The 144,179-nt window shown below is 39.7% G+C and overlaps 3 protein-coding genes across 3 annotated transcripts in view; all 3 read left to right on the top strand.

The window, feature by feature from the left end:
* LOC122662449 overlaps window positions 1-10,111 on the top strand; it is a 17,681-nt gene extending 7,570 nt beyond the window's left edge. The window contains exons 3-7 of the mRNA XM_043858081.1: window positions 4,206-4,350; window positions 5,118-5,378; window positions 6,403-6,484; window positions 9,068-9,264; window positions 9,706-10,111. Coding sequence (XP_043714016.1) covers window positions 4,206-4,350; window positions 5,118-5,378; window positions 6,403-6,484; window positions 9,068-9,264; window positions 9,706-10,011 — 991 coding nt within the window. The 3' untranslated portion in view covers window positions 10,012-10,111. The remainder of the gene's footprint in view (window positions 1-4,205; window positions 4,351-5,117; window positions 5,379-6,402; window positions 6,485-9,067; window positions 9,265-9,705) is intronic.
* Window positions 10,112-33,277: 23,166 nt separating this feature from the next.
* Window positions 33,278-34,446, top strand: LOC122662924. Its single transcript, XM_043858625.1, has 2 exons — window positions 33,278-33,815; window positions 33,944-34,446. The coding sequence occupies exons 1-2, from the start codon at window positions 33,278-33,280 to the stop codon at window positions 34,444-34,446; spliced, it is 1,041 nt and encodes a 346-aa protein (XP_043714560.1).
* Window positions 34,447-61,656: 27,210 nt separating this feature from the next.
* LOC122662468 (protein STRUBBELIG-RECEPTOR FAMILY 5-like) lies at window positions 61,657-110,563 on the top strand. The gene is made up of 17 exons (XM_043858099.1): window positions 61,657-62,094; window positions 97,197-97,329; window positions 97,560-97,631; window positions 97,733-97,798; window positions 98,773-98,844; window positions 98,932-99,003; window positions 99,274-99,345; window positions 99,415-99,480; window positions 102,518-102,583; window positions 102,683-102,999; window positions 103,771-104,042; window positions 106,885-107,156; window positions 107,991-108,111; window positions 108,998-109,134; window positions 109,237-109,393; window positions 110,175-110,319; window positions 110,486-110,563. The coding sequence occupies exons 1-16, from the start codon at window positions 61,992-61,994 to the stop codon at window positions 110,304-110,306; spliced, it is 2,130 nt and encodes a 709-aa protein (XP_043714034.1). The 5' UTR covers window positions 61,657-61,991; the 3' UTR covers window positions 110,307-110,319; window positions 110,486-110,563.
* Window positions 110,564-144,179: the final 33,616 nt, after the last annotated feature.

The raw sequence follows: 144,179 nt of genomic DNA, 5'->3' as shown, positions 1-144,179 counted from the left end.
AGAGCAAATATTGTTAGGGCTATTGGAATGGCTGATGTTAGAGACATCAAGGATTGTTTTGAGAAAGCCCTGAAGGCTGAAGAATTATTGGCTGGAAATAGAAGATTTGATTCCTCCACTGAATGCACCAACAAAACTTTTCCAGCATTCAAGTCTACTACCAATGGTCACACTCGAGCTGGAAATTCTGCTGCTGGTCCTACTCGATTAGGCTACTCTGTTGGTAGTTCTTCTCGCCCTACAGCTCTCCCCCGTGCTGATCATAAGGGTAAAGCCCCCATGGACAATAGTGATCTTTATAAGTGTTTCCATTGCAATGAGATTGAACACTATGCCAGGGAGTGCCCACAAAAGCACAAATCTGTCCATGTGGCTAAGAAGGTAGATGAAAACCCTGATGATGACAATGAACCTGGTCTTCATGCATATCCCCCAGATGATGAGGATGACTTAGGTGATTACTCTGAAGAGTTGGGTGGTGATGCTCAAGGTGTTCATCTTATTACTCAAATCTTCATGGATAATGTGGTAGAAGATGGAGAAGTGGTTGTGAACAATCCACAGGAAGACATTCAAGTTGCTGCACTTGAAGAAGTGGAGCTCGATGAGAAGGTTATCAATATTGAAGACCCTATGGAGGTTGAACACAGAGTTTGTGATGCCCCCTTGGTTCTTTGAAGAGAAGCTCCACAACTTGAAGACTATGTTCCTAATGTTCCAGCCTCAACAGAATTCTGCCCGGGGAGTGTTAGAGCTGCTGCCCACATGTTGCTTCCCCCTCATCATCACAAAATTCGTGGAGAGGTTTCTTCACAACAGCATAGCACTTGGACTCCTACTAATGATGTCAAGAAGCTTAGCCCTAAATTGCATAAATGTTGCAAGGATTTCAGCCATTCATTGAAGATGAATGTTTCTAAGTCGGGGGAGAGTTGATGTAGATCCAAGCCTCCTCGAGTTGAAGAAGTCATCCTAAGCATAGGGTCATAGTAAGAGCCATAGTATAGTCTTATACAGTTTATTTCAGTTCTATACTTAGTTTTATTTTTGTGTTTTTAATTAAACCGGTTCAAATTGGTTGCATCCAATTGGTTCAATTTAAGTTGGTCTAATTTAAGTTAGTCTCTTTTATTTTAAGTTATTAGGGGTAGATAAGTCTTTTAGCTTTTAAGTTTAAGTTATTTTAAGTTAGCTACTCCTTTCCACGATTTATGCAGGAGAGTTTAAATTGTATTCGGATTTTGGCCTTTAGGCCCTTATTAATAGAAAGCATGGGAGGCTCCCCCACACTAATTAAATTTTTTTAAAAAATCGTCTCTTTGCTGCTGGGTACTGCTGCTGCTGTTTCTCTTTTCTGAGATTGTGTTGTTAGTCATATCAAGACCCCCCTTGTGAGTCATATCAAGGTTGAAGGGCTGGTGGATCTCCAGTGACTCCTTGCATCTTGTAGATCGGGAGGTTCATCTTCAAAGCTGTCTTCAAGGTTACTGCCATTGAAGATCTCCTTAAACCAGTAAGTTATTTACTGTGTCAGTATTCCCCTCTTCTTCGTAATCCTCCAACCCAAGCCTCACCCGCCCTAATCGATCCACATTGTCTCCTCCATTAAAAACCCATCAATCCCCATAAATCGTAATTGTTCTAAAAGCTGTCCAGCCTTATTCCTCCATCCAATCTCAACCAAATTCCTACCGCAGCCCCCTCTCATCTCCTCCTTCACTCGACCTAACTTGTAGCCCCATCCAACCACTCAAACCCTAATTTACACTGTCTCTGTAAAATCCTTAAAAACTCTAAATCCTTCCTAGACCTAACCAGCCATTAGAATCATGCCATATTACACCCAAACCTTCTCCCTAGCCCCTCTAGCACTCGGCTAGAACCCCTGGTCAGAATTCCATCTTAAAACTCTAATTTCTACTGTTTTCCTAAAACCCAAAACCCGAAACCCTAACCCTAATTTCTGAAAATTTTAAATTTTGTTTAAACCTTGTTCAAACCTACCCTATTAGCTTCTCCTAGACCTGCCCATTAAGACCATATAAGATTTAACCCCATTCTCATAAACCTAACCCTTGATTTGACCTAAAATACCCCAATCAGCCCCAATCAGCCAGCACCTTTGTGAGGGTTTGATCTACCTGGCTCCTAGTAGGCCTTCTACCTATGTAGGACTACATTACCACGTCATAACTTAATGGCGTTTTTTTAACGATTAGGGCACGGTTGATAGAATCTTTCAAAAGTGGGGGAGGGCATTATCATTATTCAAAACTTGGGGGAGGGGTTTGATATTATGGATACTTAGAGGGGAGGGAGATGGTATTTACCCTTAATAAAATAAAAGTAAAACGAAGGAGCACACAATATCAACCCAAACTCTAGGGCATCGACCCTTCATAGCTATGTATTGCTTCTTAACTGCCCAACATTGCTCTCCATACCTCTAGATTGGAGTGTATAACAACAACAACATCATAACATCATAGCCCAACTCAATGGGGTTGACCACATGGATCTTTGCTCTCCAATCAGCTCTATTTGAAGTCCATACAAGGAACAAGGCCTAAAAGTTAATCATGTCCTTCCACACAACTTCTCCTATGGCTCTCTTAGGCTTGTCCCTGGCCCTTTTGGTTCCCTTAGCTCTAATATGGTCATTCCTTACTTTATCCTTCCTAGTTTTTCCACATATCCATCTCAACATCCTCATCTCTGCAACGCCAAGTTTATTTATATGATACTTCTTCACAACCTAGCATTCCGCTCCATATATCATAGCTGGTCTAATGGCAGTTCTATAAAATTTTCCTTTAAGCTTTAAAGGGATACGCTGATCATACAGAACTCCGGACGCACCTCTCCACTCCATCCACCCTATTTTAATCCTCTGGGCAACATTGTCTTGTTGCCCTCCTTATCTATGATGAATCCCAGATATCTAATGTAATCACTTTGCAGGATCTCCCTCTCACCAATATTTACCACCTCATTATTGTCCCAATGTTGCTAAAGTTACACACCCTATATTTGGTCTTACTTCTACTTATCTTTAGACCTTTTGATTCTAAGGTTGATCTCCATAGTGCCACTTTGGCATTAATCCCTGCTTTTGTCTCATCCACCAAAACAATATCATCTGCAAAGATCATACACCATGGGACCTCATCTTGTATGCCTTTGGTTAAGTCGTCCATGATAAACGCAAACAAATAAGGGCTTAAGGCTGATCCTTGGTGTAACCCAATTGGAATTGGGAATTCACTACCTTGGCTCTCCGCTGTTCTAACGCTAGTCACCACATTAGCATACAAATCTTTAATTATGTCTACGTATTTACATGACAGTATGACACCCTTCTCTTCTCTAGGATATTCCAGATTAACTCTCTAGGGACTCTGTCCTAGGTTTTTTCTAGGTCTATAAAGACAATATAAAGGTCTTTCTTGCCCTCTCTATATCTTTCCATGAGTCTCCTAAGTAAGAAAATTGACTCCATCGAGGATCTTCCTGGCATAAAACTGAATTCGTTTTCCGAAATAGTATTCTTTCTCAGGCGGGTTTCAATAACCCTCTCCTATAACTTCATCGTATGTCTCACTAACTTTCTATAGTTATTACAGTTCTGAATATCTCCTTTGTTTTTGTAAAGTGGGACCACAATGCTTCTTCTCCATTCATCTGGCATTTTCATAGTGGTCATAATCTTGTTAAACAACTAGGTTAGCCAAGATAGACTACAAAATCCTACGTTCTTCCACACCTCAATTGGGATCTCGCCTATAAATGCTTGAATAATGTTAACCTTCTGTGGGATTTGCTAGTTTGAAGTATTGATCCACAATGTATTTCATGGCTCGTGCTCTTGTTGCTTGTATTTTAATGACTATCTGTGTTGGAGTTACCTCTAAACTGGAGGAAACTCTCTGGCTATGCAATACTTGATTTGAAATTGTCTCTCTTCCACTCTTTTTGGGTTATCTTTGATTCATGAATTCTAAGTAATGATCAAACCATGTCTACTATGTAGATGGAGATCCAAGATGCCAAGTGTTGCATGTTTAATAATTAAATTCAATGGTTGGGCAGTCAAATAACTCTCTGATACATTTGGGTTATGTTAATTTCTGTGGAAGTTTGCCATATCATGTGAGTTTTTGCTGTTGTAACTGATGTAGAAGTTTCATCTTCCTCCTTTCCTCCAGAATCTCTGAAATTATATCAGTTGAAGATTTGAGAAACTTAATTAACAGCTTGGATGGGAAGCTTAATGAGATGGAGAAATGGGAAAACGTCATAGACAAAAGGAACGACCTTCTATCCTATAATGCAAAATGCTGCAAACCCAAGGTCAGTGCTTTTTTACTATTATTGTTATATATTATTATAATTATTTTCATTCCCTGGAAAATATCTGGACTTGAGTACGTTTGTGGGTGATTATCTGGTTGGAATCTTTGTGATTTGAAGGATAGACTCTAGTCTGATTAGGATCGTCTTTCGGGTTTAGACTTTAGATGTACAAGTGCTTTTAAATACTTTAAGAAGTGTTCTAATCCTTGTCAAGTTAATTCCTATTTCCTTGTTTGTAATTGTAAGGTTTCTCAGCACTTAGGCATGCGACGTTTTTTCTGTTCAATGGTCAAACTTTTAGAAAATTGAAACCTGATTCCTAGTCAACTGGATAATGGGAGCCTGAGTGAGAATTGTCTTGAAACTTAGGTTTTTGTTTTATTCCTCCCCCCAAAAAAGAGAAGAAAAGAAAAAATCAATTTCTCTTGTACTTCCATATTTTTTTTAAATAAACTTCTTTCACTGACATAAGTTCATTCTAAATCTAGCCATTTATTTTTTGTTACTGCTGGGTGACCACTTTTGGCATTGTCTTACTTTTTAGCCATGTGCTCATAATACTCAAACCATTGCCTAAAGCTTCACCTTGTCTCAAAAGTGTCTCTGAGTTTGATAATCCTGATTTTGTTTGGAATTCATGATGCTACTTAGCTTGTGGTGCCAATATATGACAAATAGGCCAATCAGCAACTTTATAAACATAAAAGATTCAATTAAATTTGTATTCTTGCATTTGAATTGATGATCCTTTTCTGATGTGGCAGGATGGACCCCTGAAATACCTCAGTGTGACAATATTTGAGAACTGTTCACCTGAGTTGCTGAGAGACTTTTATATGGACAATGAGTACAGAAAACAGTGGGACAAAATGCTGGTTGAGCATGAGCAGTTGCAGATTGATGAAATCAGTGGGATAGAAATAGGCCGCACAGTCAAAAAATTCCCACTTCTGACACCAAGGGAGTATGTATTGGCTTGGCGAGTATGGGAAGGGAAAGAGAAGACCTTCTATTGTTTTATCAAAGTAAGCATTACCAAGAATACATTTGATTTGACATGTAAAATAATTATTGCAGAAGATTCCAATCATACATGGTTGTTATGAGAATGCCGTTTCATAATATGGATTCTCCGTAGTTTGTCCTTCCCCATGGCTGTTGTGCAGTTTTTGTCCAAGGGGTTATATTAGGCATTAACTTGGATACATTTGTGCTTTAACGGGCAACACTGCTAGAGGTTAGCAGAGTACTACTATATTATGTTTTGTTTTTATCTCATTTTATTCTATGAGAAAATTTCTTTTATTTACTTTTTGTTGTCTTCTGCTTTATGGTGATGTGGAAATCGATATTTGCTTTTGTCTGAATTCCAAATTGGGTCTCTAATGGGTTTGAGCTTTTGGATATCTTGCTTTTCTTCGGTCCCTGTAAGTTATGCATGTTTATGTTGCAAACACTCAAGATGGTTTATTTTTGAATGAATCTGATGCATACTTTTTGAAAAGGCTGGTTGATGTGATTGAGCCATTGAGTACCTGGTTCAGAAATTGGGATTGGATCAGGTGGATTGGTGGCCACTGTTCCAGCCGATACTGGTTAATACGCTGATCTTTCTCAAAGGTTGGCTGCTGAATCAAACAAGCTGTTTCTGGACCAGTGTTGGGCCCACTGATAAGGCCCTATGCCGCTTTTTAAATCCTTGATCGGGTGTCAAAAGCTTTCTTTGTTTGGAAAATATTACAAAGTGGTCATATTGAGCTTTGGGTGGTACAGTGGTTGTTTGTGGAAACAAAAAGTATGCTTGGTTTGTGTTGCCAGGGTGTCTTGGCAGTCTCTTGGCTTTAGTAGAACTAGCTTGTTACTGTAACCTTTAGTAGTGGTTTTCTTTCTTATTGTGTGCACTTAAGAGGGGTGAGGCTATTGTTGTTTATGATACTTGATACATGCAGGGTTCGAAATATATATTTAGTTTTGTAGTTATCGATGTTTGTAATTTTATGTTCTATTTCTTTGTGCTTTCCTTATTACCAACTGTTCTTGCCCCATTAGGCATGTGAGCATGCTTTAGCACCACGAAGGAAGAAGTTTGTACGTGTCGGATATTTTCAATCTGGTTGGTGTATCAAGAAAGGCAAGTGTGCATCCTCCAACTTTCTTTTTCTTTTCTTTTCTTTTACCTAACCCGACATAACATCTCTTTGATGTGCTATTTTCTCCCATGTTGATAAAATCTGAATTTGCTTCTGATTTTGTAGCTTCTTTTTGTATCCATATTGATTCTCTCTCCCCCCCCCCTTCCTTATGGTGGCTCTTAGACCTTCATATTGTTTTTTCCTTCTTCTTTTTTTGTGGATGGGTGAGTGGGTGCCTGCTACGTGCTTTGGTCTCCATGCTTACCTATTTTGATACGATAAGATCGATATTGAGAGAGAGAGAGAGAGTCTCCATGCTTACCTATTTTGATACGATAAGATCGATATTGTGAGAGAGAGAGAGAGAGAGAGTCTCCATGCTTACCTATTTTGATACGATAAGATCGATATTGAGAGAGAGAGAGAGAGAGAGAGTTAAATCTCCCCAAAGCACAAAAGAAGTGAGCCCATGTTACCCCCTTCTTCCCTACCGGCCCTCCACCAGGAAGTTCAAGCTTCTCTAGTTTGGGTAGCACTGTAATGGAATGTCCAGCCCGAATAGACTCATTTTGACCATTGCCACTGTCTACCAACTGCTCAAGGTGGGTGAACATCACCAATAGTTTATCCTGTCCGATGACAAGGGATGCCACCTTTGCCTCCAACCTACTAAGCCTTTGCTCCTCCGCCATGTTTGGCTTTGATACCAAACTGATATGTGCTTGGGTTCTCTGCGCTTACCTATTTTGATAAGATAAGATTGATTGGCAAAGAGAGAGATTATTGGGAGTGATTGAAGAAATTATCGGCTAAATTTTTGGAGGAAGCCAACCTCAATTTTTGAGAGAGAAGGTAAGGAGATAGAAAGGAGAGATTTAGGGATTTACTTGGCTGATTAGGAGGTAGCCGAGCTTCACTTCTCATATGAGAATAATTAGGGAATTCAAATCTTACCTCTTCTTTCCTTCGTCTCCTACTAAATAGGTTACAATAAAGTAGTTATCAACTCAATTTCTATAGTAACTCCCACCATATATATCACAATCCATATAACTCCCAATATAACTCCTGATTACCGTAACCGCCTATAACTACAGATAATTCAAATAAAATAACTAGACATGATTTAAATAATAACAACAAAATATCCGGCACGCCTTCCATGCGTAACGCCATGCAAGCATATGCACGTAACAGTGCCACTCACCAGATTTCACATGCTCTCTCGCTCTGTCTATCTGTCTCTCTTGTGGAGGGTTAGGTAGATGGTTAAACTTTAATGAAAGAAAATGGAAGAAATTGATCTTTAAAAAAAAGGGAAGTGAAGGGAAAGCTGTTGTAAAATGCTATGCAGAAAAATAGTAATTGAAACTCAGTCATCTCCTAGTGGAAAATGAAAGCTTTTGCCATCTTTCAAGATCAAGGACCAAGGACTAAAGTCTAAAGGAAGAGAGACTTAATAATTCTCTAGACTGATAGTTTGGAACTTTACCTATCCCAACCTTTTGGAGTTTTTGGGGGAATCTTGGAATTCCACTCATCTCTAGTTAAGGCCATATTTCTGTGAACTCTAATTTGCAGGTATGTATCATAAAAAATCCCATGGTGGTTCTTATTCCAGAATGTCCAGAAGAAAACGCAAACATTCCACAGAAATTCTCTCTTTTACCAAGAGTACAAGTCTAGCATGAGTCAACTAGGGTATGACTTGTGCTACTCGAAGATTGGTGGATAAACACACAACAGAGAGTCCTCTCACAAGCTTGAAATGGATGCTAGTAGCTGCTTCTATAATCTGCTGCTGTTGGTTTCTAGAAAGTTAGTGCTTAACAGTCAACACTAGCTAGTAGTTTGCATTTCCCTGGTTTCTCTCTCATTTTGCTTTAGATTGCTAGGAATCATCAAATTACATTATTTTCTATTGAAATCCTATCAATTTATATGAGTTTTAAAGTGATTTCCAGGACCCTCCTTTTGAAACAAATTATGGACAAATAATACATTAATTTACTAACCGGTGTTTATATTTAGTTGGCAGATTTAGGTGTAACCAGGTCCTAAAAAAATCAGTTTGGTCTCAACCTGTGGGAACCCTTGAAAAATTTGATCCAATTTCTCCGGAATATTGGGGTGGAATTATTATTATTGTTATTATGATCATTTCTTCGACTAAAAGCTATATCTGAAATCAATTGGTGAATTGGATTTAACATGTTAACCCTGCTGGTGAAATTTCCTACATTGGGGAGATGCAGCTGTAATGAAGTCAGGTTGAAAGAACGTTTTTAGGTCCTAGATTATTATGCTTTGACTAATTCTTGTACCATTCTGTTCATATTTGAGTCTACTTTCAATCATCGAAGTTTTTGGTGTTATTTGAAGGTAGCCACTACTTTATGAGATTTATTTTTTACATATTGTTTTTTTGCTGGAATCTGAAAATGGTGTAAGTAGTACCTTTTACTATTTCTGTCCCTTGTATTACTTGCTACTGCTCTATGGTGGCCCTTTCTAGTATGATTTGATATTTCCTGGATCAAGAAGGCTAATAGCTTTTTGGTTTTGAATTATTTGGATTATAGTGCCTGGTAGAAATGCCTGTGAGATCAAGATGGTGCACCAAGAGGATGCAGGTTTGAATGTAGAGATGGCAAAACTAGCCTTTGCCAAGGGCATTTGGAATTATGTGTGTAAGATGGATGGTGCACTACGTAGGTACTCACCCACCAACTGCCCTCTACCTAGATCAGTCATGACTGCAGTCATTCTGGTGCAGAAGGTGAGGATTTTTATCCTACTGTAGCCATTGGTTTTTGGCTATTAACTGACATGCCTTTGAATAGTTTACTGACAGCTTGATCAATATATGATTTACCTGGTACTAATGCTCGAGTCCAGGCCCAAAATTTGGTGAAAGGAGGAGGATTTGTTGTTTCAGAACTTATAAAGAGTACAGATCAGAGTTTAAAAAAAATCTGATAAACTTTAGATGTGTCAGGTTAAATTACTCATTCCCTTTTCTTTTCTCCCAAGTCGCTGTTATGAGTTTTGTCAGACCGGGAAATCATGGTTGCAAGTCCTTTCCTCTCTTCAAAGAAGTATTGTGAAAGTTGGACAAGAGATAATGGGTGTATTAGATTTTTAATTCTTAGATTATCACCTTGATGTTCTTTTGTTGCCTTCATTTAAATGTTTAATAAATGTTCTTGTTATGTTTTAGGTGCCGCCAGAATTAGAAACTGTGATTATGACTGAAAGTCCTGCCCTTCCGAGAAGTGCCATTGGTTGTGCAACCAACAAGAGGGTAACCAGTGAAATAAAAGAGAGGAAATTTTTGAGACGGCCTTCCGGGAAATCAATAGCCAATGGCTTGCTTTTGCTTGGAGGTGTCATTTGCCTCTCTCGTGGCCATTCAAGCCTTGGTGCTAAAGTTGCTATGGCTTATATCCTGAAGAAGCTCTCTGAGCATGGAGCATCTTCAAGCCAAGCTGGGCAAAGTGGTGCCACCCATGAATCCTTGCATTAGAACTGATTTGGTTTAAGATGACTGTAGATGATCGATGTTCATTGTAGGGTAGAACTACCATAGCTTCAATGCTTATGTAGACAAAATTTTGTTATCTAAGGTTTCAATATAAATAAAGGGAAATTCTATTTGTAACCAAGTTGGCCACATCACTTACAACCTCTTTTAGTGATTTCATTTTGTAATTTCCTTGCCCTTGTCCCGTCCCCCTACTCTTTGTTTCAGAAGTGGACACACCGGCCCTGCCATTTTGGCTTGAATGCTTCCAAACACCATCAAACCAGTGACTGGTTCGTGTTACAATTACTGTATGCAGCATCATAATTGTCACGGCGATCCAAGTTGGTGGAGGGGTGTTCCGTCGATATATCGACATGTCGCCCGCGAGCATGTCGATCATGTTTTATTTTTTATTTTCTTTATTTTTAATATTTTAATAGATGTATACTCAAGTCATGTTTTATTTTTTCTCTATTGTTTCCCAAGTTTTAAGAAGAAAATTCAGAAATCGAAGAAGGAATCGAAGAGGGAATCGAAGAAATCGAAGAAGAAATTGAAGAGGGAAAGAAGAAATCGAAGACAGGAAGAAGAAATCAAAGAGGGACGCCATGGCGTAGGTCGCCATGCAACCTTCTCCAGCGCCAGAACGCCATAGCGACGCCATGACGACGCCATGACAACTATGTGTAGCATACAGGATGCAATTGTCATAGTAGTCTCTTTGACACGGATAAGAACAGCTACCATCTATATATATTTTGATGGGAGAAATAAAATAGATTATATTACGTAGAGGAAAGATGTTCAATGTTTTTAGTTTGGCCATATTTGGCCAAGTTAAAGGCTATGCCCAAACAAAACCGATCCAGAAGAGGTGTGTATGTGATATATGGATCCAAGTTACTAATATGTAATAAGTCTTTAATTAGATACCACGGCCAGGGGGTACGAGATGGAGATGGAAGAACGTCAGTGATCGCGTGATTAGAGCACCATATTTCTTTAATCTCCAACCCAAATTCGAGAGCTTTTTCAAGACCCATCCTGATGCTGTATAGATCTGTCTCCAAAGCTAAAGAAACGTTAATAAACCCTGCAGATAAAGATAAAATTCTCCTATCTAACAAAATGATATACGACCAGCCTGCAAGGCTTAATCCTGGATCCTGGACACCTGCACATGTCAAAACAGAAAATTTAAAAATAGGTAGGGAAGCCTAACATGAAATAGTGTGTTGTATAGCAGGATCCTCAATTACATAATGGGATGGAATAGGAAGGGGAGAGATGTCTAGATCTGCTATCCAGCGACCAACCTATTTTAGTACCCATTTAGCATCGGGTGAAGCGGACTTCATGAGGACATTGTTTCTTGCAGCCCATATAAAATAACATGTGATAATAAACACCTCAAAAAACCAAATACTAGAAGTTTTATCTAGCAGACTAGAAGAAAAAAAACCGAAACAAAAATCAATCAAGGAAGCATAAGAGAGGAATTCAGTCCTTAGTCCCAGAGGGCCAGCTGCCCAGATGTGTTTGACCTAATTGCAAGATAGGAAAAGGTGCCAATAGGATTCAGAACAATTTCCACAAAAACCACAGGTAGGGACGATCTGAAGCCATTTTGAAATGGAAGCCTTGACCAGAAGTCCTGCATTTATCAAACGCCAGAAAAAGAATTTAAACTTAGGATGAATCTTAAGCTTCCAAAAAAATTCCACCATGAGGAAATCAAACTAAAATATGAGTTAGCTCTAGGTGTTAAAGATCTAGCAGCGATTTTAGTCATAAATCTCCCATCTTTGGAAAGAGAGAAGCACCACCTCTCATCAGAAATATTAAATCTAATATTAAGCAATTGAGTTGAAAGAGATGCTGTTGGTCAAACAACGGTCCAGGGATCAAACCATGATTCCCTAGGGAAACCAATTACAAATCAATTAGGGTATTGCATGCCCTGGGTTATCCCATGGTGTCCCATGGGTGCCCCATTTTAATTTTAGGGTTTCCCATGGTCTCCCATGGAAACCCTGGTGCATCCCTAATAGGGTTTCTCCTTCCCTCATTTGTCCCACACAATTATAGGACACATTAAGGACAAAGAAAATACATCTCTAGTCATCACATGACAAGAGGGATCCATCCCATACTCGAATGCGCAACGGAAATAAATCGATTCGAGTTTCTTTCGCATCCCATAAATATTAATAATCAATAAACTGAAGGAATTAATAAAGAATTGCTAACCTGGTGAGCCTCAAGTGTTGCTCCTCCAATAGACAATGATTCTTCCTCCAGTGAGCACTCCAAGCAAACAGATCTGAACCTCCAATGGTGCTACCAAGGTTCTTCAAGCCAAACGCAGATACTCTCAAATTCTCCAGCACAGATCTAGGGTTTCACAAACCCTAACTCTCAATTGCAGTAGAGAGAAAAATAGAAGAAGAAGAAGAGAGATCACAAGAGGGAGAGAGTGACCAAAACTCAGGAGAGAGGGGGCTAGGCTGAAACGTGGAGCACTGCCCCCCCTCCTACGTTTTCTGATCCTTTTATAGATCTAGGGTTTTAATTAAACCCTGGATGGATTACTTTAATCCCAGTGAGAGTCTGTCTGTCTCTCTCTCAGTTTGGCAGTTCTGTTTAAACTCAAAGTGCTTCTAAAAGGGGAAGAAGCAGAATCTAATAGGGAAAGTATTAATTAGCTACTTTATTTAATTATTAATGGATAATTACAATTAGCACCAATTCCATTAATTAAATAAAGAGCCAATTAAATTAGCAAATTCCAAATAACTCCCTATGTGATAACTATTATCATATACAGCCCCCCGCTAATCAACACCATCATTATGGAATCTAGGGCACGAACACATGTACTGCCAAACCCCAATCCATAGTACAAGTCCATATACGAGCGTCTGTGCATCTGATCGGGTCCCGCAAAACTAGACAAAATATTTTGTTCAAATAATTATAAATAATGTATCATTTTATGTAAAATAGATTTTTGCAAAACCATTTCCAAAACGGCATTGGATCCAGATTTTGATCCGACCATGCACAGACAGTTTCTATCTTGGTGTTCCCCAATCGGGCAGTGGTGACCGTGTTAGATAACTCCTTCACTCACAAAGTGTTCACGCATTCCCAGAACACCGGCTTTGACTCGCTTGAGTCTCGCCATTGATGAATCAAAGAATGCGATCACACTTTGCAAAGGACAGGTTCCCTCGTATAGGGTGTCGGTGACACATGTCTATCCCTTCCTACATCTCGACAAGAATACATGAGGGAATCGACAAAGTAGATTCTTCGCCAATGCACACATCAAACATGTGAGCACTCGCATTCGTACCCTGACATCACATGTCTAGGCATACCCAATGCGATGACCATATGATAAGGGTGCCCAGCCCAAACCCTAGTCGTGACTACCATTTTAAGTAAAACTTACGGACACATAATGCTCAAAAAATTTATATTGCATGTGACAAAATTAAACTAAAATGTATAAATGTTCAATACAAAGGTGAACCGGACCAAACTGGGTTTGATGGACACACACTTGTCCAACAATCTCCCACATGTACATCAAAGCCAATTCCCTATACATTTTAAACTCATGCCCTCCATGTGTTTCTCAAACACTCTTGGTGACAAACCCTTTGTCATGGCATTAGACACATTTTCAGTTGTGTCCACTTTGGAGATACTCACATCGCCCTGCTGGATAATCTCTCTGATGAGGTGATACTTCCGCTACACGGGCATGTTCCTCTGATGATCCCTAGGATCCTTAGCTTGTGCAATGACCCCTTTGTTGTCACATAACAGGGGAATAGAGCCTTTGACAAGATCAGGGACTACTCCAGAAATGTTAGGAACTTCCCAACCCAAACACCTTATTAGCCGCATCATATGATGCAAGGTGTTCTTAAAAATTGGGATCGGCTATAGATTTCTATTTTGTACTCCTCTATACAATGACACCTCCACTCATTAAACTAGTAATGACTCACAATACCTACTGCATAGCAAACGTCCGGCCTCGTACACAACATAGCGTACATAAGACTCCCTACTGCTGAAGCATAGGGAATCCTCTTCATCTCTTCAATGTCCGTCTGAGGTTGAGGACATTGAGATCTGGAAAGACTGACTCCATGTCGAAAGGGAACACTTCCCTTCTTGGAGTTCTCCATGCTAAATCTGGCCAAGACTTTGTCTATATAGGTTGCCTGTGACAAGCCTAGCATCCTTTTCTGGCGATCTTTCATGAGTTTGATCCCAAGGATAAAGCTAGCTTCACCAAGGTCTTTCATCGAAAATGTTGTGGATAACCACTGTTTTACTGATGAAAGAAAACCTACATCGTTACCAATCAACAATGTGTCATCTACGTATAGAACAAGAAAACATACTACCCTCCCACTGATCTTCTTGTAAACGCATGGTTCATCCATGTTTTGATAAAAACCAAACGATTTGATTGATTGATCAAACCTGATGTTCCAGCTCCGGAAGCCTGCTTCAGTCCATAAATGGACCTCTGCAATTTGCACACCTTTCTTTCTTCCTCCAAGGAAGAGAACCCCTCTGGCTGTTCCATGTAGATTTTCTCTTGCAGGAACCCATTCAGAAATGCAGTCTGCACATTCAGATCTTATAATCAAAGTGTGCGGCGATAGCCAATAAATCCTGATGGATTTTATCATCGCCACTGGTGAAAAGGTTTCCTCATTGTCTATACCCTCTTTTTGGGTGTAGCCCTTTGCCACTAGTCTCGCTTTGAATCTTTCAACCTTTTCATCTGCGCCCTTCTTCCTCTTGAAGATCCATTTACATCCAATTGGCTTGACGCCAAGTGGTGGATTGACTAGAGTCCAGACCTTGTTGGAATGCATCGAATTGATTTCAGAGCGCATTGCCTCCAGCTACCTAGTGGCATCAACATCCTTTAGAGCCTTAGAGTATGTCATCGGATCATCATCCGATTCAACCGATACCATGTGGAACTCTTCCACAGTTTTCTCTTCGGTTAGAAGAGTAAGCCTGGTGGGTGGTCTAATAGTCCTCCCACTGCGTCGAGTTTCTTCATGTGTTGGTATTTCAATAGGTATGCCAATTGGTCTCACTTCAGGAAGTGACGTTTCTGAGCTATCTGATAGCTCTTTAATGAATACTGGTTCGGACCTCTGGGTCATCATTTCTTCCTCCAAAAATATGACATGTTTACTTACAATGATCTTCTGGTCAACTGGGTCATAGAAATAATAGCCTATCGTGCCTTTGGGGTAGCCTATGAAATGGCATCTTGAAGTCCTGGATTCCAACTTGTCTGTCTGTTGCTTTCGCACATGTGCTATGTAACCCCATACCCTAAGGTGTTGAATACTGGGCTTTCGCCCTTTCCACAGCTCAAAGGGTGTTTTGGCTATAGACTTTGATGGAACCCTATTCAAGATATATATTGTCGTCTCTAAAGCGTACCCCCAGAAAGAAAGAGGCAGCTCACAATAAGTGAGCATTATCCGGACCATATCTAATAGGGTCCTATTGCGTTGTTCGGATACATCATTTTGTTGTGGTGTGCCTGGATTAGTTAGCTGACTAACTATCCCTTGGGATATGAGATGATCTTTAAACTCATTCGATAGATACTCCCCTCCACGATCTGATCGTAAGGACTTGATGCGTTTATCGAGCTATCTTTTGACCTCGATTTGGAATTCTTTGAATTTATCAAAGGCTTCCGATTTCCTACACATCAAGTATATGTAACCATATCTAGAGTAATCATCGGTGAATGTGATAAAGTAGTCATACCCATATCTCGCTTGTATGTTTATGGGTCCACACACGTCAGTGTGTATTAACTCTAACAAATCCATGGCTCTAGTACTTTTATTGCTAAAGGGTTTCTTGGTTATTTTGCCCTAAAGGCATGACTCACAGGTTGGGAATGGTTCCACCCTCAGACTCTCTAAGGGTCCATCCCTCACCAATCTACTAATTCGATCCACATTAATGTGACCTAATCTTAGATGCCAGAGATATGTTGAGTTCACTGGAGCTGCTTTCCGTTTCAGATCAACATTTGAAATAACATTCGTTCTAATAGGACAATCTAGAAAATACAAACCACTTTGCATATATCCGGATGCCACAAAGGAATTATTAAAACGAATAATTAACTTAGAATTAAAAGAAAAACTATATCCGTCCAAAACAAGTTTTGAAACTGAAATTATCTTCCTCTTGAAAGAGGGTACATAATAGCAATCCTTTAAAACTAAACATGCAGAACTAAAATTTAAAATAAAAGTTCTCACAGCCATCGCCATGGTCTCAGCTCCAGTGCCCATCCGAAGATGCACCTCATTTCTTTTCAGGTTCTTTGTCTCCTTGAACCCTTGCAAATCATTGCAAATGTGAATAGTGGAACCACTATCCACCAACCAACAATTGGTCGGTTCAAAAGACAAATTAGACTCATAAAGAACATGAACATCACATGTACCTTCTTTAGCAGTCTCTGTTTCATCCGGCTTCTTGTCTTTCACAGTAGCCAGATAAGCACGACAGTTTCTTTTCTAGTGACCCTCATTCTTGCAATAGATGCACTTGCCTTTGCCTTTATTGCCAGACTTCCCACCCTTGGGTTTCAGGGTCTTACCCTTACTTCCCTTTTTCTTCTTCTTCCCACTTGAAGAAGGCTTTGCCTCAGTGGCATTGACCTCATCCTTGTCCTTTTTCAAGGACACTTCAGCCTCTACCAGTGCATTAGCAAGCTCGTTAAGCTCCATCTCCTTATCGGACATCCTGTAGGACATCTTAAAGGGTGCATAGGCAGAAGTGAGTGACGCTAAGATCACATCGGTCTTATATCGTAGGCTGAATTTAGTCCCCATGGATTCCAGTTTTTCAAACAGATTGATCATTTCATTACATGAACCATTACTGGAGTCCCCTGGGACATCTTGGTGTTGTGGATTTGACTCACCACATCAGAATGGGAGTGTGTCAACTGCCTGTTGAACAATTCAGCAAGCTTATCCATCTTACCCCCAGCAATGCGTATATCCTTGGCCGAGTTGAGAACTGACTTTTTCAACGATCCTAGGATATAAAGTGATGCCTTGGAATCCCTCATGAGGAACTCCTGCATCTCTTCATTTGCCTCAAAATCATTTGGGTCAGGTTGAGGAGGAACTTGTTCATCAAGAACTGTGTATAGTCCTTCAGCAGTCAGGAGCAATTTAATGCTCCGGTACCAATCGACATAGTTTGTACCATTAAGTTTGTATTCGCTAATGAGTGTCAAAAGGTTGGAATTAACGATAGCCGTCGTATAATTATCTACACATGTACAAGTAAAAACCACATGCTAATTAACAACCATTGAAATTAAAAATGAGCACACACACATCAATGGTCTTTCATGATTTGGGTTTCCCTCATAACCCAAAAGATGAATTGGATACCTACAACCCTTGTATGCATAACTTACCCTGTCGGGAGTCATTATACACACCATGGTAGTGGGGACTAAGCTGTTCGGCTCATGGGCTTCTAATATTTTTGGCCACCTGGGTGCCATGTCCAGATCCTGTCGGCTGACATACACCAAAGTCATGTACTTACCTATTGCATTAGTTAGAATCATGGAATCATGAAAAATGGCCCACTGTCGTAGTGCCTTCTCACTATCCATACTCTAACGTATCTAGATAGAGATAAATATAGATAAGTATGTGACAGTGGTCCTGGCAATGTCCTGTCGGCGTATGCGGGGCATATCACACAATCTCTACATTTATCTTCAATAGAAGGTCATGGACATGTCTACCGATTAAGACTAGTCCATATCATACATGTATTATGATTAAAGAGGGATTAAACAACTGTCACATACATTGATAGATTTAAACAACATAATTAATCAACATTAATTAAAACTGATTATGGGATGGCGGCATTTTTATCAGAAGCAATTAAAGAACCCTCCCAATAAAAATAAAACTAATAACTTTGGGTGCATTTATCATGCCATGGATGCCACGCCTCGATCATCTCCCCCGCCCGATCACGTCTTCAAAGTAGGTGACTTGCATCTCCATAAGCTTTGAGCGCCTTATGTGGATCACCATCAACATGCCCTAGGAGTCCTAACTCCTCTAAAATTACAATGGGAACCTAGAAAAAATTCTATACACTTTCATTTCCATAATAATAAAGAAACCCCGCATGGAGAAACCAACCCACCATTTGGGCTGCCCATGGGGTGGAGTACATTTGTTTATAAAAAAGATAGGGGGGAGAGAGAAAGAGAGAGAAGCATCACATCCACCCATAACCCCATGTATCACATACATAAATAATCCATCCATTTATTAGAATGTCATTCCCATAATCACATCATAATATAATTTTATGCATGGGCATTAAAGCAAGTAAACTAATAAAAATTACATGGATTCCTTCAATCATTGACCACGACATCACATGTGATAACAATTTTAATTGCAAGTGGGTGAAGGGAAGGATCCCTTCACCCATCTTCTTCCTTCCAAAAACAAAACAAATTAATAAAAATTCTGTTTTGAAAATTCTGCTTTTTTTTTTTATTTTAATGTTAAACTGGAGGGGAAACAAGGGGGTGCATGCAGCCCACATGCGCAGGTTGCAGGCACTCCCTGCGCAGCCTTTAGGCCCAAGGCCCACGGGTAGCAGCCAACGGACAGCAACTGCAGGCCGTAAGCTTGCTGTCCGCAGGCAACAACCCTTATATAGGCGACGCACATGGGCAAGAACAAGGGGGAGGGCGTGCGCAGAGGCTTGGCAGCGTGCGCTCCCCCCCCCCCCCCCCCTCCACATAAAATCATGGTAAAAAATATTTAAATAAAAATCAATAACATACATGGATACATATTTCAATAATTGTAAATAGCAAATTGCAACCAAATCCATCATCACATGGGTAGGTTGTTACACTAACAACCTTGTAACTACCCATGTGCACATGGGAAGGTTGTTATAACAACCATAATTTAACCACCCATGTGTAACTTGGATCCCACACATGAAAATCATATTAAACTATTAATTATTCAATATTCATGGGTGGGAAAGGTGGCTTTGATACCACACTGTTGGTCAAACAACGGTCTAGGGATCAAACCATGGTTCCCATAGGGAACCAATTATCAACCAATTAGGGTATTGCACGCCCTGGGTTATCCCATGGTGTCCCATGAGTGCCCCATTTTAATTTTAGGGTTTTCCATGGTCTCCCATGGGAACCCTGGTACATCCCTAATAGGGTTTCTCCTTCCCTCATTTGTCCCACACAATTATAGGACACATTAGGGACAGAGAAAATACATCTCTAGTCATCACATGGCAAGAGGGATCCATCCCATACTCGAATGCGCAACGAAAATAAATTGATTCGAGTTTCTTTCGCATCCCATAAATATTAATAACCAATAAACTGAAGGAATTAATAAAAAAACTGCTAACCTGGTGAGCCTCAAGTGTTGCTCCTCCAATAGATAGTGGTTCTTCCTCCAGTGAGCGCTCCAAGCAAACAGATCTGAGCCTCCAATGGTGCTACCAAGGTTCTTCAAGCCAAACACAGATACTCTCAAATTCTCCAGCACAGATCTAGGGTTTCACAAACCCTAACTCTCAATTGCAGTAGAGAGAAAAATAGAAGAAGAAGAAGAGAGATCACAAGAGGGAGTGACCAAAACTTAGGAGAGAGGGGGCTAGGCTGAAACATGGAGCACTGCCCCCCCTCCTGTGTTTTTTGATCCTTTTATAGATCTAGGGTTTTAATTAAACCCTGAATGGATTACTTTAATCCCAGTGAGAGTCTGTCTCTCTCTCTCTCTCTCAGTTTGGCAGTTCTGTTTAAACTCAAAGTGCTTCTAAAAGGGGAAGAAGCACAATCTAATAGGGAAAGTATTAATTAGCTACTTTATTTAATTATTAATGGATAATTATGATTAGCACCAATTCCATTAATTAAATAAAGAACCAATTAAATTAGCAAATTCTAAATAACTCCCTATATGATGACTATTATCATATACAACCCACCCACTAATCAACACCATCATTATGGAATCTAGGGCACGTACACAAGTACTGCCAAACCCCAATCCATATTACAAGTCCATATATGAGCATCTGATCGGGTCCCGCAAAACTCGATAAAATACTTTGTTCAAATAATTATAAATAATGTATCATTTTATGTACAATAGATTTTTGCAAAACCATTTCTAAAATGGCATTGGATCCAGATTCTGATCCGACCATGCACAGACAGTCTCTATCTTGGTGTTCCCCAATCGGGCAATGGTGACCATATTGGATAACTCCTTCACTCACAAAGTGGTCATGCATTCCCAGAACACCGGCTTTGACTCGCTTGAATCTTAGTCATTGATGAAGCAAAGAATGCGATCACACTTTGCAGTGATAGGGTTCCCTCAGGTACAGGGTGTTGGTGACACATGTCTATCCCTTCCTACATCTGACAGTAATACATGAGGGAATCGACAAAGTAAATTCTTCGCCAATGCACACATCAAACATGTGAGTGCTCGCATTCGTACCCTGACATCACATGTCTAGGCATACCCAATGCGACGATCATATGATAAGGGTGCCCAACCCAAACCCTAGTCGTGACTACCATTTTAAGTAAAACTTACGGACACATAATGCTCAACAAGTTTATATTGCATGTGACAATATTAAACTAAAATGTATAAATGTTCAATACAAAGGTGAACCGGGTTGAACCGGACCGAACCAGGTTTGATGGACACACACTTGTCCAATAGATGCAGGGAGCAGGGAAAGCACTTAAGACGGAAACCCTGCTCCTTCAGAGATTAAATTAGCAATGGATGACCTCTTGGCCAGGATAGGTGGAGGAGAAAGCGCATAATGAGATAAGCACAACGGCTGAGAGGGTAACCATCGTTCTGTCCAAAAGAACGTGCTAGCACCATTTCCCACTTTCCTTACCACCATTTTCTCCAATGAGGGAATTACGCGAGAAATGCTATTCCATATCCTGGAGCCCTTCTTTAATTGAATACTAGAGTCGAAGAAAGACAACTTAGGAAAGTATTTGACACGTAGAACCTGGGACCAAAGAGATTGAGGGTCAGAAATTATAAGCCATCCAAGCTTCAACAGGAGAGCAGTGTTGTGGTGTTTCGCCTTGCGAAAACCCAGGCCACCTTGTGATTTTGGGAGACACATTTTGTCCCAGGCAATCAATGTATGGGTTTTCTTGGTCTCCAAATTCCCTAAGTAGCTACCATCTATTGCTCCACCATTCCCACATAAGACATCAAAGCTCACCGTTGTTGCTGTTACTCTAAAGAATTGTAAGCTGACCATGAAGAGGGAAAATTTCTAAGACGATTTGGGAGACAAAACGGGTTCTAAACTAGGGTTCTTCGTCATCATTACAGCAGCAGAAGTAACTGTTATCTTGCATTGGAGCTGAGGTTTGTCATGAATAGAGGGAGTCAGAACAATAGCCAGCGTAAGCTTGGGCTTGAGACAAGTTACCATTGTTGATCAAGTTGTTGCCGTGTTGTTCTGAAACACAGTGGTGGTGTTCTTGCATTGGCCCATCAAGAAGCTAATGTTGTTTGATGCTGTAGTTATCATTATTGAGGGTAATGCCATTGTTAATGGGAAGGACTGCATCGTTGGGATCCGGATCCTCTACTTCCATCCTACTTTCATGCCCTCTGAGAGCGCCACTTGGCGTGACTCATATCCAATGGTCGACATCAGCAAAATTCAATTATTTTTTAAAATCACCATGACATGTTTGAAGCACCTTAAATCCCCACTCAAACCTGTTCAACCTCACTCAAACCAAACACAACCTACCCTTAAACCAAACTACGGTTCAAAGAATTCAAACAAAAATCCCCAAATAGGGTTTGCTTTTTCTTCTCTTCTTCTTCCCAAAAACGCAAAGCAGAGCAAGCTCCATCCATCCATCATTCTTCTCTTCTTCTTCCCAAAAACGCAGAGGAGAGGAAGCTCCATCCATCGTTCTTCTCTTCTTCTTCCCAAAAGACGCAGAGCAAAAGAATAGCTAAACCTCAGAGCACCATGATCGAACATCTCGGCCGAACTCAGGAAGCTCTCCTCCTCATCTTCCGAAAACTCAGAGCTCTTCTATAAGTTTTTTTTTTCATTTTACTCCCTCTCTGTGGATTTTTAATTTTTTTTCTTGCAATCTCGATCCTGTACTCATGGTTTTCTTCCTTCAAACCCTAATGCTTGTGTTCAGTGCCCTTCTTAGGTAGGATTTCACTGAGGTGTTGCCATGTTGTTGTGCTCTATTCTAAAACTCTTTATTATTTTTATTTGATTTCTGTTTCGTTGTTGAGATCTTCATTTAGGACCCTCTCCCTCTCACTAGTAGTTCTTTGTTCATCTTGGGTAGGGCAGTTTGCTATCAACTATTGCCATTGAAACTTCTTAGAGGACATGGAAGTAGTTGGAAAGAAACAACATGATAGTATTAAGCCGAATAATTAGGCCAATAGTACAGACAATCGATACTAAGATTAAGACACAAAAAATTGTAGTAGAAATTTACATACCTCAAATGTATTGGACATGCTTTAACGGAAATTTTCTGTCAGGATAAAGACAAGACAAGAAATGATATTTGGCACTTGCATCTAAACTCTGCCCATCTTCTTGAAAGAAAAACAAATGTTCACATCAGTGTCAAAATTTAAATGTTTTGGTTTAAAATTGAAGTTACCATACTTGGGAGTATGTTGAAGACTTGAACAAGAAGTACTAATTATACTAGATTAATGCATATATAATATCACTATAAACTAAAACATATATAATAGAAAAGCTTTGAGAATGCAGGAGTCGACAGAATAGACTCAATAAGTACTTCAATATTTAGAAATAAAGTGAAACCTCTGATTCCCCCATACCCATATCTCTCTCTCTCTTCTTTTTCAGTGATTCATCATCTTAACACAACTTTGCTAGTTTCTTTGTATCTATTTGGTTTGAGAAGTTAAATATGTCTGATATGCTGGTCCTTAACGTTCTATTTCTTTACATTAGAATTATCTAGACATTCCCTGAAAATATAAAACTTTGTATTTGTAAGCATATGTTTGTACCTGTCATCCTTATAATTTTTTATGTAGTTACTCTTGTTGCACATGTCTATGGATTGTAGTAGGTTGTTGCCTGGTCAAATATGTCCAACCCAGTGATTTCACCTATTAATAATAGTGCTGAAGATGTGTATGTTGAGGACATACCTCGGATTGGCATGACTTTCGAATCCGAAAATGATGCGTATGACTTTTATAACCAGTATAGTAGAATGGTTGGTTTTAGTATTAGGAGAGATCATGCACATAAGAGCAAGGATGATCCAACAATCATTAAACAGAGGAGATTTGTATGTAATAAACATGGACATCAAAAAAAGGACAAGAGAGATATGCTTATGAAGGAACTTCATGCAGAAACCAGAACCGATTGTCTTACAAGATTGTGTATAACTAGGTTGAAAGATGGTTAATACGAATGTAAAGATTTTTTTGATGACCACCACCATGAACTGCATACACCATCTACTACTCATTTGATGTGGTCTCAGCGCAAAATCTCAAATGTAGATGCCTATGGAATAGATTTGGCTGGTGATTCCGGTATCAGGCCCCAGGCCACTTTTGATTTAATGGGCATGCAAGTAGGTGGTAGCAAAAACTTAGGTTACACCAGACAAGATCTTCAGAATTACTTTCGAACCAAACGTCAGCGTCATCTGAAGCTGGGAGTTTGCTATCATATTGTTGTAATATGGAAAATGGGAGAATGATTTATATCAATGTGACACACAACCCACTTTATTTATAATAACAAAAAGAATATTCTAGAAAAAGTACAAGACAAAAATATCCCCATAAGATAAAATTACCCTGGTACCCATATTACAACACTCCCCCTCAAGTTGGTGCATAGATATTAATCATGCCCAACTTGCTAACAATAGAACTAAACAACTTAGTACCCAAACCCTTGGTAAAAACATCAAGAAGTTGATCATCTGAAGGAACAAAGGTATTGCATACTTGACCATTGTCTAGCTTCTCCTTGATGAAGTGCCGTTTTATCTCCACATGCTTTGTTCTATCATGATGAACATGATTATGAGGAATGCTAATTGCAAATTTACTATCAGAGTACAATCACATTGGCATCTCAACCTGAATTCCAAGATCTTGCAATAACCCTTGGAGCCAAAGAACTTCACATATACCTTGACCCATTGCCCTAAACTCAGCCTCTGCATTGGATCAAGCTACAACTGTCTGTTTCTTACTCCTCCAAGTGACAAGGTTGCCTCCCGCATAAGTACAGTAGCCCAAAGTGGAACGTCTATCATCTAGAGAACCAGCCCAATCAATATCAGTATAGGTTTCAACCTTCATGTGACTATAACGAGAAACAGAAATCCCATTTCTAGGAGCAGCCTTCAAATGCCTCAAAATTCTATAAACTACATCCAAATGAGTAGAGTAGGGATCATGCATATATTGGCTTACCAGACTAACTACAAAGGCAATGTCTAGGCGAGTATGAGACAGATAAATAAGTCTCCCAACTAATCTTTGGCACTGCTCCCTATTCACTGGCTCCCCTTCTATAGACCAGAGATGACAATTCGGTTCAACTGGAGATTCAGCTGGCTTACACCCAAGCATACCTGTCTCGGTCAAAGGATCTATAGTATACTTTCTTTGAGATAGAGAGATTCCTTTGTTGGAGTAGACAACCTCAATACCCAGAAAGTACCTAAGGCTTACCTAGGTCTTTTATTTCAAACTCAGTGCCCAAGAATTTCTTCAATGACTCAATCTCCTCCTGACTACTCCCTGTGATGATTATATCATCCATATACACAATTAGCATAGTCTAATCCTCATAATGAATAAAGTGTGATCTCCATTGCTTTGCTTGAACCCAATGGAGATCATGGCTTTGTGAAATCTTCCAAACTATACCCTAGGAGATTGCTTGAGCCCATATAAAGCTCTATTGAGCTTGCAAACCTTTCCCTGAGTCTTATGGGAATCAAAACTAGGAAGAATGTCCATGTAGACTTCTTTAGCCAATTCACCATGCAAAAAAGCATTTTTTACATCAACCTGAAATATATTCCATCCCTGATTGACAGCATATGACAGGAGCACTCTCACAGTATTCATCTTGGCCACTGGAGTAAACGTCTCCTGATAGTCAATTCCATAAGTCTGGGTAAAACCTTTCGCCACAAGCTTATCTTTATATCTCTCAATGCTCACATCAGCTTTATGTTTCACTACAAATACCCATTTGCACCCTACAACTTTCTTTCTAGGTGGTAGCTGAACCAAATCCCACATATTATTTTTGCTTAGGGCTCTCATCTCTTCCTCCATAGCTTCTTTCCAGTCTGAGTGTGCCACTGCTTCCTGCCAAGAGTTAGGGATGGAAACAGAGGACAAAAGGGTAACAAAAATCTGGAAAGTAGGAGACAAAGAGTCATATGAGACAATAATAAATATGGGATGATGAGTACAACTATGTTTACCTTTCCTAACAGTAATAGGAAGGTCCAAAGTAGGATCACTGACTGGGATAGATAATTGCTTACCAGAGAGAACATGGTTGATAGGATCTAGAACCGTTTCAGTCAATTGAGTAGGAGGGATGGTAGTAGGCCTGAGCTGCTCTTGCTTCCTCTTTCTAGCATATATTTTAGTTTGCTTTTCCCCCAGAACCTTCTTTTCTCGAACTGGCTGAATTGTGGTTTCCACAAGAATAGGAGTATTCTCTCCCTAAGGAGGAACCACATTTGGACTTTGCTCTTATTCCTGATTAGTAACACCATCCTTAAGAACTTCCTCTTCTTCCCATGGCAGCCCCATAGGAGGAATACACTGAAGGACCTCTACACTTGGAACAGACTCCCCCTGAAGAGGGACGGAGTAGAAGGGGACAGATTCTTGAAAGACGACATCCATAGAGACAAAAGCTTTCCTAGAAGAGGGATGATAACATTTATAACCCTTTTGGGTTGTAGAGTATCTAAGGAAAATACATTGGGGACCCCAGAGATCTAATTTCCCATGGACATGATGATTGCAAACAAAAGCAACACACCCAAAAATCTTAGGAGGAACAAGAAAAGTAATTGTACCAAGAAGAGTTTCCAATGGGATATTGTTACCCAAAACACGAGAGGGCATCCGATAAATAAGAAATGCAGTTGTAGCAACGACATCCCCCAGAAACGAACATGCACATTCATGGAAAAAAATAAAGACCTAGCTACCTCAAGGAAATGGCGATTTTTCCTCTCTGCAACCCCATTTTGAGGTGGAGTATTAACACAAGAGGTTTGATGAATAAATCCATGAGCTAAAAAATAAGACTGAAAAATCCCCAAAGTGTACTCAGTGCCATTGTTAGGCTGAAGCATTCTGAATTTGGCATCGAACTGAGTACGGACCATATTATGAAAATTCTAAAAAACGTGAAACACATCACTTTTCTGTTGCAATAAATAAAACCAAGTAGTTCTACTATAGCATTTCATAAAATTCACAAACCAAAGATAACCAGAAGAAGAAACAACACGGGCAGGGCCCCACACATCAGAATGAATTTAACTAAAGGAAACTAAACTCCATTTATCAGAAATAGGATAGGTATGTCTGGTTTGCTTTGCAAGAATGCAAGAATCACAATGAAAGTTGTTCAAATTACAAGCCTTAGAAAATTCAAGAAATAAAGTTGCAAGAGTTCTTAAAGGAGGATGTCCTAATCTATGATGCCAAGTCTACAAATCAACAAGAGCTTTAAAAGAAGAGCCTGGAAGAGAAGCCACAGTAGATAACGCCGTAGGAGGATGCTCCAACAGGTACATGCCACCTTCCATCCTACCACATGCAATCGTATTGCCCATCTCCAAATCTTGAAACACACAATGAGAGGGAAAAAATGACTTTACAATTCAGCTCACGAGTAATACTACTAATAGATAACAGATTAGTGGAAAAATTTGGAACATGGAGAACAGAAGACAATGACATAGAAGGAGAATATTTAATAAGGCCTTTCCTATAAATTGGAGAAAAAGAACCATTGGCAGCTCGAACTTTATTATTTCCAGCCAAAGGAGAATAATGGGAAAAATAGGAAGGGTAACCAGTCATGTTATCAGTAGCTCTAGAGTCAATAATCTAAGGAACTTGGTTACTGGAGGAGCTATGACAACAAAACCAAAAGGGCTGGCAGAAGAGGAGGCAACAGTGGCAGAGGCAACACTGGCATGGGTTTTGGTGCTGAAGTCTGAGTCTCAAGCCTAGACATCAAATGGCGTAGGTTGGTCAGCTCCTTAGAAGAGAGAGTTGCATCCGAAGAATCATCCTCAGTAACAGATTGATGGGTAACAGTGCCCTCAGACCATGGCTGACCCCGCCCACAAGATTCGGGTGGCGACCATGTAGTTTCCAACACCTATCCTTGGTATGATGCTCCTTACCACAATAGTCACACTTAACAGGAGGGTGACCAGATGGAGCAGCAGGACCATGATTCTGGATCCCAGGTGAGGCTGCAGAGGGGGTTAGAACTCCTTTAGATGGAGCCGTATAGAGGGCAGCACGCTCCATGGTGGAGGGTGCACTATAGCCTCACACCGGCTTTCTTTAGAGGCCATAATTGCTTAGGCATGTGCAAGAGAAGGAAATGGATCCTTATTCAAGACATGAGCATAGATTGGATCATACTCCATATTTAGCCCCACCAAAAAATCATACACCTGAAGCTTTTCTTCCCATTGGCGGTAAGCAATAGTGTCAGCCTAACAGGTAGCAGTAAACTTCCCATAGAAATCCAAGGTCTGCCAAATACCCCGTATAGCATTATAGTACTTGCTAAGAGTAAGGTCCTTCTGTTCCATCTTATGAATCTTCCGACGGAGTTCATAGCACTGGGCAGCATTACCAACCTTAAAATAGGTTTCTTTGGCAACACTCCATACATCGACAACAATTTCCAACAAAAGATAACTCTCAGAAATAACATTATCAATCAAACTAAGAAGAAGCGACATTACAAGGTACTCATCAAGATCCCATTTATCGTGGGCCTTCCCTACAGCAGTTGGATGAACAGAGGTACCCGTCAGATGGCCAGTCAGACCACGGGAACCAACAACAAGCAAAATAGACCTTGACCACATGAGGTAATTATTGCCGTCAAGTTTAACAGAGTTATTCTGGAAGGTAGGGAAATCCTTTTCACGGTGCACAGAGGACCCTCCTTGTCCAGAAGAAATGGCAGAATTTTCTTCATCAGACATGACTGTAGAGAAAGGTAAAAAAAAATTATAAGGCTTCACTCAATGAAACAGCACATAAAAGAAAGCTCCAAGAAAAGTAGGAGATTTAAGGCATAGGAGAAAGCAAAGAGCCCTTGGTGGGATACACTCACCACCAAGGGAGGCTGAAAGAGAAAGGCAGGGAAGAAGACCCTTGTGGCTTAGGCTGTAGAGGCGGAAAAGAAAAAAAGAAGGTGGAAAGAGAGGTGGGGGGAAAAACAAAAGGAAAAAGTGGGGAAGGTGGGGCGGTGGGCTCACAAGAAGAGAGAGAGAGAGAGAGATGCGAGAGGAGAGAGAAGAGGCGGAAGGGGTGGTGGAGGCAGAAGTGGTGGTGGTGCTGCTACGGTGGTGGTGCTGTGATTGGGTGAGAGGCGACTATTTTTTTTTCTCCACATGACCCCAAACCCGAAACCCTAGGTCAATTTTCCCTTGCTCTGGATACCATGTTGTAATCTGGAAAATGAGAGGATGACTTGTATCAATGTGACACACATCCCACTTTATTTATAATATTAAGAAGAATATTCTAGAAAAGAGTACAAGATAAAAATATCCCCATAAGATAAAATTACCCTTGTACCCATATTACAACACATATTTTAAAAGCTAGACAGGGAACAACTCTTCTGTTGCATACTCTTTGCAACTGGATAATAAAGAACAGATAGCAAATATATTTTGGCCAGATCCGAGGATGCTCATTGACTATGCACTGGTTGGGGATGTTATCTTCGACACTACATTTTGCACAAACAAAGAGTACATACTGTTTGGTATTTTTGCAGGATTCAACTATCATAGGGGTGTGACCATATTTGGAGATGCACTATTATATGATGAAATAGTTGCTTCCTTAAAATGGTTGTTTGAGACATTCATGGAGGCTCATGGACAAAAGAAGCCCATAACCATTTTTACTGATCAAGAAGCTGCAATGGCAAGGGAAATAGGTGAGGTTTTACCTGATACATGACACAGATTGTTACATCTGCACCCGGGTTTGCTATTTATTTATAATTTCTTTCCCTTGTGATGTGTAGATACTGCTGCCATGTACGTCGGGGAACTGTTTTCACTGGTGGTTAAACCAAGTTATAAGATCGTTGATCAGTTCACGGGTCTGCCTGTCCAAGAGAGATTCCTCAATCAGCAGTGGGGGAGATCTATCGATGGTGATTTTGTCGACCATCCTCCTAACACGAGCCCCTGGAGTACCGGAAGGCGTTTCCTGTGTCCCCACACTTAGACACCTCACTCAATGATGAGCTTAGCATCGCGGTCAAAAAATTCTTCAGGATCGCGAAGGACACGTCGTGACAGTCGAGGGGGTAAGTTACTACCCTAAAGTATGCTAGTGTACCCTCCCCTCGATGGCCTTGAAGTGTGTGCCAAAGCCTAACTACTTTCCTTATGTTTCTGCCCTTACAGCAGCGACGGAGTCACAAACAGACTCACAAGACTGGTTCCGTCCGTGCTGTTTCAGACTTTTGTGTCAAATCTGACCCTAACTGGTTAGGAATTTTGAATGAAGGATAGGAACCTCTGGTCAATCATCCAAACACCCTGTGGAGCATCACTCTAGTAGTTGAACCATTGAGGATGACCTCCTACATACTTGCAAGAAGGTGGATTGTAGGTCCATGCTGCTATACTGCACACTGCATGATGTACAACTTGGATCCCAGGTATTTTCTCTCCTCTCCATAAATGTGGGGCCCACACCTAGAAAGATGTGTATTGGACCCTGGGTAAGATGTAGGTGCAAGGCCCAAGCCCTGGGTCAAGCCCCTGTGCAAGCACAGTGAAATTACAACCTTGTTGTATTCTCTGGATGATGCACTGGGTGATTCACCTATCACCCAATGAATCACCTAGAGTGGTTAAAATCATTATTTTAAACTCCAGACAAGTGGGGACCACCCATACAGACCATGGACACCCTCTAGGGGTAAGATGTAGGTGCAAGGCCCAAGCCCTGGGTCAAGCCCCTGTGCAAGCACAGTGAAATTACAACCTTGTTGTATTCTCTGGATGATGCACTGGGTGATTCACCTATCACCCAATGAATCACCTAGAGTGGTTAAAATCATTATTTTAAACTCCAGACAAGTGGGGACCACCCATACAGACCATGGACACCCTCTAGGGGTAAATGGGAGTCTTGGGAACCATTACATACCCTTGGACCCCTGTGGACCCCACCAGAGTGGCCAGAATGGCCCAGAATCAGTTTGAAGAATGCATTTTGGAGTATGGGGCTGGCAGCCAAAAAGGCCCTAGTCATGGTTGGCCTATAAATAGAAGGGGCCCAGCCCAAAATAAGACCCTACACTACTCATATCGTGGAGGAGAGAAGGGAGAGGAAAACAAAAGAAAAAGGAGAGAGAAAAGAAGAAGAAGGGAGGGAGAAGAAGAGGAAGGAAGAAGGAGAACCAGGGCAGGTCATCTAGCCCCTGATCCCAGCAGCTCACCATCTCTCAGGTATAAATCCATGCCCCTATATGTTGCTACTACTGTTCTCTGTTCTCTTCTATGGATCTTTGCTCTACTGAAGTGAAATTGGCCAAGGACAGCCCAGAACACCTGGGGGTTGCCTTGTACTGCCTCAGATCTAACATGCAAACCTATTGCATGGAAGATCTGAGTATTTTTCATGTATTTATTATGTTGTTTCATACCTGAGACCTTAGTTAGTAAGTACGCGTACCCGAACTTTTGAACGAATAATACTCCCGTCCCCACACTTTCTCGTATTTTTATAAAAAAATGCATTTTTTAACCGATCGAGTATTATACTCGTATAATTCGGGTATTATACGTTTTATACTTTTTAAGTTTTACCCTAATGTTTAAAAAAAAAAAAAAAAAAAAAAAAAAAAAGAAAAAAGATTAGAATTTTTTCACTATTTCACTCCAAAGTCCAACCCTAGAAGGCAACAGCAGCGGTAGCCCCCCTCCATCTCCAATCATCCTCCCCATCTCCGTTCAACAACTGCGATCGTCAAAGCTTCGACGGCAACGGCATCGGCGATGGCAGCGGTGACGTTTCTCCTTGTTTATTTCTTCTTCCACTGTTGTTCTTCGGAAGAACTTCTTCCACTGTGGTTAGTATCCCTTTCTCTATTTCCTATTGTTTGCTAATCAAATGAAAAATCACAAGTTCCAACTGCATCTCCATGGAAAATAGAAACGGGAAACCTTTTTGATTCTCAGTTTCTCACCACAATCCACATTCACCTATCCTCTGTTTCACTCTTATCTACAAGGATTAATTAATTTGGTAAACAGTAAGTTTCCCTATTTTTTTCCCTATGCTCATTTGTAGTTAATCACGTAATTTTCCCTATTTTTTTTTTAGCTTCAGTTATTGTGTTCTCGTTTTAAAATGCCTTGCAGGTCTCTTAATTTCTGTTTTATTCTTATTCTCAATTGTTTAAAATTGGAATTTTGTCAAAATCGAACCTCGAACTTCACTTTTGGTTGAAAATTCTCACCTTTTCCACTATGGTTTATACCATGGCTTACCATGGCCTCCTGGCCGGGTATGAGTGTATGATATGGGATGAGATCAAACAAATAGCAAAGAGATTATGTTCTGTTAATTTCACAGAAATTGAATGCTAGTATGGATGTCATTTTTTAGAGAAATAATATTCATGAATCATGCCAATTAACTAAATATCTAATTCACTCATCTATTTGTTTGCAATTTTTCTATCCAGTTATATTTATGGTTTAATGAATGTTTCCGTTTTGGCTCTTATTATCAAGAATCTTAGTTATTATTAAGGTGAGTTTGGTATTATAGAATTTTTCATTTTCTTATATATTCATTTATTTATTAGGTCACTAACAAAATATGGTTAAACAAAGAGATGATTTGTGGAAGTATGTAGAGGACTTAAAAGGCCGCTTCAAATGCAACTTTTGTAAAAAAGAGTATGCGGGGGGTATTTCAAGGGTCAAATACCATTTGTCTTGTCAAAAAGGGCATGATATTGGAATTTGTTGCAATGTGCCTGACGATGTACAAGCTGAGGCACTTTGTGCACTAAGTAAGAAAGCTAAGACTGGGGAAAGTTCTACTGCATGTAATGTCGGTTCTTCACAGAACCCCATAGAAATTGGAAGACAAACTGGTCAACTTTCAAGTGTCCAACAACCATCTGTCGATGCAATGTTTAAACAGAAAGATAAAGATGGAGTTGATGATGACATGGCTCAACATTTTATTTTGAATAACATTGCCTTCAATATTCTTCAAACCCCTTTTTTTCAACAAATGATACGTTATGTTGCTTGTTATGATCCAAGTTATAGTATACCTAGTTATTCTACATTGAGGACTAAGTTAGTGCAAAGGGCCAAGAAGAACGTTGAAGAATATGTTTCAACAGTTAAGGAGTCATGGTCTCTTTCAGGATGTATAATAATGTCTGATATGTGGACTAATATGAAGGAGCGTGCTTTTATTAATGTTATTGCATATTCACCCAAGGGGGCTGTTTTTCTCAAATCTTTTGAATGTTCTGATGCATCCAAGACGGGGTTATTTCTTAGAGACACACTTGAACCCATAATTGAAGAAATTGGGCCAGAGAAAGTTGTTCAACTTATCTCGATAATGCTTCCAACTATGGGGTTGCCATATCTTTAATAATGGAGAAATGTTGAGAAAGCACATATTTTATGTATAAGCATGGTTGAAACAAAGAGTTGAGAAAACCTTGCAAGATAAGGTTTGCATCTAACTTTTTGATGCTCAAGTCTATTCTTGAAGTTGAGGATTTTTTAAGAGTGATGGTAGCATCAGCAGAATGGAGGATATCAGCAGAATGGAGGATAAATAGGCATTGCAGGTCTGAATTGGGTGTGATGATCACTGAAATAATTCAGACTACAGAGTTTTGGCTTAATGGGAGGGATGTATATTCAATTTTAGAGCCTCTTATTATAGTTCTTCGCTTGGTTGATGGTGATGGAGCTACAAATCCTTTTTTGTATGAGGCAATGGAAAGGGCAAGAAATACTATTATACACCGTTGCAATAACAACCCAGCAAAGTATGAGAGGTTGTTGCAATTGTTTGATAGTAGAAAAGAGGCAAATATATTACATCCTGTGCAAGTTGCTGCTGCTTTTCTTAATCCTTGTCTAATGTATGAGGGAAAAATTTCATACAACCAGAATGATGTGCAAAGGGCAATGATCTATATCACAAAGAGCATGGTTCCTCCGAATGAGAAGAAACAATTTGGCAAAGAAATAAATGTTTATTTGGACAAAGAAGAAATGCTACTTCATGACCTCTCATTGGCAATGATTGATTGTCATCCACGTAAGTAAAATTTTGATGAATCTTTTGTTATTCTATGTTACATTTTTATTTCATTTCTTTTTAATTTTTTATAAATTTGGTAATGAATTTATTCTTCATTATTTCTTTGATCCTTTTTTTTAATGTAGGTGTATGGTGGAATTTGCATGGAAATTATGTTCCAATGCTTCAAAAAATTGCCATTCAAATTACAAGTCAACCTTGTAGTTCATCATCATGTGAAAGACATTGGAGTGCTTTTGAAGCAGTGCAAACCAAGAAAAGAAATAAACTCTCTCCTCAAATGTTGGAAGATTTGGTATATGTAAAGATGCATTCCCTTATGAAAGTCAAATCAAGGGAAATTGAAAAGTTTAGCAAGGAATCAATAAATTTAGATAAACTGCTTGAGATTCCAATGGATGAAGATGAAAATGGAGCTGAAGTTGAAGATGAGGAGGATGAAAGAATGGAAGATGATGCATATTGGCTTCATAGAGAACTTGGGATTGGAGAATATGCACGAGACAATGATAGTATTCAAACTTCAACATATCGTGGCACTCTAAGTCAGCTGCGCAATATCTCACAGACTCCTTTCACACATGGTTCAACTTCTGAGACACAAGAACCATTAGATATCAATGATTGATGGTTTCCTTCTTTATGACATGAAGGATTTGTTATTGTTAGAGACTATTTTATGGGACTTGTTCCTATTAGAGACTATTTTATGGGGTTTTCATGGTTCCAGAACACATTATGTCTTACTTTTTTTTATGTTTGATGAGATGTAATAGACTATTATATTGATATTTTATGGTTTAGAGACTACTTTATTGATATTTTGGTATGTTAAATGATAATCTTAGAGATGTAATATAGGATATTATATTATTGTGTTTGTTTTAGTTCATAAAATCATGATATTATTTTGTTTATTAGGTGGTGAATGCATGTTATATAATGAATATATGTCCTTTTTTTTTAAAGTATTATTGTCGTCTATGCCGTATTATACACATATTAAACGCGTATTGTATTATTACCGTATGCGTTTTATGAAGTCGGATTTTTTTAAAGTATTATTACCGTCTAGTCCATTTAATTGCTGTACGTATGCGTTCCCGTTCAATTGCCGTTCCCGAACTTACTAACTAAGCCTGAGATTGAGATCAGTCTATGTGCCTGATTGCACTGCCCTGTTGCACCCAGAACAGGCAGTCTGGGCTTGGATCTGTGCACACAGGCTTCTCTTTGCCTAGCCCTATGTTGTAACAACTTCCCACCACCATATTTTAGGTGGAATCATCCTTACATGCAGCCCAAAACGTGGCCTTAAGCTGAGACACAGCTGGGCAGCTGTTCTCTTAGCTGGCTGGACAGCTCCTGGCTGCCAAATGGTGGGCCTAGGCCATGGTCCATGTGGACCATTGGAATCCACTCTCCTGGGGGTCCACAACAACCCTACATGCATTGTGGATCGACCTAGGCATTGCCCATGCAGAAAAATCCCAGTTTAGGAGCCTGTTCACGCTTCGAACAGGCTCTGGGCGATGCATTGGGCGATTGCCCTATCACCCAGAGAATGGAAATGGGCTGATTTGATGTCCTGACTCTGTGGACCTACACCAGTGGGCCATGTACAATGTAAGGAGGTGGTAAATAATCAAAATACCCCTCCTCACATCTGTCCATTAATATTTATACCTTGGGTACCCAAGTGGGCCCCACAGGGCCTGGCAACCCTGCCAGTGATGGTCCAGTTGAACTGCTGACCTGAGGACTGACTTGTGAGATTGTCGGGACCATGTACAACCTGTTACACTGGTAAATACCAGATTTGACCCTGATCCACATCTCCAGATGATGCACCGGGACATGGATCTGAAGGCCCAGTGCAAGACTCGAAGAATTCTAAGTTATACCAAACTGAGCACCGAGTCAGGCCAGTGAACCTAGATCAGCACTCAGACACCCAAAATAGTTTGACAAGTTGAATAACACATTTCTAATTTATTACCTTAGGATTTGATCCTGCGCTCGAGGAACACTGCCAAGTACCAGCCGGAACTGATCCAGCAACTGAACCTGTAGAACTAAACCAAGGTGAGTGGAATGTCATTGTGTGTGTAGATGTAACATAATTAATATGATGAATTAAATTTTATCTCTATAATACTGTGTTACTTATTTAATTCATGAATCTTGAAAACTTAAAGCAACATTGTGTTGACTACTGGAAATTATGGTTGAACACTGTATGCTGAATGTGAATGCTAGATTAGATGCCGTAGCTGACTTGGAAATGAGGGTTGTGGTAGCCTGTAGAATGGGATACGGATGACACCGCCTGACTCATACGATGCTATATAGACATGGGGTTAGAATTTCATCACCCGTGCTATGCACACTTGCCAACAAGGGTTAAGATGTTGGATGCCTATGGGAGTGATCATATATATGAGAAAAGAAAAAGAAAAGAAATGTGATTACACCAAAAAGGTGAATATGGGCTATAAGCCAGAAAAAAAAAAAAGAAGGGATGGATGCCTCACAGGTTAATCACAGAGGGCTGGTTGGGCTGACCTTGGTGAACGCATGCGGGAGCTGACTGGTCATCTTTGACAACTCAATGGGTGTATCGCGGGAAGGGGTTAAAAACCCGCACCAGGGATACATGTATTGGAGATTGTAGTAGTACTAACCTGCCTTAGCTGTGATGTTAGGTGGCTAATAACAATTGGATTGCACCTCATGTAGGATCCATATGGTTGTGATTGCATATGCATGCATAATGATATGTTTCATTCACGGGCTCAGTGGAGCTCACGCTCTGTTATACATGTTTTCTGTTAGATGATTCTGCAGGTAGATGTCACTGTGGCAGGGAGGCTTATTACGTAGAGGAGAGCCATGATGGTTATGACTATATTGGTGTGGACCCCGACGGAGGTCAAACCGTTGATGTGAGTATTCTCAGTGGTTACTGAAGATGACCCGTGAAGGGTGTTGCTGTTGATGCTTTTTGTCTTGGGGACTCCTTTTTGTTTTTGACAGGAGTTTATCCCCGTTTCTGCTTTTAGTTTTCTTCTTCTTTTTGGGACTTGAGTTACCTCGCCCTGTGTATATTTTATTTTATTTTAGTAGATGTATATGGTAGTTTTTACTGTTCTATTTGTGGGAGTGAGAGAGGGAATGATCAAACACCTTATAGTATATAATATCATTTCCTGTATTGCTACACTTCTTTTATATTTTAATGTATTTATAGTCTTCTGCAGCAGTCTAAGTTTTAAATGTTGTATTACGGTGTATGTATGTCTGTGAATAGATTAGCTGCTTCTAGATCCATGGGATTTGGCGGATTGTTGTCTTGTAATTCGGGTCACCTACCTAATCCTCCTAGGGGGTGGTTTGGAGTATGACATTTTGAGTGTTCTCCTTGTGTGGGGGCCCACACCCCATGCCCTGAACATTACACCTGAGCCCCCAGACAAGGTGGACCCCACCCTTGGTCCCCTTGAAATGTGTATGTGCAATATAGGTGGGCCCACTAGCCTTTGGTGGCATTTAAATGAGTTTTACTCTATGAACCCCAAGCCAAACAGGCCCTAAGTGGGCCATTTGCTATAAATACATAGCTCAACCATTCATTGGCTCTTTCACTTCTCCTACCAACCAAATCATTGAAGGTTGGGAGAGCATTGAAGGAGGTGATTGGAGGAGGCTGGAGGTGGAACCCATCCATTGGCTCATCAAGATTGGTGAGTACCCTTCCCCTTCTTCCCTCTCTTTCCATTTCAAAATGGGGGAAACCCCTTCCCTGACTAGTTCCAACTTAGCGTTTCCTTTTTGGAAACCCAATGTTTTCCTTTGACCTCCTAGATGGAGCCCTGCCCCCTTCCCTAATGCTATCCATAACCCTTACACCCTGAACTATAGTTCCAAGCCTTAAGACTTTAACCTAGGAATGGAGAGACCCTGGAGGTGGTTCCAAATCCTTCGAATCCTCTAAGGCCATGATGGGACTGGGTGCTATTGACCCTAGCGAAGCTTGGGACTCACCTCCCTAACCCTAGGAGCCTTGTGGTCTCAAGGATGGAAGGCTGGAGGTAAAAATCCTTCCAAATCTTGTTTAGAGACTCGACGGATCCACGAACGGATCCAGCATCGTGGTTCCGCCCGTAGATCCATTCTGTACAGTCTGATTGACTGGCTGGGATGGAGCCAGGAACGGATTTACCTAGTGGTTCCATCCGTAGTTCCGTTCCCTCTCGGGAATGTCTCAGGATTCGGATGGATGCACGAACGGATTCACCTAGAGGTTCCGTCCGTGAATCCGCCCCATCTATTTTCACAGTATGCCTGGATGGAGCTAGGAACGGACTCACCTGGTTGCCTCCGTCCCTGCATCCGTCTGTGCTGTCGCGATAAAAATCTCAAGTTAACTGTTGGGACCCATCATGGGACCCACCTATACTCTTCTAACACTATTCTCACGCATCCCCAAATTTCATAACCTGTATGAGAGAACGTGTACCGAGGTAAATCCTACCAAACATCCCAAGCGACGATCGAACAACATGTGAGTGGGTTTTGGGTGATGTTTTGGTTTGTTTAATACAAATTATACAATTGCTATGATACTTGCATCATTTATGAACATGCTGCATTCTTGCATGTAAAATATCTTGGTTACAAATTGATGCGATGTGGATATGTTTACTCTACATTATTGAATCGGACTATGGTGTCGGGTGTGCCGGTGCCGGAACCACAGAAATGTTTATGAGATTTATTGATTGCCATTTTTCCCTGTATGCATCGCGTCGTGCTGGTACCCGGGTACTAGATGGAATGGGACGTTGATGCACCCGAAATACCCCTCAAGACGATAGGATTTGGATGTAGTATAACTTCAGTTAGGATTCATTTCCCTATGCTACGACCCTTACTCCTAACACGAGCCCCCAGGGTGAAGAGTTTTGGAAGGCGTTTCCTATGTCCCCACACTTAGACACCTCACTCAATGATGAGCTTAGCATCGTGGTCGGGAAACTCTTTCGGATCACGAAGGACACATCGTGACGATCGAGGGGGTGAGTTACTACCCTAAAGTATGCTAGTGTACCCTCCCCTCTATGGCCTTGAAGTGTGAGCCACCTAACAACTTTCCTTATGTTTCTGCCCATACAGCAGCGATGGAGTCACGAATGGACTCACAAGACTGGTTTTGTCCGTGCTGTTTTAGGCTTTTGAGTGTTCTCCTTGTGTGGGGGCCCACACCCCGCGCCCCAAACATTACACCTGAGCCCCTAGACAAGGTGGACCCCACCCTTAGTCCCTTTGAAATGTGTATGTGCAATATAGGTGGGCCCACTAGCCTTTGGTGGCATTTAAATGAGTTTTACTCTATGAACCCCAAGCCAAACGGGCCCTAAGTGGGCCATTTACTATAAATACATAGCTCAGCCATTCATTGGCTCTTTCACTTCTCCTACCAACCAAATCGTTGAAGGCTGGGAGAGCATTGAAGGAGGTGATTAGAGGAGGCTGGAGGTGGAACCCATCCATTGGCTCATCAAGGATGGTGAGTACCCTTCCCCTTCTTCCCTCTCTTTCCATTTCAAAATGGGGGAAACCCTTCCCTGATCGGTTCCAACTTAGGGTTTCCTTTTTGGAAACCCAATGTTTTCCTTTGACCTCCTACATGGAGCCCTACCCCCTTCCCTAATGCTATCCATAACCCTTACATCCTGAACTATAGTTCCAAGCCTTAAGACCTTAACCTAGGAATGGAGAGACCCTAGAGGTGGTTCCAAATCCTTCGAATCCTCTAAGGCCATGATGGGACTGGGTGCTATTGACCCTAGCGGAACTTGGGACTCACCTCCCTAACTCTAGGAGCCTTGTGGTCTCAAGGATGGAAGGTTGGAGGTCAAAATCCTTCTAAATCTTGGATAGAGACTCGACGGATCCACAAACGAATCCTGCATCGTGGTTCCGCCCGTAGATCCGTTCTGTGCAATCTGATTGACTGGCTGGGAAGGAGCCAGGAACAGATTTACCTGGTGGTTTCGTCCGTAGTTCCATTCCCTCTCGGGAATGTCTCAGGGTTCGAACGGATGCACGAATGGATTCACCTAGAGGTTCTGTCCGTGAATCCGCCCCATCTATTTTCACAGTATGCCTGGACGGAGCCAGGAACAGACTCCCCTGGTTGCCTCCGTCCCTGCGTCCCTCCATGTTGTCTCAATAAAAACCTCAAGTTAACTATTGGGACCCATTATGGGACCCACCTATACTCTTCTGACACTATTCTCAAGCATCCCCAGATTTCATAACTTGTACGGGAGAACGTGTACCGAGGCAAATCCTACCAAACATCCCAAGCAACAATCGAACAACGTGTGAGTGGATTTTGGATGATGTTTGGGTTTGTTTAATATAAATTATACAATTGATATGATACTTGCATCATTTATGAACATGTTGCATTCTTGCATGTAAAATATATTGGTTACGAATTGATGCGATGTGGATATGTTTACTTTACATTATTGAATCGGATTATAGTGCCGGGTGTGCCGGTGTCGGAACCTCAGAAATGTTTGTGAGATTTATTGATTGCCATTTTATCCTGTATGCACCGTGTCGTGCTGGTACCCAGGTACTAGATGGAATAGGACGTTGATGCACTCAAAATACCTCTCGGGATGATAGGATTTGCATGTAGTATAACTGCAGTTAGGATTCATTTCCCTATGCTACGACCCTTACCAACAGGGGTTTAGGTGTTGGGTGATCGGGGCTCCTTGTTGCCTATGGGGGAGAGAGGCTAGGTCAGGGATGACCACTGATCATTAGGGTCCGCCACTGGGTTGTCTTGGTGGCTTCGATCAACGTAGGCTCTCCATGATAATAAGGGTTTCATTGTGGCGATAAGTTAAGTGACCCACAGTGTCTCCCGAGTTATCATAGTAGTATATACCTAGACTTAGACTATGTGTTAGGTGAAAAATCTATTAACATTACATTCATCATGGACTATGTGTGATTGTGTGTTTGTGCATTCCCCTTCCCCTCACTGGCTCAGTGGAGCTAACCTCCTGTGTACACGCTCTTTTAGATTTTGATGCAGATGGTGGTTATCTGGTTGGTCTTGAGGACTAGTTAGCTAATTATGATGGTATTGACATGGAGGAACCCAAGGCTATGTCAGAGGAACATGGTGACGGATGCCCCTGTGATGATTGTGCCTAAGGGCTGTGATGATGTTGGGGATTGTCCCCTCTTTTGATTCTTTTGGGGCTTTGTGTCCATTATGAACATTTATTTGTAATACTTTATATTCTTTTGAGTAGTTACGTCATGGTCAGTCGACAAACAGTGTTAAACTTTATTTGTATCATCTAGCCAGCTAAACATATAGTAACTGCTATCTAAATCACTTCCACTTGTAATTACTCTGTCTTGAATGGAATTTTCCTTCATTTTCATGAAAATTGTAATTATTATATTTGACCTTGACTGTTTACTATGGACTGGGACACTGCATCAGTGATCCTGGTAGCGAAAGGGGATGATGCGTGTCATCCCAATCACCCCTTGCCTGTGCTTTATTCCTATCCAAAAATGGGGGCGTGACATAGATTGTGTACCTGACACATATTGCAGAATGGGATAAAGCATCTTGGTAATCTGATGAAACATGGATCATCCTTTCTTAATGATTTAAATAAATGTATATACCATTATGAAAATGAATAGGAATTTGAGAATGCTTGAAAAAATATGCTAGATGATTACCAATTTGAGAATAATTCATGGTTAGATCGAATTTACAGTATTAAAGAGAAATGAGCACGCAGTTATATGAAATACACCTTTACATTAAGTGTGAGGAGCACACAAGTCAGTGAAAGTATTAATTCCATGTTCTCTTGTTGCATTGTGCAGGTACAAGGTTCTTCGCAAGGGTCAACAACAACAATTTGAATTGATCCATCCACAGGACAAGAAACAGGTCAACATCTAACTATGATAATAAGTTTCTCAATTATTTATTTAATTTTTTTTTCTTAAAATATCTTTTAACTAACCTTTATTTGTATTCATTGTTGCAGCATGGAGACAGTTTAATTAAGCTTGGACAATGAAGAACAATGTTATGAAGAATTTTATGTGTTTTGAAGTACAATATAATATGAGTTTGTATTGAAGTACAATATAATATGATTTTGTGGGTTGTGAATTCTTAATTTTTTTTTTCTTTTGAGGTCTTAAAACAAAAGTAGGTTAATTGTGCTCCTTCAAGACATTGAGCAAGTGAAGCATTAATGATGGAGTCTAAATTGTGGTTTACTGTTTATCTGCTTGTCTTTAAAAAGTTGGAAGTTTTCAAAAGTCATGTTGGTCCATTTTATTTTTTTCATTGTGAGCCATTCTTTCTCATCAGTAGAAGGTATTAATTACTGCAATACTTTAGACCATAATTTATTTTCATCAAAATTTGGTGCTTGTGGTGCTTCCGTTCATATGCCACGTTATGACTCTAACAACTTCTTGACTATTATCTCTATGTGGTATGGAGTATGGTCTAATCACCAAGTAAGTATAGGAACATCACAGGGAGGCTTACCTTGTTCAGTAGTAGATTAGAGAAACACTTGACAACAAGTATAGTTCACAATCAGAGAACACATTTTCTTGGGTTTGGAGCCACAACACCCCCATCCTTGTTGTTGGCAATTTCAGGTTTAGACATTGTTGAGATAGTGCCATTATAGTCTATCATATCAACCGCAACTTGGAATCCTGGGAAAGGAAGTTTCCTCTTATCAAATCCATCAAGATAAGAGGTGTTCAATATTTTTCTCTTTTCTATCATTATTGTATTCAATCGACAGTAGAAATCTCTTTGGCGGTCATGAAAATGGATTTTGAAGTCTCCAGGTATAAAAGAAGGATAGAAATCATTAATCCAGTTCTCGTCATACCAGCCTTGCAGTGCACAACAACCATGAGTATGCACTTTGACAAAAAAATAATATGAGTTGAAGTGGGGGGCAACTGTGATCATCGAACGAAAATATGCAACCTTCCCCTCAAATAATGATGCATCATATAGCCTCTCTGAGCATAGATTGTATATTTTGTAATTTCCCTTGTGGTGAGTCTTAAAAAAACTTGATCACTTAAACCATATGGTTTCAGTAAAACCCCTCAAAATATCCAAAAGAACCAGAGCTCATATCACCAGCAGGGAACCCCCATAGCAATAATATTTTCAGTGATATAAGTCATATGATTTGAGGGCATTATTAATAGACATTTCATCTCTTTCTTTTGATGAAAGAGGACAACACTAGCTATTATCAGCTTTTTGATCAGCAAATCCCTGTAGAAAATTTTTACAATGAAAGAAACTAGTAGATTTAGAAGGTCCAAGTGCCACAGGTTCAAAAATAAAATATTATATATTATTTCATTCAGCTCATCTTGTGATAAGAAGGTCTGAGTGCCATAGGTTCAAATTATAGCAAGTATTGTATGGATATGTTGTTAGGAAGGAGGAGGAGAGTTTTAGCAAATTATATGGGAAATAATATACTAGTGAAAGAAACAAGAGGTTATCTTTCTTAACTATATATTTTTGTACAACCCAGAACAACATAGAAAAAACCCTATGAATGATACTTACCGCTTCAAAAGTAATACAATTACCACAACCAACAAGATTATTACAATATTAACCCTATATAGTAGTGTTTCATCCGACTTCTCCATCCAATTCAGTGTATTCTTTGTCCTGTGGTTGTCTTCCTTGATATGTTGCAAGTCTGGAATTCTATCACCTACATTTGTCTATGGTTTGTCACTTAGCACAGTCATTACACTCTGTTCTTGTATGGGGTCACACCAAGAGAAGAAATTACAGCCACCTCTAGGATACTCTGTACAACATTGGTATAGCCTATTCGGGTTGTCTGAAGATTGTGAAATTCTTACTGATACTCTTCTATTACAAAAGCACTTCATGTTCAAATACCTCAAGTAACCTTCATTGTTGTTATTTACACTAGATGTCGACATTGTTTGTTTACAAAATAAACAACAACATTGAAATCAATGTCAAACTTAATCAACCACATACAAACCCAATACGGTTGATTTTTTTTTATTGGGTAGGGGAGGGGGCGAAGGTAACTTTGCTAAGATATCACAATAACTCATCCTTAATTTCAACTGTGAGACCTTAAATTCCTGGTTAGTGTCAAGTCCAAACTCCTACATGAGCGAAAACAGGTGAAAACTAATTCTTGAAATGCATTCTAAGTCAATTTCGCATTCCTAGATGATAAAAGTAGTTGTTTTTATCGCCCAAGAATGCAAAATCGAATGGAATGCATTCCAATAATGCATACCAAACACAACCTTAGTATAATGGCCATAAAATCTATAATTTCAAAGTAACAGAGTTTTATTTTTATGATTGTCTGCGGATCGGCCTAATAAGAGAAACAAAGATCCCATCGATGTGAATACCAATCGAAAGTTAAATTTTTGTTGGCATCTATATAAATGAATTCTATCTAAAAGCAATGAACACATGAACACTCTTCATGGATGGATACTAGTAAATGAAAACCTTACTACCATTTATATGTTCTAAAAATGAAAAATATAGCCAATGTATAACAGCAACAATAACAAGATGAAAAATCTAGGATGTTCTCGGCCAACCATGGCCTGCGTCAGGGATGTCCCCTGTCCCCTGCCTTATTCTCAGTTGTCCTGCAGCACTTCTCTGACTCCCTTAGCCTTTTGGCCTCCATCGGGCGTTTCCAATATCATCAGCTCTGTGCCAAGCCTAGTATTACCACCCTCTGCTATGCTGATGACCTCTTTGTCTTTGGAAAAGCTATTGTGGCCAACTCCATGCTGCTCCAACAATGCTTCGAGGACTTCTCCACTTGTCTGGTTTGTGCCTCAATAAAGACAAGTCTTCTGTCTACTTTGCGAATTGCCCCACCTCCCTGCAGCTCCAAATCTCTGCTGCTCTTGGCATTCCCATGGGGTCGTTCCCGATCAAATACCTGGGGGTGCCTATATCCTCGAAGAGTCTTTGCCCTAATGACTTTGAGCAGCTCACTTCTAAGGTTGACAAGCAGCTTGCCTCCTGGAGGGGTAGGGCCCTTTCCTTTGCGGGCCATTTATAGCTCATCAGATCTGTTGTCTATGGCATTATCTCGTACTAGATAAACGTCTTTAAGCTTCCCTCCCGGGTGATTGCGCACCTTGAGAGGCTTATGGCCCATTTTCTCTGGTTTGGCCATAATGATCGGGGTGCTTACAAGGTGGCTTGGCGCAAGCTCTGCCAACCTAAGGAGGAAGGTGGGCTTGGCATCCGTCGTTTGAGCGACTGGAACCAGGCCAGCCTTATGCGACACGTTTGGAGCATTGCCTCTGCCAAGGACTCTTGTTGGGTGGACTTTGTCTTGGCTCGATGGCTTCGCCGCCACTCCATCTGGTCGCTGCCTACCCCCTCCAGATGCTCTGCCACCTGGAAGGCTATCCTCGACACCCGCCAGGCTGCCTTACAATGTACCCGCATTCTTCTTCATGATGGATCCAACACCCTGCTGTGGCACAACCCGTGGCTCCCCCTTGGCCCCATCAGGTCCTAAGGTTGTTGATTGTGCCGGCTTTGGGTAGAAGGCCTTACGATGTGGTCAGCTCTCTTCTTCCCTTGAACCCTCTTACTGTGGTCGCCCCTGTTGATCCGGCCCTCCAAGCTCGATGGCCGGAGATCTATTCTACTACGTTCCTGCACCGGCTACCCAAAGACACCGCTATTTGGACTCCGTCTCCCAATGGCCTTTTCACGGTCAAATCGGCCTGGCATTCTCTCCGCTCTTCTGGCCTGGTGGTTAGGTGGCACCAACTCATCTGGGTCCCAACCTCTCACCCGCGATTCTCTTTCGTCGCTTGGCTTGCTGTCCACAACAGTCTCACCACCTGCTCCAAGCTGGCTCAATGGGGCACAACTTCTGAGAGCTCCTGTTACTTGTGCCACCATGAGGACGAGACCATTGACCACTTATTTTTTGGATGCCCCTATTCTCGATCGATTTGGGTAGAAGTTCTAGCTACCTGTGGGTACCTCCGGTCTCCCCTAGCCCCTTGGTTTGCCGAGGTTGAGTGGGCTGCTACTCTGTTTAATGGGAAAGACTTGGCTACTTCTATCAAGAAATTCTATTTTTTGGCTACCATTTATCGCATCTAGGCCGAGAGGAATCGTAGGGCGTTCCAGGGCCGTTCCCAACACCACTCGGCGATTGTGATGTCTATTCTCCTCGATGCCAGGCTCCGGTTCTTTGATCACTATCAGTCAGTGATCGACTCCCCCTCCTCTAGGATCTTTTTTGAGAGATGGCATATTCCTGTCTCTTTTGCTCCCGTTCGTGAGACCCCCTTCCGGTGGTTGGCTCCGCCCCCAAGCTGGACGGCTATTAACTGCGATGGCTCTGTTCATCCCCCTTCGGCTGGTTATGGGACCATTGGGCCCAACCATCATGGTGCCCCGCTCTTCGCTGTTGCAGGTGGCAGCTCCAACCTTAGCGTTCTTCACATGGAGCTGCTGGCCATTCGTGCTGGCCTTCGCTAAGCCCACAGCCTGGGGCTGGATCACATCCACGTTCGCTCTGACTCTTTGTTGGCCATCCAGATTGTCAACAGCCTCTCGAGGTTGCCGTGGCACTCTCTGGAGCTGGTTCATCAGATCTGGGACCTGCGGGATTCCTTCTCTGCCATGGAGTTCCACTTCCATGTGCGCCAAACTAACTTCTGTGCTGACTTCCTAGCCTCTTTTGTCAATATTACTCAAGAGATCCACTTTTGTATAGATGGCCTCCCTGGAGGTCTAGTTGACCTGGTGCAAAAAGACGCCTTAGGTCACCATTACTTTAGGCTGTAACCTCTCTTTTTTCTTCTTATATATTTCTTTCTTTCCCCAAAAAAAAGATGGAAAAGAGATATAAAACCAAAATGACTCTTTAATAATCATTTCTTGTATTAACCTGTCTTTTTTTTTTTCCATGCAGCATCTATATCCTATCACCTGAGTTTAGAAAAATTCTATAGCTCACATGACATTCTAAAAGAAGAAATAGGAATGCAGCATCAGGTTGTGGAAAATTTTAGCTTAAAAACATGAAATGTAATGAAAAGAATGGGAACAGGGGAATGGAAAGGAATTTTCACACTAGTCTGGCTATGGACATCCAAGAATCCACCTAGAATAGAATTGATCCACTTTTCGCTACAAATCTCTATAGCAAGAGAGAATTTAATTCTTCAATATCTAAACTCTACTATTCAATAATGAAAAATAGGTAGTGGCAATAGGATTAAATGATGAAGAAATTCACATTTCAAACAAAATAAGCTTTCCAATGAATCTAAAACTTGAACAACTTAATCACTATTAAAGCTTCAAGAACACCCAAACAAGTGCCGCCAGTGACATCAAAGACAAAATGCTGGCCAAGCAGAATCCTAGATGCCGATGTAGCAGCAGACCACAAACGCAAGGCCAAGATGAAGTTTCAACTACTTCCATGCCCTCTAAGAAGTTTCAATGGCAATGGTTGATAGCAAAATTGCCCTACCCAAGATGAATAGAGAACTACTAGTGAGAGGGAGAGGGTCCTAAATGAAGATCTCAACAACGAAACAGAAATCAAATAAAAATATTAAAGAGTTTTAGAATAGGGAACAACAACAATGGCAACACCTCAATGAAATCCTACCTAAGAAGGGCACTGAACACAAGCATTAGGGTTTGCAGGAAGAAAGCCATTAGTACAGGATCGAGATTGCAAGAAAAAAAATTAAAATCCACAGGGAGGGAGTAAAATGAAAAAGAAAAAATACTTACAGAAAAGCTCTGAGTTTTCAGAAGAAGAGGAGAAGAGCTTCCTGAGGTCGGCCGAGATGTTCGATTGTGGTGCTTTGAGGTTCAACTCTTCTTCTGCTCTGCATTTTTTGGGAAGAAGAAGAGAAGAACGATGGATGGATGAAGCTTCTTCTGCTCTGTGTTTTTTGGGAAGAAGAAGACAATAACGATGGATGGAGTTTGCTCTACTCTACGTTTTTGGGAAGAAGAAGATAAGAACGATGGATGGATGGAGCTTGCTCTACTCAACATTTTTTGGGAAGAAAAAGATGGATGGAGCTTGCTCTGCTCTGCGTTTTTGTGAAGAAGAAGAAAAGAACGACCAAAACCTATTTGGGGATTTTTGTTTGAATTCTTTGAACCGTAGTTTGGTTTAAGGGTAGGTTGGGTTTTGTGTGAGTGAGGTTGAACCGGTTTAAGGTGGTTCAAACATGTCATAGGTGATTTTCAAAAATCGAATTTGGCTAATGTCAACCATTGGATATGAGTCAGGCCAGGTGGCGCTCTCAGAGGGCATGGAAGTAGGATGGAAGTACAACTGATGGAAGTAGAGGATCCGGATCAGCACAATTGGGCCTAGCAAATGGGGCTAGACCATTGACTGCTATGTTGATGATGATTCTCGTAACAGTTCTGGCAGAAGGGTTTGTCTCACCATATTATGCATGAAAGGACAATGATTGGTATGGGTTTGAACTAGCCATGGCTGCAATAGTAGATGGAGCCTGGCTAGTAGCGGCTAGTGCCACAATGGCAGCAGGTGCAACAAAATGAGCTACTTGGGTGATAGGAGGTTGGATGGAATTGGATGCCGATGCCGTAGGTGCATGTACGACCACCATTGCTACTTGGCAAGGCTGATGAAGGAGACAATAGACAATAGGAGGAAAGATGGGGTGGAGTTGCGAAACCACCATCACCCCAGTCCAAGTTGGAATTGTTACCCCCTTGTAGGTGTAGAGGGGGAGTGATTCCTAAGACCTTCGTCCTCTCACTTTTGGGTTTTTTGGTCCTTTGACTTGCCTGATTTGGACATTGTCGTCCGAATTAGTGTAACTTGGGAGAAGGATTAAGATGCTCACTTTTTCGGCTAATGTTTGTTTCGGCGCAAAATTTTACTTGGAAAATTTTCCACGGTAAATTTTACTTCGTAAATGTAAAATTTTACTTGTTGAAAAGTTTTCTAATGTTTGTTTCCATCACAAAACAAACATTGCAACACTTACCAACACTTAAAATTTTACATCTAATTTTTTTTAGGTGAAAAATTTCAAGTAAAATTTTATTCCAAAACAAATGGAGCATAAGGGAGTCACCACCTAGATAACGGTCTAGGACTCATAATTGTATCTCCATTTTTCAAGGGAATGGTTATTTTTAACTCAACAATAGATAAGGTAAGGTCTTCCCAGTCTCTGGTTAGGTGTCAAATTTATAGGTTCATAATATTCTAGACACCCAGCAATTGCCCGACTGATGATCGATCTTTTTTTTAAATATTTTAGACCTTTGTAATGATGTATATACAAAACAAATCCTACTAACGTACTCTCACTAGGGATCTAGTCCAATGTAGTTCTGCATGGGTATAATGAAATGCAGGAGGGATGGGGACATGGTAGGCAATTTAATATATGCATGTACATTTCGAAAATCATTTGAAAAGGTTCCAGAAACGTTTTAGCATTACCAAGGTTGTTTTCAAGAAAACTAACATCATAGTGGTATGAAAGTAGGGGTATTTTTGAAAAATTGGCATTATAAAGATATGTCAGTGATTTGAAAATTGCATATATAATTCTAATATATCATGATAATGGTGATCTAAGCATAACCCCAAATTAGGGTAAAATGCCCTAATTTGGGCACAACTTGCAAATAATATGTACACATTCGCAATTAGCATGAAAAACTATACAACAAGAATAAAAAAGGGTGTAAAAGAGAAAAATACCTCTTTGGGGCCCAAAATTAGCTTACCGGGCGGATTTGGGCTTATTGGGTGGGAATTTTAGAATTCCGATATATACTATTGCGATCCTCATAAATTTTTTGTTCCAATAGTACTCTAGGAATTTTTCGGGTTTCCAATATCTTTTGCTGAAGTTTCGCTCTCACCATATTGTGTAGGATTCCCCCAGGAACTCAGACTTTCTCCAGGGCTTTGGGGTACCAAGGGACTGCCCGTGAGAGAGAAATAGAGTCGAATGATCGAAGCTCTAGGGTTTAGAAGTGTTTGATGTGTGTTGAACTAGGGACTAATGGGTCCCTATTTATAGAAAAACCAGAGGAGAGAATAGGATCTAAATCCTCCAATGGAGGTTGGGCTCAGCTTGCTAGAGGATCTGCCACATGGCAGCCTCTAGATGGGTCAAAATGTACTCCTATGGGGTCCGCGTCGATCGTCCAAACTTTCGTGACTGATTTCGGGAGATACGACCGTCAAATTTTGACGATACACATATTGTTGGAAAGAATTTTAAATTTACTATCCAATAATGTAAAGTTACACCATACATTTGGCCAAGAACACAGTCAAATCTATGCCCGAAGCAGTCGGGGCCCGCATAATTAAGGTTTGATGAAACAATGACCAAACAACGTCAGATTTGCACAAAAATTTAGAACATATATTTAAAATCATAAAAATATGCCATCCGAAAAGTTTCATCCCACTTTGATAATGTTTGAGCATTAAAGTCACTCAAGGGACAAAATGGTCATTTTTTACAATGCAAAACCCTGGGGGCTGTTCTAGGCTATAGTTGATAGCAGCATGGCGGGCACTATTTTGGTGAGCCAAAATCTAGTGTCTACAGAATGCCCCTATTTGAGTGAGGTGACACTGAAGATGGAAAAAGTCAAAGAATTGACTAGGAATGTTGTTGCATCCAAACTAAACATTTCATTTACTTCTCTTGAAAATAGATGCATCTAGGGAGTAGACAAATGATATAGCAGAATATAATCGACTATATTCAGCTCACAATTAGCTACACTAGGGAAAATGGTGCCCAAAAGGATGAGGTTGATTAATGGGAGTAGACCTTAAAATTGAACATCTACGAGGGAATGGTCGTATAGTTGAATTTTACAAACGTAGGTCTGCAAAAGGGCAATTTGGAGTCCGATAATGCGGGGAATTGCATCGGTCGAAGATCTACTAGGAAAGATTTTCAAAGGGGCCTAAGAGCTGAAATTTGCCAAACGTCGGTTTACAAAGGAAAAGAATCCTGCAGTTGGACTTTGCCAAAAGTAGGTTTGTAAAAGACATAAATCCTACAGTTGGTTTTACCAAATGTGGTTCTACAAAAGGAAAGGAATCCTACAGTTAGATTTCACCAAATGTATATCTATGAAAAAAAAGGGATCCTTGGAGGTCTATAAAAGGGGATCCTATGGTTGGACTTCTACCAATCGGAGGTCCACAAAAAGGATCTACAGTTGGATTTCTACCAATCGGTTTGCAGTCGGATATCTCCAACTAGAGGTCTATAAGAGGGATCCTATTGTTGTATTTCTCCAATAAGAGGTCTATGAGAGAGATATCATACTGTCGGATTCTCCAATCAGAGGTCTACGAAAGGGATCCTATGGTTGGATTCTCCAATCATAGGTCTACGAAAGGGATCAATTTCGATGGTTGATATTGGCCAGTATGGAAATGGGGAAATGGACCATGAGATCGAATATTCTTAGATTTGGATTGATAGAAGATTGGAATTCAATAGTACAAAAATTGCATCAATCAGAGGACTATAGAAAAAGATTTTGTTTTGATGTCTAATATTGGTTGGAACAAATTCTGAGAAAATAACCGATCTACTAAATCAAATATATTTGAAATTTTAATTCTAATGTTGTGAAAATCATGTCAATCAAAGGACCACAAATTAAGATTTTGTTTTAATGAGTGATATTGACCGAAATGGAAATTGACTTTGACCCAAAGCTTAAGGTTAAAGTAATGAACACATAATTTTTTTTGGGGGCCTCTCCAATGGAGGTTTGGAGGAACCTCCAAACTTCCATTAGAGACTCTAGCTCCAAAATGGGAGGATTTAAATCTTCCCTCATTTTCTTAGGAAGGGGGGAGGGGGCTTATCTTCATCCACCTCTTTCATATTTCTTTTGTCATTTTTCATCACTTTTTGAGGAAGTAGAGGATATCTTAAGCGTGGGAGACGATCACTCAGAAGACGGACTACTGGTTCACTTGGCGGGGTATCCATGTGGAGGGTTAGTGAGTAAACGTGTTGGTATTAAGGGATAACACTACAAGAGACTGGGAATCATATCTATAGTCGTATGCAAAGGGGTAAGTACCTCTTCCCTTTTTCTTTTGTGTGTATCTTTTATCTCTTTTTTTTATTATTTTTTATTATATATGTTTTTTATTACATCTTGGCCAAACTAGGCAATTACTATAGTAATTTAGCGTTCTTTCCTACATTAGGGCAAGAGATGTATGCAAAATTTTAGGGTTTTTAAAATGTTTATCTTTGACGTGATTGTATGAATGTGTATGTATGTATATGCAAAACTTAAGGATTTTTAAAATGTTTACCCTTACCATGATTGTATAAATGGTATGATCAGTTGCATCTCCGAGTTTGGGTTCTGTATGGACACGGTTGGGTTTTTAGAATTTGTTCAAATTCGAAGGAGGAAGAATGATCTCATAATATTGCAGGCATTGATTGAAAGGTTGTGGCCAAGAACTCACACAATCCACCTGCTTGGGGGGAAATGATAGTCACATCTCGTTGCTTTTACGCCTTGACGGATCTTTCTTTTGATAAGTAACTAATCATTCTTGGCCCATTGTGATATGGGGTAACTTGGATGACACAGTAGTACTCTTGGGAGGAATTCCCAAAGATGAGATGATCCCATTGAGATGGTTGTAGGAGATTTGGAAACTTGTCCTATCACCGGGCATATGCTCTTTAGCAATTGCAAAAATTCGGTGAGCATTTACCTGCACTTCTTTGTGGATCTGACCCAAGTCATCAGGTATGATTGGGGAGGTTCGGCTTATGCCTATTTTCTATGCTCTTTGAATGTCCTCTCAAGGGGAGATGTTAATGTCATGGGAGCCTGGTTTGTCCCACATATATGTTCCCTTTATTTGGGAAAATTGAAAATAATATAATAGAATGAATGAATACAATGTTTTTGCAGCTTTGGTGCTTCAAACATTTGGGAGTTCATGTACTGGGATTGAATGAACCATATGGGGCAGAATTTCCTTGAGCTTGAAGATCGACTCCTTCAAACACAAAGGCGTTGCTAGCTTGTAAGGTGATGACAAAGACGTATATTCTTTTGAACGCATTGGATAAAAAAAAAGTATGAATCTTACCTTCGAAAGGTCTTTTTCTTTGTACTCTTGATTTTATTTTTATTTTTGAATTTTTGACAATGGCCAATCCTTGGCCCTTCCAGGTTGATTGGCACTTTGGATGACCATATTTTGCCCTTATCAGGCTAATTGAATGGAAGCCCTTGAGCTTACACAGAAATGGGTCCTCTTCTAGGGACCACTTGGGGATGCTTGGTACTTGGGTGAGCATGTTACCGACCAATGATAGAGTAATGGTGAGAGAATGGTTCCAAGGAATCCATGAATTCTCATAGATGAGAAAATCCATTATTATTTTGCTGGAGAGAGTGCTAACATGTACAAATGCCCTGACTTAGCAGGACAATATGGGGCATATGTAGCAACTAAACTTGTATGTGTGCCCCTATCTTCTAGTGGTCCTCAGGTAACACGCTCTACCTCTTGATTCTATGAAATAAGATTTTCCTCAATTCTTTGACCCATGGCCGATGTATCCTTGTAGTATCAGGGTCGGCCCCTTTGTAAGGAGAAAGCTTTGGTTTTTGATAGGTCTTTACAAGCGGATTCTTCCTACTCAGACATTTTTTTCTCAGGAGTTTCAGATGTGACACTTCCTCCTTCTAGATTCAAAGGCTTATCCTTTTTAGATCTTATGCTCTTTCATTTAGACATGATATTTAGCGAACAGCCTGGGTAGACAGTTTATGATGGCTTACAATGTGTGTCCATGTTCAAGGTTTCCAATGTGCCTAAAATACCGATGGGTTATATATACTAATGAATATTTTAAATTTTCCTACACTTTCCTTTAAACAGGGGATCTAATCAGATGTTTGTGTAGATTGGTGTTAACAGGTACAATGAGATGTTGGTGAAACATGCTGCAATAGGCACAATGGTACTTGAATTATCAGAGGATAGTCGCCTCTTAGTAAATACCGAATCAAAGTAGAGACCAGAGTTTCTAGTTAGTAGTTATTTCATGCTCCTAAGATCCAAGATTTGAAGATTGAGGAGTAGGAGATGATGAATGATTGCCAGTGACGCAAGATCAATTCAATATTGGATTTACTTATCTAGGTGGAGTTGGAAATTGCTCGTTATATCATCAAAGTGAAATGGATGGTAGAGGAGCTTGAACCTTAAAGGATTGAGAGTGGGGTGGTCACCAGCTAGTTTGAGTGGTCCTTCATCATTTTCCTTAGAAGGAGGATCAAATGCGGTTTGGAGTTAGGGTCCATTTCAAGAAGGAAATGACCTAACGATCGCCAACTATTTTGAAAAAGACAGCAATGATTGATGAGCACATTTATGTGTGAAATCTTCGGGCATAAAGCATACATTTTACCACCTTGGACAGAGTTACTTTGGTGCTTTCTTGTGCTTTTGAGGTTTTGGGCTATTTTGGACTATTGGGAGCTGCATGTCCCAATTTTCACGTAAAGTTATCATTTTTCTTTCCATGGCTGTAAAGAGGATTAAATTTGGAGCAAGTTGGACGTGACGGAACGCAAGTACGCATTCGTCTAGCCCACCGTACAGTTGATTATTCTTTTCAACCCAAGAAAGGATAATGGTTTAGAAAGGAGCTGTAGTGCAAACCCATAGTCATTCTACCATTGCACAAGGACATTTTTGACATTGTAGAAGATATTTCTAAGCAATGGTGGAGATCTACTGCAAGTACAGGGCCATTTCGATAACTTTGCATTCTTGAAGAGAGAGAATGACTGGTACCCACATGGAGGGACCCACACTGCCACTAGATTCCATAGTTTTGAAGGCCCACAAGGTGTCCATGATTTTTTTGGGCTGCATTTAATGCCCCACGATTTTTAGAGGACACATTGGGGATTTTGTTATTTGGTTGAGTGGAATCCTAGTTATCACTATCCTAGTCATCACTCTCTCTCTCCTCCAACTTTTCAAGGGCACTTTTGGAAGTCTACTTGGGATAGATTTATTTTGAAAGATATTTTTTCATCTATGGAAGGTTGAAAAGTCAAAGATGCTTTGATCTCATTGCTTGGAGAAGATATCTACAAAGAAAAGGAAGCACAAGTTAGAATTAGAAATTTACTTTTCTAGAAATAGAAGGTTTATGTAAACAATATTCTCTTGTCTCCCTCTTTCCATTTATATTTTTTTTCTTGGGGATCAAGCATTGTAAAGGAGGAAGGAGAAGAGAATCTTCTCCTATTTTTGGATTCCGTTCTCACACTCTCTCTCCTCTCCACGATTTTTAGGAGAGGAGCTCCAAAATCGTGGAGCTCCTCCCCCTCTTCTCTCTTCTCTTATTTCTTCTCTCCTTCCCCCTATAAATACCCCTAGCCCCTCTCTTGTAAAGTGGTTAAATTTTTAGTGAAATTTCTTCTATTCTTTTCCTTCTAAATTATGATTTTTGACTTTCTAGTTTTTAGTTTTGATTTCATAAGATTAGTTCTTTCAAGTTTTTTGTTTTGATTTCATAAGATTAGTTCTTTCAAGTTCTTAGTTTTGATTTCATAAGTCTAGTTTTTTCAAGTTCTTAGTTTTGATTTCATAAGTCTAGTTCTTTCAAGTTCTTAGTTTTGATTTCATAAGTCTAGTTTAATGGTTGTAATAGGTTTTGCTTAAATGTCTTCAATATGGTTGTTATAGTTTTAGTTTAAAGCTTCCTAGTCTAAGTTCTTATGTTGATGACAAGACTTGGAGATTTAGAAGAGGAAGCCATGGTAAGTTTATTCAAGTATTCATGCAAGCAAGTTCAATCCGGTTCAAGCACATCAAGGTATCTCATTCTCTAAACCCTTAATCTCATTCTCCCTCTCCTCTATCTCTCTCTATCTTCTTCTTCTTCTCCTCCCTCTATTTCTTTTATTTTTTTTATATGGTTGTGGTTTGTGGATACACTTTTATTCCCTTATTCCTTTTTATGTGGTTATTATGTATGGCTGCATTTTTATTCCTTTCAATTTGCGTTAGTTTGATAGGTTAGATGCTCATGTGTTAGGACGCCAATTTAATCCCTTAATTATGTTAGATGCTTATGAGTTAGGATGCATTAATTTTCATTAGTTTAATTAATTTAATTTAACACTTTAATTTGGTTCACTTTGCATTATTCTTAAGTTAGTTAAATAGAGTGGCGTATATCTTCTCGTGTTCGACCCGTAGCTACGATTGATCCGTACGCTTGCAGTATTATTTTAACTCAAACAATGATCTTGGATAGGAACGAAATGACTAATAGTCATTGATGATCCTCAAATTGTAAACTGATGTTATTTGTGAAATAGCATAAAACTTTTTTTTTGTCGTTTATGGATGGTACATGGTGGGATAGGAATATAGGGAAGACAAATCATCGGCGAACATTGTCTCGGAATGTATTGCTCTTGACCTACTATACGTGAGTATAGTATGAGACCTCTTGGTGCCGCGAAACTACGACAACAAATACCAACTTATGGGGAATGTATGAATAGCCTAGGGGTTGCAGAAACACTAATCATGCCTATGCAGTGACCATGTCCATGACAAGCTAATTCATTTCTTTTCTTTTATATTTTTATTCTATTGGTATATTTTTCCAATGCAGCCTGTTTTTCATGGTGTAAGTACCGTGGTCCTCGGGACGAAGGTTCCTCAGCCCTTATGGTATATGACGACATAGGATTTTGGGAGATGTATGTGTGTGTGTATATGAATATGGATAATATTATCAATGTATAATATTGATAAATAGGGGATTGGGATCATGCATTAAAATATGCTAATATAATGTGAAGTCACCACCTAGGGTTAGGGCCTAAGACTCATTAAGTGTAGCCCTACCCGTTGTGAGCGGAATCGGGCTACGTGACTCCATATGGTCCGACCAAAGGTTCGGGTAAGGGGTTAGGTTACGAGTGTGGGAAGATGTTAGGCACCCACCTCGCCTGGTCGAAGCCGGTCTCTCTGTGTTAGATGCTACATAAGGATGAATGTTCTCTCTCTTTTATTACGGGGATGGGGGATATTATAAACTACATTCAGATGCTATGAATTGAACTAAAGCATAATAAACTACATTACATATATGAAAAATATGGCTAAAATGATGAAATATGAAAGGATTACATTGAATCAACAAAAATGCAGTAATTATACCTGTATGGTTGTATTCCCCTGGCTTAGGGGAAATAAACGAATGGACTGACGCCGATTCTTTCTCGGCAGAGTAATGACTCTTTCAAGTGATTTGGAGAGGAGTAAATAGACAGAATAATGTCTGTATTAAAGGAGTTTTGATGGTTATCCGTGCAAATACGGGATAATAATGCCAAGGAGCAAAAACGCTCTATACTCAGAGGGACAACCGAAGGATCTGTCCGCCACAAGAAAACTTCAAGCACTCACACTCTTATGAGAGGAGGAGAAATGAGGGTGAAAAGGGAAGAAAAGAGGCTAGGAATCACTTGGGGGGGGTCTCTCCACCCAATATTCTTTCTGGAAATGTGGGAGAGGACCCTCCTATTTATAGGGAGGGACCCCCTCTCTCTCCTGGCCAGATAAGTCCTCCACGGCGTCGTGGACATCTCCGCGGCGCCGTGGGGGACTTTTCCACGGCGCCGTGGGTGACGTCAACAGGCTGATGTCACACCCCCTCATGGCACCGTAGAAATCCGTTACACATTCCCATGGCGCTGTGGGAAGGAGTCCACGGCGCCGTGAGGAGGAGTCCACTGCGCCGTGGGGGCGCAGTGCCATTTTTCCTTGTTTTTGGGCCTAAAATGGGTCATTTTGTGATCAGCATGGTTCTTGGTCTTCTGGGTCAGGTATCTTGGGTCTAGAAGGAGGGAGTGTGCGTCGTCCATCGTCCATGTCCCATTGTCATCATCGTCAATTAGGGGGGTGACAAAAATCAGTGTCTACACATGGACAGTGGACTCTCATGGGCCTTAATCTTGAAAATACAATGAGAAGAGTATGAGATAATTATTTTTTCAGAATGACGAGCTTGCAAGAGAAATCCCTTCAATTGGTAGTTTGAAAGAAAGAGCCGAGAGGCGACACTCTTTGGAATCTATTGAATTAATGGGGTAGAAAGAGTTTTAGGCTTGACAAAAAACATCTCCTAATGATGAGATTAGTGACAATCCTTACCACAGAAAAGGGGAGGCTAGCTTCAAAGGAAAATAGAACCCAACACACGGTGAAGGCAACGAAGGGTAATGACCGAGCTCTTTCAAGCAGCCTACATATCCTCTTTCGGGGAATCAAGTCAAAAAACATAGTTCAAATTTGAATATTGATTGCAAAAAGGAAAAGGATTTTGAAAATGAGTGGGGAGACCGAACTCAATAGTGTATGTGCTAAGTTGCCAATGTATCCTGAATAGGGATCAGGTTGGACGTAGTTCGAACTTGAGATTTGATAAAAAAGAAGGACAATATTTTGAAAACAAAGGGGGACAATATTTTGAAAACAAAGGGGGAAGAGAGACCAAACTTGGGAGTAGTGGACCAAGTTGCCTACATACCCTAGATAGGGATATGGTCAGACGTAGTTCAAACTTGAGATTTATCTTCCTTCCATTTCATCCTTTTTTTTATATGAAATGAAGAGGTTACAATAGTATCTTTTTTGTTGATCCAAATTGATAAGGTACGGCAATTCCTAGGCATCTAGGTCAATGAGTTGTACTTGTTGGTTATGTTAACATTTGATGTGTGTCCATGAAACCCAATTTAATTAGATTAAGTTAGTAAATATAATTTTATTATGTACAACAACAACACAGTCTTATCCCAACTTAATGGGGTCGACTACATGGATCCAAAACAAAAAATAAGGAAAAAGGGTAAACGACAAATGAGAGATGTAAACTGAAAAAAGATAAATAAGATAAAAAGAAAGAAGGATGAAAGAAGGAAATAAGAGGAAAAAGGACAACCCAAAAAGTCAGGAGAATCTCAGTTAAATTGGGTTTGCTTCATGGGTCCTTGCCCTCCAATAGGCTCTATCCGAGGTTATAATTGGTACAAGACCTAGACTATGCATGTCTTTCCTCACAACTTCTCCTATAGTAATTTTAGGCCTGCTCCTCGCTCTTTTAACTCCTTCAATTAGGAGCATATTACTCCTCTTTACTGGAGCATCCCTATCCCTCTTTTTTGAATGTGACCATACCACTTCAGACAACTCTCTCAGAGCTTGTCATTGATCGGGGCAACTCCCAAGTCAGTTCTAATCTACCCATTCTTTACTTTATCCCTTCTAGTTTTTCCGCACATCCATCTTAACATCTTTATCTCTGCTACACATAGCTTCTTAATATGACACTTCTTAACTGCGCAACATTCAACCCCATACATCATAGTTGGTCATACAACAGTCCTATAGAATTTTCCTTTAAGCTTTAAAGGGATACGTCGGTCATATAGCACTCCGAACACGCTTCTCCACTTCAACCATCCTACTTTAATTCTCTGTGAGACATCATCCTCTATGTCACCTTCTTTATTTATGATTTGACCCCAAATATCAAAATAGTCACTTTGCTGTATTTCTCTTTCCCCACGTTGTACCATGTTAGTATCCATTATAGTATGACTGAAATTACACACCATGTACAATTTTATTATGTGCTTGTTATAAATATAATTTCATATTTGTCTTCATTCAAGGTCGTTACCTTCGGCAACAATCTCCCCTTTGTCAATGATCTCCATCTCTTGAAGCCATTTACCTTGGATTACTCAAGAGAAGAAGAAGAAGAAGAAGAAGAGCAACTTCTCCGCCAATACTCTTTGCTTTCAGCAGTGTTGCTGCTGATATCCTCTTGGGGTCTAGTTCCAATTTGCGTACAAGAGAACCAAAAGATAGAGCGAAAGAGCAACCCGGAGCTGACTCTGGGGGGGGGGGGGGGGACTCTCCGATGCCTAAGTTAGATCTCAGAGGAGCAGAGCTCAAAGATGGATCCAATAGACCAGTGGAATGAGAGTTGAGCTAGCTTCTTCTGAGTGTGGTTTCCTTATTTATATGACGCCCTTGGAAATGTCCTTCCTGTCCTTTGGATCACATATTCCTTAGGTAGGCAAGAGATCTGAGCGAGAACGGTTATCCGAATTTGTCAGTAGCTAAGCTAGTGTCATGAGTGGTTATCCAGTTTGTGGGCCACGTGTAAAGTTTTTCATGCATGGCTTTGGCGTGAAGAGCCTGAGGTTGGAGGTTCAACCTAGATTGTTGGCTTGTATTTCATGGACCATGCTCGGTTCTGGTCTGTTACATGTGTCATTTTCTAATTGGAAGTTAGATTCTACCTATATTAGGCAACAATCTCACTTGTCGACTACAATTTTGATTTCTTCTTTGACAACAATACCATTCTTCTCCGGCAACAATATAGCTTTTCGGCAACGGGGTCAATTGCATTTCAAAACAATTCTATTCAAATATGCATGTACTAGATTTGGATTTTTCCTCGAGTTGTATTGTATGTTCATATTATAGTTTATGTATTAGTTTTGGTATATCAACATTAAATTGTATTTGTATTAGTTTTGCATGCATATTTATACATGGCTTATACTGTCTATTTAGATGAAGGCATACTATATGATTTAATACATGGGCTCATATATGAAAAAAGTGGTTGAAGGGGTTCTTCCTTGACCATGTGGTGCAAAGGAAAACTTCCCCTAAGAATGATTTAATACATGGCTCATATAAAAAGTGGTTGAAGGGTTCTTCCTGATTGAATGCAAGGAAACTCCCTATATTGAATATAGTTGATATTTCAAACATGGCCGTATCATAGCATTCCCTAGATATCTAATAGTTGGAACTGCTACACCCTGCCTAATAACACTTCTGTTTATCTATTTCTTTGATTTTCCTTTTGTTCCTTAAAAACAAAAAATAATAGAAATATATTTGTTCTCACTGGTTCATTTTTTGTTCCTGGAAATGAACCATTTACAAAAAAAGTTGTTGAGAAATAGAGAACAAAAAGGGCATAATTAGTGCACAAGACTCCCGCCATTTCAGGGTCCGAGGAGGGTCATAATGTATGTAGCCTTACCCCTATTTCCAGACTCGAACTTGTGATCACTTGATCACAATGGAACAACCTTTACTGTTGCACCGAGACCCACCCTCACCACCACCACCACCACCATTGCCACCTCCACCACTACAAGCACTGGCACCATCGCTACCACCACCACCACTACCTTCCCACCTAATTTTTGGGTATTCATTAGCATTTTTTGAAAATTTACCAAAAGTTCTAGAAACAGAAATTAAACAAACGCGTAGGGATTGTAGGCCTAGATTTTAATGATTCTGATCTAATGGATAATGAAAAAGTACCTGAAGTGATTCTTCATTGTGACCATGTGGTGTGAAGGAAAACTACCCCCACCCCCTCCCCCTCTCTCTTCCCAAGGAAAATGTCAATAAATATGATTAAATCTAGTTTGATATTTCAAACATGGCATTATCATAGCATTCCCTATAACTGTCGAGAGTGAAAATGGGAGAACGTTAACACGCATTTGTCTCGCTCGTGCTACCCAAAGCCCGCGAGTTTCACTGGAAGCGAGGATTCGAATAAAATTTCAGAGGCTCCCCATCACTTGGGCCGATTGTATCGCTTTTGACTCCATGGCGCTCTCTAGAGCCTCCAACTTTTAACTGTATTCCCTCAAGTTTTTGCAGCGATTTTGCTACAACTGGAAACAACAGAGGCCTCGAGAAATCGAGGGAGTTGGAACATTGGAGGGGTTTCTCTTCCTCTTTGCATTCATGGCAGAATCTGGAAATTCTTCTCTTTTTCCTTCTTCATCATCATCATCATCATCATTATCGGGCATTCAGAATCTCTGTTAGTCGGTGGACAAAAAACTCTAATTTTGCATGAATGGTCTTCTTGCGTGGGAAGATGGTCCCGATCTTTCTAGGGTTATGGACTTTGGCCTTCGGCATCTTAATACCAGTTTATGCAAAAACCAATGCGCAAGATGGTGTGCCCTTTATTCTCATTTAAGTGATAGTTTATTTTTCTGAATTCCAATTATATATGTTTGATTGTGTGTTTGGATTTGATGATTATGAACTTCTGTTGCTGCATTTGTTAAACGATACTGCCAAATTGGATCAAAACGCTGTCAATTTGTGATGGATACGAACAAATTTTGTTCAGCTATACTAAACAGAATATTACTGTAGGATATTTAAAATTGACTTATGGTTCGTCTATAAAGTCTCAGCTTCTTCTGTAGGACCGGAGCTGCAGTTTTTCTATCCAAAAACTGGAAATTGTCATTTCTATCAAGATAAAGGATTCAGCTTTCTTTGCGGTGGTGGTGGTAGTGGTGGGGGCGGGGTAGTGGTGGTGGTTGGATCATCAGGAGAAGAAGGGTGGTGTTTTATTTTTTAAATGAAATTACTATCAAATTGACTGTGTGCTCATTAAAGAACAAGACTGAAATCAATTTCAATTTCAAAATTGAAACAACTCCTCGACTATTTTAGAATATCCATTCCATTTGATTTTTATTTCACTGAAATAAGGTGCAAAATCAAGCTAAACAATTTTCGAAATAGAAATCATCCCATGAAATTGAAATAGAGATCATACTAAAGCAAACCTAAAGAAGATTGGGCATAATGTTTATCTGATTTTGTGAGCTAGATACCAATTTCCCATGTTTCCTATGAGTATCATAGTGATTGTATTGAAGAACAAACAGGGAAGACTTTCATAATGGATCGATAAAATCCTAATGGTCAACCATGACAAAAAAAGCAAAGAAGTGGTGGATGGGCAGGAGTTAAACCACTTGTAAGAGCTCAAGGATTGAAAGTTGAGTTCTAAAAGGTCAATAATGGACTCCATCAAAGATTTTTGTAAACAAAAATAATCATCCATACCAAAGGATTGGGTGCTACTAGGTGAGGAGAAAAGCCTTTCCTAATTAAGGAACTTAATACTTAGTTTAGGGTATTTGTGTCAGTTAATATATTAATCAAGAAGTTTCTAAGCTTGGTTATCGAGCCTCTTCTAGGAGGCTTTTATTTGTCTAGATATTTTTGTCTTCAAATGTATTTTTTTTGGGAGTTTGATTAACTTAGTGAAGAAGTCCCTTCCAGGAAATTGTTAAGTATTCCTGGTTTTGTTTTAGTCATACTGCTTCTTTTGGAAAATTGTTACATGTCTAGGGTTTGGTTTCAAGTCTTTTTTTGTGGAAGTTGCCGCATGTCTTTGCAAACTGGGAGGCACTTAGTTTTCTTTGAAATTGCATAGGCTCATACAAGCTCAATTAATGATCTATTGAATCAAAATTGCCTGTATATTGATGTAAGGATTCTCTTTTAAGGTAGAACAATGGAATCTGAACTCTTTCTGTAGTATTTTAGATTGGAGAATTCTTTTGTATGATGTTGGGTTTTGGCTTTGAGCTTCAATTGATTCTATCACTTTCATCTTCTAAAATTCGTAAGTTCTATTGGAATGTTGTGGGGGTGAGTTCTAGACCATTGTGCTACTTGGTTGGTGGTACCCCCTTTGCTTGTCTAAACTCTAGAGGTATCCCAGTAAGAGCAAAATTGTGTACAAGCAGCGTTTGAAACTTGGTCATTAAAAGGACGAAGAAGAACCTTTATGGTGAAAGAGAAGCTTGTATAATTGGGTGGGCATAAACACACTAATGCCTACTAGCCAGCCTGCCATTATGTCATTTCTGTGATGAAGTTTTTGATATTGGTGGCAAGAAGTATACACAAAAAATCCAAATGAACTTTCCTTTTTTTTTTCTTTTTTTTTTGGGGTGGGGTGGGGGGGGGCTGGGGAATGAAAGATTTTTTTTTTTTCCCATGTAATTAAGTCGAAATAGATATGCAGGTGTAAGGATTTGTTACGTTTTTTTAACATGAGGCAGTATCATCTATTGATTTCATGACTTAGACTAGGAATTAATGCTCGGGGTTGGGGAACGAAGAGAATTATAAAAACAAAAGTTTCACATAATCAAGTAAAAATAATTATGCAGGTTTGAGAATTTGCACTCTGCTCCCTGAGGGACCCTGTGAAAGTGGGACTTGTAATAGGTTATGACAATATTTAAATTCCATAATTTATTGGTCAACAGAGGTGGGTTTAATGGAAACAGTTTATGTGTCCAAATTAGAATAAAAGAGACCATGATTGACAAAAAAGAACTGAACCTCTAATGGCGGAGATCAAAATCAGAAAAAGGATTATGGATTAAAATTCAAAAAAATAATGAAAAGGGCTGAACACCATAAGAAATGCATAAGGCTCAATATGCATATAACTATGGCTGAATAATCAGTTAAAAAATCTCTAAAATTTAAGAATTAAGGAACAAATCGGTAACTACAAAACTTTTGTAATTGAAGTGAATGAAAACCAACAAAAATAAGGAGCTGTCAAAAGTTCATGAAGAATAATGGCAGTATTATGTTAACCTTAATTATGTATCTAAAATTAATTTATGTATTGAAAAAATAATATAAAATAATAAAACAAATCCACCCCTGCCCCAAAAAAAAAAAAAAAAAAGAAAAAAAAGAGCAAAGGAAGCATTCCTTCCTAATTGGAGTAACAAATAGGTGATCTTTGCCTCCTCAAGGCTTTAGAGTAGGGTTAGAGATGCCATTATTCGAAATTCTCTCAATTCAAATTGGAGGAGCTCTTTTAAGAGTATATGGTTGATCTCTTTCAACCTATAGAGGAGGGGGGAATTAGTTGAGTGGGCTAAGACCATTCAGATTCAGAGAAGGGCCTGAAAATCACTGGAAATTTAGTTTCATAATCCTATTCAGACAATGAAGGGGGGGGGGGATATTGGAATCAATTTAGGTATTTTGGATGGTGGATTTAGAAAGTCTAATTGGACTCTAATTGGGGAGAATTCGGAGAATGGGATCCATAAAGTCACTGAATTTCCCTCCATGGATTACGAATATAGTAGTAATTGTAATGAAGAAAAAAAATATTTGGAGTCAAATTAGGAAACTCACCAAAAATTGAGACTCATAAGAATCAGGAACTATAAAAAACCAATTGACTTTTAAGTACTAATTGGTGGTTGAGCAATCAATCAATTAGTATATCCATCTGGTTGATTGACTCTCAAATCATTCAAATGGAATATTTTCCGATATCTTTTATCTTGATTCCCATTTTGAGGCATACCTTATTGCAATTTAAATGTCTCAAAGAGTTGAATTTGGTGGCATAACATCTTTTGCCAGAAAAGGGTATTTTGGAAATTGTCTAAAAAACTACTTCCACTAGTAGTTTTGTCTTTTCTGGGAAGAACATTATTGGATGAAATGACTAAGAAATGGAAATGGTTTAGGAACATGACCTCAGCCCATAAACATCTCTTATGATACTTTATCCCTCAACGGCTATTAGGGTCACTTCAACAACACCCTTTTTAATGCGTTGAAGATATCACTAGGTAATGTAGTACTGATTTTAAGGTTAAAACCAGTACTAAAAACATAATAGAAACAGAGACATATTCCAATAGGGTGAAATCAAAGGGTCTGATCAGACTGAAAGTCTAGTTGAGTTCTTCTTTAAAGGAGGGTCAGATCAGGCTGAAAGTCTAGTTGAGTTCTTCTTTGAAGTGGTATTAACTATTCTGAAAATACGAATTTGATCCAATGGCTGGATCAGAATTCATGGGAGATTCCTAGTGACACTAGGATAGGCCGATAGGGCCAAATCTGTCAAATTAGAACTCAGATCAAAGAACAGATTACAGATATATATATATATATATATATATAATATAACTAACCCAACAGAACATCAGAATGTAATGTTAATTTCAGATCAAACAGACCAGAAAAAATGCTCACTTGAATTCAGGTTTCAAAGTCTTTAAGATGCAATCCTACTAGAGGTAGGACTGCCCAGAAACTCAACAGATTCAGAAATTGAAAACAGAATCTGAAAGGGGGTATTGTCGACAGAACAATTCTGTAATCAGAACTGAGATCAGAAACCTAAATCACCTTCAAATTAGCAATCCTAGTGATAGTAAGACTGATGAGTAGCAAGAACGAAGTCTGGACAGAATAACAGATTCTGTTATTCTATTGCTCCTGGTTGGTCTCTCTTCTCTAGCTATCGCCTCTTGTTGCTGTCCTCTTCCTCCCAATTCATGCATCTCAGCATTTTAGACAGCCAAGGGAACTCCAACTTCTTCTTTACTGCCACTTATGCCTCTAACTGTCCTATTGAGAGGCTCTCTCTTTGGGAAGATCTTCGTTGTATTACCTTGCAGGTTAGCCCGTCCCCCTGGTGGTTGGGAGGTGATTTCAATGTTGTCTGCTGTGGCAAAAGCAAGAAGGTGATAGGATTGACATTACATCAGTCGATGCCTTTAATGACTGCCTAGAGGACATAGGCATGAGTGACTTGAGATGTTCATGTTTTAAACTCATTTGGCATAATAGAAGATGTGGGGATTATAGAATTGCTTGCAAGCTGGACCGAGTCCTTGTCAATGCAGCCTTGCTCTCCTACTACCCCTCTTCCCAGGCTTCCTTTGACCCTCCCGGCATCTCGGACCATAGCCCCATCATCTTTCTTGTGCAGCCCTCCATAACCTTCGGCCTATACGGCTATACCATTCAATTATTTTGACATGTAGACCTCGCACCCTGATTACCCCTCTATTGTCAAAGAAGCCTATGATAAGCCTGTCCATGCTCATTCCTCCTCCCTCATTGCTTTTGCTAGAAAGCTTTGGAATGTCAAAGGTGCTCTTAAAAGTTGAAACCCTCTACCATTGGGAACATCTCCTCCTTGGTTTCTGACTACAGGGATAAGCTTTCCTCTATTCAATTGCAGCTTCAAGCTGATATTCACGGCTCCTCCTTGGCAAAAGAAGAAAAACAGTGTCCTTGAAGCTCCTCTCCTTGGCTGCTCAAGAAGAGAGCTTTCTCAAGCAAAAATCCAGGGTCAAATGGTTAGAGCTTGGTGACTCCAATTTTGCTTACTTCCACAGGTCGATGAAAGCTAAAAATAAATGTCAATTCCATTTCCAAACTTTTGGCCAGAGATGGTTCCTCCTTTGTCAGAGTTGAAGAGACTAAGGTCGAGGCTGTTGCCTATTTTAAGGATATTATTAGGCCTCCTGTGATTGCTTCCCTGAAGTGGTCCCTGAGGATCTTTTAAACAAATTCATCCCCAGTCACCTCTCTACATCCCTCTAGGTCATCCTTGCTGAGGTAGAGATCCTAGCTATTGTCCTCTCTCATGAGGCTAACAGAGCCCTTGGTCCAGATGGTTTCAGACTTTCAGTATGGGTTTCTTATCCTCTTCTTGGGAGATTATCAAAGAAGACCTTCTTAAAGCAATCAAGAGTTTCTTCTTCAATCTGAGTCAGATCAAAGGGACTAACCACACCTTTCTTTGCTCATCCCCAAGAAAGAAGGTGCCTTTGCTATGTCTGACTTCAGATCCGTCTCCTCTACAACCTCCTCTATAAGTTCATTGCCAAAGTCCTTACCAATAAGCTCAAGTTGGTAGTGGACTCTTTAGTCAGTGTTAACCCATCGACATTCATTGTAGGCAGAAGTATTTTAGATAACATCATCCTTTGTAATGAGTTCATCAAAGGCTTTGACAGAAAGAATCATTCCCCTACCGTCCTCTTAAAGATTTATATCCACAAGGCTTTCGATTCTCTAAGATGGATTATATTTTGTAGGTTATGTTCAAGATGGCCTTCCCTCTAGTCTTTGTCAACTAGGTCTATCACTGCATCTCTTCTCCATCCTTCTCGGTCCTTGTCAATGGTAGTTTGGCCGGTTACTTTTCATCCTCGGTGAGCATTTGTCTGGGCTGTCCCTTATCCCCTCTCATCTTCACTCTATGCCTTGAGGCTCTTTCCAGAAGTATGCAAACCAGTATGGATCAGCAGCTTAGCTCATCCATCCCTAAGTGCAAGGTTTTAAAGCTCTCCCACCTTGCTTTTGCTGATGATCTCATGATCTCCAAAGCTTCCATTGAGTCGATTGATGCCACTATGTCTTGCTTGCATCACTTTGAATGGTTGTTGTGCCTTTTGGATCAATCCTTTGAAATCTCTCTTGTTCCTGGTTGGGGTCTCCAACGATATCAAAGGTAGTCTTGCTGAGAATATTGGTTTCTCTATTGACCGCCTTCCGGTTAAGTATTTGGGATTGCCTTTGATTCCGGGCAGATTGACTGCACTCCCATGCTTGATCATATGGGTAAGAGACTTCAGATGTAACATCCCAAACTCGTTAAGGGTTCTAGGCACTGCTATTGCAAGTGCTGACCCAGTAGATTATAATCTTACATTAATAGTATAAATAAATCCCAGTCTCGCTTACAACGTAATGGAAGCATTAGATATTGGATAACAGTTCAAGTCAATGTATACACTGGTGGCAGTTATTCCCAATATTGTACAACTAAAATCTTGTTCATTCATTCATCAACATTAAATATTCTGAAATAACTTTGTTCTCAAAATATTTCTCTCTGATCTTCTAACGTTACCCAAGTTCAAATACTCTGGAGCTGTATAAGACTCCACACTTAACTCGTCATTTGAAAAACATCAACATATATAGGGATGAGCTTACGCCCAGTGAGGTACACATGATCTTATACACACAAGCATTCAAAAGAACAAAAAATGGAACAGAGACATACATGGCATCTAAATTTTACTCTTTATTTAATTAGGTCAGGTCTTGGCCACTTAGTGAACTACCATAGTGCACAAATAGTTGAGGGTGGTAGTTGACTACAAGCATTCCCATGCACTGCAGCCCAGCAGTATAGATGCGCTCTACTCACATGTGTCCAGGCACTGTAGCCCAGGGGGAGGACCCCTCGTCTAATCAAACATCATAATAGACGCACTGTACTCCCATGTGTCTAGACACCGTAGCCTTGGGGGAGGACCCCTTGTTTATTCTCTTTTTCTTTCAAGACCCTCATCGAGTACAAAACCCCTACTGGAAAGGGGTGGTAGCCACAGACCATTAATCAATCACACATGCTTCTCTTTCATTTTCTTTCTTTCACTTCCATTCAATCTTTTCTTTCCATTTTCATTCATCATATAAAGGTAACATTTTCATGGAACTCATAAGACATTCCTTAGCATACTCCACAACATACATTAAGATATTAATTTACATTCCAACGAACTGGACATTTCAACATTTCATAAATCACTACATGACATACAAAACCAAATGTCCATGTACTTTCATTTAAATCAGTAAATACATGAACATTGTTAAAGCTTACCGATTCCATATTGTAAGGGGTACATATGTGTCACGCATACTTAGTTTTACATCTTGCGTATTCCCTTTTAGAGATTTGTTTCTTTATTAGTCGGTTCTAGATAGGTTAGTTTCCTATTTAGTAGGATTGGGTTTCTATCTTAAGTCTGATTTAGTTTCCTATTCTAAGTTGTATTCCTAAGAGATATATATGATCAAGAGGTGAGAGTTTAACCTCACCAATTTTGCCTTTCTCTCCTCTCTCACACAACTCTATCTTTCTCTCTTGCTCTACTCTTCTTCATAGATTCTGGGTTAGTTCTTCTTTGATTTTGTAACATGGTATCAGAGCTGTAACCAGTAGCTGTTTTGAGAGTTGTTCTAAGTTCTCCTGCTTTTGCTTAAACCCTAGTTCATAGAAGAATAAGAAGAACTAGGGTTTCGTATGTTGAAGACTGGAGTATTGTATGAAGAATCATACCTGATCGATTGACTCTGCTACTCTGAAGTTTTTATTTTGATTTTGCTTCTGCTGGTTGCTATTGTGCATGTCTTCTGCGGCTACTACTGATTTATATACTGGTTTCCTCTGGTTCATGCTGGAGATTTCTGGTATCGCTACTGCTGGTTTCTCTATTGCGATTACTGCTGCTATCATTTCTGAATTTCTTCGATGAATATTGTGACTGCTACTAAAAGGGCTGGAGGTGTTTCATATATTACTACTGCTGGAGTCGATTGGATTCCTGGTATGATGGATTGATCTGGAGGTGTTTACAAATAGGATTTCCGCCTCTGGTACGTTGTTTTTTTTTTTTTATTGCTGAATACCAGCATACCTTCGGTTTTCTATTGTTGAAGACAACACTGCCTTGGTTCTCGCAATGAGGGTCGAAGACGGCCTGGTTATCCCCTTGGTTTCCGCCGGATTTCCTTCCAGTTTCAAAAGTGGGTTGGTATAAACCCTCCTTTCATGCTGGTTTTCTGCCATTGATTGAGTTTGGGGTAGAAGACGGCACTCCAGGTTATTTGTTCAATTCCCTCCTTCCAGTTCTGCCCTCCTTATCCTTTTATTCACTTAAGTCTTTTATTTTTAGTTCATTCCAAAACTACCCTTCCCACTAAAACATAAACAGTCTCCTTGCTTTTGTCATTGTTACTTACTGCTTGGAAATTCTGGTTTATTCCAGATTTACCCTATTCTCCTTTAATTCTGTTTTATCCCTTTAATTTCTTTTGCTTTCGAAATATCCCTTGTGAATTATTTCAAATTCCACTTGTGTCCTTTGTTCTTTTATCCTATGAAGTGACCCCTTAAAATTTATGGTTATTCACAAAACTGCCACTGCCGTTATACATTGATCTACTTGTGTATTTGAATGGGTCCACATCGAACCCAATTGGATATTTTGCTCTGGTTTCCTTGGTGGGCCTGATTATATCAATTTGGGGTTCCAATTTTTTGAAGATTGGCACTTGCATGACAATTATTTGCTACCGCGAATTATTTATTGGGATCTTACTTGTATGGAGATTATTTCTACCGTGAAGGGGTGAATTGGAGTTTATTGAAATCTTGTTGCAGCGCTACTCATGATTATTGGATTTTTTGTGATGCTGATTATTGGTGGTCATTATTTGTCCACGTGTAATGTTACACGTGAGGGGGAGATTGGAGCTAATGGATGGTGATTCTTATTGTTGCTTGATTGGAGATTCTTAATCTGCTTGTACTCAAGTCATCAGTTCGTATCATCAGCATATTTAGAGTTTATTATCCGACTTATTATTATTATTTGGAGATTATTATTGTCTACTAGTGTCCTCAGCATCTTATGAAGATAGTTATTTCTGGCATGCTACATATTACCAGTGGGCCGTAGCAACCTTATGCTACACATTACTAGTGGGCCATAGCAACCTTATGCTACACATTACCAGTGGGCCATAGCAGCCTTATGCTACATATTACCAGTGGGTCGTAGCAACCTTATGCTACAATCGTGGGTTTTGATACTGAGGCTTTCTGGCCTTATGACCCTTGTTTGGGGTTTTGTGCCCTTTTGAGGTTTTTTGATATTGAGGTTTATGTGGTGACCCTCCTATGAAAACCACGTGGTTTGAGTGTAAACCAAAACACTCTTGTTGTTGATGTTGCTGCTATGGTGTTATGGCATGCGACTGATGTTCGGTGTCACTGATTTTGTTACTCATTGCTGATTGGACTTCTTCGACACGACGTCGATTTCTATTGCTGCCAGTACTCTTGTCTACTCGGTGGATATTGTTGATATGATTTGGGTTTCTATTTCTTGAAGACTTATATTGGTTAGTGCTGTTGATGACTTGTATGTTTTGCTGATGTGTTATCTGGATGAAATTTTCTCCATCAAGTTCTGTTCGTGGTGCTGTTTCACATTTGGAGGCTTGTGGTCTGTCCTTGTATGTCCAAGCTGGAGTTTGCTCCAGCTTGAGGGGGAGTGTTAAAGTTTACCGATTCCATATTATAAGGGGTACATATGTGTCACGCATACTTAGTTTTACATCTTGCGTTCCCTTTTAGAGATTTGTTTCTTTATTAGTTGGTTCTAGATAGGTTAGTTTCCTATTTAGTAGGATTGGATTTCTATCTTAAGTCTGATTTGGTTTCCTATTCTAAGTTGTATTCCTAAGAGATATATGATCAAGAGGTAAGAGTTTAACCTCACCGATTTTGCTTTTCTCTCCTCTCTCACACAACTTTCTCTTTCTCTCTTGCTCTACTCTTCTTTATAGATTCTGGGTTAGTTCTTCTTTGATTTTATAACAAACATCATTCATTCTCTTTCTTTCTTTTTTATTTCATGTCTTTTTGCATTTATTTCTTTACTTCCTTTGTCATTCTTTCTCCTTCATTCCATTTTCATTCTTTTCATTTAACATGATATATAAAATCACTTCCTTACATTGACCATCACATATTACATAACAGATTTCATTCTACAGTCATTAGTCATATGCATAACATCACTTCATAGTACACAACATTCATCACTTATGTACTGTTGTGTTAAGTATTTCATTTAATAGAAACTTAATAACATATTTGCTAACATTAATCAAACATACAACATTCATTCATTTCCATCACATAGCATAAACATTATAATAAAGTACATAGTCATGATTTCCCTCACCTTTTTGTCTCTAATGCTTGACTCAGCTCAAACCCAAGGTAAGTGTATTCTCCAATGATTTCAGCACCAACAACGATCACCCAATACCTGCAACTTCAGTTTACCCTCTTCCTCTCCTAATTTCATTTACAATTTTCACTTTAATTCCACATTCCAGCTTCAAATATAACCAACTTATCCAATTCCTCTGTTAAAGTGATTAAACCTTGTGTTCCTTGGAATTCTCCTGAATTCCGTTAGTCTCCTACCATTTCAGCTTCTAACCCATGAGCATTCAGCGATACAACATTACTCTATTCCATGCTTGACCTAGTTTCATCAATCTACAGTCCTGGACTTCCAAAAATCAGAATCTCCTCTTGATGTTCTGCTTCAAGTCTTCTTGATTTCTTCCTCAATTCTAATTTCCAGCAGTACTTTGCTTCAATTCCCTTCCATTCCTTATAGTTCAGCAACCCAGAAACTTAAATCCTCCATTAACTTTACTCACCACCAGCAGCTCCTCTCAATTCTCTTTATTTCAATACTGAACCTATTCAATAATATAACCCTCTATAAAATCTGAACATTTCTTCAATTAAAAATCTGATTTCAGAATTATCTTGAAAACTCACTCACATTTGATTCCCAATCTCCATCTCCTCCTTCCTTATCATTGAACTCATATGCAACTCTCTTCCAGGTTCAAATTCTCTTAAGATCTCAGTAGTTCAGCACCCTTAGAACCCAAATTCCCACTTTATTTCACCAATTTCAGCAGCTAAAAGCACTCCAGCTGCTCTTCTCCTTCCTTTTCTCTTCCTTTCTTCTTCTTTTCTTTAATGGTTTGCTGAATATACTATCCCATCTTCTAATCTAATTAGCCCCGAATTTCATAATTCCTACTTGATAACAATGTCCAGCAGATACTATTCTTTCTTCCAATTTCTTCTTCTTCAAATTCATGGTTCCAACAACCCAACTCACAAATTCTCAACTTCAGTTGTTCCAAACTTAGTAAACAAAACTCCTTCTCAGTTGGAATCCCAGCTCTTATGTTAATTCTTTCTTTCTTCCACCTTTTCCTTTCAATTCCTTAACAGTTACAGCAGCACTATTTTCTCCTTCTCTCAATCTTTAGGTAATTCTTCTTCATTCTAAAATCCCAGCAACACAGATCCTTCACATAGCATTTACAGATTCAGCTACCATTTCCCAATTCTTTCTAATCCTTGATAAGTTCACTTGAACCCTTTTGAATCATAGTGACCTCTTGAAATTCAATGATTCAGGAACCCAGAAAATCATTGACCCCTCTTAATCATGCTGTCCAGCAGTCCCTATTCCCTTTTTCTTTCTTTTATCTTCCCATTCTTCTTCCTGTCTTTTCTTTTTTTCTTTTTCTTTCAATCCCTTCTTTCAAATCAGAACTCCACCAACATAAAGCCCAGTTCTCCTTTCAATTTAGGATTCCAGCAACACAACCCCTTTAAAATCTGAACTCCAGCTTCCTCTTCTTTTTCTTCTTCTTCTTTCTTCCTTTTCTTCTCTTGTCTCAGCACTTCAGTAAACCCAACAAGCTTAGACTGACTCAACCGAATGCACCTGTGCTCGATTAGAAAATCTAATGCTAATCAATTGACTAAGGCAATTTAGGATTTAATTGTTTTTGGTTAACCCAGCAACTAATTGGTAAATAGACTAAGTTAACTTAATTAGCTTACTAACCCCCTTTACCTTGGTCAAAATCCTTCTTAGGACAGCTCATCCTTGCATGTGCTATGTGGCCGGTCCCTCCATGCCACCTCCTACTAGCCATACTAAGTGGCTGGCCTAGCCCTTGCCACCACTAGCTTCAAAGCCAGCAATAGCTTAGGCCACCACCTCCTTTTGGCTTCCATGTGGCTGTTCCTTTTTGAATCTCCATAACCCAAACAACCTAGTAGCTATCCATATTTGAACCACTTGGTTCAGCCAAACCCAACCCAACCCAACCCAACCAATCCAAACCAAATCAGACCAAGTCAAACCAAACCAAGCCAAGCCACCTACTACTTGACTGTTCACACCTACTTCACTATTCACTTAGTGTATTATACAATTACAAACTATATGTTATAATAATCATATATATACAGTTATAATAATCATATATATACACATACAAACACCATAGTGTATTATATAATATAAAACTCAAATAATTCATATAACTTATATTAAAATTAATAAAATAATTCTCTTCACATTATAATAATATAAAACATTATACAATCCACTAATATAATACTAAAACAGAATATCAAACAATAAAATACTCACTATTATTCAAATACTATTAAATATTCATAAAAGCATTAAAATATTCCAGGACACCTAATATAATAATATAATATTCATGACCTGCATACGGGGTGTTACATCAGATTTGGAAGGGCAAGCTTCTATCCTACGCCGGTCGCCTTGAATTAATCTGATCCGTTCTCCATTTCTGTTACATCCGTTCTCCCTTATGTGTGCCTTCCTTTGGAAAGGAGTTGAATCCTCTCAATTCCTTCATCCTATCAGTTGGGCCTCCATTTGCCTTCCCAATGATGAAGATGGTCTTGGCTTGAGGAATTTCAAAGAGATTAATTCTGCAGGTATTCTCAAATTAATCTGGTAAAACTTGCTTCTAATCACAAGAGTATTTGGGTTGACTTGGTTTACTCGGGGCTTCTTTGCAATGACTCTATTTGGACAGCTCCTTCCATTTTGATGCTTCCTAGGTGTGGCAGAAGATTCTGAAGCTTCAGCCTCTTGCTCTCCAGGCCACCTCCTCCCTCATTGCAGATGGCGCCTCCACCTGCCTATGGCTCGATCATTGGCACCCCTTAGGTGTCCTCTTTCACTTGGTTAATTAAGATCTATCTGCAGCTCGGGTCTTTGTGAGCAGTCATTTGTTACAGATATCATTAGTAAGGACGATTGGGCCCCCTATCTCTTCCTGTCCCTAGTTAGCAACTGTTTGGGGAGCCTTGCCTTCCATTCCTAGGAGGCCTTTGGATTGTGGTTTGGTTTGCTTCCTCTAACGTTCTTTTTTGCTCCAAGTCACCCTAGGATCTCATTAGAGTTCATGGCACCTTGTCCTCTTGGCGCAAGTTGGTTTGGTTCAAGTTTCATACCGCTCAGCATAGCTTCACTGTTTGGTGGGCCCTCTTTAACTGCCTTCAACATAGTCTTTTTTTATTCATCGTCAGATTGTTGTCTCCCCAGCTTTTTGTCTCTGCTTGAATGCTTCTGAGGATGTGGAGTACCTTTTCTTTCCTTGCACCTTCTCTTCCCTCAATCTGGAAAGGGCTTTTGTCAAAATGTTGGCCTCAAAGTCGGAGGATCCTCCCCTTCCAGAGAGAGTGGAAAGGGGTGGATATGACCTTTGGTGGTTTGTCGGTTTGTGTGGTTGTGGGTAGGCTTGCTTTTGGTGTCGCCACCAATCATATTTGGATGGAACATAAACTCAGAAAATGGTCTTCTCGATCCAGGACCTTCCAGCAGATTTGGGACTCCACAGCCTTTTCTATTAGAAGCAAGCTTTCTTCTTTTTCCTCTAGATGTGTTGACTCCCAAAAGAACAGGCATTTTGTTGTTTCCTGGGCCCTTCCCCCCTTCCTTCTGCAGTCCTCTTATGATCTTTTTGGTATCATTTTTCATTTTGATTTTGGTCTATTTAAAAAAGTTCATTGCTGAAAACCATTTTGATAAAAAATGAAACTGTTTGGTAACTACTAAACACAATAGATTGTAGAATGAAAAATGAGTTTGGTAACTACCTATGTGTAAATATTTTTTTATATATTTTAGTGGTAGGTAAAGAAATTTTCTCATCACCCATCTTCTTTCCCAAATCAACTCTAAGCCGTAGGTGATGGGGATTCTTCTCCTAAAAGGAATCAATCCAGAACTTTGAGGTTCAGAACAAAAACACAAGCTCACAACAACAACTCAAAGTAGCTTTCTCCAGCTGCGATTAGAAATTTCAGAGAGAACCAGATAGCAAGATAAAAAAGGATAAAACGAAACAAATTTAGTTCTATGAAGGAAAACCTGAACTACAGAGTCCAGACAGCAATTGGATCTGTGAGATCTACACACTAGGGTTGTGTAATGGAATATTACACATCATCATCTTATTGAATTGTTAGATCACATTCTTTACATCTCAACTATTAACTCTATCAGCTGTTGTAACCACTCTCTCAACTGCCACTATACCTTCTCTCTCTCCCCTCTCTCACCCTGCAAGCTGCTGGCCAAGCGACGCCCTCTGCAACTCTCCCCCATCTGGCAGGACCTTCTCTCGCAGCCCCTTCCCGTCGGACAGAGACAACATTTGTCTCTCCGCCTACTCCCTGTCCTTATTGACACCCCCCATCTCTCCTGTTCTGGCTACTCCTCCCACCAACGATTGTTGAAGTTCCAATGATTGCAAGTAATGCCACACAACTCACGAAAATTATTTTTTACATTCCTTTTCAATACCATTCAACACAGTTTGGAAATCAGAAGAAAGATCATTATTCGAATTCAAGTTGAAGTTGGGTATTGCCAAGACAACAACCACCGTTTATAAAAACCCAAATCAGAAAAAAGGGATCGTGACAAACACCATCAAAAAGTGGATCAGAATATACAGAAATGGAGAACAAGCTCCAGCCTAGGCCTAGCAGCCTCTTTGGTTTCCATGGCTCAGAGTTGCACCAAGAAGCGTAATCCCTTTTCCCTTCTTCTATGGCGTTGGATCGGTTCGATGGGATGAGAAAGTATCAAAGGAGGGTCGGGACTCCTCTTTCTAATTAAAAGTGAAATGGCGTTTTTACCCTTGACTTCTATCTGAGCACGTGTTCATTGAAGTTAACGCAAAAATGACCAAAAACCGTTTTTGGTCATAATCCATAATAGACTCTTGAGTCTATTATCATTTTTGGGGGTTTTTACATTTATTTTTAATAAAAACAAGTTTAAAAAATGATACCAAACATTTGGAAAAATGAAAAACTGTCAGAAAATGAGAATGAAAAATGATTCCGAAAAGACCCTAAAACATCTAATCCCGTATGCAACCCTATTACCCATTCTTTAGGTCCATAAAAGTGACCTATTACAAATCCATGGGATCAAAGGCCCAACATGTATAAAACCCAACCCTAAAATTATTCCTAATAAAACAAGCCTATTTTGGTTATGAATCTGCATCACCAGTCTGACTAAAACACTTCATAACAATTAAAATTAAGAAATAACGATACTCACTTAACTAATCCTGTATGCCTAGTCTCTACCCATATTATAGGCCAATTAAAGTGAAAACACGTTGGATCAAGGCCCAATACATACACAACCCAACCCAAAGCTTATTTCCACTAAAATAAGCCCACATTTGTGATTTATCTGCATCATTGGGCTGACTGAAATTAAGCGTCTAGGACAGGCTGTAAAATGTTGGATGGTTTGATTTCCTGAAGTGAAGACAACGAAGAAACAGTTCTTGGAAAGTGATTGTAGCAGTTTAGAAATCAGACTGCAGCACTTTGAGGATAGGTTGTTGCTAGAAGGTTTAGTGCTGATGAAGGAAATTCGAATTCAAAGAAATTTCTTCAGATGATGTGTGCAGAAGAGTACTATGCACAAGAAATGGTTAGTATAAACAACCTTGAAACTCTTGCTACAGAAACTGTGTTCAAGGTCGAGTAAGGTACTAAGTAAGTTTGGCAGATGGATGGTTATACAATAGAAAGGTCTGTGACCTCTATCCCAGATAGGCTGGCACGGTCAGCGAACATTAACATGAGTCAATGTTTTGAAGAGAGAAACTCTGTGTAAATGTGAAATCCCAGAATTTAGAAGATGCGTTTTGGAAAGGGGGATGAAAATATTTTTTCCTTGTTCGGCTGTATAAATATGAGATTGTCCTTGGAATAAAGAATTTACGATCATGAAAGTATGAACAAAAGGTTTTGTGTACTGAAGTTAATGTGGTAACCTAGCATAGTTGTCACAGTATCTAGGCGACCCAAGGTGTTGGAGGGGGCCTAGACACAAGGCGTCCAAGGCACCTGCCTAGGCGACCAAGGTGCCTGGATGCCTAGGAGATGCCTAGACAACTATGAAACCTTGGTCACACAAAGGTTCAATAGGGATCCCAAGTCCCAACAATGACCAGAATTGCAGGGCTTTAATCAAACCAGAAGCTAAGATGGTAAAATATCTCGCAATAGAATAATCAGATTGGGCAGCAACCTTGGTCGTATACTGGTCTTGTTATAAGAATCAATGCCCCAAAGTTGGATGGAAATCCAACGGTTGGATAAGGAGATCTGATCTTGGCACAAAAATAGAAACTCTAAGAAACAGAATTTAGGAGTAAATTGAGTATCTTTTTAATAACAGGATCAGAATCCAATTAAGTTTCGGAAACTTCCCACTACCAAAACAGAAGTTACTGAGCAGAGTTAAGCACTGCAAACTGAGATAAAAAATAAAAACTAGTTAATTAGAAATACAAACTCAGGTTGTAAATAGATCTGGACTCCATCCTCAAAACAGCTACTGCGAAATCTTAAGGCCTGTAACAGAATACTCAGGTAAGAAAAGAGGAAGTAAAGATCAAACCAGAATTAGAAATACAACAACAACAACAACAAACTCAGCCATATCCCAACTTAATGGGGTCGGCTACATGGATCCAAACAATATAAAGTAAGGAAAACTGAGGTCTAAACAAAAAAGGGAGATGAAGAAGAGGGGAAAGGAGAGATGAAAAAAGAGATGAGAAATGCAAAATGGAAAATGAAAAATGATAGATAGAAAAAAAAAAAAGAAAAAGAAAAAAGAAAAAAAATGAAGGATGAAAAATGAAAGTAAGAGGAAAGAGGCACAGCCCAGCAAGTCAGGAGAATCTCAGCTAAATGGGGTCTGCTACATGAATCCTTGCCCTCCAATAGGCTCTATCTGAGGTCATACTTGGTACAAGACCTAGACTATGCATGTCCTTTCTTACAACTTCTCCTATGGTCATTTTAGGCCTGCCCCTAGCTCTTTTAACTCTTTCAATCGGGATCATATTACTCCTCCTTACTGTGGCATCCCTAGACCTCCGTTGAACATGACCATACCACCTCCAATGACTCACTCTGATCTTGTCATTGATCGGGGCAACTCCCAAGTCAGCTCTAAGACGCTCATTTCTTACTTTATCATTCTTAGTTTTTCCACACATCGATCTTAACATCCTCGTCTTTGCCACACGTAGCTTCTTAATAAGACACTTCTTAAGTGCCCAACATACTGCGCCATACATCATAGCTGGTTGTATAACAGTCCTATAGAACTTTCCTTTAAGCTTTAAAGGAATACGTCGGTCACACAACACTCTGGACGCACCTCTCCACTTCATCCATCCCACTTTAATTCTCTATGAAATGTCATCCTCTATGTCGCTTTCTTTATTTATGACTGACCCCAGATATCTAAAACAATCACATTGCGATATATCCCTTTCCTCAATTTGCACCATGTCAGTATCCATTATATAGTATGACTAGAATTACACATCATATACTCCGTCTTCGTTCTACTAATTCTTAAAGCCTCTTGTTTCCAAGGTTGATCACTCTAGCTCTAACCTAGCGTTAATCCCTGCTTTTGTCTCATCCACCAAAACGATATCATTAGCGAAGACCATACACCATGGGACCTCATCTTGAATGCTTTTGGTTAGGTCGTTCATGATAAGCGCAAATAGATAAGGGCTTAAGGCTGATCCCTAATGTAACCCAATCGTAATTGGGAATTCCTTACCCTAACTTCCCACAGATCTCACTCTAGTCACCACACCCTCATACATATCTTTAAGTACATCGACATAAGGGTGTCAAAACCAAACTGAAGGCGAACTAACCGAGCCGAGCCAAACCGAATAAATTCGGTTTGGTTTTGGTTAGGGTATATGAGTATTTAATTCGGTTCGGTTACGGTTTTAATTCGGAAACCGTTGGTTTGAACTGAAACTGAACCAAATAACCCACTTAAATCCAAAACTCTATATGACCTGTCGTATTTCCCCTTTATTATTTTACGGTTTTACACTTTTACTTGTACTTCAAGTCTTCAACAGTTTTACTTTTACAACTCTGCGCTGGTAGGATCAAAGTGAGAAGTGGGAACGCCATTGTGTGATTTGCATGTGCTACATAGCTGTTTTGTCTCACTTGGTCATCCCTTCAATAGTTCAAGACTCCAACTCCTGCCCAATTCGATCGCCCCGTTTTGCTATGCTGGGCTGCGGAGTGCAAAGTTGTACTCAAGTCAGTACGAAGGTACGTTCTCTATTCTCTAGCATTCTCTCCGTCTCTCTGCTTGCCTCTTCTTCTTCATCTGTTCTTCTTAACTACAACCTCCATCTAATATCAATAAGTCCAGTGGAACCATATTGTAGAATCGAATTGGAACCGTATTGTAGAACCGAGTAGGTTCGGATTCGGTTTCCAATACCAGAACCGACTCGATTCATGGTTCGGTTTCGGGTCACACCATCAATCCATGGAACCGAACTGAAACCGAACCGAAACCGAACCAATTAATACCCTTACATCTACATATTTACTCAACATCCCTCTCTTCACTAGAACATGCCGGATTAATTCGATCATATGCTTTTTCGATTCAATTAAGACCATGTGGAGACCCTTCTTGCTATCTCTATATCTTTTTATAAGCCTCCTCAATAAGTAGATAGCTTCTATCATGGATCTACCCGACATAAACCCAAATTGGTTCACCAAGATATGAGACTCTCTTCTCAAAAGGGCTTCAATAACCTTTTCCCAAAGTTTTATAATGTGACTAATTAGCTTTATGCTTCTATAGTTATTGCAACTTTGGGTATCACCTTTATTTTTGTAGATCAGGACTAAAATGCTTCTCCTCCATTCATTTGGCATCTTCCTTGTGTTCATAATCCTGTTAAGCAGATTGGTTAACCTATATACCCTACAACCTACTAGGGTTTTCCACACTTCTACAGGAATCTCATCTGGGCCTGATGTCTTGCCTACTTTCATCTTTCTTAAGGCTTCTTTAATTTCCGCCGCACTAACCTTTCGTACATATCTATGGCGTGTGGTGTCTTATTGAATAATTAAATAATCCGGGTCTTTTCTACTCGAACTATCTCCATTTAGTAGGCCACAAATATACTCATCCCATCTCTTCACAATGTCCTCATCTATTTCCAACAATCTACCATCTTCACCCTTGATACACCTCACCTGATCGAAATCTCTACTCTTCCTTTCTCTCATCTTAACTATCTTATATATAGCTTTTTACCATTCTTTTGTGTGTAGGTTGATATAGAGATCCTCATATTTCTTCACCCTAGCCATCTCCACAATGTTCCTAGCTTCGTTTTTGGCATCAGTATGTCATTTTTTATTCTCTGTTTCTTTAGTCCTTTGCCATGTCTTAAAACAATCTTTCTTGGTCTTAATGGCTGCTTGGACCTCATTGTTCCACCATCAAGTCTCTTTAGGGGCCTGACGATTACCCTTCGCTTCCCCTAACATATCCTTGGCAACCCTCTTAATACAAGTCATCATCTCGTTCCACATTGCATTGATGTCTCCCTCTAAGTCCTACTTTCCTTGTAACCACATTATCCGTAAATGTCCTTAGGTACTCGGTACTCTCCCTTTAATCTCCACCACCTTATCTTGGGGTACATAGGTTCCCTCCTACAGTTTTGTGCACTGAGGTACATATCCAGGACCATCAGTCTATGTTGGGTGGTTAGGCTCTCTCTAGGGATAACCTTATAGTCCTTAATCCTTACACACTATTCTGTCGGCCATTCTAGTTAGGAAGAAGTCTATTTGGCTGGTATGATTTCCATTTCCCACTTTTATAGGTAACTAAGTGCTCCTCTCTTTTTTCAAAGAAAGTATTCACAGTGGAAAGATCATAAGCTCTCCGCAAAGTCTAGGATTGAGGTCCCCTCCTCATTCCTCTCCCCAACCCCGTAATTTCCAGGTATACCTTCATATCCTCTCAACATGTCCGTTCAGGTCACCTCCAATAATAATTGATTCATCCTGGCTAAAACCCTGCATTAAATCATCCATGTGTTTACAAAAATGACGTTTACTACTCTGATCCAAACCTACTTGGGGGGCATAAGCGCAAACAATATTGACAACCTCTTTCTCCAATACAAATTTGATGGATATAATCCCGTCTCCCAGTCTTTTGACCTCTACTACATCATTCTTTAGATCTTTGTCCACAATTATGCCCACTCCACTTCTATTACTATAATCTCCCGAATACCAAAGTTTGAATTCATCCAACACCGTAGCTTTGTTACCCTTCCAGATGTCTTGTGGATACATGTGATATTTATCCTACGTCTCCTCATAACATCTACCAACTCTAGGATCTTACCCATTAAGGATCCAATGTTCTAGGAAGCCAATCTAATCCTACACTTTTGGGCTAAAATATTTTTTTCTCACTTGCCCTTGTCTCCTTATCACCGCGTTCAGGCGTCGGCACGACGCGTCGCTTACGGGGGACACCCTTGTAAAATGAGGATGGAAAGACATGAGATCACGAGAAAAGAGATATAACACAAGGATCCATGTGACAGGTAATTGGAAAAATATATTAAAGTACCAAGAAAAAAAAAAAAAAAAAAAAAAAAAAAAAATATATATATATATATATATATTAGAAAGGAATGTGTGATGTGGCAGTTCAGAATATTGATAGAAGGAAAGAATCCCACAAATCCATCAGATCACCCTGTGTTTGCAGCAGGAATCTCCCATGGATCCTGCAGATAAAGGTTGAACCAGGTTGCTGGACAGAAACTAGATTTGAAGATAAAACTCCAGGGAAAAGATCAATGGCAGAAGGAGGATCAAAACTGAAGATTATTATCCAAACCAGAAATAGAAGAGTCTTACCTATTGCAGGAACTATGAAATATTGCACTGTCCTGATATGAAGATTAAAGAAAAAGATGAAGGTTAGAAGATATGTAGGTTTCTCACCTACTGCAGAGAAGGCATCCCACCTGTCTCCAACCTAGACCTACCTGGGAAACCTGCTTCTCACATCCCAAGGATTGCACAAGAAATCTGTTTTTTGAAGAGTAAAAATCGTTGGATGTTGGAGTTCCCCTACTTAATTTATAATAAGTGATGCTAAATCAATCAAGTAGGGAACTCTTCTAAATAGAAAGAGATCCTTATTTACAATTTAGCAACTCCAAAAAGTAGAAAGGCTTGGAAAGGAAATAACCAAGTAGCAGTACTAGGCTAGGATAGAATTAAGTCAAGTAACTACTAATACAATTTAGAAACTTCCCTTAAAAGGTAAAATAGTAAAATTCCGGCAGCTATAAGTCATCTTCCAATGGCACATCCACCCAAGTAGGGTCCACACATCTTCAGAACTAAGACTGGCCAATACCTAGCCCAGTTGTCAAGCCCTAAACAGAACCGTTGGCTTGTTGGGCTTGGGCTACAGCAGAATTGTTTTTTTCCCCTTCCTCTTCCTTCTTCAATCTGTATCAGAAGTCTTACTAAAATAATGCTAGTATCTGTCATGTGGTGAAGATTTAGGCTGTCTACCTATCAAAGAAAAAAAAAAAAAAAAAAAAAAAAGATTTAGGCAGTCTAGTCCATAGTGCCTGATAGTTGAAATATTCGGCAGGTGGTTCTGGTTGACAGGGTTTTCATGTAGATCATTTAGGTATGCTGCACATCTCTTTCCCCATTGAAGTGGTGCTATTATCTTAGGCTGTCTTTGGTATGTATTCTCAGAATAGATTCTGGGTCTAGAACGCATTCTGAAGCGAGAAAATAGAGAAGAATCGGGCTTCAGAATGCGTTTTAGACCTAGAATCTCTAGTATCAGTACGAGAAGAAAGGGAATCGAACTGCTGCATATACTCGGATACAGTCATAGTCCCTTGCCGAAGGGAGTTGAGTTGATCTTGCATCTGAGCTCTGTAATGTCTAGGCAAGTATTTCTCTTTCAAATCATACTTCATGTCCTCCCAATTAGTAGGTGCATCACCTATGCGCTCCAAGTCTCTCTCTGTCTTTCGCCACCATTCTTGAGCAGGGCCAATCAGTTTGGTACGTGCCAATCTCATCTTTCGATCTTCAGGCAAATCATACGAGTCAAAATAATCATCCAGGGCAGCAAGCTAGTCATAGAATACCTGTGGATCACCATGCCCATTATACTCCTTTAGCTCGAGTTTGACCTTCTACGTATCGTACCTCATATTAGTAGCTTCATCTCCAGTGAAGTAGGACCTCATGTATTCCTCAAAGTTAGGTCTTCGAGGTGCTTCTGTAGTTCTGTCCCTGTCTTCTCCGTTGTCATCTCTGTCAGGTCTACGTCGGTCCCTGTAATCTCTGTCGTGTCTGGAATGATCTCTGTGGTCCTTGTGATGTCTGGGATGATCTCTACGATATTTATCCCTTCCCAGAGTTCCATGTACTTCAGAATGAACTTGGAATCTGTCCTCCTCTACATATGGAGGGTTGCTTACAAGAGGCATAGCTTGCCTTTGTTCTACAATCTGTAACCGATCACTGATCTTATGGAGCATGTCCATGATTGCAGCCATGGGATCAGGTGGGGGTGGTAGTGTTGGATCAACAACAGGGTTGCCATGTTCGTCCATGGCTTTGATACCAATTTAATGGATGAGGTCAAGGGGGCTGTCTTCTCCTTGTCTTGTGATAGTGCGCTGGGACCGGATGGTTTCTCTGGTTACTTTTTCACATCTTGCTGGGACGTGGTTGGCAAGGATGTTTTGGCTGCTGTCCAGGAATTCTTTGAGGGAGGAGAGCTGCCCAGGAGCTTCACTTCTGCCAATCTGGTGCTCATCCCCAAGAAGAACCTTGAGGTAATGTCGGATCTTCGGCCCATAAGCTTGTGCAACTTTGCTTATAAGATTATTGCCAAGATTTTTGCATCCAGGCTTGCAGGCATCCTCCCTTCCATCATTGCAGAGGAGCAAGGGGCTTTTGTGCAGGGCAGAAGTATACATGACAATATCTCCATTGTCCAAGAGATGGCCCATGACATCAACAGAAAAACCAGGGGAGGCAATGTGCTACTGAAGCTTGATATGGCTAAGGCCTATGACAGGCTGGAGTGGGTCTTTCTTTGGAAGGTCCTTTCTGGTTTTGGGTTTAGCGATGTTTAGATCAGCTTGATCAAGAAGATGGTGGTTAACTGCTGGTTCTCTACAGTTCTGGGGGCAGACAGTCAGGCTTCTTCAAGTCGACTAGAGGGGTGAGGCAAGGGGATCCCCTATCCCTTGCTCTCTTTATCATTGCAGAGGAGGTACTAAGCAGGGGAATTAGAAATTTGTTTGCAGAAGGGCATGCCTCCTATTTTAAACTGCCAAGAGGATGTCCTGGGGTTACACATTGTCTCTTCGTGGACGATACTATTATCTTCTCTAGGGTGCTGAAGGGCTCTCTCAAGCAGATAATGGGGTTCCTTATCAGATATAAAGGCTTTTCGGGTCAGCTGATAAATAGGCAGAAGAGCTGTTTTGTGTTGTGTGACTGGGCGTCTACTGCAAAGGCTCGAGTTGTAGGGGAGATTATTGGGTTTGCTCGAAAGTCTTTTCCTCTCACCTACTTGGGAGCTCCGCTGCATTCGGGAAGGCTCAAAATCTGTTTGTTTGATGGGCTGGTTGAGAAGATTCGGAACAAAGTAGCAGGTTGGCAAGGAAAGTTGTTGTCTGCAAGTGGCAGAATTACTCTTTTAAAGCATGTGCTCTCGTCGATCCTCATTCACGTTCTTGCCACGCTGCCGCCGCCTAAGGCTGTATTGCGCAGAATTTATGGGATCTTTGCTGATTTTCTTTGGGGCAGTTCAGAATGGGGTAAGCAGAAGCACTGGGTTAGCTGGCAGAAGATTTGCAGGCCGCAAGAGGAAGGTGGGCTGGGGATCAGACTGCTGGAGGATGTAGGTCTATCCCTTAGGCTAAAGGGGCTGTGGAGGATTCTTACGGAAAGGTTGTTATGGAGTGAGTTTTTTAAGGCCAAGTTCTTTAAGAATCAGCATATGGAATTAGCAGGGTCGATGGGGGCTAGTTCGAAATCCTGGCGGGAAACACTAGCCTATAAGGATCTCCTGTTGAGCAACTCTAGATGGTTACTGGGCGGTGGCAACATCTCATTTTGGCTGGATAATTGGACGGGGTTTGGTCCGTTGGTAGACGCTGTGGACAATGGGCTCCTGGTGAACTTGGGGCTCCGTGTAAAGGATGCTGTGTGTGGGGATGGCTCTTGGAGGTAGGGCGTGTTGGATAGCATTGATTCTGCGGCTGCGAGAGATTGTATCGCTTCAGGCTCTTTTGTCCTGTTGGAAGGCGAGGATGTGTTGGCTTGGACCCCCGCTAGTAATGGTTTATTCACCACCAAGGCTGTTTGGAATAAAGTGCAGGGTGGGGCCCCAACGGTTGCATATGCGAAATGGATATGGAATCAAGCTCTCCCGGTGAAAATAGGTTATTTTTCTTGGCAGCTTTTGAATGGAAGAATTCCAACTGACGACACCGTAATGGCGATGGGCATACCCCTGGCGTCAAAGTGCTCCTGTTGTGGTAGACCACAGATGGAAACGACAGATCACTGCCTGGTGGATGGTGGAACAGCCATCAAAGTCTGGCGACACTTCTCCCGTATGTTTGACATTGCCATTCTCCCTGGCCAGGGTGCCAGACACAGGATTTTGCTTTGGCAGGGGTTGGCGGGCGGCCACTGCCTCAGCACGTATATCATAGGGCTTTTGCCATCTTTGATCGTTTGGGAACTTTTGGAAGGAAAGAAATAACAGAAGACATGGAGAACAGAAGAGGACAGCTAGCACTTTAATCGAGTGCATTAAGAGATGGGTTAGGGAGCTTTCCTACCCATCCATGTTTGGTTGTCATGCTTCAGCTAAGGACAGTTTATTGCTGCAGTGCTTTGGTTTATCGGCACCAATCTGCAGGGGGAAATGTCCATATCCTGTGTACTGGTGCCCCCCTTTTGCTTTAGTAAAGCTGAATGTGGATGGTGCTTGCCGAGGCAACCCTGGCCCGGGTGGCAGGGGAGGGATTATCAGGGACCGGAATGGGGATGTGCTGGCTGCCTTTTCTAGTTTTTATGGACCCTGTACGAACTCATTGGCAGAGCTGAGGGCACTGATGGATGGGCTGAAAATATGCAAAGAGATGGGTTTGTGGGATGTGGTAGTAAATTCTGACTCCGAGACAACGGTAAGGGTTGTTAACATGAGGAGGTGCTAGTTGTGGGAGGGTTGGTATTGCTTTAAGGAGATTCTGGAGCTGGTAGATTCCACACGGGCACATGTGTCTTTTACTTTCAGGGAGAGCAACAGGGCGACAGACTGGCTGGCCAATTTGTCTTGTGTTACTGAGGCATCTGCCAGGTTTTGGCCTGGGAGCATACCCATGGGACCCCTGCAAAGCATCCTTCGGGAGGACAACGCAGGACTGCCTGTTCTTAGAAGTTAGGCTTTTGTGCTATTTCTGCTTGTAAGGGTTGCTTAGGCTGTCTTGAGCATTGTTCGAGAACTCATTTCGTTTCGGTATTTCGGGCTGACCTTCGGTCGAAATATTGTATTTTTTCTGGTATGTTTCGGTAGGTCATTTCGGTGGGTTTTAGGCCAAGTTAAGACCTGAAACTTCATGGAAACCCTATTTCAGGCTATATAAACACATTTAAATGTTCAAATTGCAAAAATAGTCACCCAAAATGGTGTTTTGGATGTGCACCAATGATTGACAACGTACGGTCGAACCCTAATGTATAACTTAGTTAATTACACATTTACACATACACATTGTATATTAAACAAGTCAATTGACTTGGAACTAAGTTGGAAACATAATGACTCATAAGTTAAGTCATAAATCATAATATTAAGTACATAACACATCAAGTCAATAACAAGTTAACAAATAACAACTTAAGAGTTAAGATTTAAGAAGATGATATCAAAAATTCAAAATCACAATATCCCCAATTGTCCCCTACAAGTCAAGCAGTCATCATTCATCTCAAATGTTTACAAATTTGCTAATAATAATTACTCCGCCATCCAGGATCAACCCCACTCATGGTTCGCTGGAGCCGACGTGTATTGCTCTCCGACTGTAGGACAAATGCATGCCACGTCATAGTCTGGGAGAAGAAGTGAGTGTAGTCATGCATAGTGGCCATGTAAACTGCATCATCAACATGCTGAAGGTAACTGTTAGATTATATGGGCCAGAAAGAGAAGTTCTACGACCAGGACCCCAAACATCAGAATGCACCAATTGAAAACAAGAAGAACTCCTTTTATTTGAAAGTGGATAAGTTGAACGTGTTTGTTTGGCCAGAACACAAGCCTCACAAAAAAAGTCATCCTTAGTACGTAGGGTGACCAAACTAGGAAATAAATGAGCTAAAATTCCTAAAGGGGGGTGACCTAACCGAGAATGCCACTTGTAGAGTTCAGAAGAGACCAAAGAGCTCTGGTGTAGCGGAGAAGGTAATGGTGGTAGAGAGAAGCGACCGTCATCAAGCAGGTACAGCCCACCGTGCACTTTACCCAATCCAATCGTCTTCCCAGATTCCAGATCCTGAAACACACAATGAGAAGGAAAAAAAGTGACTTTGCAGTTAAGATCACGAGTGATACTACTAATGGAAAGAAGGTTAGTAGTAAAATTAGGAATATGCAAAACAGAAGACAAGGGAAGAGATGAAGTGCAGTTGATGATTCCTTTTCTAGATATGGAAGAAAGGGAACCATCAGCCACTCTGACCTTGTCTTTCCCAGAAGTGGGAGAATATCTATGAAATAGACTAGAGGAACCGGTCATGTGATCTGTAGCTCCAGAATCTATGATCTAAGGATGGGAAGCTACAGAAGCACAATGACCTTCAAAAGGGATACCTGACCGGGCAAAGTGTGAACCTGAAGGAGCAGAAGAATTGGCAGTAGCTGATGTAGTAGAGGCAGCAGCAGCGGAAGACCTCAGCATACGTAGGAGTGCCTATAGATCATCCTGGGATAGACTAGTGTCAGTAGCAGGGGCTGCAGTAACAGTCTCAGTCTGATGGGCCTTGGTCTTTGTCTTTATCTTTGTCTTGGCAGCCCTTTTAGCTTCAAAATCAGCCGGTTTCCCATGAAGTTTCCTGCACTGCTCTTTGGTGTGGTAGGGTTTGTGACAGTGCTCACAAACAACAGTCCCTGTAGTAAAATCACCAAGAGAAGCAGTGCCACTAGGTGCAGGAGGGACCAGGGCAGCAGCCTTGAGAGCTGATCTGTCAGTAATAGGAGGGTGCAACATGGCAGCCCTACGGTTTTCTTCAGAGGAGACCAGGGCATAGGACTGTTCAAGTGTGGGAAAAGGCTTGTGTCCCAACACTTGAACCCGAATTTGATCATACTCTACATTCAACCCAACCAAAAAATCATAAACCCTGATCTTGTCCACATGTTTCTTGTATGAGGTAATATCAGCAGCTGTACTTGGGTGAAAGTCAGAAAAGTGATCCAGTTGCTGCCAAAGGCTACGCAAAGTAGCATAATATTTGGGGACTGTCAAATCTCCCTGAGTAGTGTGAAGGACCTTCTTCCTGAGTTCATATACCTTGGCAATGAACTGCCCAAATCTCCGAGGCTGTGTCAAGGAGAAGAAAATTATGCTGCAGATCGGAAGTCATAGAGCTAAGAGGTAGGACATGAGAACTCCATTGTTGGCCAGCTACCTGTCATGAGCAGCCCCAATCTCAGTTGGCATAACACTGGTGCCAGTAACATGACCAATAAGGCTACGGCCAGCAATGGCAAAGGAAGCAGACCTAGACCAAAGCAAGTAATTAGTGCCATCCAACTTGATTGGATTAGGAGGAAAGGTATGATAATCTGTTTTACTGTGTCCATCACCAACAAAAGTAGTAGTCGAATCCACTGAGTCACCCATTAGAACAGTAGAGAAGCCCAAATCACAGAGAGGGGCTGTTGTGAAGAGAAACCTAAGAAATCCTTCAAGTTAAGGGCTGAAAATTGGATGAGAGCCCTCTGGTAATGGTAGAATAATGGTCTCCAAAAATCAGCAACAGCAGCCAAGGAAATCCCTGAGATCGATTTTTACAGGGTTTTGAAAAAAACCTGAAATTGCTGAAATCGATGTAGGGAAGAAGGAGAGCAAAAGCACTGCAGATGGAGCTGAAAATAGGATCGAATGGTCCTCTAGTAATGCTGAATCACCCTGCCAAATATCAGCCGCAATAGAAACATGCAACCCCTAGATCGATATTGATCAGGGTTTTGAAAAAAACCCTGAATTGCTGAAATCGATGAAGGATAGAGGATGCCCAAAAACTGAAGTGTTGCAGCCCCAATCAAGGTCAAGTGTGCCTTTATAAGTAGAGAGCCAGCCTTAAAAAAATCAGAACCAATAGAAGTCACCAGCCCCTAGATCGATAGGTGTCAGGGTTTTGGAAAAAACCCTGTTTTTGGTGAAAAATCTATCTTAGGGGGTCTTGAACAGATCTGAAGATAGGAACAGATGTAAAGAAGATGGCCTGCTGCAGGTCTTGGTCTTCAAATAGGAGGAGTGGTTCCTTGTAGCAGAGATGGAAGCAGCCCCCCAAAAATTAAAGATTCCAAATATCGCAGATAGGTAGTGGTGTCCCTATCGAGCAGGAAATTGCACCATGGAAAAGAGGTAATGGAGGGCAGCAACTAGATCTTGTAGATCACCTCATTAGTGCTGCCCTAGTGGGAGAATGAAGAGCAAGAGAAGAGAAGGAAGAAACCGAGAATAAAAAAAGGAAAGAAGGAACTGAAATCGAGAATGGAAGAGAGGGGGGGTCCCTAATTCAAGATTTGCTCTGATACCATGTAGAAACCGCTTCCTCTAAAAGGCCGACCTTGTAGGAAAGGGAGGAAACAATATGTATATCATACATGAGCTCTAACACGGTGGACTATCCAAGGGGGGACACGGGTGGATAAATAATTCAACACCTGCCCGCTCCCAGGGGGACTCGATACCGTGACCCCTGCCTGCTCTGATACCATGTTAAGAGATCAGAATTAGGCTGAATGCTTGGATGATTAATTATCATCCCAAGCACATCTATTGATATTCATAATGAGGTATGGAAAATAATTACATAAGCAATGTGGGACTAAACCACACATACAAGACATAATAAAAAAGGAGAAAAAGTTCAGAATACCCCCACGGTATTCTGGCCCATATAATCTAACAGTAACCTATCCTAGGATATAGGTCACCAAACTGTGAAGAAGTACTACCCACTGATCCACTATGATATGAGTCATATGACAGCTCTGGGAGCATGTACGGGTACAGGTTGTACGGCTGCGGCTGGTGGGTTGGGTAGGAAAAGAAGTCATCCACAAAAGACGATCCACTATATCCCTGTGGGTGGGAGTCATACTCAAAACTGGGAATGGATGGAGAATATATAGGCTGCTGCCCCCAGGGGTACTGCTCAGACTGCCCTTCGCCATATGGATGTGAATGAGATGAACTATGCTCTGATTGTGCTGGAGATGGACTGCTGTCTACATGAAAAGATGGGGCACTGAAATGCCCACTCGATCTACTGTCTCTATCGCCAATACTTAGTCCACCAACAGAGCCAGAAAGGGCATCAATGTCCATAAGCTCAGCTTGCCTACTAGTACCACTACCACGGCCATCAGGACGAGACTGGCCACGCTGCTTTCTTGAGTAGATCGAGGTAGACGATGTGGGCTGTGTGGCCGGTGTGGGGGCACGGATTGCCTCTTGCTTCTCTTCTACCACAAACGGGACTCGAGTTCCCTCATATGCTTGACCACCATCACCATCATCATCACGTCCACCATTACCTCCACCATCACCTTCATCATCACCTCCATCACCATCTCCACCATCACCATCTCTACCAGGACCACCACCACCGCCACCAGAGGACATAGACCAATCTTCATCCTCCTCATCAACATTGCCACCAGTAGGCTGGAACGGTATGGGTGACGCGTCCCGTGCATGTACCTCACCCTCTGCAGCCGTGAAGTCATCCACATCAGCTTCTATATGTTCAGTTATCATGGGGTCAGGCCTACCTCCAGGTTGATCTAACATTGGCTCACCTCTATCCCTCACCCAATCAACAATAGGATCTTCATCATCTGACTCTACCTGAAAAATGTCGGCGAGATCGATATTTTCCCTGATACCCTTTTGTCCCATGCGTATGTGTTGCATCTTCAACCTCAAATTATAATGCACATACACCAAGTTAGATAGACATTCAGAACCCATTCTATTTCTCCTCTTAGAGTGGATGAGAGAAAATGTACTCCAATTCTGTTCACAGCCAGATGCTGAACATGTCTGGGGGAGAACCTTGATTGCTATTTTTCTTAAATTGTCTGCCGAACCCCCATACAACACCTACCATTCAGCTGTATTACAATAAAAGAGACATGTCACCTTCATTTCAAAAGTTTCAATACATACATAATTTAAAGAATAAGATATTGAATTGAGTAATGACTAATGAGTACCGGCATTACCGCGTGTCCGGCCTTGCTCTGCAGCATCGGTTCCAAAACTTCCCAATGCATCCCTAAAAGTCTTCAACTATAATCATTTGGAAAATACTTAAAATTAGTAATGACTCATTACTATTTAGTATTGAATTGAGTAATTCCAAATGAATTATAACTTATAAGACTCACCTCATTGTTGCATATCGCCTGTAATTTACTATTCGGTTCCAACTTGGCAATTACTTCTTTTACTGCGTCAATAAGACTACTATTCAACCCAAGCTTATGACTGTATTGGTACTTGAGGTTCAAATTATATGCTGAAATTGACATTACATATTGACTAGTTAGTAATATATCCTTCAAATTAACTTTAAAAGTTGTAATTGCATAAAAAACAAAGAGTGTACACTCACCAGCCTTATGCAGTGGATGCATAAGTTGATTTTCCCAGCGCTCCTTGATATTTTGAGAAAGTGTTTGCTACCTCGTGGATTTGCATTGTAAACACCTTCATTCATCAAGTCTATGGCAGCATATAGATGTGGCATGGTTGGTCCCTTGAGAGCAGAATCAATTATATGCAAAACCTTGACCACTGGGTCCAGAAGTTGTACCACTTTATGCAACTTTGACCAAAAGTCATCTGATGAAATGGTAGCTTGTGCTTCCCTACCACCATGGGTATTGTACCCATTCCAGTTGAACCAGTCTTCAGAAGCAAACATTAATCTAAGTCCAAACTTCTTTGTCTCTATACTCTTGAGTGCAATGTAGTTGGTGGCGAATCTAGTTATGCCTGGCCTCACTAAGTCACCCCCACACTTATCCCTCAAGAGGTTTAATGCAAACCCATGGTTGTAGACAAAGTTGGTCATTTGCCTTGCCTTTTCCACAACATGTTGTACCAATTTTATCTTTCCCATGTCCTTTAACATGAGGTCTATACAATGGGCAGCACATGGAGTCCAAAACAACCGGTACTTACTGTTTTGCATCAACTTCTCACCGGCACTCTTGTAGTTGCTTCCGTTGTCCGTTTCAATTTAGACAACGTTCCCCACTCCTATGTCTTCTACCACTTCCTTCAGTAGATATACTTTGCATCCTTTTTCTCCTTGGATGCATCAACAGACTTCAGAAAGATTGTCCTCCCATCACAATACACCATAAAGTTGATGATGGACTTTCTTGTAGGACCAATCCAACCATCACACATTATGGTCACCCCATAGTTCTCCCATAGCCCCCTCATTTCATTGATGTAGTCTTCAAGCTCTCTCTTCTGCTGGGGCAAATACACATTCTTAATCTCATATGGGGTGGGTCCCTTATATCCTGGGCCAGCTTCAGCAATGGAATCTATCATAGTCTGATAAAGGAGCCTTGTGCTGTGTTTGTTGGGATGGTATTGTATAACATCCACTTAGCTATGGATTCCTTCACCATCCCCTTTAGATTTTTCCATGCTCCCTTGATTTTTGGTTGTTTGTTGCCTTTCTTTTTATAAACACCAGGTGCTTGGTGAAGTGCTGGGTCATCTCGTGGTGGTGGAGGCGGAGGCGGAGGTGGAGCTGCCCTCGTACTCTGTGATCTCCTAAAGGGATTAGGCAACCCACCTCTTCCACTACCACTAGCACCAGCTCCTCCACTACCACCAACTCTCTGTCTCTCCTGATCCTCATGATAACTGGCTCTGCTCATCATCTGCTCCAATCCCTAGCCTCTCGCTCAGTCTCTATATCATCAGGAACATAGACATCATCACTGTCATCATCATCATCATCACGATGGCCTCCCGCTGTACTCCTCACTGCTTCCTCAAGTTCTACTCTTGCCTTCTCCCTCTGAGCCTTCCTCTTACTTCCTCCCTTCATGTAATCAATGACAGCCCTAGATACTTCCACAGGGACCATATGACATGCGACCACTTCAGGAGAATTCCCAGCTAGATGTTGTTTGAGTCTAGTGGCACCACCTCCCAAAAACTGCATGTGAAAATAGTTGCATTGGGATTTTCTTTTATCCCCATCAATTGGAGTGCCATGCAACCATGCAATGTCACCCCTAGTGTGCCTGGGTGTGCTCTCCTCCCCCTGGGTCCGGGCCGGCTGCCTCTGCCCCTCTTGCCTCTGGCTCTGTCGTTTACCACGGTCCGCCATAATCGAACTAGTTTACTGTTGCATGAATAAAAGACAATTCATTAATCACTGAAGCACATTAATTCTTTTAGTTTAAATGTTTAAGAATTAAGATTTAAGAGCACTAACATAAGTATATAAGTATATAACTATTTAGTATTTTTCCCCTAACCCTCATATTTTTCTCATATTTAAAAACAATTTTTAAAAATATTTTTCAAATAAATATTGGCCTAGCACAACAAAACCGAAATTATATGCAAATGGGCAGCAATAAAACATGTAGAATTTACTTATAGCTATTTTGTATTTTTCCCCTAACCCTCATATTTTTCTCATATTTAAAAATAAATTTTTTAAATATTTTTCAAATAATTATTGGCCTAGCACAACAAAATCGAAAAGATACTTAAATGGGCAGCAATTAAGAAGTATGTACAATTTACTCTTATATTTTTCAGTAATTTTAAAACAAAAACCTCATTTTTTCTTTTTTTTTTTTAATTTTTTTTAATTTTTTAAATATTTTTTATAATTTCCGAAAATTAAAATAAATAATTATTGGCAGAAAAATATTTTTGACACCGTGAGGCCGTAGATCGGCCAATGGTGTCTAACATATATTTAATTCATCACCATACAACATACATAACCCCTATTATTTTTTGATTTTTGTTGTAAATAAATCCAACTTTTGAAGTAGAAAAATAAAAAAATAATATATTTACCAAAAAAAAATTTCGAGACCGTGAAGTTGTAGATCGGCTTCCGGTGTTTAACATATATTTATTTCATCACAAACAAACATATTGATCATGCATTTCCCTAAAAAAAACCAATTTTGAGAATATGGTTTTACCTGGAATAGTGGAAAGGCTTCACAGATGTGCTAAGAAGTTTGAATCTTGTGTTCTCTAAGTGGTTCCGGCGTAGATGCGGCAAGGATTCAAATGGGAAGTGGAAGAATGGAGAAGAAATGAGCAAAAACCAAAAAACCAGAGCTATTTCTCAGTCTCGGTCGAAATTCGGTTGAAATTTCGACCGAGACTGACGAAATGTGCTCTTTTATATAAAGGGGTTTCACGAAAATTTCGAAATCTCACGAGATTTTGGAAATATCTCGAAATATTAATATCTCAAAATTTCGAGAATTTCGCTCGAGTTTTTGTATTTTTTCAATTCGAAGTAGCATTTCGTTTCGAGCAGCTCGAAATATCCGAAATTGCCGAAATCTCAATCGAGATTTCGCGAGATTTTGAACAATGGTCTTGAGTGGAGTGAATACTTAGAGGTATGGGTTGGGGTAAGGTGGTACGTCCCCCCCCTGTATTTTTTTTTTCTTCTGATATCTAATAAAAGCTCAGGGGCCAGCCCGGGTCCCAAGTAATATTCGGGTTAAAAAAAAAAAAAGAAAAAAAAAAAGGCATAGGATATTCCCAGTGTTTGTGAAGAGATTGGAGATATACTTTGAAGCCTCATATGAAAGATCTCTTTTTTCTTTTGTTATTTTGGCCGCTCTATATTTGAAGTCAATGGAGTTCCATATTGTTTAAGGAATGAAGTAGTTTGATAGTTAATGATGTACAACAGCCTGGGGATTCAGATTTATAGGGTTGAACTAAGGAAAGGTGGTGGGGAATAAGGTTAGGATTGATTTGCATATTAGGAAATAGAACAGATAAGAGTCAGAATAAGAAATCAAGTACTGTTATGATATTGTGAGTGCCACTGTTATGAGATCCAATTCATAGCTGTTTTTCCAGGTGAGGTTGGTGTCTGTTATTGTATTTTGAAATCATGCCTTGTTCGTATCCATTTTTTTATGAGATCCTGATGTTTTTGCTTTTTATTCTGTAATTGTGTTTTCAGTCTCTGCTCTCAATGTGATGTATAGCAGCTTAAATTCTCCGCAAAAATTGACTTCTTGGAAATCAAGTGGAGGTGATCCTTGTGGCGAGTCTTGGAAAGGAATCAAGTGTTCAGACTCATCTGTGACAGAAATGTTTGACCTACAGTCCTTATTCATTTACTTTTAGAATTTGATTTCTAAGGAAATTGCAAAACGAAGATACTTATGTAATTTGATTCACTCAACAAAAACAGGAACATATAGAAATGATATTTATATGTTTCTCCTTTCAAGATTAAATAAAACTCACCAATTATTACAATGAGTACTGGTAAAGTCATTTCTGATGGTAAACAACTGACACTCTCTCTTGAACTGTGCAGAAAGCTATCTGGTCTTGGATTGACTGGATCTATGGGCTATCAGCTGTCAAGCTTGAAATCTGTAACCTACTTGTGAGGCCTAGCTTTTGTACATAAGCATTTGTGTCTTTATTTTTTAACTTCTCCTGAAAGGATTTCTACTGAAGGCAATGAGTTTATTTGTCATAGTACAGCGATTTGAGCAAGAACAACCTCAACGGGAACATACCATATCAGCTTCCGCCCAATGCTGTTCACATGTAAGTCTGTGCCAAACAAATGCATGCCATATACAGTATAAGAATGTATATGGTGCTCTGACAAATCATAAGGGTCATGTACGTTCACTATGGGGCATCAATGCTTAATTGGTTTATACACTGTTCTTTTGGGAAAAAATCTTATCCGATAGTTACCAAGCTAGTGTTTTGAAACCCTGCCCATAAACTGGACCATCTTGGGGTTGATGCCAGGTCACTGGTTCAATCATCCTGGCTGGTCAGGGTGAAATTTATGGAGTCAGAAAGTAATACGTGTTGAACTGGTGTCCTGTTAGCAGAGCAGACGTTCAACTAAGTTTTAAAGAGAGGTTAAGTGGTCATCTTCTTGTTTTTTGAAAAGTTTGTACAGAATATACACAGCATAAGCATGTGCTTGGTCTTGGGTTCATGATAATCAAAATTTCAAGGCCAGATGGTTCATTCTATTAATTAACAAGTTCTTGCAAAAAAGGGTCTTATGGTTGATCCACACATTTTGGGGATTGGGCTATATTTGACTGGTTCTGCTGGTCAGCCAGGATGGGTTTCAAAACACTGCTAATCATCTTTTTTTTTCCCCTTCTTTTTAGATACTACTAGTACGTTTAATAATTACAACCATAGATTATGCCAATTTTCCCTATATATTTTTTATTATCCATGCATGCTTCTATGCATTGGTTGTCCTAAAGATTTACCCAATAGTTAGTGGGTTCGTTGGTTATCCCCTGGTGGGGTTCCTCGTTGATATATTGCTTGGGTGGAATTTTGGATTCATGTCATCCATCATGTATGTTAAAACATATGAAAATATAGACCAGAGTTTTCATTGAAATGAACATCTTTATCTAAGCTTATTTTTCGAGCTGACTGATCTCTAATAAATTTATTCAAATTGAATTTCATAAACAGGAGAAATGTTATTTGAATGATTCTATGAACTTAACAGTAATAAAATGAGCTATGATGTGCAGAAACCTTGCTAAAAATGGCTTTACTGGTAGTGTGCCTTATTCTACTTCTCAAATGGCGGATCTTAAAGAACTGTGAGTGGTGTTCATTTCATTATGGTGTAAGCATTTTTCCTTTCAGTTGGTTCTTTTCATCAGTGACCTTTTAGAGTGCATATGCAGAAATCTTGGTCACAATCAGCTCAATGGCCAGTTAACTGATATGTTTGGCAAACTCTCTAAACTCACTCTTCTGTAAGTATTACTCATATTTTGGAGAAAAACAATTTCAGCGGTTTTTTTTTTTTTTTTTTTTTTTCTGTCTTTGAGGAAACATGGAGAAAATTAAAACTGTAAATATTATTAGAACCTTCTTTACTGAGATATTGATGAGAAAAAGACTTGTGACAATTTGGTTGCAACGTAATGCTGTTGTTTTGGCTTGTTATTTCTTTCATTAACTTGTGACTTCAAGAACTTCTCTGATATGGAAATTGTATTTCTTGATTTGGTTCTGTAATTCAGGGATCTCTCATTCAATAGCCTGACTGGAAAACTACCTCAGAGTTTGGGATCGCTCTCCAGTCTTACTACATTGTAAGGAGCAAAGTTCAACTGTGAGATCTGCTGATCTCCTTCTAGCTAATAATGTTTTTCTTTGTACAGGTATTTGCAGAATAATCAGTTCACTGGTCCAATAACTGTCCTTGCAAGACTTCCCCTTGATGACTTGTAAGTGTGTTGTACAATTGAAGCTCAAAATTAGTAATTGTTTCATGTTTGAGATCTGAAACATGAACTATAAGAAATGTAACTGTTCTTCTTGTTCTCGGGAGAAGAAAATGACCAAATTAAGGGGAACTATAAGAAATGTAACTGTTCTTCTTGTTCTCCTGTTTCTGGAACTAAAATAACATTGAATCATTGATATTAAGGTAATTTCCAACATATTAAAACCCTTTGTTAGAGGTTTTCTTCTTAAATAGTTTGCTAAATCAAAAAACATGGAACCGATCTGTTGACCCCTCTCTCCTCTATCCCGGACATCAAATTGGCTGCCAGTTCCTTCTTCTCCAACCTTTTCAATCCCCCCCCCTTCAACCGCTCCCCCCTACCCCCTGGCCTCATAGATAAGTTTATCCCCCCTCATCTTTCTGACTCGCTCCTTGCCATCCCCTCTGATGATGAAATCTCCAAAGCAATTCTCTCCCACAAATCCAATAAAGCTCCTGGCCCTGATGGCTTCAGCATAGGCTTCTACCTCAGCTGCTGGGATGAGATTAAAGGTGATCTCTTCAAAGCTATACGTAGCTTCTTCTTCAAGCCCAGCCAGCTTGCCCAGGTTAATCAGACTTTTATCTGCCTCATCCCTAAAAAAGATGGAGCATCTTCCCTTTCTGATTTTAGAGCTATCTCCCTCTGCAACCTCACCTACAAGTTTGTTGCAAAGATCCTTGCCAACAGGATTAAGGCTGTCATTCCCTCCCTTGTCAGCCCTAATCAGTCTGCCTTCATCTCGGGTAGAAGCATTGCTGACAACATCGTTCTTTGCTCTGAAATTGTTAGAGGCTTCAACCGAAAATCTCACAGCCCGGCAGCCCTCATGAAAATCGACCTTCATAAGGCGTTTGACTCCCTCCGTTGGGACTTCATTTATGATGTGCTTGCCTGGGTGGGCTTCCCCCCTGCCTTTGTTCGTTGGATCTATACTTGCATCTCCTCCCCCACCTTCTCTGTCCTTGTTAATGGTTCCCCTGCAGGCTTCTTCCACTCCAAAGTGGGCATTCGGCAACGGTGCCCCTTATCCCCCTTCCTTTTCTCTCTAGCTCTGGAAGTCCTCTCTAGAAGCCTCCAATCCAAAACCGATCTCCACCTCATCTCCCCTATACCCAAGTGTAAGCATATCAACCTTACTCATCTGGCCTTTGCAGATGATTTGATGATCTTCTCTAAGGCCAACCCTTCCTCCATCTCTGCCATCATAGACTCCCTCCTCCTCTTTGAATCCCTTTCAGGTCTCCGCATCAATCTCCTCAAATCCAAAATCTTCCTCACTGGCATCCCTAGCTCGGACAAAGATGCTCTTTTGCGTCTTACGGGGTTATCCATTGGCTCCCTCCCTGTTAACTACCTTGGCCTCCCCCTCATTCCTGCTAGGCTGTCCAGCCATCACTGTGCCCCCATGCTCGATAATATTTGCAAGAGTCTTCAACTTTGGAAAGGCAAACTCCTCTCCTATGTTGGCAGACTGGAATGTGTCAAGTCTGTCCTCCAAGCCTCTTACATCTACTGGACTGGCATTTTCGGAATCCCCAAAGCCACAATCAAGGCCATGGAGCGCCTCTTTTGCGCTTTTCTATGGAAAGGATCTGATTCCGCTAAATTCCTCCATCCTACTAGCTGGAAGTCCATTTGCCTTCCCCAATCTGAAGGAGGTCTCGGTATCCGTCGCATCTGTGACTCCAATACTGCGGGTATCCTTAAGCTGATTTGGAAAATCTCTTCCCGCCAGGAATTCATTTGGGTCAATTGGGTCTACTCCCATCTCCTAAAATCTGATTCCATCTGGACCGTCAAGGTCCCCTCTGACTGCTCCTGGATCTGACGCAAAATCCTCCTTCTCAAGCCTCTCGCCCTTCGTGGCACCTCTGCCTCCATTGCTGATGGCTCCACCATCTCTCTCTGGCTTGATCCTTGGCACCCGCTGGGAATCCTCTATAACCACCTTGGCCCCAGGGCGATCTATTCCTCAGGTCTCCCTAAAGCTTCTCCCCTTTCCAGCCTCATTGCCTCTGGGTGCTAGATTCCCCCTCCTTCGCTTAACCCCTCTACCTTACCCCTGTTCTGGCATTCCCTCCCCCCCCCCCTCCCCCCTCCCTCCCCCCACCCTTGTAGACAAAATCATTTGGCTACCTTCCCCCATTGGCTCCTTCTCCTCCAGTTCAGCCTGGAACTTTGTTCGTCAGCAAAGCCCCACCGCCCCTTGGCACAAATTAATCTGGTTTAAAGGCCAAATCCCTTGCCATAGCTTTATTGCCTGGAGGTCCCTTAGACTTTGCCTTCCCACCCAAGCCTTCCTTTTGCACCGAAACATCCCTGTTTCCCTTGCTTGCGCCCTTTGTTGGAATGGTCATGAAGACATTGCCCATCTATTTTTTGCCTGCCCCTTCTCCACCTCCATTTGGAAAAAAGCCCTTTCCTTCATTTGGCCCAGAAGTAGGAGAGCTATGGACTTTGATCGGGAATGGCACTGGTTGGACAAAGCTTTCTCAAGAAACTCTTTCTGTGACACTATAGGTAAGCTGGTCTTCTGCGCTGCTATCTATCATATTTGGATGGAGCGGAACCTTAGGAGATGGACTTCCAACTCCCGATCTTTTGATCTGATTTGGAAAGCCATCTCCTTTGTCGTTTCTTCTAAAATCAACTGCGGCCGCCTTGCTAGAATTTCGGACTCCCCAAGGAACAGGCATATTGTTGTCTCCTGGAGTCTTGATGTCTCTCTTTTGAGGTCCCCCTCCTCTGCGTAGGCTGGGTTGGTCTCTTGTCCCCTCCCCCCCCCCCCCCCTCTCTCTCCCTTTGTATATTCCCCCTCCCCTTTTTCTTTCTCCCCTGCCCCCTCCTGGGGTAAGGTAATATATTTATTCACCCAAAAAAAATACTGACATTAACATTGGTTCCCCCCCCCCCCCCCCCGGGTTGTTGTATAGTTTATACTACTGCCTTTGCTGAGAAACCTTAACCATAGAATTCTTCCCATTGCTCACAGGAATGTTGCAAATAACCAGTTTAGTGGCTGGATCCCTAAGGAATTGAAGGATATAGACAATATTGAGTGAGTTTTCCATAAAAAAAGTTGTATTTCTTTATTCAGTCAGATTGAGTGAGGTTGCAATTTTTCTCTGCTGTGACATTGCAATTGTCTTTTTGCAAGAACTGGAGGAAACTCTTGGTCTTCAGGGTCTGCTCCTCCACCTCCGCCAGGTACACCTGCAATTCCTAAACGTCACAAGCGTTCTTCCGAAGGTGAAAAAAAGTCGGGTTTGAGTGGATTAGCTATTGGAGGGATAGTAATTGGTGTATTGGTGGTAATTGTGATTCTGATCGCTTTATTTTCACGGCGGAAATCTTCTTCATCTTCACATTATCTTGATGATGAGAAGCTTAGCCAGCGGAGATCTTTTACCCCCTTAGTATCGCAGGAATTATCTTTCTCAAGGCACTATCCCCCTGATCCCAAGAGCTTCAGAGGTAATTTTGTTGCATATCTTAAAGTGCAAAACTTCTTTGCAATCAAGTGGATTGTTGCCAAAGATCCTTAATTTTAATGCAAGCATGATCTTTTAGTTTGAAGGATCATAAATGGGGAATATAGAGGACAGCTGGGGAATAAACATATGAAACTTTAGTAGACAATGACTTGTTTAAGTTGTCACTCTTATTGATTAGCAGGTTACTTATTAATTATTTTGGGAGTAGTTTTTTCAAGAACCAATACTAAAAGGATAAGTATTGCAGATGATGGCATCATCTTCTCTGCCTATCGGAGGGGATTTTGCATTTGCTTTTTTGACTCGATAAAATGGGCATGTCTAGGACATTTATATGAGATAGGCCATGATGTCCAATTTGGAGAGTTAGTTCCATCTCAAATTTGGATTTTTGGCGATGGCTTACCAAGAAGGGGCCCAATGGTCAGATGTCCAGATGCTATGAGTGCCATGTTTATTGAGGATGATGTAGTTGGGTCAGTCATATAATATTGTTTCAATTATTTTATGACTGACAAAGAACTTTTCTGGTATGGGCTGTTTCAATATGTTTGGTCCATCATAAATGTATCAGTCCTTTATAACCAAACTAATTTTAGAGATTTGTTTTTGGTGCTCCAACATGTATCTGATCTTTTTTCTTTTATAGATAATATCTGATCCTTTTTTCCCCCTCCTAAATCACTGCGGTGATTACTAAGTTCTGTGGACTCCATGTGTTTTGACTAATCTAGTGCTAGATTTGCTACAGAACTCAGGTCTGTGGATTCTTCATCTTCAATAGACATGAAGTCTTTGCAAACATCTCCTTCAGTTCATCTTAAGCCACCACCTTCTGATTGGATGGAATCATGTAATGAAACCGAATCCACAAGCAGACTTGGCAAAAGAAGCACATCTGTTCACACTAGAGCTTTTACCTTGGCAGATATACAGGCTGCAACCGGTAACTTTGCCACAGGCCGCCTTTTGGGTGAAGGAAACATAGGACGCGTTTATAGGGCGAAATATGCAGATGGGAAGGTACATGTTCTTTGGTATTTCCTAATGATTACTTAATTTATTAAGTTGAAGTTATTCATTATGAAATGATTTTTCCTATCAATATTCTATCGGTTCCATTTTGATTCACAAGCTGCTTATGTATTTAATTTACTTTTGTGTGATGGGCTGGGCTAATGGTTACTGTGGGTTGAGGATCACCACCAGATCTTCAAGAGTTCACTCTGATTCCTTCACTGCTTCCCCCTTTCCTTTCAATAGACCCAATGGGTCAAAAAATGTTCCAGTAGAAGTTATAACATGAGGGATGATTATGAACAAATGGATCTAATAATTGGCATAAAAAATCTATTGGGGAGTGCCATTGAAAGGTGTCTTCTTGCAGTCTCATTTGGATGAATATGATGATGTGAGGCAGAAGCTTAAGAACTAGATCCCCTTTTTCTTCAATGTCAGGGTTCCAAAGAAGCTAAGGCCAAGGAATAGTTAACTTAGATTTAGTTCTAGAGTTCATTTTTCTAGAGGATATGAATATAAGGTGCAGGAATTAAAGTTGTCCTTGGATTGTAGTATATTAATATAGAACTAGCAGATATATTGGAATCAACTAGATGCAGACTTGATTGAAGCAAGTTCATTCCATGATATGCGGGATTTTAGGCCCAAACCAGTGACAAATGTTGGTATATATGTGCTATTAATATGTTAGAGGAGTTGATGCAGATCAGCAGGATAGGTACTCTAAAAAGTACCAAAGAAGAAGAAACAAACTGACTCTGTAGCAACTCAGCTCAACTCAGCCTTGCAGTTTTGAGCTGAGTTAGTTTGGGCCAGTTTTGGTTCAGTTTCTGCTTCACCCAAACAACCAGAACCATGGGGCACCTTTTAGGTGTTTTATTTGTTTTGTTTACTTCTATTTAGTTACTTGTATTAGTTGTTTTAGAGTTCCATTTGAAGAGAACTCTATCTTATCCTTTTGTGTAAATAGTTAAGTAGAATTAGGACTCCTCTCACAGCATAAGTGGGAGACTGTTTCTTTTTCTTCTTTTGACTACTTTAAATTCCTGGTATGACTAGAATTGCTCCCTATTGGCTGGAGCTTATTCCTAGAACTCTTTATGTTTCAGTTTTGGTTTTTCTATATAAGAACATGCTGGCCTTAATGCCCCAACGACTTTTAATGAAGCTCTTTATGGCCTTTGCCTTGGTTTGTGAGAAACAAGCTAGCTACTGTGAGATTCAGCAGCAACCTTAGTGGGATTCTATGGTTCAGTTGGTGGGACTCCAACAAGTTCTCAGTGGGAAGCGAAGTTCATATTTTCTTCTTCTTTTTCATCCTTTCTTCCTCATTCTTCAGTATAGTTTCTGCTTCTGTTTTACAGCATTCAAAATTATTGAAACCCTTCAGTTCTTGGCATTATAACAGCTGAGAATCTAATTCTGAGCTTGGATTCAGAAACTGCAGGCCAAACTAAGCTTACCTTCAGTTTTAGTTTTCGGATCAGAAGTCAGTTAAGTGAACTCCCATAAATCTGAAACTCCTTAGTTCCTGAGCTTTCAAAATTGAGAATACTATTCTGATTTCAGAGTTAGTAACCACAGGTTATTCTAAGCAGCGGTTAAGTTGCGCTATTGCAACCATCAGGTTATGGGTTCGAAACATGGGAACAGCCTCTCTGCGAAGTGGGGGTAAGCCTGCATACATTTGTTCTTCCCAGACCCTGCAGTATCGGGAGCCACTTGCACTGGGACATTCTTTTTTTAAGCTATTCTAAGCAGCCCTATTCTGAGAGTGAGAGAGAGAGTTTTCAAATTAACAAAAACTACAGAATTCATTCACCTCTGATCAATTGGGGCTTACATGCTTTATAGAAAATCAGAAACAGAATTCTAATGGACCTTAATTTCTTCCTAAACATGTAATAAAGCTTCCTAAATGACTTAAACAACTTAAATATTCTTAACAGATCCCATGACTAGACTGGGGCCACAATACATCTAGCTAATATAATTTTTAAAATAGAATAGTTTCCTAATCGGAACCTGAGGCAAAGACTGGAATCCTGGACCCCACAAATTAAAGACAAATAAATAAAGATAAAATTGCATAAATACCCCCACAGAAATAAAGAACTATGAGAAAGCCCCCCAATTTAAATAATACTTTGCGAATTACCACTGAGGGTTTTTGGACTTGGTTGATGGGATCATGGGAAGGAAACTGGAATGCTTGGGCTTCCAAATCCCTACCATATCTACTATCCAGTCAATCCAAGGCTACTGCATCATGAACATCTCCTTGCACTTGTCACCAAATAAAATATCCAAATGAATTATAAACGATGTGGGATTGTTGATAACTGAATTTCCCTTGCACAAAGTAAGCTCTAGGCCTTACTATGTAGCACTCTGGAGTCTGGTCTGATGGGCATTGATATTCAAGGGCTGGGCCGTAGCCCAAAAGTGTGCCAGCATATCATCCAGACCCTATGTCTTTGAGATTGAAATGCATCTATTGTCTGATCTGATCCACCACTGAGATATACTACATGGAAGTCATTTAGGTTGTTGGCTTGCTTTAACTCAGATCCAGATTAAATTTCTTCATTTCCATTCTTTTTTGTCCAATTAAATACAGTTTTATTCTGAATGTTATATTTGCATTTCTTTGTAAGCCATTTTGTTAACTTTCAGTTGGTTTTTTCTATTGATTAATAGTTAATTATATTTTTCAATTTTGAAGATCTCTTGCATTTCTCTATTCAGATGGACTTTTCGTGTTCAAATAGTTTCAACTGGATTATTTCTCTTGCCTAATAAATGCTGTTTGTTGAGCTCCCTTTTTTCCCCCTTATAAAATCAGGTTCTGGCTGTGAAAAAGATAGACTCTGCACTTCTTCAAAGTTCTGGCCCCGAAGATTTCTCTGGAATAGTTTCAAACATCTCAAAATTACACCATCCAAATATTGCTGAACTTATTGGGTATTGTTCAGAGCAAGGTCACAATCTGCTAGTCTATGAGTACTTTAGGAATGGATCACTTCATGATTTCCTACACCTGTCAGACGACTATAGTAAGCCTCTTACATGGAACACCAGAATCAGGATTGCTCTAGGCACAGCCCGTGCAGTGGAGTAAGTAAATATTTTCTTCTATATTCACTATTGGCATATTTTCTGCCTAAACAAGAAAGACCAGTAGGCTGGTTTATCTTGATTGGGTTTTGGCATTGAAGATTTCATAGGTGGGACACACCAAATGCTTTTCTGAAATCTCACGCTTATTTGTTGCTTTTACTGCACACTTAAGGTCGATGATTTCATACCTTAACTTATTACCAATAAATTAATGATTTATAGTTTGTTGTGATCCCTTGGTCAAAAACAGAACTAGGATGATTGAGTGGCAGTCTGACTTTGCTGTGGTGCAGGAAAACTTATAGTTAATTTGATCTGACTTGGGCAAGTCCCTCTTATAAGAACTTGTAGTTATTTTTCTTCCCAACTCAGAAAATTTAGAAGAAATCTCCAATCCTAGAGATGGAGATTTCTCATTTCCCATCACTCTTGTACCTCTCTTCATTCACTTATTTTGTCTAGACCTCAGTTTTACCTACTTTGTTAGATTTAGATCCATGTGGCCGACCCCATTAAGTTGGGATAAGGCTGAGTTTGTTGCTGTAATCCTAAAACATCATTTATGCATGCTTGTAGTTTGCCCGTGTACATGGATGTTTATATTGTATCTCTGTGCATGCATGGATAGATGAGCATTCTCATCGCAACCTATTATGGGTAGTTCATCAGAGCAGGAATTCCCAACCCATGTGAATGTGCTAGAGGACCATCATATTTGGCATAGTCTCTTTTGGTTCCTTTTGTTTGGTCTGCAAATTATTCTTTCACCATCATCAGCAGGCTTATGTTTCTCAGTTATTCTTACTTCTTAAGCAACATTTCTGTTTTCAGGTATCTACATGAGATCTGTTCCCCATCCTGCATGCACAAAAACATTAAATCAGCCAACATTTTGCTTGATGCAGAACTCAATCCCCGCCTCACAGATTCTGGTTTGGCAAACTTTCATCAGGTTACTTGACTTGTCCTTAAATGCGCATAATAATTCCTCGCTTCATCACTTTGCCTGAGCAAGGATAACTGCGGGAACTACAGGAAGTCTTTCCTTCTACTTTTATCCTGTACCATGAACTCATACAAGGGGATCAACTTGTATGAGCGAGTAATGGTAACCTAATGAGATCCAATTAGTGAGGACTGGTGCTTTTTTGGCTCTAGGAGGTCGGACATATTGACTAAACTTTTTTGGCTCTAGGAGGCTGGACCTATTGACTACTGGTCCTATACACCCCTTGGATATGTACCACATGTTTTGACAGTGTTTATGAGGATTGATTTTGGTTTCCTGCACATGAATTTTTTTTTGTGCATAGGGTGAAAATTTTGGGGCTGGACTCATGCTATGGCATTATGGCAGTGATTTGGATGCTTCTTGTTTTTTGATATTCTGATACCTCAATTAAAAAGGGGCCTGGACCCACTTTTTTGATTTTCACAATTAGGATAATTGAGGTATTTCTATCTGTGTAAATGTTTGTGTATATAGACAAAAATATAAGGTGTCCAAATCAATGGCTCTATAGACATGTACACATATATGCCGTATGTGCATGTACATGTATACAGCATAACATAAGTCAACTCAAGCCTTATCCGAATTAAATGGGGATATGCATGTATATATGCCTATCAGCCTATGGGAAAATGCAAAGGACACGATTGCTATTTCTCACAAGCATGTGGGAGATGCTGATTAGTGGGACCTGTCTTGTATGGCAGACGGCCCACAACATCCCAGCCGTCCCGTGTGCTAATGGGCAACATGAGCTCGTGTTGTTAGCATTCCCCATACATATGATCTGAGCTTACAAGCGACTGATAAGATATATTTTCATCAGCGCACAAGCCAAAACCTGGGGGTTGGATACAACGCTCCGGAGTGCACAAAGCCGTCTGCATTTACACTGAAGAGTGATGTCTACAGCTTCGGAGTGGTCATGTTGGAACTTTTGACAGGTCGGGTGCCTTATGACAGGTATGATTCATCCACAAAACAGAGCTTCTTCCATCATTGTTCTCATCCTAAAGTTCTACCCACTATTTTACTTGATCAATTTTAACACTACTGTTTCTTCAGTTCAAAACCAAGAATGGAACAGTCCCTGGTCCGGTGGGCCACACCACAACTTCATGACATTGATGCATTGGGCAAGATGGTGGACCCAGCTCTGCATGGGCTGTACCCTCCCAAGTCACTATCTCGATTTGCTGATGTCATTGCTCTATGTGTCCAGGTATGGGTTATGTGGCTCCTGCTTTCATTTATTTCAATCCAGTACTCTTGTTTTCTATGTATAAACTTTATTTAATGAATGATCCTGTAGGAGAAATACCCTATGAAGGGTTTGTGCATGAAACTCTTATGAACCTGGCTGTGCCGGTATATGTAGATTTTGGAGTTTTTTTTTTTTTTTTTTTAGAATTTTCAAATCTCCCAAGTCCCATGTATAAGTGTACAGATGGGTTCATAGGATTCATTGGGTGATTCTTTTGCAGTGCCATTCTACTCTTGTAGATATCATTGCTTCTTGTGATCTACTGTTTTATTAATAACTGAATGAACATTCCCTCAATTCATGTGAATAGATAGATGAGGAGGATTTGAAATCCTTTCACCCTTGACCCCTGGGCCCCGACCCAGTGGGTATTGGGCTGGAGTTGGAAGTTACTTTCAAATGGGAGACAGAAAAGGCATTTCAAGGGTGTTTTGGCATTGCATGCACAAATTTATTTACTTAGAAACCCTTTATAAGCCTTCTCACACAATTACCAGCTTTGTAGCATCATCTCTATGTCAGTATTTAGTTGAGAAACTGCTCCGTGTGGATGGGGATCTGTCGCAAGGTAGAAAAGTGTGGGTCCAGCCTGAACACTGAACAGTATTTTGTTTTATTTTGTTTTGTTTTTTTTGTTGTTTTTTTTTGGGTGGATGGAGGAGGTTAGAAGTTTTTTTAACAATTATGTGAATCTGTTATATTAGTGTTCAATTTACTTATTTATTTATCTATTTTCTAGTCGGAGCCAGAATTCCGGCCACCTATGTCAGAGGTCGTTCAGGCACTCGTCAGGCTAGTTCAGCGTTCAAGTATGACTAAGAGAGGAGACGATGCTAGTGCTTCTCGACGGACGGAAGATGATTACTTTTGAGATAATAATTTTTGGAGAAAAGTTCTTTGTGGGTGAGTGTACCGCCCATGCAGAGAAACAGTGGGAGACGAATGACCACCCCGCCCCGCCCATGAAAGGTGGAAATCCCGCCACATGATGCTTCCGCACACACTCATTGGCCCTCACTCGCGCAGGGGCCACACTCCCCCATAATCTTTATTTGGATATTATACATGTAAAGCACTACTTAAAAAGGAAAAGAATCACACCTTTTTATCATTATCTTTTTCTTTTTTTTCTTTTTTTTTCTTTTTGCCCTTTTGATCCGCTGTCATTTGTTAGTATAGATGCTTCCAATGGCTTAAAACAAAACTTTTGATCCACTGTTGTTTTATAATGGACCTTTTAGAAGTTATTTCATTGATCATACCTCAGTCTTAAGAGTATTCAATCCAACTCAAGGGCTTACCGGACCTTTATCCCCTGAGGTTCGCTGATCTGTACGGTTGTGTGATTTCTCTCATAGGAGGGCTGAAATGACCATACCACCCCCTGACTGAACATATTGCCTGGGTGGGGTCCACCCCCCTTTTATTAGAGGCACATGAGAACCGTACCGGGCAGGGGAACCGTAGGTGATAAAAATTCGGGGCTTACCTACTTACCTGGTGAACCACTACTGCAAATCCTCATAGGGAATACAATTCTTGAACTGTGATTAACAATCTATATAAGATAAAGAGAGGGCAACGCTAATAGCCCTGCATAGGAAGAAAGAAGAGACATTTATATAAAGACAGAGCGAGTATTCTTAATTACATGTACCTAAGGGTGTGAATTGGCTCAGTTTAAGAAACAAAATGTAGAAACAAAAATTGAGCTGAACCGAGAATAGGAATACGTTTTCAAAACCAAAATCGAATTGATTTGGTTCGGTTCATTTTTGGTTTTGTATTCAGCTTCTTAATAGAGAGTTGTAATTTGGTTTCATATACGGTTAGGTCCTATTTTAAATGTTTGGGTCAATTTTTTTACATCTTCACCAATAAGAAACCATTATTTGTTAGTATCATAGCCCATCAAACTTTTCCCAAACACTACAAAAAGGAAAAGAATTCATCGTCCATATTTGATTAAAAAAATAAAAAATGAATATAATTTCATATGGTTCATTATTTGGTTTGAAAATAGGTAATTCGGTTCGGTTTAACGATTTTAGGCATGAAATTTAAACGAACTGTACCTAGAAAAGATTTCAATTTTGGAAACCAAAACCGGACCGATTTTTTGTGGTTCGATCTAGTTCTGTTTTAAATGGCCGGTTTTGGATTTCAGTTTTCGGTTTTAAATTGACACCCTTAAAATATACCTTAAACTCTCCTAAAATGCTCTCTATTTCTTAAGTAGGGATATTAGCACATAAGGACACCTAAAAGTAGGTATAAAACTTAAAACAAAATAAGTAAATTAATTATAATTTAATCCTCTCATTTTGCAATATTGCATAATAGACATACGATATGAAATAAAAATTGTCACCATCCTATTCCATCGAAGGTTGCTCCATTGTGACCAAAAGGTCATGGGTTCGAATCTCGAAACCGTCTCTCTATGAAAACAAGGGTAAGGTTGTGTACATTATGACCTTCCCTAGATCCCGTGGCGGGAGCCTTGTGCATTTGATGCTCCCCTTACCATCCTAGTCCATCGAAACATCTTATACAAGAATTTGAACCTTCGATTGGACATACAAATTGTTTTTAAAATATTTAAAAATAATTATTTGGGGTAGTTATACATGTAACAATGGAGGTGATATTTATGGGGGAAAAAAAATAGAAGACAAATTTGTACCTCTCATTTTTACCATTTTTTAAAATCTAAACCGTCTGTTTCCACTCATAGTTGGGAGAGTGCACAATAATATCTGGAGTACTTGTCCGGTTGTGTACATGCATGGACATATACGAGATGTGTGTCAATACAAAAAGGGTACTTTATTGAATTAGACTTTGAAATTTGACACATGATTAATCTAGACCATTTCTTATCTATCCAAAGGTCGGAATGGACATATCATCTGTCCACGTGGCAGAATAGATGCATTGTAATATTTAGAAAAATAATAAACCATTGTGACAATAATAATACACCTAATTATTAATAGGGAAGCAGTTTTCAATACGGGAGTGTGGCCTATGCTAGCATTCCCATGTGTCTATCTCTCTCCTCCTTAAAACAAGGGGGCAGAGGTGTCTTTTCACATGGGAATGAGAGAGATAGACTCATGGAGTGCTGGCATAGGCCACACTCCCGGACAGAGATCTTTTTCCCTTATTAATAATAGGGAAATTTTTTATTACTCCCCTGAACTTGCACTCTATTACTCAAACTCCCTTGTCAAAATTCCACCTTTAATTCTCAAAAACAAAAAAAAAAGTGAACACCATACCAAAAGTTTTGGGATCTCTTATCTAACGATATCATTGATTTTGTTCATAATTTTTTCAGCACCGCTGCCCTTCCCGCTGGAATTAACCATACTCTTATTTGTGTTATTCCAAAATCGGATTCAGCATGTAAGGTTTTTGATTTTCGGCCAATAAGCCTTTGCAATGTTTTCTATAAAATATTAGCCAAAATCATTGCTAATCGGCTCAAAATTCACCTTCCCTCTTTTATCTTTTCCTTTCAAGCTGCTTTTTTGCCTGGTCAACAAATTACTGATAATATTGTTATTGCCCAGAAAATCTTTCACTATCTCAATCACAAAAAAGGTAAGGGTGGTTTTGTGGTCATCAACCTTGATATGTCCAAGGATTATTATAGATTAGAATGGTCCTTTGTTAAAGCTATTTTTGACTTTTTAGGTTTTGGTGATGACTGGGGACATCTCATCTATGCTCTCATTTCTAACACAACTTTCTCCATCAAATTAGATGGGAGGCCCTTCAATTTCTTTCAAGCTTCCAGGGGCATTAGGCAAGGGTGCCCTTTAAGCCCTTATCTTTTCATCTCTGCAATGGAGGTGCTATCCAGACTTCTAGATGCATATAGGGAATTAAATTTATTTCATGACATTAAGATTGCTAGAACTGCGCCTGAAGTTTCTCACCTTCTTTTTGCAGATGATACTTTCATCTTTTGCAGGGCCACGGCCGAGGATCTTCCCACAATCAAAGCAGTTTTGGACCTTTTCTCTGACCTCTCTGGACAAGAAATAAACTATGGAAAGAGTGGACTTTGGTTTAGCAAAAATGTTTCCCCTGCTGAAAGACAAGTCCTATGTTCCGTTATTGGGATTAAGGAAATGAACAAACAATCTACTTATCTGGTTGTCAACCTTTTCCATTCCAGATCCAAAACAAAAGATTTGTAGAATATTGTGAATTGGCTTCAGCATAGACTGACTTATTGGAAATCTAACTTCTTATCTTATGCAGGACGACGGGTTATGATTCAATCGGTTCTCACTTCCATCCCAGCCTATCTCATGTCTTGTTTTCTCTTCCCAAATAAAACATGCAAGGCTCTTGATTCTATTTGTATCAAATTTTGGACTGGAGGATCATCCTCTACAAGGAAAAATTCCTTGATTGCTTGGGACAAAATTGGTCTCCTAGTTAAATTTGGTGGTTTGGATATTCACAAGGCCTCTGTAACTAACTCTGCTCTTCTTCTCAAACTTGCGTGGCGACTTTTATCCTAGCCAAACACCTTATGGGTCAGGGTACTTTAGGAAAGTATTTTCCCTCCCACTCGATTTTTCAACCTAAAGTCATGACGAGGCGTGGATCATGGACTTGGAATAGCATCGCCAAAATGATACCAGTCCTCAAAAGAATCTCATTTCGAATCATTGGTAATGGTAACAATTCCTTCTTCTAGGATGATCCTTGGATTCCTAACATTCAATCTTGTTCTTTACCATTCTCTTTGAATCCAACCATGAAGAACGAAAGGGTAAGCCACTTTTGTTCTGATTTTCGATGGAATACCGACTTGCTCTCATCATGCATTCCCTTTTGATTTATACCAAAAATTACTGATGTTCGTTTATCAGTTCATGATGATAGATGGTGGTGCATTCTAGCAAAGGATGGTCAGTTCTCTACGCGTCGGGCCTCACATTTTCTATCTCTTAATAACTCCTTTTCTCTTATCAATTCTAAATCTATCCGTTGGTGGAATTTTTTTTTGGAAATTGCCAATACATCCTAAGTTTAAAATATTTTTTTGGTGCGTTTTACATGCAAACATCCCTACCAGAGAAACTTTGGCAAAATGGAGTCAGATTGACCCTGGTTGCTTGCTGTGCAGACACTCTATAGAATCGATTTGGCATATACTTCTTTCATGCAATTGGGCTAAGCGTATTTGGGCAGCGGGTCCTTTGGGTTTGAGAGCTGAATATCTTTCTTTCCTTTCTCTAGAAAAATTATGCGCTTCTTTGCTCTCTCAGAGTACACTCGGAAAACAATCCCTTACCTGGTTCTTTTCTGTTTTTATAATTACTTGCTATTTTATTTGGGATTCTAGGAATAAAGTTGTTGCAGGAAAAGCTAAGGCTAGTCCTTTTAAAACCATGAAATTGATAGACCATTGGATCACTGATCTTAATCTTCAACCTCCCGTGCTTGAAAATAGTAATAGTGCAAACATGATAAGCACGGATACACCAATTTCCATTACTGATTTGAAATTACCTAATCTTGAAATTCCCATCTCATTATGTGCAGGATGCTTCCACCCAGGCCTAGATTCATCAACTTGGGCTTTTTGCATTAGGATCCAGGGACGTCTGATCTCGGCTCATGTGGGTTTTTTGACGGCATATAATGCCTTAGAAACGGAGGCGTCAGCTTTACTTTTTGGCCTTCGTCATATTACTAGGTTGGGCATTAAGGTCAAAGAAGTTTGGGTTTCAACAAAGGAAATCCTCCAGCATATTCCACAACCATCCAAACACCCTTTGGCCATGGGATATGGTGCCTTTGTTGATGGATCTTTATGTTTTTGTGGATAATTTGTATTTCTTGAAAAACCCTGATAGCCTCTTCTTAGGATGGCTGAACAACTTTGCTCAAAAAGCTGTGGATTACCATCACCACTTTTTGTATGATCATGATGCTATAAATTCCCTGTTTATGCCTTAATTTTAATATATATTTTCTTTCATAAAAAAAAAAAAAAAAAAAGTGAACTCTTACCTTTTGTTTTCCCTTGCTATTTTGAAATGGCCAAATTACCCCTCCTATTAACTAGTTTTAATTTAATCTTCTACTTCCTCCATGGAATGCAACGAGATGGTCAAATCCCACACTCCCATCCCACTCTTCCCTACCACCTCTCTAAACCACCTTCTCCCTCTCCTGCTCTCACTCCACTGCTGCAATTTCTCGTCTCTCTCCCAAGCTCCCTCTTCTTCTGACCACACCACCTCACCACCCTTACTACAACCCCGCGACCACCCCCACCCACCCTGCAAATTCCACATGCCCCATCCAGTAAATCCTGCCCTGTGACCACCCCGTAAAGTTCCACGATGTATCAATTACATGATGGCCAACAGCTTGGGAATTTTGAACTTGTGCAAAAATATCTGTCACTTTGATGAATGGAGATTGGTTTCAGTCCTTTTGGAGCTCAAGTCTTTTGAGTCTTGTTACAACTTAGCATAAAAGGGAAGCCAAAAACCAAAGTAAGAACTTTGGAATTACCAACTACCTTGCGTAGCATCAGTTTGTCCATTATCAGAACATGAAAAATTCAAACTCGAAATACAAAAGTCCAAGGAAGTTAGATGTCATTTGAATTTTTACTCTCTCAAGCCCAGTGCACCGCAAAGGTCCATCCGATGGTGGCCAAGAGCATGTTCTTAGATTTTAAAGGTGAATAGGTGCACTGTCCACTATCGGATGCACTGGCAATGCACACCACTTGGGAGGATAAAGTTCCATGTCATTTACCCATTTGGGGATTAGCATTTCGGATAATGTGTCGTCAAACATTTTACAAAACTAGTTAACATGTTAATAGGAGGGTAGGAGGGGTAATTTGGTCATTTTAAAATAATAAGAGAGAAGAAAAGGGAAGAGTTCATTTTTTGTGGGGGTGAGGGGAATTAGAGGTGGAACTTCTGACAGGGAGTCTGAGTAAGAAAATTACAAAGCATGCCATTGGACCCAAAATTTCATTTGATCGGCATTCTTTCATTTGATATTCACCTTGTATATTCCTTGTCGAGCATCTCTTTCATTCACTAAGGTAAATGCCATGGATTCACCAAAAAAAAAAAAAGGTAAATACCATGGATCCAATGCATTAATATATAACCATGAAGACATCAACCATTAATACACCATAACTCACAATACCTAATTGCAATGATAAGGACCTCTCAGGCCTAGAAACTAATTGCAATCTACTAACTAGAATCTTGTCCCTAACGCAATAGATAGTAATCTATTTATGATTTTCAATGATCCAGTTCAATACACAAACATATGCATACTCACGTTTGTTTATGAAATCTCCATTCTCGAGAATACACTGTGCGATAATCATTTGAACAAAATGCCTAGTTCTAAACAATTTTAGGTGTGAATATTTATGTTGGAACATTAGGGGTTTTAATGTCCCACAAAAACACAGAACAAATCAAGCATATGGTGGACAATATGAAGCTAAATTTATGCATTATTGTGGAATCCAAGGTGAAGGAAGAAAGGATTGAGAGAGTCTTATCCTTTATTAAAGCAATTAGTAGCGGCGGAAGCAATACGATATCAGATACATTTTTACAAAAATGTAATGGCAGTAGGATCTCGATGAACACATGCGATAACAAATCAAACTGGGATGGTAGGTTACCTAGAACACACAAATGACACCTTCCTTCAAAGGAATGCAACCCGAGGTCACAAACTTTGTTTGATTGCACCACTCCAACAATAGAAACCCTTACTTGAGGAAGATACTCTCTTTTTTCTCTGAAGTTCTCTCTCTTCCTTAAGAGAATAATGTGCGAAATAATCATTAATGCAATTAAGGTTTATGCCAAGGTTCTCTTAAATAGATAAGCCTACTTAGGATATTACAATCTAAACGAAAAGATCGTGCCAAGTGGTGTGATCCTAAAGGGTATCCTTATGTCCTTAATTATTCAAAAGGACAATACAACAAAAGACAACCTAAAAACCCTTGTGATAGATATTTTAATTACACTTTCTCCCCCACACTACCAACTTCCACAATGGAGTTGCAACCATGGAATAAAAATCATTGCCATACAAACGGATACATTGCAATCAACGAAAGGAGCATCATGACCAGTGATTGGACCAAAAATAATTTGAAGACACTTTTCAAATATATTTAATTTATTATAATAAAATAAAAACACGTTTGCAAACTCTATACAACATTACCTAGGCCCAAGATTTCAACCAATCACAGTCTGACAATTCACTAACTTGGATGTTCTCCCTTAACGGGCAGTGGAAACCTCATTGACTATTACTCCTATCACCATTTATATAGTGTACGTCGACTGGCTGGTGTGTGGTTAGCCCTGTAAATATACATCAACCATTGGCTCAGCACAAGCACACAAAATATAAATGCAACAATAAGTGCCTCTCAGGTACGGGAAATTGAAACTACTAGAATTCCTGTTTCTAAATAGAACTGGCGGGACTTTAAAGTGTTCGTACTTATATTTCCATCCAAACTCTATTGGGGAAGTATACAATACAACAACCCTTGAACAGAGTGCCCAAGTCTACCCATAATTGTGAACAAATAGTGGTACTATTGGGCTATTGCTATAAAGTATTGCATACATGAGGCTTCCAACTGCCAAAACATATGGAACCCCTTTGATAGTCTCTATGCCCTCTAGAGTCTGAGGATACTGTGACTTAGAAAGTATGATACCATGTTTGAAAGGATAATTATGGTATTTGTTTAATTTGTGTCGATTTTCAATTTGTGTGGATGTCATTTGAGGTCCTTGTTTAATTTGTGTAGATGATGTGTGGATGATGATCAGTTCCTTGTTTGATTCAAGTAAGCAGATATAAAATTACTTATAGACACTGTACTTATAAAATGAAGGCCATTTCATTACTAATTACATTGAAAGTTCTTCCACGCAAGTACAAAATTTCAACTACAGTACGCCATCAAGGTTCTTAAAATTTTATCAATCTCTTACAATCAACAATTCAAAGACCATAACCAAAAAAGTTGGATTTATGTATCCATCAAACCCAGTTTACTTTAAATTGAATTGCTTTATATGTTTTGGTTTAATTTTATCATACACGATATAAAATTTTTAAGCATTATGTATCGTTAAGTCTATACTTTAAATTGGAGTCACAATTAGGGTTTGGGCTTGGCACCCTTATCATATGGTCGTTGCATTAGGTACGCCTAGACATGTTGATGTCAAGGTACGAATGCGAGAACACATTTGGATGTGTCTTGGTGAAGAATCTATTTATGTTGATTCCCTCATGTATTATTATCAGTTGTAGGTTTGGGATAGACGTGCCACCAAGACCCAATACCTAAGATGATCATGTCACTGCAAAATGCGAACATACACTTTGGTTCATCAATAACTGAGGTTCGAAGAACTAAAGCCGATGTGTTAGAAACGGGTGACATTTTATGAGTGAAAGAGTCAATCAACAAGGTTTTTCACTGCCAGATTGGAGAACATCAAGAAAGAGATTGTCCATGGATGGTAAAATGAGAATCAGGATCCTGTATCGTTTTAGAAATGGTTAGCAAAACTTATTTTCACATAAAATGATAGATTATATGTATGTTTTGATTAAAAATGTTTTATTGTGTTTTACAAATTCTGATCACGTACACAAACACTCTGATATGGACATGTACTTAAAATACATGCCCTAGATCCCATAATGACGATGTTGATTAGTGGAGGGTCGGTAAATAATATTTTTATTATGTAAGGGTATTTTTAGGATTTTTAAAAAAAAAGGCCGAACCCAGTGCATAAGACTCCCGCGTTTAGTAGGGTCTGGGGAGGGTCAATTGTATGCAACCTTTCCCCTGTTTCCAAAGAGGCTATTTCCAGTGACTTGAACCTGTGATCAAGCGTTCAACAAGTGAGCACTTGACCAACGCGCCAAACGCGACCTTTATTTTTAAGATTTTATAATTAAATAATTAATTTATTTAATTTGATGGATTTGATGCAACTATTTTATTGTCCGTTAAAATTAAAATAAATAATTATTTACTTTCCCTTTAGATTCTACTTCTTCCCTGATTAGAATCACACTGGGATGGGATGTTGGGATCAAGTTAACTTGATGGAGAGAGAGAGAGAGAGAGAGGAGAGAGAGATTAAGTACAAGGGAGGAGCCGTGGCCAAGCCAGGGTGCGATTTTCAAATCTCCCTTCCCCTGGCCAAATCTCAATCTCTCTCTCTCTCTCTCTCGTATATATCTTCTCTTTGTTCTCTTGCTATAGTTCTTGGGCTTTCAGAATTAGGTTTTGGTGAAACCGTTCTTTTGAAGGATTGGATTTATATCCTTGGAGAAGATTGTTGTATTGGCTTAGAGAACCTTGGTTGCATCAAGAAGATCCAAAAACATTTTTCTGTATGTGCTTATCAGAGGAAGAACCATTATCTGTAGGAGGAGCAACACTTGAGTTTCTCTAGGTTAACAAATCTTATTGTTTATTATCATGCATTAAGATTTTAATTGGTTTGGTAATCTTAGGATGCAAAAGAAACCCGAATCGATCTCTTCTTGCGCATTCATGTATGGGATGTTTACCTTTTTCCATGGAAAGATGGAAAGAGATGATTTTTTTCTTGTCTTTGCCCTAATTCTTATGGAAAAAAATTAAAATGATCCTAATCAACAAGTGGTATCAGAGCCATGCTTTCCCATCCAAGATTATCATTCTATGTGATACAAGAATGAATCTTTCATATGTGGGTACATCACTTTTCTTGAGATCTTGAAATTACCCCATACTCGATGTATAAATTTGATTTTTTATTTTTCATGAGATAAAAAGAAAGTTTCTTTTGGGTTCTTGATTCTTGAAAAGAACCACAAAATTTAAGTTTTTAATTTCCCATGAAAAATGAGAAAGAACAATAATATGTGTTCCTATAAATTTATGGGAAGAATAATGCTACATTTTTCATGAAGATTTATAATGTCTAACCCTCTCAATCACATCAAAGCCCAAACCTTCTCTGCCTGCGCCCTAGCCCCATTGGGGCCAACATAGGCACACAACCTGCACTAGGCGCTCGGCCATGGGTAGGGTACGACTAGCATAGTCGCAGCCTTATAGGTGCGTAGTCTTTTGACCGCCCCGCTATGTGGCTGCCCCTTGCTATGCCAGTGCTCTAGTGTGTTTTTCCGCTGCCTCGTCATGTCGCCTTGCTCTTCCTTCAACATAAAATTAAAAATAAAAAAATTTGTATTTTTGGGCATGTTTTCATTTTAGGGTTTGAACGAACAAGATGGGTGATGAGAGTGTCCCTTCACCCACTTCTAATTGAAATTGGATTTTATGTATAATGAATTTGGATTTTTGTGGTCACATATGATGTGAGTTATTCTTGAAGGGATTGGCTTGTTCACATAAGATGTGAATCTAAATACATAATAAAAGATTAACCAATAGTTAATGATGATACCCATATATGATTGTATTTACTCTTGGATACACTTTTGAATATGGGATTGGTTTTTAAATAATATGGGTGGCTACATAAAATGTGATGCGATATTTGAATGTATTATGGGATGGATGTGGTGCTTCTCTTTCGCTCTCTATACATTTTTATAATCAAATCTATGGGCAGTCTAAATGGTGGGTTGGTTTCTCCATCCGATTTCTTTTGATTAAAAAGAAAAATGTATAGAATTTTTTAGGTTCCCAATGTAATTTTAGAGGAAATAGGATTTCTCAGAACATGTTGATGATGATTCACATATGATAATCAAAGTTCATGGAGATGAAGATCACCAACTTTGATGGAAGATCGGATGGAGGAGATGATCAAGATAAAGCGTGTCTGCATACTTGGCAACATCCTAGGAATTGGATGTATAATAATACATAGAAAGTATTTAATAGAATCTTTAATTTAGTGGGAACGTAATGATCACTTCTATTAAACGTCGCCATCCCATAATCACGTTAAATTAAATTATTTAATTTGGAATACCATTCATATTTTAGGTTGTGAGAGTAATACATTATTTTTTTTGTAACAATGCATGTATGATATAGATTAATCTTAATTGGTTGACATATCCAAGGCCTCCCATTGAGGTTAGATGTAGAAGTTTTGTGATATGACCTCACAAATACCGACAAGATAATACAGGCTTATATCATTTAATTGACTATGTTTATCTCTCCATAGATAAGTTTAGAGTACAGATAGTGAGGGGCACTATGACAGTGGACCATCCTTCATGATTCTGTAATTCTAACCGATGCAATGGGTTACATGACTTGAGTGTATGTCAGTCGACAAATTCTGGATATGATACTCAGGTGACCGAAAATATTGGAAGTATAGGAGGCAGACAGTATAGTCCACACAATCAAAGTATGTATAATGATTTCCGATAGGGTAAGTTATCCATACAAGGGTTGTTGGTTTCCAATCACTACTCTGATCATGAGGGATACTTAAACGTGAAAGACCATTGATATTGTATGCTTAAATGTATTATCGATGGTTATTAATGCATGTGATTTAATTTGTATATGTGTAGATTCTATTTCACTGGTGTCGTTAATTCCAACATGTTAGCACTAATTAGTGACTCAAAATTGACTGGATCCACCTACATTGATTGGTACCGAGGCATTAAATTGCTCTTGACTACAGAAAGTTTATTTTTTGTTCTTAATGAAGAACCCCATCAAGAACCTCACCCAGATGACGAACATGAAGACCTGGAATTACCAAGACTTCAATGTGAGGGATTCCAAAGCCTCATTGTATATCCTTGGTTTTGTTAATAAGTAAGTGGTTGATTCAATAAAAAACATATGAGTGGCTGGAAGTAAGATGGATAAGCTTGTCGAATTGTTCAGTAGGCAACTTACTCATGCACATTATGATGCATGTGGTGAGCCAAATCCATAATGCCAGAATGTCCTAGGGAACTGCAATGATGGATCATGTCGTGAAAATAATTAATCTTTTTGAAAAACTGGAATCCACGAGGACAACATTCACCCTACTATACAAGACCAATGTGATCTTGAACTCTCTACCATCTACTTATTCTCCTTTTTCGCATGTTATACAACATTAGTGATAAGGAATTGGAGATTATTGAGCTAGCCAATTTGTTGGTCGAGGCAGAGAAGACCCTAAAGAAAGACAAGCCAAAATTCAATGCCACTGATGCCAAGCCTTCCTTAGGGAAGAAAAAAAAGGGTAAGAAGGGTAAGACCCTTAAACCCATTGGTGGGGGTACAAGAAAGTAGAAAGCAAAAAGCAAATACTTTTATTGCAAGAAGTCACTAGAAGAAAAATTATCATGCATTCCTGGCATCAATAAAGAACAAGAAGCTAGAAGAATCAGAGACTCCTAAAGAATGTACATATAAGGGTGTTAAATGGTTCGGTTCAGTTAGATTTTGGCTGCTTAAGGGTAAAAATCGTAACCTAGACTGTTTGGTAAACAGTTTCGGTTAAATGGTTCTGTACGGTTTTATACGACTTTGGTTTGATGGTTACTAAATGGTTTCATAGACCATTTACTAATCTACATTGGTTTCCTCTCCTCTCCTGTTCTCCATAAGAAGTTAGGCTGTTAGGGTTTACTGTTTACCCTTTTTTTGGTAGAAAACTGTTTACCGATTTACATTTACTAATACTACTTATTAGTAATTACTTATTATCTATTAAGTTATTATTTTTTTTTTTTAGAAAAGGGAAATCATTTATTGAAGAAATGTGACTAGTTAGTAGTTAGTAGTTGCTACTTGCTAGGTTTTGACATTTTGTTTATTAAAAAAAAATTTGTTAGGTTTTTAAACAATTAGACGATTTGGTTATAATAATTTTTTACACGAATTGAAACCATTAGATTTAAAGGTCTAAACCAAATCGAACCAATTAAATAAACGGTGTTATTTCTAAAACCATAACCGAACCATTTATTAAACAGTCTACTTGTTTCAACTTAAACGGTTCGATTTCGGTAAACGGATTCGGTTTGATTTTGACACCCTTAGGTACATATGATGTAAATGTTTTTTATAAGCCAATTCTGTCTATTCAACCATCCAATTCATGGTTGGTGGATACTGGATACACTATTCATATTTGCAATGTGTTGCAGGGGTTCAAGGAAACAAAGAAACTGGAAAGAAATGAGGTGTCTACATATAGGCATTGGAGCTGAAGCCAGGGTAATGCCTTTAAGGATAATAGTTTTAGAACTTGATTATAGTAGTTTAGTTTTAAAGGATTTTTACTATGTTCTCTTTTAAGAGGAAGATACTGTCTGTTTCAAATTTGGTTTTGACAGATACAGTTTTTCCTTTAATTCTAAATTAGTTATTTGTCTAAATAATTCATTTGTGGCATCATGGTTTTTAACTAGTTTGTATTTTTTAGATAGCCCTGTTAAAATGAATTTGATTTCACATGTTGATTTGAAATGTAAGTCAGCTCCAGTGAACTCAAAATATCTATGACATATAAGATTAAGTCACATTGACATAGATTGAATCAGTAGGTTGGTTAAGGATGGACCATTAGAAAGTTTAAAGGTCAAACCTTTTCTAACCTGTGAATTATGCCTTCAAGGCAAGATGACCAAGAAACCGTTTAGCAATAAAGGTACTAGAGCCATAGATCTATTAAAGTTGATATACACTGACGTGTGTGGGCGCAGTAACATATATGCTAGGTATGGTTTGTAACCTTTATTGATGATTACTATAGCTATGGATATATCTATTTAATGCGTAAGAAATATGAAGCCTTTGAAAAGTTCAAAGAATTTCATGCCGAAGTTGAAAGACAATTAGATAAACGTATTTAGTCCTTACAATCAGATCATAGAGGAGAGTATCTATTGGATAAGTTTAAAGAGTATCTCATGTCACAAGGGATTGTTAATCAATTAACAAATCCTGGAACACCACAACAAAATGGTTTCTTCGAGCGATGCAACCAAACTTTATTAGATATGATTCGAAATATGCTCACATACAGTAAGCTCCCTCTTTCTCTCTGGGGGTTTGCCCTAGAAAAAAAGATTTACATCTTGAATAAGGTTCCAACAAAGTCTGTGGCTAAAACAACCTTTGAATTGTGGAAATGGCGAAAACCTAGCTTACAACATCTTAGGATATGGGGTTGCAATAGCCCATGTGCGAAAGCAACAAATAGATAAGCAGTAATCCAAGACTTCGAAAGGCTATTTCTTGGGATACCCTAAAAGCACAATATGTTTCTACTTCTATGACCTAGTTGACCAAAAGGTCAGTATGTAAACATGTTACTTTCCTTGAGGAGGAAATGTTCACCAAGAAAAATAAACCTGTAGTTATACATGAGTTATTTGAGGACTCAGGACCATCACTCTTTGAAGTGAGACCGATCAACCACATCCACTGAAAAAGGAGCACCTCAAGATCCTCAATGTAGTGGGAGGACTATCAAACCACCCACTAGGTTTACTCCTCTCACACAAGAAGAAAATACAGTGGAAGAGTTCCACGTGGTTTCGATTGAATCAGATGATGATCCGATAACATAATCTGGGGCTCTTAAGGATGTTGATGCCACTAAGTGGCTAAAGGCAATGCGCTCTGAAATTGATTCAATGCATTCCAATAAGGTCTGGACTCTAGTCGATCCATAATTTGGCTTAAATACCATTGGATGGAAGTGGATCTTCAAGAGGAACAAAGGCCCTGATGGAAAGGTTGAAAGATTCAAAGCAAGGCTGATGGCAAAAGGATATACCCAACAAAAGGGTATAGATTATAAGGAAACTTTTTCCCTAGTGGCAATGATGAAATCCATCAGAATTTTATTGTCCATTGTAGCATACTATAACTATAAGATCTGAAAAATGGATACGCAAACCGCATTTCCAAATGGATTTCTTAATGAAGAAATCTCCATGCAATAGCCAAAGGGGTTCTCTTCCATTCAGAAAGAAAGCAAAGTATGCAATTTGTAGAGGTCCATCTATACTGAAGCAAGCTTTTAGGACCTAGAACATCAAATTTGACCAATAAATTAAATCATTTGGTTTTGATCAAAATCTAGATGAGTCGTGCGTTTACAAGAAGATTAGTGGGAGTGTAGTGTGTTTTCTAAAATTATACGTAGATGACATATTGCTTATCGAAAACGAGTGAGTTTTCTTCATCAGTTAAGCAATGATTATCTACTATTTTTTTCATGAAAGATCTCGGCGAAGTCAGCTATATCCTAGGGATCAAACTTGCTAGAGATCGCCAAAGACGGATGTTAGGCTTGTCACAATCAACCTATATAAACAAAGTCTTGGCCAGATTTAGTATGAAAAACTTCAAGAGAGAAAATATTTCTTTTCGATATGGAGTTTGTCTTTCCAAATCTCAATGTCTTCAGAATCTAACAGACATTGTAAAGATAAAGAGGATTCCCTATGCCTTTATAGTAGGGACTCTTTTATTTGCTATGTTGTGTTTGCTATATAATAGGTATTGTGAGCTGTTACCAGTCTAATCCCGGATAAGAGCATTGGACTGCTGTGAAGAATATCCTTAAGTACTTGAGAAGTACTAAGGATTACTTTTTGGATACATAGACTCAGATTACCAAACTGATAAAGATGATAGAAAATCCACATCTAGAATGGTGTATATAATAATGGTTGATGGTGCTATTGTTTGGAGGAGTATAAAACAAAAATTTACAGTCGATTCCACTACTGAAGCAGAATACCTTGTAACTTGTGATGCGACAAACGAAGGTGTTTGGCTTAGGAAGTTCCTATTAGATTTGGAGGTAGTCCCTGAGCTTATCAAATGCCTTATCCCCATGTTATGTGACAACAGAGGGGCAATTGCTAAATAAAAAAATCCTAGGGCTCATAGATGAACAAACATGTGCAGCAGACACCTCATCAGAGAGATTATCTAGCAAGGCAACATGAGTATCTCCAAAGTTGATACTACCGAAAATGTGTCTAATGCCATGACAAAGAGTTTGTCTCCTGGTGTGTTTGAAAAATACTTGGAGTGCATGGGTTTAAGACTTATGAAAATTTGGCTTTGATGTACAAGTGGGAGATTGTTGGATTTATGTGTCTCTCAAACCCGGTTCACTTTAATTGAACCGTTTATTTGCTTTGTTTTAATTTTATCACATGCGATATAAACTTTTTAAGCATTATGTGTCCTTAAGCCTATACTTTAAATTGAAGCCACCACTAGGGTTTGGGATAGACACCCTTATCATATGATCGTTGTATGGGGTACGCCTAGACATGTTGATGTTAGGGTACGAATGTGAGCACACATTTGGATGTGTATTGGCAAAAAATCTATTTATGTCAATTTGCTCATGTATTACTGCCATTTGTAGGGTTAGGATAGACATGTGTCACCAAATCCCAATACCTGAGAGGATCTTATCACAGCAAAATGCGAAAACACACTTTGGTTCATTAATAACTAAGGCTCTAAGAACCAAAGTTGATGTGTTGGGACCATGTGAACATTTTGTGAGTGAAAGAGTCACTCAACAAGGTCTCCACTACCTGATTAGGGAACATCAAGAAAGAGATTGTCTGTGGATGGTCGGATGAGAATCAGGATCCTGTTTCATTTTAGAAATGGTTTGTAAAACTTATTTTCACATAAAATGATAGATTATATGTATATTTTGATTAAAAATGTTTGAACGTGTTTTGTGGATTCCGATCAAATACACAGACACTCCGATTTGGACATATACTATAGAATGGGGTTTAGCAGTATTTACAAACCTGCCTTAGATTTCATAACGACGATGTTGGTTAGTGGAGGATTGGTACATAATAAAGTGTTATTATGTAAGGGTATTTTTAGGATTTTCTAATTAAATAATTGATTTATTTAATTTGATGCAACTATTTTATTCTCTATTAAAATTAAAATAAATAATTATTTACTTTCCCTTTTAGATTATGTTTTTTCTCAAATTATAAGCACACTGGAAATGGATGTTGGGATTTAAGCAAATTTGGTGGAGAGAGAGAGAGAGAGAGAGTCAAACTCTCACAAGGATTGTAAGAGGGGATATTTAGAGCCCCACCTATTTAAGCACAATGTGGGGGGGGGGGGGGAGGGAGCCATAGCCAAGCCAGGGCATGGTTTTCAAAGCTCCAATCTCTTGGTCGAATCTTATTCTCTCTCTCTCTCTTTGTTCCCTTGCTCAAGTTTTTGGGTTTTAAGAATTAGGGTTTGGTGAAACCCTAGGTTCTTTTGAAGGCTTGGATTTACATCCTTGAAAAAGATTGTTGCATTGGCTTGGAGAACCTTGGTCGAATAAAAAAGGTTCAAGAACATCTTCTTTGTGTGCTCATTGGAGGAAGAATCATTGTCTGGAGGAGGAGCAACATTGGAGGTTCTCTAAGTTAGAAAATCTTATTGTTTATTATTATGCATTAAGATTCAATTGGTTTGGTAATCTTGGGATACGAAAGAAACCCGAATCGATCTCTTTCCGTTGCACATTCAAGTATGGGATGTTTACCTTTTTTCATAGATGGATGGAAAGAGATGTTTTTCTTTTCTTGTCATTGCCCTAATTCTTATGGAAAAGATTGAGATGATCCCAGCCAACATAAAGCTAAAGGTAAATTACATGACAACCCCTGTTTGATAATTCACTTTTGTCAACTCATCCCTTCTTATTTGGCAATTCACTTTTGTCTCCCTCTACAGTAACGGTGTTAACTTAAAACAAATCAAAAAGTGAAATGACAAGTTTAACCTTAACCCATTCCTTTGTATAAACCTATTACTTTAAACAAATCAAACAAATGAAAGTCGTATTTTACCGTTGGAGCTACAATCGTAAGTGGAGCTACTTTGCTAGGGCATTCATAGCCTCTGAAGTATGCCCCCTGTACTGGCCCTGCTACGGTAAGACCTATTCCCTCTCTATTATCTCCTTCTTCTCCCCTTCTTCTCTCTATTTTGTTACTATAATATTTATTTATCTCTATATTCTCTCCTTTTTCTCCCATTGTTCTCTCTATTCTGCTACTATAAGACCTATTCATCTCTCTATTATCTCCTTCTTCTCCCTTCTTTATTTCCTTCTCTTTATTCTGCTATTGTAAGACCAATTCCTTACTTCTAATTTCTCTTTTCCTCCCCTTCTGCTACGGTAAACCGCACAATGTAACTACCCTACCCCTTTTATGTGCATTAATCCACCATGCTCAATAAAAAAACATCAAAAAGGGTAACTACCAATTATAATATAGAAGATATTAACTCTGGTTTCATAAAAAATCTTGAAAGTATTCTAGTAGTGTTTGACCTCAATCAACATACCCACACCCAAATACAACAAAAACACTTCTGCTCTTTTACACTTAAAATACAAACCTTTGCATCCTCACATGCAAACAAATACACACCACACTGTGACATGGATAGCAACACACACACACACACACACACACACATACAGTAAAAACATAAATTCCCATCCACAAATACACACCTTTGCATCCTCACACACAAACACATAAATACACATCACACTGCCGCATGGACAACAACACACCCACGCACAAGAACATATATTTGCAAGAAATAATTACCACAAGCGTACGGATCAATCGTAGCTACGGGTCGAACTCAAGGAGATGTATGCCACTTTATTTTACTCACTTTAAAGCAATGCAAAGTGAACCAAATTAATTAAAGTGTTGAATTAAACTAATAATGATTAAACTAACGTACCCTAACTCACAAGCATCTAACGAAATTACACATCTAACGAATTGAATTGGTGTCCTAACACACAAGCATCTAACCTATCAATACAAACGCTGATTTGAAGGAATAAATCGTTACAGCCACACATCACAACTACACAAAGAAACAAAAGAAAAATAAAGCTAAGGGATTAAAGAGGTGAAACCTGAAAGTGTTTGAACTAGACTGAAATTGCTTACTTTTACCACACTTGAAATGGCGCTACCAAATCTGAAAATTAAACTAAAATAATTAAATTAAAATTCTAACATAATGCATGATGATAATAAAAATAAAAAAAAAAGAATTTCATAAGCATGGAAGAATTAGAGAGGTAGAGAATAAGCATGAGAATAAAAAGTAAAAAGAAGAGAATTAAAGTCCTACTAAAATGGAGGGATTAGAGGAGATGAGAATACTAATAAAATAAAGATAATAGAAGAAAAAAGAGGTAGAGAATAAGAAGAAGAAATTAGAAACTAGAAGAATTAAGAGGTTAAGAAGAAGAAGAAAATAAAAATAAGAATAAGAACTAATACTCCCTTTTACCAAAGTTGAAAGTGCATGAATTAATTAGGCTTTGCATGAATGCAATTTGATGAAGCTTGAACAACTTGAATAATCCTTGCATTGCTTCCTCTTCTAAATCATTGGAACTTAGACTAGAAAGCTTTAAAACTAAACTAGAATTATGAGATTACAACCATATTGAAGACATAAATTGAAATTAAAACTTGCATAAACTCATTACAACCATTAAACTAAGCTCATGAAATCAAACTAGAACTAAAGGAATCACAAATTAGAAGGAGAAGAAGAAATTTTACTAAGCAATTGAACAACTTACAAGCCCAAAGCCATGGGGTATTTATAGGGGGAAGAGGAGAGAAGGGAGAAGAGGGGGAGGAGCTCCACGGCTTTGGGAGCTTCTCTCCCTCTAAAAACCGTGGACTCTTGTGGATGGTGGAGAGAATCTCCAAAAAAAGAGAGAAAATAAAATATTCTCCTATCTCCCTTTCCCTTTACAAATAAGCTTGAACCCCAAGAAAAATAAGAAAAATAGAAAGTGGGAGAGATACAAAGCTTAGCTCCCTAAACCTGCTATTTTTTAAAAAGTGGACTTCCTAATTTATTCTTGTGCTTCCTTTTCTTTGCAGGAGTCTTCTCCAAGTAATGTGATCAAGGCATCTTTGACTTTTCAATCTTCCAAAGATGAGAGAATATTTTTCAAAAGATATATATCCATAGTCAAATCCCAAAAATACCCCTAAAAAGTTGGAGGAGAGAGAGAGTGATGATGATGACTAGGATTCCATTCAATGAATTAATTAAAATACCCAAGCTGTCCTCTTTCAAAAATCGTGGAGGGTGCACCCTTTGAAAATCATGGAGCTTTGGCGCACCCCAAAAATCGTGGAAGCTTGACATGTGTGGGTCCCCCCATGTGGCTGGTAGCTCTTCTCTCTCTTCAAGATTGGAAAATCGCCGAAACGGTCCTGTACTTGCAGTGGATCTCAACCATTGATTAGAAATGTCTTCTTTAATGTCAAAAGTACCCTTGGAAAGTGGCAAAATGGCTATGGGCTTGCATTATAGCTCATTTCTGGCCCATTATTCTTTTTTGGCTTAAAAAGAATAATCGATTGCATGGAGGCCTAAACAGACGCGTAACTGAATTCCGTCACGTCCATCTTGCTCAAAATTTAGTCCTCTTTACAGCCATAGAAAGAAAAATGGTGACTTTACGTGTAGATTCGGACATGCAGCTCCTGATAGTCCAGAATAGCATAAAAAAGCCGAAAACCTGAAAAGCACAAGAAAGTACCAAAGTAACTCTGTCCAATGTGGTAACATGCATGCTTTATGCCCAAAGATTTCACACATAAATGTGCTCATCAACACACACATACACAAATACAACAAAAACATAAATTCTCATACACTTAAATACACACCTTTGCATCCTCACACACAAACACATAAATACACACCACACTGTCATATGGACAACAAGACACCCACACATAAGAACACACACACACATACTTTCAAGATTTCCATTGTGTACCTAATGATAATATAGAAGGTAACTACCCTACCCCCCCCCCCCATGCAACTCCTCTTCACCACCCAAAAAAGCCTAAAAAAAAATTAATTAAACCCATTTATAAAAGCCCCAAACACAATAAATCCCAGAACCAAACTTAGATAATGAAGCAGACCCACCTATTTTGTACAAATCACTTGCAAAAACCTTCATTAAAATTAGAGGAGTTGCTGGCCTAGCCCTACTGGTCATGTTGGCAAGTTAATGGTAGAAAATGTGGAATGATCAGTCATGTGTTGTAAAATCAAGTAGTAAGATTTAGGGTTTATCATATTACTTGTTGTTCTTATATTTATCTATGTAAGTTATACCTTATTTACAGATGCACATGTTTCTTTTGTAGATAAACAATGTCATAAGCTGATGTGAATGATAGCTACAACTAAGATGCTTTGAAGTATGTGAATTGAATTTGTAACTATAACAAAAGAGCAACAACGAGAATATCAGTCTTAACAGAATACGAATAGACTATACTACTGTTGTTAAGATGCACCATCAGCAGGATGTGGATACTTCTTATGATGTGACCTTGTGGGTGCACCAAGAGGAGTATCTTTGAGCAGAGACAATTCTCAGATAGTTATAGTTAAACCTAGTTCAGAATCGCAACAGATGAATGGAGAGATTTGATGTTTGAAGAATATTATGATTAATAAGATGGAGAAGTCAGATGCAAGAGTAGACCTTTTGTGTTATTTTGTCATAGCGTTGTTTGTTTTAGTAGTAGCAGTATTGATTGTAAGAAAATGATATTTGGGTTATTTTGTACTTTCTTTGGTTGTTTTGGTAGTTGTAGTGTTAATTTTGAAAAAATAACAATTGAAAGAGAAGTCAGTTATTTTATACATGGTTAGGTGATGTTATCAATGAAATTTTGTTTTCATGGGATTATGTTTACAAGCAATCTCATAGTGTCAATATTCTTAAGAAACTTGTAAACTCCACTAACTGGAAGCATCTCCTTGAAAAATTACATTCATTGAAAGCAACAACCTGGATTTTAACCTAGGTGAAAGAGAAGGCATATCAAAGAAGACATTATAATCAGGATTTTAATTATTTTCTATCAACTACTATCAACCACAATACATCCATAATCAAACCAAATTATTGTCCATAGAAAATATCCAACCTCAATTCAAATATTCATTACATCCATATTCAAATCAAACTGTTATCCATTAAGTACTTCCAACCACAATTCAAAGAAAATATTCATTACATCCATAATCAAACCAAACTGTTGTCCATTAAATACTTTCAACCGCAATTCAAATATTCATCTAATTAGTATATTTATATTCAAACCAAATGAAACCAATCCAATCTCATCCAAGACTGTGAGGATAATGACATGGCGGGAGAATCGTCACACGTCCTCCATCTCATCCCCTCCTTAGGGAGAAGAGAGACGTATGATATGAATGTTGGGAGTCGCCACCTAGAGGAGGGTCTAGGACCCAAAAATTGTACTGTAATGACTTTCATGCTACACCCTTTTAGGGACAATTGGTCCATTGGTCTGGGTACAGGTCAAGTTACGGTCCGAGAAAGGTATTAGGCACCCCAGTCCGCTCGGACTTGTCGGTCTTTCTATTGCTAGGTAAGGTAAGATCATAACATGCTTTTGGGGAGAATGTAGAATGTAAGAAAATAAGAATACAAGGGAAGGTGTAGAATCACATACCCGGAGGTTTGGGTGCATGGTAAGGGTTAGTATACCGAAAAGTAAAGTAAAGGACTCAAAACCTAGATAACCTAAGCATAATTGACACTAGGCTAAAATGATAAACTAATAAGCATATGAGAACGAAAACGATGACTAAATACATGTGCATGTAAATAAGAGTAAAACATGAAGGCATAAGGCATGTGAAACTCAATAATATGAATGCTGCATGGGGGATTCTTAGACTACAGGGGATGGGGATCATGTATCTATATATGCATGTAAATGATTCACAACATGAAAGAGAAAAAGAAAACAAAGAAGGAGAGGGAAGGAGGTGTGATTACCATCTAAAGAGATGGGATCACACTTCTCGGGAGATGCAAAACGAAATAAGTGGTGAAATTGATGTAAACTTCAAAGTAGAGAATCACTTACTTAGTTAAAAGATGACTCGAAAGAGAGAATGTGGAGGTTTCCCTTCGTGATTCAGGAGAATCGTACGTAGAGCAAGTTTTGCCATTTGTATGGGGGCTTCTCTTGTCTCTTTGCAAGCGAACACTTTGTTGTCTAAGCACCAAGATCACCGGATTGATGTCTCTAAGTCTTGATCTTAAAATTTCAAGTAGGGTTGTAGCACTCAAGAGGTGAGAAAGGCAATAGGATAAGGCCAAGTGGGGGGCCAAAGAATAAGAACCCAAGGCACTTGATGGAGAGCTAAACTTAGAGCATGTAAGTACTAAACTAGCATAGAAAAATCCAAGGGCCCTCCTCAACGTGAGAGGGGGTGTTTATAGATGTAGAGGGGTGTGTGCACTCCCAAATTTGCGTAAGGATGCTAGGTATGATCTGGATCATCAAAAATTGGTGTCTTTGCATCGACGGTAGGTGTTTAGTCAAGGTAAGAGCCAATGGGAGGATAGCATGTGTTTAATTGCCTTAGGAGAGGTTGCTTAGGACCTAAGGAAGCTGAGATTAAGATCCAAGTTGCCAAATATGAGCATGGTCGCTAATGGAATTGAGATCGGAGTAAAAAATGGTAAGTTTTGGCTTCTTAGATTTGCACAGATTCGACAGTGAACTGGGGTCGAGTCGACATCGAAAAGGGGTGAGGTCGACCTCGAGTGATTGTTGATGGTAAAATTCTAAGTGTTGAGTCAAGTTAGACAGTAGGGATGTTCTGCCCAACAGTCAAAGGACATAACTCGATGTTGACGGAAGGTGCAGTTGATGTCGACTTGGGGTCTTTGAGTGTCGACCTGGGTTTCGATATCGATGGGGATAGTTTGGGCTGTTTGGGCCAGGTTCTATGCTGGGCCAGGCTAGTTCCAAGGGGTATGGATCAGGGCTAGCCTTTTCAGGGGATCTTGGAGGGCTTGGAGTTTTTGGTTCGAGCTTCGGTAAGGGAAATTGACGATCGGTAAATAGATTCGGGCAACGCACACTAATGCTACATCCATAGATACACTGGCTCTAGGCCTTGGACGATACTTATTATCATCACGAAAAATCTCCCGGGGGAAAGATAAAATGAGTTGTCTACAAAGACCAGCTCCAACTTGTTACACCCACACCTGAAATATACCTAAATACCCTGGGGCAAATTAGACCTTACCAAAGGGTAATGTCAACACTTATGACCTTGAACGTAGTATTTTATTATAAGTATCCCCTCGAAGTCCTGGAAGTACGGGTCAAAGCCCTGCAACTTTCTTTGAAGTTTGGGCCTTAACAGTAACAACGGAGTCACGAACGGACTCACTTGAATTGATTCCGCTCGCAGATCTGCCCTTGCTATTACAAACCCTTTTGATTTATTTTCCTGTGGGACCCACATCCCTGTGTCCCGAACACCATAATTAGACCCTCAGACCAGATGGACCCCCACCCTCACCATTAATTTATTGTTTGGGCTATGAAAATGGGCCCACAAGACTTAACTTAAAAGAATTAATGGGTTCTATACCCTAACTTAAACCAAACAAGCCTTAGAGGACAAATAGGTCTTATGAGATTTAGGGTGAACCCAAACATGACCTAACTAACTAAATAGACCTAGTGGTTTATGACTTGGGCCAAACAAGACCTAAGGCCCAAATTAAAACCCAAGAGACCACTAAGCGTTTTAGGGACACCTAAACAAACAAGACCTATGGTCCCATTTAACCCTTAAAAGATAAACAAACCTCTTATTTCCTTATCTCTCCCCCTCCCAAGCAAACCATGGAGGAGAAGAGGCAAGGAAGAAGAAGAACTAGAAGTAGGAGAGGAATGAAAAATGGGTCCACAAGACTTAACTTAAAAGAATTAATGGGTTTTATACTCTAACTTAAACCAAACAAGCCTTAGAGGACAAATAGATCTTATGAGACTTAGGGTGAACCCAAACATGACCTAACTAACTAAAGAGACCTAGTGGTTTATGACTTGGGCCAAAAAAGACCTAAGGCCCAAATTAAAACCCAAGAGACCACTAAGTGTTTTAGGGGCACCTAAATAAATAAGACCTATGGTCCCATTTGACCCTTAAAAGATAAACAAGCCTCTTATTTCCTTATCTCTCCCCCTCCCAAGCAAACCGTGGAGGAGAAGAGACAAGGAAGAAGAAGAACTAGAAGTAGGAGAGGAATGAGAGGGGAAGGGAAGAAGATGGAGGCCATGCCAAGATGGCTGGCTGCCCCACATCTCCTCCTCTTGCTGTCCGGACAAGGCTTAAAGAGAAGAAGAAGAAAAAGAAGAGATGTAAAGGAAGGGAGGAAGGAAGAGGTGGTGGTTCTTCAAGGCTGGCTAGGGCTGGAATTGGAGCTCCTCTCACCAAGGTATAACCTAAACCCTTGGTACATCTCTCTTTCCATTTCCATTTTGATAGATTCTTTGAGCTTGAGCTAACCTAGGGTTCCATTGGGACTTAAGGTGAAGCTCGGTCCTTAATGGGAGCTCAAATGGTGATGACTAAACCTTGGTTCAAGCTCCTATGAGCTACATTGCAGCCATGGTTGCTGAACCTTTGGTTCTAAACCATGAAACCTTACTCTTGGACCAATTGGAACCAACCCTTGTGAGATCTTGGTTTTATGAGGTAAGCCTAGGTTCTAGTGACCCTAGGAAGACCTAAGACACCCCCTCCATAACCCTAAGTGCAAGGTGTACTCCAGGCTTTAAGCTGGAAGGAAAGCCCTTTGAAATCTTGAAAAAGATTTTCGACGGACGCACGAACGGATTCACCAATCGTGGTAGCGTCCGTCAGTCCGTCCAGTATGATCCCAGTGACTGAACCTGAACGGATGAAGGAACGAATTCATTCTGTTGCCTCCACCCGTGGGTCTGTTCTCTCTCGGGTATGTCTCAGGGATCGAACGAATGCAAGGGCGGATTAAGATGGCACATCCGTCTGTGCATCCACTCACTCTCGGGTGTCTCAGAAATCGAACAGATGCACGAACGGATCCAAGAAAGAAGTTTCGTCCGTGGATCCGCTCCTTGTGTTTTGACTTTTTTGCCTTAATAGAGTTAGGGATGGACTTACCCTGTTGCTTCCATCCGTGAGTCGGCTCGTGCTGTCTTGGTTGAAACTTAGTTTTAACTTTGGGGGTATAATATGGGACCCCTCTATACATCTTTTAATGATTACTTTTGTATTTTTAGGCTACCCAACTCGATGGATAGCTGGTGCACCGGTGAGATTCATGTCAACCACGTTGAGTAACACCCGAGTTCGGTGAGTGGGTTTTGGGTGACTTTGTTGGATCTGAATATATATATTAAGCAAACTTGATCACGTTATTATATAAATACAAGCATTGTGCGTATTATATTATTTACCTCAAATGTGAATTTGCTATGACTATGATATTATTCTCACCATTGTATCGGGTGACGGTACCAGAGGTGCCGGTATCGGAACCCCAATTTATTTAATTATGAAAACTGTTATATATCATCTTGATCTGTATGTGCCATGCCATGCTGGTACCCGGGTACTAGATGGAATGAGACGTTGATGCACCTGGAATACCTCTCGGGATAATAGCACTTGCATGTAGTATATCTGTGGCTAGGAGACCTGCTCCCTTATGCTACGACCCTTGCCAACAGGGGTTTATGTGTTGGATAGTCTGAGCACATGTTGCCTGTGGAGGTGGGAGAGGCCAGGTCAGGGGTAGTGATGGCTACCGGGGTCTGCCAATGGGTGACCTGATGATTTCTACTAGCGTAGGCTCCCATGTGATAATTGAGGTTTCATTGGGACGAGAAGTTAAGTGACCCTCAATGTCTCCCGAGTTATCATAGTAGCATATACTTGACTCATAGAATTTGTGTGTTAGGTGAAAAATGAATCTAACATTAGCATGCATCATATTGCTTAGAATTGTTTGTGTGTATGTATGTGCATTCCCCTTTGCTCCCTCACTAGTTAGTGTAGCTAACCCCGTTGTGTAACCCCTTTTTAGTTGATATGCAGGTAATCTCTTGATGAGTACCGTTGGATGTGAATCATGTGGAGCCGGTGGCTATGACTTGGATGTTGATGTACACCCAAGAATGGTGCCCTAGTGGCGTGATTTACTATTTAATTTATGTATTCATCCACAATCATGTATAAACTTTATGTTTAATTATAAGGAGAGAATTAAATGGTTACAAACATTTAAATTGTACTGTGTTATCATTGGAGAACCGATGCTCTATAATTCACATGATTTAATTAAATTTTGCTTTCGCTAACTCTGCAATTGGAACGATTTATTCCATTGGGTATGTTCCTTGCTGTTATCATGACTTGATGACAGGGTGGACTGTGGCTCGGGACACTGTATTTGTGATCCTGGTAGGTATTGGGATGACACGTGTTGTCCCAGTCACCCCCTTTGTACAATATCTCTCATTGGGTTGGGGGCGTGACACAACTCCTCTACCACCATCTCCTGCTCCTCTTCCACCAGCTATTGTGCCTCTCCCACCAGCTCCTGTTCCTACACCTCTCCTTATCTTTCTCCTTGATAACTTCTCAGCCATTTGTTTTCTTTTTAGTGATTGTGTAGTGAGTGGACTAGATGCAGAAGTTTGAGACCTAGTGAGTCTCTGGGAGTTGTTTGTGTTATCAATTTTCGTTCTCTACACAAGAAAAAATTAACAAAAATGAAATCAATCAAAATGAAGTTATTTAGAAGATGTTGGGTTGAAAATAATACCTTCACACTCTTCTCTTTGACTCTAGCACCCTCACATGTCCTACTATTATGCCTCACTTCTTTACATACATCACATCTAATAAAAGTATTCCTCCTAAAATCTGAAGGGTCGGGTTCCTCTGGTTCCGTCCTCCTATTTTTTCTTGGTCTACCTAAATGCCTCTTTAATGGTGGAGATTGCATCACATCATTACCAGGCACAACTTTCAAATGCTCTAGACTAGATAGTGGGTGAATAATCTCCCTGTATGCTAATCTGTATCTCTCAGCAGAATAAAATGGGTCACAATATTCTTCAATATTATCTCTTTTATATATAACTGTTGATGCTACATGCTTACATGGGAGTCTTGTAGCTTTCTAAACTCTACAAGAACAAGTCTTGTTTCTTAAATTCACTTCAAATTTTGATATCCCTTCTATGACCACAAACTCATCATTACCTGTTGAAATATGCTTACAATATCTTGCTTCTTGAATGACTGAATGGAGCTTCTTTAGAATAGTAGGTGTCACCCTCCCCTCTATTGTGAGGGCCTTTGAATACTTTTAAAAAAATCTTCTCATCAATTTCACCCTAATCTCATTGACTAAGGTTAGGATTGGCTTGCTTCTCAGTAGTTCTGTCCATTGATTAAAGGACTCTATCATGTTAGTGGTTATATGATCATTCTTACAAGTGAAATCAAATGTGTGCCTGGACCACGTGGAAGGGAGACTATTTATCAGCCAGTCACGTGCTTCATTGTCATAGTGCAAAATCTTCTTCATTGTCTTCTGAAAAAAAATCATTTGGGGCTTTGGTTGTAGCCCAAAAATGTGTCTTCAATCATAGACTAGGAAATTTTTCCTTGAAATTGTTATAGATGTGTCTATAGCAATTCCTATGATTAGCATAAGGAGAAACTTCAACAATTGCATCTTGAAAGTCCTACACCACAATTTAAATATATATTAGTAACATATTAAGTCATATTAACAGATATAGTAAAATTGATATAGAAAACTAGGTTTTCAAAATATACCTTTTGCTTATCTGACATAAATGTCAAGCCCATTACATTCTCATCTAAGTGAAGTGCTTCTTCTAAATTGTACATGAACCACCTCCAAATGTCTTTATTTTTCACTTCAATAACATTATATGCAATGGGAAACAACTCATCGTTCCCATCCATTGAAATTGCAGATAACTTATTCCACAATATCTGCCCTTCATCCATTGAAATTGTAGATAACTGTATTCCACCAAATTTGCCCTTTAGAGACAACGATCTAGACCTATAAAAGGTCTGCATCCATCAATAAACTCTTTCATGCATGCATCGAGACATACCCTCTGAAAAATAATGTCTCTCATGGGGTTTTAATATAAAGACATTACTAGGGTTTCTATCTGTCAATAATTTTCCATACATAGATAATCTTGCATATTCTTTCTTATGCATGCTCATACTTTCTCCCTACCCACCATATCTGCCCTTTAAAGACAACCATCTAGACCTATAAAAGGTCTGCATCCATCAATAAACTCTTTCATGCATGCATCAAGACATACCCTCTGAAAAGTAATGTCTTTCATGGGATTTTAATATAAAGACATTACTAGGGTTCCTATCTGTCAATAATTTCCCGTACATCGCTAATCTTGCATAGTCCTTCTTATGCATACTCACACTTTCTCCCTTCACAATCAAGCGTGCCTTATAGCATTGCATCCAATGTACTTTTACACCATACAACTCTCTTATCAAGTCCACCATACTTTTAATCCTCATATCAAGGTCTATCCTCAACCTGGATTCAATTTTCTGGGCAATCCAAATTGATGATGCATTAGAGTTTTTTCCAACTCTCTTACATGTATGTTTTGAGTTATATATCTTTGATCATAAAAGTTGTATTATCTGTTGTACATGATGCATGAACCCTCTATGGGCAACCATTTGTAACATAAATAGTTGTTACCTTGTTTTTATCATTTTTTTGCTTCAATGTATCAAAACATTTTTCGAATATCATAATTACCAAGTGCAGCCCTGAAGTGGTGCACATCACTAAACACTGAATTCAGCCCAAAATCTACATTTGCATCATCATTTATGTCATACTCTTTGTCAAATTTACCATGGTACTCATTAGAATCGTAATCTGATAAGTTATCTTCACCCATGTAATTCTCTTCTTCTTCCACTTATCTTATTTCATCAGCCTCATCTGCTTCCTCTTCCTCTGATGTTTTATGGAGTTCCCAATCAAAATCATCATCTAGTTCAAAATCACTTCCATCACTTCTATTGTCCTCTTAATTTCTTTAATTTTCATAATCGTCTTCATTTTGATTACTTCCATCACTACCATTGTGAATATTGGCAGCACCATGACTAGCTGCCCTGACATCATCTGCTCTCATCCAACTACTTCCACCTATAGCAGTTATCCTAATGTTAGCCCTTGCATCAACTGAAGTGCTGCCATTTCCACCAGATGTTGCATCAACTTACTGAACATTCTTAACCCAATAAATTCACTCCTATTACGTACACGAGCAATGACATTACTCCAAGTTCCAGTAGTACTACTGGATGCCCTACCAGTAGCAGTAGCAGAAATACCCCCTTCTCACAAGTTGCTTTCCAAACCTACTTGTCCCACCTATAGCATTTGACCTCACAGTCCTTGGTTCGTTTAATTTGGGAACCAATATACTTGGGAAGCCATTAACAGTATTCCCATCAATCACATACTGAGAGAATTGTAAATCATACACAAATAAGCACATCCTATCTTCTTGCTCATACAACCTCATTATAGTCATGACAAATTCATCATTTATAACCTCTATCTCTTTAATATGATCTGGTAATTTACATTTCACATAGAAAAAGACTGTATACCCCACAGTGGCTTCATCTATGATCACTGAATTATAAATATCAGACACTACATCCGAATACTTGTCTGGGTCTATCAATTTCTCACTTGTTTTTCCATTATAATAGTAAAATAATGTTGTCCTCACATCCATTGCTATTTGTATCTTCTATGACAACCATGCAATGGTATAGAGAAAATATAAATAATCCAATAAGATTAAAAAAAAAAAAAAAAACTAAGTCTGATCAACTTTCTATGCACATGGATCAATAGAATGCGAGTGCTTAACCTGCTAGAATTAGTCATTTGATAAGCATGCCTAACTATAACTTTCATTTCATATAACTGAAATATTTCAAATATCACAGTAATGCATTCATGTGTGTGTGTGTGTGTGTGAGATGCTCTCTACACTTTGTGTTTACCATGTTCAGAAGCATGACCATCATCCTAAAATATGGGCAGAGAAGCTTGAACTTTTCCAGAAAAAGTATAGCCACATGAATCCTAAAGGTAATGCCACTGCTGCAATCAACTCATATACATGATTTCACAACTTAAAAGGGGAGATAGAGTAGAGGACCGAGAAATCAATGATTTCACGTAATAAATGATCAATATGATCCAATTGAAGCATCAAAATATGTATGATCTTAGGCCTGGTTAAGGTTCTAACTACATGAAACGAAATTCCTCTAGTGATTCACAACCCCCTGCTCACAAGTGGAGTGCGTGTAGTTCTTCTATTAAGATAATGAAAATTTCACATACATGTGGCTTTATCCAGTTCTGGGACTCAATCAACATAGGGAGTAATGTCACTTATTTAAAATTGTATCAATCATGTCAGGGAAATGAAGAAAAAATCAATTTTAGAGGCTTAGACTACACCCTGTAAATCAAATAACCAAGCAGAGATTATTGAACAATTGCAGTTATGAGTATTTCTTGATTTCTTTGTTGCTGCTTCCCTTTTCTTCCAATAGTTCCTAATTTTTAGATCATTTATGTGTGACAGCTATTCCTTCCCTATCCACATTAGGTTCTACTCTTGGCTCTGGATTGGGCTTTTGTGGACCTGCCCGATTTCACTATATGATCATCACTATTTTAACTCTGTCCTACTATTCATGCCTCTCAACATCTTCATTTCAGCTACCCTGAATTTAAGCAGGTTATTACCTGCCAAAATGTTCTATTCCTAGTATCTTAGCCATGCAATTTCAGTATATAAAGGCTAAAGAAGTCTATTTATAGTAAGGGGTTAAGTAAGGGTCTATTTGGTTGGGTAGCTACTAGGTTTAAACCCAGTTAAAACCCAAGTTGAGCCATGTGGGCCCACCCCCTTGGTCCTACCAGGTAAGGGGAGATGGGGATGGGATCCACCATGCTTGGGGACACGAGACTAGTGGGTCCCACAAGACCCACTTCACTAGGGATCTTACAGCTCGGGTGGATTTAAGGGCGGTTGCATCAGCAACTGAATCCGCCCTTGCTGAAAAGGGTCTTTCCACTTAGCAAAACACTCGGGCCTTGGCCCGCACTTTAGAAACATACCCATTGTGTGATCCCCTTATCCATCAAGGAGTGTCTTCCCGGACATCAAAAAGCCTTCTCAACTCAAAGCACACTTCACAAAGGCATGAAGGGTCAAGGTGGCACGACACCGGGTTCTTTCTCCGAAACTCCTCGCTTTCGGGACTCTTACTAGGAGGATAGTCGGTGAAGTCGTCATCGACAAACTTTCCCCACTCTTGGTTGAGAATCTATCCTCTATGACCAATCCCGTGCGTTGATCGATAATCTTGTAACTTGGTTTGACGACCATCGCGAACAACTCATCGGCATAGGTGGCAGCTTCATCTACGTAGCTCAAGAATAATATTAAAATATTAAAGTCTCGGGTACGGGTATAATATAAGTTGCTGTCATCACACTTGATGATGGCATCTTATTTGCAAAATACACAAACTAAATATCAGATGATGAAAATGATATAATGCTGATTCTTACAATTTGTGTGGGTGTTAACCAACATAAAGACACAAACGGAATGGAATTCAAACTCTGTTTTGGATAGAGTGAAAAGTTTAAAGAGAAACAGTGATTAAAGGCAATGGAGCCATAATTTGACCCTCCCCATGAAAAGGTCTAAGATGCCATAGTTTAGGGGCACAAGAATTCATCAATTAGCACAGTAGGTTGAGTGATTAAGTTTGGGTTTTTAGGGGTGCACCAGAAGATCGCCTTGGGAATTGAAAACAAAGAATTGAGTATTGGAGGAGGGGCCATGATTGACCCACTAACGAAAAATTTACATGGACCTTGTTTAGCCAATGTGTGATACCAGACTGATACTTAACCCAAACAAATAGGAGTATCATATTCAAGGTCAGTTTGGCCATGCCCTTATGGGTTTGTTCTAGCTATGTTCAATTGGTTTTTGGTCCATCATAAGAGGCCCGGACTGTCCCTGCATAGTAAGGCACAAGGAACACAATGACACAAAGAAGAGTCACATCCCAGATAAGGGGTTCAATTCTTTTGTCAAGATATTGAGAGAGCTACAAAACCTTGAACCAAACGGTTTTCGGGCCACAATTTACACTAGATTTGGAAGGTCCTCAAGGATGGTGATGCCAGTAGCACCAGTCGTGGATGAGCTCGTATACCTGATATCTACAAGCCAAAAAACACTCATTGTGAAGGAGAGGGACAAGGTATTTCTACAAGTAAGAAATGTTGTACGAATTCATGTCATAATAATCCACAATAGTCAACATTATTGGAACACAAGTGATATACATAAAAACATACTTGTACAGGTGTCAGTACATGTATAAGGCTCTTCTGACAATACACAGCCATGTGGGTCCCCCGTCATTAATGCATCCGGGATATTATGTATTCTAATCTCTTCCAAAGACGACTCAACACGACCGACCTAGCACAGTCGGTTGTGACAACCCACCATCCACTCAACCGGATTGTAATACAAACCGATCCGGACTACATAAGGAACAATGTCTGATAGAGGTAGG

The sequence above is a fragment of the Telopea speciosissima genome, chromosome 5 (assembly GCF_018873765.1).
Source record: "Telopea speciosissima isolate NSW1024214 ecotype Mountain lineage chromosome 5, Tspe_v1, whole genome shotgun sequence".
In the NCBI taxonomy this organism is placed as follows: Eukaryota; Viridiplantae; Streptophyta; class Magnoliopsida; order Proteales; family Proteaceae; genus Telopea; species Telopea speciosissima.
This window is presented reverse-complemented; position numbering and strand designations above follow the sequence as displayed.

Coding starts and splice junctions, on each gene's coding strand:
- LOC122662468 (XM_043858099.1), top strand. CDS start 61,992: ATGGTCTTCTTGCGTGGGAAGATGGTCCCGATCTTTCTAGGGTTATGG. Junction 102,584..102,682: donor AAGGATATAGACAATATTGA/GTGAGTTTTCCA, acceptor TCTTTTTGCAAG/AACTGGAGGAAACTCTTGGT. Junction 103,000..103,770: donor TGATCCCAAGAGCTTCAGAG/GTAATTTTGTTG, acceptor GATTTGCTACAG/AACTCAGGTCTGTGGATTCT.
- LOC122662924 (XM_043858625.1), top strand. CDS start 33,278: ATGGTAGCATCAGCAGAATGGAGGATATCAGCAGAATGGAGGATAAAT. Junction 33,816..33,943: donor AATGATTGATTGTCATCCAC/GTAAGTAAAATT, acceptor TTTTTAATGTAG/GTGTATGGTGGAATTTGCAT.